The sequence below is a fragment of the Astyanax mexicanus genome, chromosome 12, assembly GCF_023375975.1.
Source record: "Astyanax mexicanus isolate ESR-SI-001 chromosome 12, AstMex3_surface, whole genome shotgun sequence".
NCBI classification, from domain to species: Eukaryota; Metazoa; Chordata; class Actinopteri; order Characiformes; family Acestrorhamphidae; genus Astyanax; species Astyanax mexicanus.
Genome location: NC_064419.1, coordinates 22529837 through 22674015, shown reverse-complemented (window position 1 = coordinate 22674015; position 144179 = coordinate 22529837). Strand labels below are relative to the sequence as shown.

Below are 144179 nucleotides of genomic sequence, written 5' to 3'. Positions count from 1 at the left end.
TTGAATTTACTTAAAATTTTTGAGGAAACCGGTTGCCTTAAAAAAGTACAAAAAAAAGGATGGGGTACTGAAAACTTAAGTTAGCATAAATTAGAACATCAAGTTATTACAACTAAAGGGGAAGTTGATTCAACTTTTTTTATTTTTGTTATAGTGTAAGACCAGATAAGTTGAGTTTACTCATTTTTTAGTAATGGGGAATGAAAACTTGAGTTAGCATAAATTAAAACATCAAGATATTACAACTAAAGGGGAACTTGATTTTGTTTCTAAGGCAGCCCAGGGGGAAACACTACACACTGATGGTGAGTGTTAGTCAGAAACTGTTGGACACACCCAGTATGCAAATAGATTGTGACCGAAGCCAATAGAAACGAAGCTGTCAATGGAAACAGACTAAACTCTGTTATTATAAGTTGGTTTAAAGATCTCAGTTTGAATAAATCTGTGCACACAAATGTTCAACTAACTGAAAATAGTTGAGTATTGTTTAAAAATATCGAATTTTATGTAAAACAGACTTAAATCATTTGAGATCAAACAACGTATGGGTTTACAGTTCAGTTGATTAGTTTGTATAATTGGAGTGTTTTTACCCTCGGTTTGGTTTGTTTCACACAGGCGCAAACCTAAATGGACCCAAATGCACAATGTCTCCTCTGATTGGTCAGAGTAGTGTAAATAAAGCAAGAAGGTTCTGTGTTCCAAAGCAGAGTTTTGCTCGTTGAGCGCTGCACATACACCATGCATAGTGAAAAGAGCTTAGCATAGAGAGGCAATAGAAACACTGATTGTTCATAGCTATTGTAATTTTCTGGCTAATATATCAGGTTGAACTGCACCTGTACAGCCATTCCCCAAAAACTGTGAACTTTAAGTACTTTACGCACTCATTCACTTTACCAGCCTTAAGCTATATACCATATTTGCACTACTGTTATACGGGTTCTATTTATACTGTCATTCCATCTCAATCACCATCAATATTGCACTATTGTCTTCCGTCTTACGTATGTTTATTGTGTTCTTGTTGTATTGTACATATAGTGTCTCCCACTCTTTTAGATTATATATCTTATTTCTTTTTACTTATATTTATATATATATCTATTTCTCCCCCACCACTACTGCACCTTGTTTTTGTCTCATGTATGTCTATTGTGTCCCTGCTGTATTGTACTCATAGTGTCTCCCATTCTCCTTTATTATATCTATTATCTGTACTTGCTGTAAAATTGGGAAGGAGAGTAACGTAATTTCAGGTCTCTGTATGTCCTGTACATATGCAGTACTGACAATAAAACTACTTGACTTGACTTAACTTGATTAGCTGAAACTTGAGGAGGATTATATATTTGATAGTTGGGTTGGATTGACACCTCCTCTGAGAGGTCTTTGCACAGTTGTTTTGGTCCATTACAGATTTCACACCTGCTGAAACGAACCAAATCAAGGATACAAATGAACCAGAGCCAGTTTTAACCAGACCAGTGATGGAAAGTTACTTTGAAAAAGTAATCCGATTACTGATTACTCCTTTAAAAAGTAACTTAGGTACTTTACAAGTTACTTAATTAGTTACTTTCAGCAGCTGCAGACACCACCTCCCGCTGCCTTAACATAAAAATTATAACCAGTTTTTGCCAATACTCCCTTTATTGGAAAATGTATTTTTAACAGCAACAATGTATCGCTAGACATTTAAAGTTGAACTATTTCCTGAAAAAATAAGGTTTCTTATAAAAATAAAAGACCATTTCTCTTGAATTAACTTAACATAAATATTTTTTTAATAAAAAAATATAAAATAAAGAAAGTCTTTCTTGACCTGACATATTTAACACTGTAAAACTAAACATTGAACTTGTTGTTCTCTGCAGGGCAGCAAGGAGTGGTTTTATAAAACAGAACCGTGTATATGGTCGAGGCCAGGGATCACATATATGCGGACTGCGGTCCGGGTCCGGACCCAGACGTTGTCCAATGCGGACCCAAACCGATAAACTACTGAGAAGAATTTAATTTTGACCGCGTTCATTTAAAGCGTCAGAACGTCTTTATGGTACACACGCTATGCGAGACAGTAAACCTGCAGACCAATCATGAGTCGTGTAAAATCTTCAAACGCTCCCCTCTGCCAATCAGATCTGTGCAGACCGCTGCCCTGGCTAGTGAATTGGGACGCGGCTGGGAAAAAACTCCTTTATAAAGAGATAGGGAGCCCGAGAACTGGCGGAAACTAAAGACACGCCGAGCGTGAGAGAGAGAGAGACAGGGGAGGAATGTAAAATTGAGAGTGAAACAGTGGAGTGCGGTGAGTAAACCAGTGGTTGTACCTCATTAACAGAAGCGAGACGCGTGTGATTGGGGGAGAGCGGAGGGGGGTGGGGAAGGGAGCGGTGTGTGTGTGTGTGTGAGAGAGGTGGAGAGAGAGAGAGAGTAACGCACAGTGTCTTGGTAAGTAACTTTAATCTGATTACTGGATTGGAACTAGTAACGTGTTAGATTACTTGTTACTGAAAAAAAGGGTCACGCGAGTAACGCGTTACTGACATCACTGAACCAGACCAAATAGTGCTGGTGTGAAAATGCGCTTAGACGTGCTGCAGAGCACTGGTGAACATTAATTGCATCATACAGGTCACCAGTCTGCACGCATCAGCACTTATTATGTTTCTTCACTTAGTAGCCCACCCATATAAGTGCTTTAATGCAATAAGAATTTAATAACACTTTACTCAGTGCAGAACTTTCACAGCACCTGACTTAAACTCATGAAGACATTCATGAAGACGTATTCCAACAATTGTCAGTTAATAGTCGTAACACTTTCCGTGGTCAAAACTCTTTCAAATTGACAACTGGCACTTTTTGGAATAAGTCCTGATAAATGTGTACACAGATTTATGCACTGTTGTCCTGAAAAAACAGGAAAAGCAACACACCCCTACTTTGGTGTGCCCACCCAAAGGCGCCACACGTCCATCCATCTCAGCTGGGCGGACGTGGAAACATTGGTCAGGCAGTGAGGTGGACAGCCCTGCTTTGGTCCTTCCAGTCAACGGGGCCTCTGTCCCGCTCAATAAAGGCACATTCTGTCAATATAACCTAACCGCCGCATTCTAAACACATTATCATATATCTGAGGGGGGGCGACGCGCTAATGTATTCAGGGCAAGGGGGGATTCAGATGAGGGGGGGGGGGGGGGGTTTTGCTAGTAAAAAGAAGGTCCAGAGTGTGTGTATGTTTGGGTGTGTACACCCACACGTGTCTAATGAGGGTGGAGCTGCCGTATCTGATTGACAGCTGTGCTCCTGGAGCCAGTTTCTGAGATGGTGGAGTTGAGATTTTGACAGCAGACTGGAAAGTAAACAGCCCCCCCCCCCACACTCCTCTCTTCATCCATCCATCTTGCTCACTCCTTCTTTTCTGAAGCAGCTAGGTAACGTCTACAGGCTAGAATATTAAACATTTTCGAAGAAAAAATTAACTGTTCTGTAACATGCGGCCTGGCTGTGACAAGTCAGACAGCATTTAGGATTTAACAGGGACGCATTTATCTGAAAGTAAAAAAAAAAAAAAAATGAACTCCAGAAAAAGTTCAATGAAGTTGCTCAGAAATGCCGGCACCAATTTCTTTCTGGCGACAGTCAGACATTAAAGGATTATACGCTTGTAATCAAAGGCTTAGCCAAAGAACCAGCCAGAGAGGAGTCCATTTAACTCAGGGTCTGTAATCCACCAGCACTAGATTTCAATATTTTAATATTTAAGCAAATTAACAGAGTATCTGCAGGTATGGAGAAATTAAACTGAAGACTTTTTATTACTTTTTAATTTCACTCACAGACTAAATGAAGACCACTCCCACAACAACAACATGGCAAAAAGCACATCAACTTTGAGTTAAGGGACATTCCAGGATTTTGGTACATTTCAGGAGTGGTCACTTCTGAAAATTTGATCTTCAATTTGATCATTTTTATATATTTTTTATATATTTTCATATATTTATTAAATACAGTTAATAGACTATCAAAAAGTTTGATTCGTCAAAAGTTTTTTAAATTAGATTACGCAATATATTTGGTAACTTACAGTAACAGGGTTGTGAGTAACAGGGTTGCAAATCTAGGCTAAGTTGTGGTTTACCCCAGGAACAGATGCTAACTGCTAAATTTAGCTATGTATACAAGATCAAGGACAAACATGGTTATATAAGTATATAAAGTAAATTTTGACTCATTATTATTAGAGTAACAGGGTTGCGTTCACTAAGTGACACACACAACTTGGACAAACATATTTGGAAAAAAAGCTTGAAAATTGTTAAAGCACTTACTCATGGTCTTGCCATGTGGGCAGAAAATGTCCTTGTGATGTCACTTCCTTTGTGCCAGTGGACAAATATTTCTCTGCCTGGTAAAATTCCTTATGGTAACAGGGTTGCGTGCATGTTGTGGGACACAACTAAATAGCATAAAAACTGTAACATGCAATATAATGTAGACCAAAGAAGTTGTTTTCATAAGCAAAGGAGATGCATATCAACAATATACAAGAGGAAGTAATTTATTTAGAGCTTATTTTAATTGTTAAATTTGCCAAAGGAGTTGGTCACCCAATGAGTGGGACAAGAGAAAACAGCCATTTTTTGAGGTGGTCCAAAGGTATTCTGTGTTTTGAATAATATCCAAGGAGCTTATTTTTCCACCATATTTTACAGTTTGTCTTATAACAAGTACATTTTTCACAAAAAATAGTCATTTAGATATTTTGGATATTGAAATTTAAGTGGTGGGACAGGAAATGTACCAAAATGTATCCTGGAATGTCCCTTAAAGACTTTACAGTAAGCTTGTGATTCCTGTATTTACTTATATACAAATTATTTACACAAATATACATTTTTCACAAACTGAAGTAAATAAAAAAGAAATAAAAGCGTAGCATAAGTTCTACTATAGACTCCAACACTACGTCACCTAATTACTTATCCAATCAGCTGCCCCCTTCTACCTTTAAATAACGAATGCTGATTCAGTACCTTTGCTGCTTTTCAGATGACGGCTGACGGCTCCTTCTGCCCGCCTCCTTCCCCACCGTCTCCAGGTTGGTCCCGTTTCCAAACAGTAGTTTGGAAAATAAAAACAGAATTAGGTTTAATGTCTTTTACATTTTTAAGACCATTGTTTTCTCAACCTGAAGTTTTTACTTTTGAGCTTTGGTTCCTCTCAGCGGTTCTCATATCTCACTGGGTTCTCATAGTTAACATGGTAAGGCTCTTTCACACTGAGCCTTTTTACTCTGTACTCTTAACTTTATAGCTCTCTTAAATTTCCACTCTTTATGTTTCTCTGCTCATTGTCTGCTTTCTGCTCTCGTTTTTCTGCTTCCTCTTCATCAGGGGTCAGCAATTAAGTTTGGCCGTGGGCCAGATATTTTCCAAGCTATTACGTGGCAGGCCACAAACAAAAATTCTGTTTTGGGAAATGAAGTGTAATGATTTAAATGAGCACTGTCTCTACTACGACACTGTTTTTATTTAGAAATGGTGCAGAAACTAAAGTGGTCTCTTACAGTACGCTGTACGCTGGTACAGTACGCTGTACGCTGGTTTTCTCTCTGGAACAGCAGGGAGGCTCCTGCCCGCCTCAGGGACGTAAGCGGAGGGAAGGATCGAGGTGTTTACTGAACGGTTGCTGGAAGCTGCAGAACTCCAGCTAATATGTCAGTGGTGTGTTAGTAGTGTGTGCTGCGCTGTGTGTGTGTATGAGTGGATTAGATGCAGCAGTGCTGCTGAAGCACTGAAACTGAAACACTCCCTTCACTCACTGTCCACTCTATTAGACACTTCACCAATATCTGACTCTCTCTTTAGTAGGGCCCTCTGATTTATATAATATACAGAATCCTGGAATTAAAGTTAAAAACTAATCTCTGGAAAAAAATAAGAGACCACTTCAATTCCTGAATCAGTTTATCAGATTTTGCTATGTATATGTTAATTTAGTACAATTAACGTTGTTGTTATATTCTATTTTCTATATTTCTTTCAAATTTTAAATAAAAATATTGTCATTTAAAGCATTTATTTGCAGAAAATGAGAAATGGCTGAAATAACAAAAAAAAGATGCAGAGCTTTCAGACGTCAAATAATGCAAAGAAAACAAGTTCAAATTCATAAAGTTTTAAAAGTTCAGAAATTAATATTTGGTATAATAACCCTGGTTTTTAATCACAGTTTTCGTGCATCTTGGCATGTTCTCCTCCACCAGTCTTACACACTGCTTTTGGATAATGCTCTTCCTCTTGATTATATTCCAATTTGGTCAAATCAAAGAAATACTCATACTCATACTTTTTAAGTGGTCTCTTTTTTTCCCATAGCTGTATACACTCACTTTCACACTGACTGGAGTGTGTGGATACAACCAGTATGGTTTGTAACCACTGAGCCACAATGGTAATACAGTGATCAAACAGCCACTAATACAAACTAACAGACTGTGAAAACATAAGTCACTAATACAAATGAACAAGCAGGCTGTGTCAAAATAAAAGTATCTAATACAAACCAAACAATAAACCCGAAATACTTTCAAACTGAAAGTGATTTTTTTCCCCATGAATTTGTGATCCCATCTGTGACTACGTAAACATAATCTGATCTGGATCGTGATATTTGCATGTGTATTAAACCTGTATGCCTCTATTAAATACCCCTATTAAACACTGTAAACTCACAAGTTTACTTAGCAGTTCTCCTCAGAATCAGATTTTTTTAAAAAGAAACTCATGGATGCGGTTCTACAGTTCTGTTAGCGTTGTTCTATTTTGGTATTTGATAACTGTGTTGTTACACATTAACAATCACTATAATTACAATGTACCTACTAATGAAGTACATATTGTTACAAATTGATTGCAGCTGCCCAGGTGTTGCAATTACAGTAAAGTGTGCGCTTTCTCACAGAAGGCTTTTAATATGGAACTGTCTACCAACTCAATTAAAAACCTGCACTAGCATCATTAGTTTCAAAATACAGCTTACTGTCACTGTAACCAATACAAATACTAAATATGTATTTGTGTATTATATTCTTGTGATTATGTATATTAAGTAACTACATATTATTATTATTATTATTATTATTATTATTTTCTTTTTCTTGGTCTTTTTCCTTTTCTTTTTTCTGTGTTTCTCTTATGATTTATTTGGAGGGAAAGTTTTCCAATGATGAAATCTGAATAATGATTTTTAGTTGTCAAAAATAACCCACATGCCTAATGACATATCAGATAAGAGCTACTGGAGACAAAAAAAAACAACAAAAAAAACATTTATACGCAAATGATTCCACACATGACACACTTAAAATGATCAAATCAAATCAAATCAACTCTATTATCCACTGCTGTTCACAAATTACACTTACCATATTACACACAATTCAAAATTCACATTGATACATGTGCTACATGTTACACAACCATACTACTGTAAAAAATAAATCTGTAACAAAGTGTACTTTACCAGTAACTACTATTGTTCATGAAAAACTCAACAGTAATACACTAGTTGTAAAATGTAATATTTTATATTTAAGCAATCAAGTGTCAATGTTCTATGTTTATTTAAATAAATATAGTAATACTTTTTGTTACAGTGTGTAATTGTATTCAATGGTGCATTATGTAAAAGCTGTGAATAATAAAAGAAATATAAAAAATACAGCTAAAAAATAAAAAAAATAAAAAAAAAATCTGTTGGGAAGACACTGAAGAACAAATACACAAAGGGATAACACAAGCCTCTACTTTCGTTGATCCCCACTGCCCAACTCTATTATCCTACTGCTGTTCACACACTGCTGCAGCTCCTCGCTCTCCAGCAGTTGCAGGTTATGTATAGCCTGTTAACGTCAGCAGCGGCAGGATGCTCTGCGCCGATGGACGTTTTACAGCTGTTTTAACAGCTTTTTGTGCCCAGAACCGTGTTATTTTCTGCACACCACTGTTTAACCTTTGTAAGCGCTTTCCTGTGTCGTGCTTTCAGTAGTGACAATTTAACGAGGGCATTCTTCAGTCAATTACGCCGCCTGTCATTCGCCGCACATAAACGGTCAGCTGGGTGGGAAAATTGTTCAGCTGGTGGGTAAAAGTCACCCTCTGACTGTCAGCGAGAGACAACAGGTCAAATCTGTGATGTATTTAAGATATATTAAGACTGTAGTGTCAGCTACTTTACTTTTTAATTCTTTCATGCAAGGTTGAAGAAGGGGAAAAAAGGGCAGCAAAATCATACTTTACTCTGCATGTCCAGAATTTCCGATTGAATCTAAAATTTCTGATTTTGCACCAAACAAAACGGTGTCATATTTCTATGGCACACAATAATGTTATGACAGTCACAGGTTATGATCACAGCATGCGAGTATTCAGAAATCAGGACTGGACATCTCTGACTTCACAGAGATTTTATTAGATTACGGTATTTTAGGAAATGTATCAGTGAGACATGGAATCCCAGATCTCCTCATGACTGAATCCTTTGTTGTGATTTAAGGAGATTTTATTGTCATTTCACATCACATGTGGTACATGAGGTGGAACGAAACTGTATTCCCACGGCCCAGTCTAGAGCCAAAGAGCAATTGTTAAAATAGTAAATAATAAATATAGGGATAAAAAGTAATAAAATAGAACAAAAAAAATAAAATAAAATAGATATCAAGATAAATACACAAAATATAAAGGAGTAGGGAAAGTAGCAGCATTATGATTATGAATGGATATCAGTAACATGAAGTGACATGGCGCCTTTGGGTCAACTACTAAAAAACAGAGGTGTTCTAAAACATTTGACCGGTAGTGTATGTAACTAAATGAGCTGTTTACACAGTAGTTATAAAAACAAGTGTCTACACTAATCACTAATAAGCTATAGCAGTAAAACAACTTGTGATTAAAATGTATTATCTGGTTAAAACAAAACCACCTGTGATGGGACATGCAGATTATATATATATATATATATATTGCAGTGGTTAGATAGATACTTTATTGATCCCCGAGGGGAAATTCTAGAAATTCAGGGTACAGAGTACAGGGTCACTGATAACAGGGTTGTGTATCATGGAACCAAAGGACTTACAGTATCTACTGCCTAATATCACAACAAGACAGTTTCAGAGGCACCCTGAAATATAAAAATCTAAATTTTTATGTGATTTTTTTTCTCAATGTCCAACCTTTCGGTTTAAATTGCAGCATCTAATTCTATGCAGAAAGATTTTTCCAAACCTACAAAGTCATAGAAATTGGAACATTTTCTGTTTCAATGATGTTGAGGTCTGGACACTGGGTGTTTAGTCTATTAAACTAAAAAAGCTGCTTCTTTTTTTTTTTTTTTCTCAGTATAAGCTTCTTGTTCAGCTTTGCGTCATTTATATCCACAGCATTGAGTCATCTTCTTACATTGGAACTGTGCATGGATGGACTGAGGGTTGTGATAGATTTTCTCCTTTCTCTTAAAGCTTCAAAGATCAAAGCTTTATGATATGTACATGTTTGGTGATCTACTCTGTCCTACTTGCTTACTTTTCTTTTGACTGTTCCTTGTTTGTGAAAATTTATGTATGTTGCTTTGTCAGATCCCTTCTGCCACTGATTCCTTTGTTTGTTTGACGATCTTCTTGGGGTGTCACCTTTTTTGCAAAAAAACTGTTGAATTAATTAAACTATTGTGTGAACAAAACTCAGCTACGTTGAATAAACTTAACTAATTCAAGTTATCATTTAGCTTTGACACAGTTAAGCTGAATAAACTTAAAATAGTCAAATCTAAATGATAACTTGACTGAGTTAAGTTAAGCCAATTAATACTTTTTTTAAGATTTATTGACAAGAAGCATTGTTACGACAAAGAAATAATCTACCAAATCTATTAAACATAAATGTCCATACTTTTTTATTCTATGTTTAATTAAGGTAAAGTCTCTTTTTACCTAGTACTGCACCCTGTCACTGAACATCATTATAATCAGTTCTGACACTGAAGCAATTGAATCCTGACCTTCATGGCTCACAATCGGCTCAACCGGTCTTCAGCGATGGTTCTGACCACTGCTTTAGCTTTTTATAAAAATTCACCCATATACTGTATTTCTCAGGGGCTGCAGAACGAGTGTTCATTAGATTTCATTACTAGAGGACGGCCATCTTTGCTAAACTTCACTGAAAGAAGGCCATGGATCCATATACATTACTCAAAAGCTTGGCTTTCACTTTCATCCTCCAAAAGCTCCTCTGTTCCTCCAAATTTCCATCCTTTACTCCGCAGGCTGATCCCATCCTGCCCAGTAACCTGCATCCCCCCAAGCGGAGCAGCGCTGACCACAGCCTTAATCTCAAAGCCAGCTGCCTCAGACTTCACAGAGGTCATATCGCAGACGGAATTCATATTCAAAGGCTGCACATTTCTCTCTGAAAGGCTTTTCAGGCACATCGTTTATCAATGTCCATGAGAAGAGGCGCAGGCCCACAGGCACAGAGCTCAAACCGACAGGAGGCTGGATAAATTATTATAATCTGACAATAAAAACGCATAAACGCCAATAAATGTTTACCTACCCGTCATAAATCCAGCTGGTTATCACCTGGATACGGCATTGTTATGAAATATAAACAGCTAGACTTTATAATGAGGAAGCGAACACATTTTATATCATGTAACATAGTAAAAAAAAAAAAAAAGAAAAGAAAAGCAGGGATACAATAGGAGCCTTGGCGCAACCTCTACGGCTTTTACACTTTCATTAACCCTGAGGTAATCTCGCCACACTGTCTCCATTTGCGGTGTCTGTGATCAATTAAGACCGACCCGCTGTGATGCGTTTCCTGCTGTCTGAACGAACACATCACTCCACTCCGCTGACGCAAACCTTCATTCTGAGGTCGGTGTTTAACAGCTGCTGTTATACAGTTCCTGTCTGGCTACTCACACTGCCACACACAGCGAGTGCTGACGTTAAATAGAAGAACAAAAAGAAGGATTAATAATAAGAGCCCTATCTTACTTCCTACCTACCTACCTTTTACACGCTGCCAACAGTCTGTTTTCATGCCTTGTTTCTGCATCATTTATGTAGCCAGTAACAGGACCAAGTACCAGTAACAGGAGTAAGTGCCAGTAATTGGACTGAGTAAAATTATATTGTGCATGCATATATATATATATATATACTTAAAAAAGTATAACAACCATGTCATTGATTTAAAGTGCTTTTTTATGTTGATCTAATAAAAAAATATGATTTCTAGTTCAAACCTGTTTTTCTCAGTTTGCCTGATAGCAAAGCCATTCCCTATTAAAAACAATTTAAAATAAATAATTTAACTCAAATGATATTTTAACTAAATAATAATTAACGTTTGACCATATTAATTATTATAATATTAAGTCATATTCTAGCAATTTAATAGGTTTTGGCTGAAAAGAAAATTACAGAGAGTTTATAAAATTAACTAACAGAATAACAAAAAAAATTAGTTTAATCAAAGCTAAAACTATACATGCTGTAATAGAAATTAATAGATTTTTCCAGTGTTAAAGAACTTTTTGACACTTGGGTTAAAAAATATATTGATTGATTTTAAATCAAAATGTTAGATTCTAATTAAATCATAAGTATACGTTGGAAAAAAACATATACATTTGGATGTAAGAAATTAAAGTAATTTATTTAGTTCAAAGTATCTTTTTATTCAGTGTAAAAGAGCATTAATTTAATTATTTAATGAAAGAGCATTAAAAAGCAGGTCAGTTTCCTCTGCTAAGAAGCTCTGGACAAAGTCAGAGCATACCTAGTTCTTAAAGGGAATAGCAAGTGACATGCTGATTGTTTTATTGCATGATACGCCCAAATCACACTCTTGATTAAATAAGAGAACTAGTACATGCAAGACAATGGCAAACACACCCCGACACAGCCTAAATCAAGCTGTGAAATTTGACCTCACACCAACCCTGATGATCCAGTTCTACACAGCGATCATCGAGTCCATCCTCACCTCATCCATAACCTTCTGGTTTGTCTCCCCCTCACAAGAACAAGCCAAATTCCAGCGTGACATCAGGTCAGCAGAGAGGATCATTGGTTGTAACCTGCCAACGCTTCAGGAGATCTACATCAGCAGGGTGAGAAAACGCACTGGCAAAATCACAACTGACCCCCCCTCACATCCTGAACATCACCTCTTCCAGACTCTCCCCTCTGGTAGAAAGCTTTAGACCATCGAAACCAGCACAACACGACACGTTAACAGCTTCTTCCCCAGAGCTGTAGCACTCCTTAACCACAGTGGACAGCTCTGAGTCTCCAACCCTTACTCACTAAACTGTACTGACTGCATTTATAACATGCTCACTTGCACTTTGCTTATTTGCACAGCTGTTCTTCTGTAATGTAAATAAACATAATTTAATTTAATTTAATTTCATTATTCTCTTAGCTTCTATTGCTATTCAGTGCTCTTTATTCCTTTAGTATTTTTAACTCTATTCTTATTCTATTTATTGTTTATTGCTGCTTCTGTAATTAACTATTTAAAGTACCTAGTGATGCATTCACGCTTTTATTTAGAGACATAAAGCACAATGTCACTACTGTTGAGTTCAGAATTTTTTTTTATGTAAATATGGATTAAATCTTATAACTAGCTCTCACAGAACTTTTGAAACAAGAAGCGAATGTAAATTTCAAAGCAAAATGTTTTAAAATTCTATTTTTAGATTATTCCCTGGTCACTGCAGAAGCAGTAGATCCAGGATTTGTTCTTGACCTCTGGATTGGACGACACTGATGCTGCAGTGTTCTTATGATGGAGTGTTATTACTGTTCTCACCTTGACTTGGAGTGGGTGGCAGTAAGTCACTGAGTTCAGGAGAGACGATAAGCTGTTTCCCTGATTGATGTGGATGTGGAGAGAGGAAATGAAGGGGCCAAAGAATTACCAAGCACTAACTACTGTCACTCTCAGACAGTATAATGTATTGCTATTACTCCCCATCTCTATAAACTGTCTCAGTCACTGCTCACGTCTTTCTCATCACACCATCTGCTCTATACCTTTTACCCTCATCACGCCATTCTCTTTTTTTCACCCTGTCAAATCCGATTCACTGAAGTTCCCCCAGGTTTTACTGCTTCTTCAGCTTTTGATGGACATGATTCATTTGAACTCAGATGTCAGAATTTTACCTGGAATACTCCCACAGGTTGTATTTCCTATTCCCTAAAGTCAGGAGAGACTCACCAAACCAGAGCTCAGATTTCAGGATGGCTGCACCACACAATAACACTAGTAAAAGCTTTAATTTTATGCGCCTATTGTTTTTTGCGGACTATAAGGAATTGCAATTAAAATCCTTTAAATTTCCCAAAAAGTAGTAAATATTAATTAGTGCATTTCCTAGAGTAGTTGCCTACTTTCTAAGTTGTTGCTAGGTTGGTTAAAAAAGGTGTTGCTATGTGGTTAAAAGACTGTTGTTCGGTAGTTGTTATGATGTTTCCATGGTGTCCCAGCTGGCTGCTATGGTATCTCAAGTGGTTGCTATAAGAGTTAATGTGTTCCCCAAATGCTGGGGCACACTATGGGATATTTAGCCTGAATTTTAAACAAGAGTTTACCCTTCTGACAAATGTCCTAATGTCCAAATCAATCTAGTCAGGAAGTGAATTGAAATCAGTTGTCAAATGGAACATCTGAAATGTCGAGAGCAGAAACAAGTGGATTCTAAACCTTCTGATCAAGGTCCTCTAATATTCTTAAACATATCTAATCTACAGTTCTGAAAAAAAAGAGATCACTTAAAATGATGAGTTTCTTTGATTTTACCAAATTGAAAACCTCTGGAATATAATCACGAGGAAGATGGATGAGCACAAGCCATCAAACCAAGCTGAACTGCTTGAATTTTTGCACCAGGAGTGGCATAAAGTTATCCAAAAGCAGTGTGTAAGACTGGCGAAGGAGAACATGCCAAGATGGATGAAAACTGTGTTTAAAAACCAGGGTTATTCCACCAAATATTGATTTCTGAACTCTTAAAACTTCATGAATATGAACTGCATCTTGCATCTTTTTTTTTTATTTCAGCCATTTCTCATTTTCTGCAAATAAATGCTCTAAATGACAATATTTTTATTTGGAATTTGGGAGAAATGTTGTCTGTAGTTTATAGAATAAAACAACAATGTTCATTTTACTCAAACATAAACCTATAAATAGCAAAATCAGGGAAACTGATTTAGAAACTGAAGTAGTCTCTTATTTTTTCCAGAGCTGTGTATCTAATATTTCTGACTAAAACCATGAGCAATGTCTTTGTTTAAGATCTTTGACCAAAAACATACTTTTCTATGAAGTTCCAGACACTATATGGCACATTGTATTCTATAAATATATAGAAAGCATAAAAAAACAACATGGCTAGTGTCATAGCTAAAACAGTTCTAACAAGCATCCAGAGACCTAAATTTTTTTGGTCTTTCTGTCCATTATTCTGTCCTATTCTTATAGATTTTATAGAAGTCCATTTAGCAGCTTTTCCTTTCCTTTCTTTCTCACAGACGTGTCACTCTCTTTTCCTCTCTTCACTGACGCATGTCTTTGTTCTGAGGAAGTGCAGGAGGGCATGGCCTCCTCTGAGAGCTGCCCTTCCAATCTGACCCACAATGCCATGCTGCATCCAGGGCCTCGGGCAGACCAGCTCAGAGCTGAACACTCGGCCACATTCCAGGTTCAGTTTTCTCTTTGATGGCGTCAGTCGACCTGCTTCCTTTAGTCAGACTTTATCCTTCAGCAGCAGAAGTGCTCTCAGCTGAGAATATTTCACTTCTTTCGGCAATAGTTGGAGCCCCAGCCCTCATATCCTAAGGCAGTGTTCACATGTATTCAGATTTTTATGTAGCTTTTTCTCAGCCTGTTGCTTTGAGCTTCAATCAATGCTTAACTAACATTCCTCCAACAGTATGTCCATTAAATGCAACTGAATTCTTAGTTAAATATAAATGATTCTCTATTGAATGTAACCCTAACATTTATCCCAACCCTATCCTTACCCTGTAAAAATTAGGATTGTGGTTAGATGTAAGTTTTAGGTTAAAGTTAGAGTTAGTGTTAGGTTTTAAGGTTGATTGTGAAAGTAAGTCGCAGTTAATGGATATTTAGTTTAATGTTATTTAAACGTTAGGTGAGACAGCTATAACAGACTATCTAAGCAAAGTGATGCAAAGTTTGTTTTTTTTAAACTCTTTGATATTTATTTTGCTTTTTTTGTGCAAAATACAGCTTTTTCCTGCCCTCCTGTTTGTTTATTTATGTCCATGTGTTCCTCCCATGTCTCTGCCCCTGTCTTCAGTGCTCTCACCTGTGTTCATTTATAGCTCCACGCCCTTGTTACCTGTCCCCAGATGTTTCCTGTTTCTTTCTCTTTTTGTCGATAGGCAGAAAGAGCAGCTACGGTGTCCGGTTGTGGAAAGGGAATCATCTGAGCGCGTGAGGAGAGAGCCTGAGTTTTGACCTTGGGACCTTGTGGTGACCGCGGTTCTGTTAATTCGGCTTCACTTTGGCGCTCCATGTGAAAACAAGCGAGTTTTCTGAATAGCTGTGTCTACGGTCCCTCTGTTTTATCTCAGCATGCCTTTAACCAAGCCTCCAAATCAAAATGGCTTCCCACAGTGCCTTTTCAGAGTAATCAGTTAAAAACTGGGTCAAGCTGAGCTTTGTGGGGTCGGGAGAAGACGTAACACGAGATGTTAAATGCCTGGATCTGGAAAGAAACACATCTCACTTCTCGTGTGACTTCTGTGATTCTAACACATTTTAATAAATTTGGCAAAATCCTCTACAGTATTCCTGCCAAGAGCAGCAAGGAGAGGATGCGGAGAGCAAACGCAAATGCAAGAAGTATTTTGATTTATTAAACAGAAAGAAACCAGAAAAAAAAACAAAAAAGGGTAACTGAATGAGAAATACAGAATACAATAACAAAAACTGTAAACAAAGAATAACCTACAACCTAACAGACACAAAACCTTCATGAACCGACTAGATAATTCTGAAAACAAAGAGCTATATATATATATATATATATATACGGAAGGGAACAATAAACAGGAAACACCTGAGGACAGGTAACAAGGGGGTGGGGCTACAAATGAACACGGGTGAGATCACTGAAGACAGGGGCGGAGGCACAGGAGGAACACAGGGCCACATGCAGGAGAAAGGTAACAAAACAAACGGGAAAAAACGCAGAGACAGACAGAAGAGACACAGCACAGAACGAAAACGTAACACTTCCGGAAATCAGGAAATAAGGAAGAGTAAGGCCAAACTCCCTGTCCATTTGCTTAAAGTATAGAGAATAAAACATAAAAAAGCAGAAATATGAGAGAAATATAATATAAGTACATTTTTTTACATTTTTAACTTGTCTACAGAATAGCAAACTATCAGAAGTTGTAACAAAAGAAACATAAAAAAATATTAAGCATACACCACTTTGTGCTTTTGTTTCTTTTAGTGACATAAGCAACATAAGCAAAAACAATGCTGTTAAACAAATATTAAAATATGAATGAATATATTGTTGCAGTTTAGGACACTTTGACTTAATAATACTACATATATATGGTTATGAGGCTGTGTGTAAAGTCAAGTTACGGAGATCTGCTGTCTGAACACAGAGATACAGTGCTTTAGCTTTGAACTGTATTTAGGTCAGTTTTGGCAGTTATGCTGTTATGTTGTCTTTAAAAAAATTAACATCAAACTTTACGAGGTATTAGGACGCTCTGTTGGGCTGGAATGATCTCATGAGTGTTTTAAAGCAAATTTCATGTTATAGTATAGATGGAGAATGTCAGGGTGCGGGGTGCAGGGAGGACGAGGAGGCGGACGCAATTGCAAACAAAAGGGGATTTATTACAAAACAGACAACAAATACAAAATAAACAAGGAATAAACCGAAAACAAGGCTGAGGAAACGGGGGAACACATGGACCACTAACAGACGTAAAAACGTACAAGGATCGACACCGGGGAAATGGAACACGGACCTTAAATAGCGGTGCACACACACAGGAAACATGAAACACCTGGGACGAAGGGGCAGAGTACCAAAGAACACAGGTGAGTGGAAAAACACAGGCAGAACACAGGGGCACGGGTCACGTGGGACAACACAGGCACGAGGACAGACAGGGAACAGGGCCAGGACCTTACAGAGAAACGCTACCTAAATTAGAGAAACCCCCTGTTGGTATATTTGTGGGCAGGGTCTGATCTAATCCTCATTTTGTAGCTAAAATTAATTTCAAGGTCAACTTCAAGGTATATATTTGTAGCAGTACGTTTTTTCCTTCGCATACTCAACGTTAATTTATTACACATTTATTTCTGCAGTCTTTTCACATGCCTTTTTAATAAACATCAAAAAGATTATTTGTTTCGTGTAATGCTATAGTTAAAATGAGCTCATCTACTGTGTCAAAGTGCTCATAAAATGTAAAATTTAACCTCTGGAATGAGGCACTAAAACTCTCTGTTCTTGTCTGCATCCATCCAAACACACACAGTGCCATTAAAACGTGTTTGTCTCAATTCCTCAATTCCTGAACACTGAATTGCATTACATCTAAAACCATAATCTAATAATGCATACAAGAGACCCTTTAGACTGATTACAGGAGATTGAACGCACAATCCCTCGACGACAGCGCCTCTTTCACAGCTGTGCATCTCGCGCTGAAATGCAGTTATACTTGATTTCCATTCTGGATTAACAATTTAAAGTCTGAACTCTGGACCTTTCTGTTTATTTTATTGTCAAAAAATCATGACAAAATGATGAGAATGTATTTCAGTAGATCAAAACTACACACGCAATAATTATGACATCTATTTTAAATCCTGGTAAAATATTAGGGTTTAAAATACTTGTGTAGAAGTTGAGGTATCAACTCAAGACTTATACTTTAGTAATAGTTTAAAAGTACTGGTTTAAAATCTACTTAAACTATAAAAGTAAAAGTAATGTAATGGGGAAAAAATACCATTAAGGACAAAAGCAGGTAGGCAGTGCCACAGGATCCAAAATGTATATTGGGATGGGATCGGTACGTTTTGTAGTTGTCAGCGGGGGTGGGGGGTTGGGGGGGGGGGGGGGTGGTGTTTGAAAAGAAACATTTTAAAATCATTCGCGTGGGGGTGGGGGATGTGAGGGATGGGATACATTTAACAATCGTCCTGTCATTACTTGCCCACCGCGCTCCGCAAAACCAGCAAGCTGATTGGCTGTTTCTCCGGCGGAGAGGGAATTTTTTTGGAGCTTTGATTTGGCGCCCCCTCTAGTGCAGCGCCCCTATGCGTCGCATAGGCTGCACACCCCTTTTGCGCCACTGATGCCCATTGAAAATGAATGCATTCCTATACAATGCAAATATATAAAAGAAGCTTAGTTGGGATATTTCTCTCAAGTTCTCTTGAGTCTTTGACATACATCATCTTCATACTAGGCTACATATGTCTGCTATGTTCTTGCTGGAGTGTGACGTGTACATGTGTGATGGATTGCATATAAACCAATAGGGTGTCAGAATGGTGTATGTTTATACTTTACATTCAACCACAGTCAGATTGACTCTATCTGGATCTAGAGATTTATCAGGATATTGTCTATTCTGTTCTATAGATACCCAACATTTCTACATAACTAAGTATTTGTTCTTGACACCTCTGGCCACCTCTACCTTGTTTATACACTCACTGTCCATGTCCATAGACAGTGGTCTTTCAGGAATTATTTGGGAATTTTGGGACACTGGGTCAGACACAGCAGTGCTACTGGAGTTTTTAAACACCTCAGTGTGACTGCTGGACTGAGAACATGCCACCAACTAGAACTATCGAGCCAAAAGCGTCCTGTGGGCAGCATTCTGTGGGCACTGATGAAGGACTAATGCATGACCAACACATACTGTGCAGCAACAGATTCAGAGCTTCTGTATCTGACTTTACTTTATCTACAGGGTGGAGAATCTACGTAGAAGTTTCTAACATAGTGAGTCGACAGAGAGCAGACACAGTGTTTAAAAACTCCAGCAGCACTGCTGTATCTGATCAACTCATACCAGTATCACCTACTGCACCACCACCCAAATAATACCTGCTCTGTGGTGCTTCTTTGGGGTCCTGATCATTGAAGACCAGAGAGAAAAAATGATAATAATATGCAATAGTGCGCAGAGAAGGACTACTAATTACTCTCTAATTATAGAACTACAAAGTGCATTATATAATTATCATGCGGTGAATATAAATGCAGGTTCAATAGTAAAAACCTCTTGTGTCTGTCTTTTTGTTTGTCAGTCTTTGGGATTTGGTTTAAATAAGCACAGCTTGCATCTATTATTAGCTCCATTTCCTCGTCAGGTCCCCACAGACACCGTTCTGTTTCTTCTCGCTCCAGAAATAATAAACAGATTTTGCTACTTTGGCTTTTTTCAGCTTGGCAGGGGTCTGGGAGGCAGGCTGGGGAGAAAAACGCTTGCCATGTTCTGAAGAATTTAGCCTATAAAAAAAAAAGAGTTCTGACCAAAGACTGCAGATTAGATACTATGATTGACAGGTCTGTCGAGATGAAAGATAATGGTAAGAAACTAAGATCTGATAAATATAATTAAATTTTATATTTATATAAACATCAGTCTTTATGCTTTTATGCTTTACAGTAAAATGAAATAATCTTTTTGCATAACTCTGCTTCAGAAGAGCTTCAGAAGGCCCTGGGTATCAAACACACAACCATGTGATCACACTAATCACTGAGCCACCACTGCCTGTATATCATTTTCATACAAAAAAAACGCTATTATTAGAGGCTGCCACATTTAGTTGACATCATCAATGACGTCAATGTTACAAATGCGTCAACATCTACATTTTTGGGGGATTTTAATTCATTTAGCATTTATTTTAGCTCATCAAGAAATGTTTTCCCACATTATCACTTTACACAATTGTTGAATATGGTCAGTTGTTTTGGCTCCAGCCAGTGGTCAGTTCTATTTAAAGCTGCAGTTTGTTAAAAAAATATGTTAAAATAGTAAAATCAACACTTTCCTATAGTAAGCACCTAACACGTTTTTTTTTAGAAAACACAAAAATATATGACAGTTGTTACGACTATTTAATAACTGTTTAAAAACAGTTAAAGAAGATAGTTTAGGAAGTAGAAACAAGCAGAACCAATCCTAATTAAAACATGTAAAATATTGATTGAAAAAACAGTTAAATTATTACATTTTAACAGTCACAAACTATAGAGCATTACCAGCTAGCTTTATGGACTTAACTATTTTGCTAATTAAAATGCAAAACTAAAAAAAAAAAAAAAACAATTGATAAAACTAAAAAATAAGAATAAAAAAGCAAGCAGTATTTATAGCCTAAAGGCTTTATTAACAAGAAGTTGAATTATATATATAACAGTAAAAATCTCACCTGAATGGGGGACATTAGTTTGGTGAAGGTTGCTGCCATCTTGGAAAGCTATTAAAATGGCCTAAGTCACATTTAATTTAGACTTAGCTAAATAAATGTGATACATTATATATAATAAATTATAAGTTAAATAAATTATGAATAAGTTAGTCACACTCGTATATCATACCATTATTCTAAAGGGGTAGAATCAAATAATCAATCAATCAAGGAAGTAAGTGATTATACAATAGGTGGCCATACAGCATTAGGAGAAGACGATTTATGCAAGAAAGTTAATTTTGTCAAAAAAAAAAAAAAAAAAAAAACACAAACAGAACTGATTACTGCCAGACCAGTAGAATCAAGAAATCACTTAAATAGAACTTGTCTGACACATAATTTCAGAAAAAGAACATCATACTGAATGTAAAACATGGTGGTGGTAGTGTGATGGTCTGGGGCTGCTTTGCTGCTTCAGGGCCTGGACAACTGTAATAACCGCTGTAAGAGATGGAAGCAGGAATTCTGCTGTTTACCAGACAATCCTGAAGAAGAATGTCTGGCCATCTGTTTGTGACCTCAAGCTTAAGCGTGCTTGGGTTCTGCAACAGGACAATGATCCAAAACACACAAACAAGTCCATCTCTGAATGACTTAAAAAAAATAAAATGAAGGTTTTGGAGTGGCCTAGTCAAAATCTGATTAAAATGCTGTGGCTAACCCTCCATTGTGGGTGAATTAAAACATGTCTGTAAAGAAGAGTGGACCAAAAATCAGATCGATCTGATTGATCGATATCGATCAATCTTTAAAGCTTGATTTACAGTTGTTGCCACCAAGGGTGACAGAACCAAGTTTTTAGGTTTAGGGGGCAAACACTTTTTCACACAGGGCTAGATTGGTTTGATATTTTTTTTCCAACTGTGCGATTAATTGTGTGATTAATTTTATGCATTTTATATGAACAAAAACATTAACATTAATAATAAACATTAACATTAATAATAAAGAATTAATTGGACAATTTTCTGTGCAATTTATATATATATATATATATATATATATATATATATATATATATATATATATATATATAATTATTAAAAATGATGAACTATTTGAACAACTTGCTGTGCAGTTTATATGAAAAAATCAATTAAAAACTAAATTATTGCACAATTTTCTGTGCAGTTTATATATATATATAAATTTATTAAAAATTAATTAATTGGACAATTTGCTGTGCAGTTCATATATAAAAAATGGTTAAAAATTACTAATTATTTGAACAACTTGCTGTGCAGTTTATATGAAAAAATCAATTAAAAACTAATTAATTGGACAATTTTCTTTGCAGTTTATGTATAAAACATCGATTAAAAATGAATTAATTGGACAATATGCTGTGCAGTTTTAATGAATGATATGTTTATACTTTTTATATTTACTCAGGTTATCTTTGTCTGATATCATTGTTTGTTTGATAATGGAAAAAATATCAGTGTGACAAAAAAAAAAACACCACAGAAAAACACCACTACTATTCACTCGTTTGTAAAATCATGATTGGTGCACTTTAGCTTGTTAAAATTGGCATCAGTACCTGTGAGAACATGTTCTTATCAGTTATGCCCTGCTAGGCAGTCTGTGCCACACACACACACACACACAGAGACACACACACACACACACACAGAGAGATACACATAGTTTGTGGCAGTGGCATTTCCCAAATACCCCCGCATTTCCCAGATATCACATTTTTTTTACTCTGAGAGGAAAAGGCTTATCTGTGACTAACGGTGGACGCTGGACGATCTGTGTTACTGGAGTTTCTATCAGACTGTGGGTGACTCATGACTCGTGAGTGTTATAATAATGGCATAAGTATTGCATAACCAGTCGCATACTCACACTCACAAACTTCCTACTGGCTGAAAATACACAGGCCTGAGGTCTCACTTCACTGCTCTCCCCAACACCCGCACACACACACACACTCACACATATACACACTTTCCTACACTTTCCATCCAAAGCTTTTGATTAGCAGCAGTTTAAATCCTCCCCACTGAAAACCTCCCATTTCCACAGAGCAGCGTCTCTCCAGATAAGGCTCAGGTGTGCATCGGGGGCCAAGCGCCATTCTCTGCCTATTTAACATGCAGAGAGGAGCCATGTGCAGCTGGTTAAGCATTTAGCAGCTCAATTCAGATAATATTCAGTAATAGCGTTACATTCTGACTTGGCACTCTCCTTTTCCCACATGAGAATAAGCTTTTAGTGCACAGGGGGCACCGGCGGCGGCCCCCAAGGGCCCTTGCCAAAGAACAGTCTCCTTTATAGAAGCTCCTGCGAGAAATAAAAAAAAAAAAAACACCAAAAGCCCTAAAAAACGAGCATATGGTTCCACTCTCTGGGTAATGAGTGTGATTTCCCCACAACCTGAATGTTACAGAGTTCTAAGACCTGCCCAGTGTGGGTTAAGAGCCAGTGATCTCATCCTTTCTCTCACTTACACCAAGAAAAAAAACAAGCCTATCACTATTCCCCCCCCCCCCCCCCCCCCCGAATGATATGATGGATGTGTGCTCGTCTCGTTCACGTCTTGCTCTCCAGAGCCTCTAAAAGAGGACTGCGAGGCCCAAGTTCTGGCCGTAAATGAAACGGAACGCTAGCGGAACGTGCGCTGCTATGGGTTTCCCATGAAGTTCACATGCAGAAGGATCATCAGTAATGATTATGAATCTTCTGTCAAAGACAGATCATGTCGTTTAACAGTATTCTAGGGAAGAAGGGAAACAATAATAAAAAAAAAGTCTTTAAGGGGTTGTAGTCACCCCCAGCAGCTCGAGGTCTTATGTTCTTATGCCCCACTCAAAGGGATGTTGGGTAAGAGTGGTAATATTAGTCTCTTCCTTTTCTCCTTTCCTCCCCCCAAAGTTCCAAATATTACTCAAAAACAATATAAGTCAAATAGTCACCACAGAAAGTATAGTTTCCAGACAATATGGATTCTATTACACTAGTCTTGTGTTTACACAGGAGGTAAACGTGGCCTTAATCTGAATAAAACAGTAAATTGGTCGAATGTGGTTGTTTTAGTGGGGTTTATTATGTATTCTGGTGTTGGGGTGGAGGTTGGAGGGTGGATAAGGGTCTTGGCCAGTTAGCCACCATTGCATAAAACACTGTTGCCACTATCTGGTGACGCTACAATATGTTAACTAATGAACAAAATTTCAAGTAAAAAGTCATACAAAAAAGTAACTGGTGGCGGCACGGTGGCTTAGTGGTTAGCACGTTCGCCTCCCAGCACTGGGGCCTTGGGTTCAAGTCCCTATCTGGGTGGAGTTTCCATGTTTCTCCCCGTGTCTGTGTGGGTTTCCTCCGGGGATCAGGTAAATTGAATACTCTAAATTTCCCAGAAAAAATGAATACCCTAAACTGATCTGGTAAATTGGATATCCTAAATTCCCCAGAATAATGTAGTAATCTGATTTATCTGGTGTGTTTGTGTAAAGTGTGTGGTATGTATGTAGGTTTGTGTGTGTGTAAGTGTGTGTAAACGTGTGTGTGTGTGACTGTGCCCAGATATGGATTGGCACTCTGTCCTGGGTAAATGCTGTAGTGCCCAATGCAGTCCTCCAGGTAGACGGTTGTTTCCGGTTGAGAGAACGCTGCGCCCTATTGGCTGCCGCTTCTCACCAGCGTGTGGATGAGTGTTGAGTATTAATGGCTGTGTGTAATATGTGTAAATTTTAAAGTGTCCTTGGCTTTCTAGTAAGGTGCTATTTAAATTGAACTTCATTCATTCATTCATAGTTTCCAGATAATATGGATTGTATTACACTAACTCTCTATTAGTTGTGCTCTCAGTACTTTTCACTCTATAGCTAATTTATGTGAATAAATCATTTTGAGAATGAACATTTGTTTAACTCCACACAGTATTAAAATTAACTAAAGAAAATGAGTTTTGAAAACTTAATTTATTTGAGGCAACAATGATTAATGATTAGGATAGACTTAACTTCCAGAATATTCCCAAAATACTTAAATAAACTAACAATTACACCGTGAACATTGTTAGCACAAGTCACTTGATTTATACAATTCTATATAACAATAATTATGTGCGTTATTCACACTCATAAAAAAAATATGTTTAAATCAACTTAAATGGTTCAAGGCAATCGGTTTGCTGAAATCGTTCGAGTTTATTTAACTTGTCAAGTACAGTGTATTAAATTGGCTGAATGTGGTTGTTTTAGTGGGGTTTTTTTGTGTTTTGGTGTTGAGGTGGAAGGTGGATAAGGGTCTCTATCAGTGAGCCACCATTTCATTAAACTCAAATTTCACATTAATGAGACAATGGCCTGACCTTGTTACTCCACCTTAAGTAATGCTACAATATATTAACTAATGAAACATTCATTGAAAGATTAAGAAACAAGGATGTTGCGAAAATGACAAAAATAAAGATGATATTCTGCTGCTTGCCATGCATGGTCTGTGTCATGCTAACTCCACAGGGAAAGCTCAGCCAAGGTCAACAGCTGTGTCTTCAAGGAGGGTATAGATGGTTGTCCTTTGTGAACAGTTACACAATGTCAAAACAAAGAGATTCTGAACAACGAGTGCTTTACTGTTCACAAGCTAATGCTAATCTTAGCTTACGAACTTCAAAAAGATTTACAGGTCGTTTGGGTCCACTGCTTGAGGAAAATTATAGCTGGTTAACACTTTACAATATTACAAAGTATTATTAAGAATTAGATTTGAAGGTACTGTGTTATGCATCTTCACTGCCAAGATGTCAAAATAGAGAACACATTGACCTACTGTGTCGAACAAATCATCAGGATTTGGACAATCACGGAATGTAATTCGTTTTTTTTATCGTGACCATCACTCCCAAAAGTCCCAAAGTCCATTACCCAACACGGGGAGAGGCTCGGGGCCAACTTTGACACAGTGTCATTTCTTGCCAAGCTACAGTGGTCTTTTTCCAACCACTGACAGAACGATGCTTCCCAGTCACAGCAGCACTGCTGCAGGAAAACAAGCAAAACTTTAGGTAGGTGTTAACATGTATGCCGTATCGATAAATACCAGAATGTTGCAAACATCCAGGGTCGGTTTCCTGGACAGAAATTAAGTTTAGAGCTGAAAATTAGCGTTTGAACATTGATTATTTTTTTTAAAGTATAAAAAGTATTTGCATTCATTACTCAGGTAGGAGTGTAGATACTATGGCAGATATGGCCCACAAGCATGAAACATCTGGCCTGTGAGGTTGTTTGAACTATAATGAACGATAATGAAAACAAAATAAATAAATAAGCTTTTGTTTAGATTTCTCCCCTGTCTCTCTGTTGCGCTCGGTGTGAATTTATTGTCCATTCTCATTTTTCACCCATTCTTGGGCTCCCTATCTCCATATAAGGGCGTTTTCTTTCCGTGGCCGTGTCCCAATTCACTAGCCTGGACAGCAATAGTGTATTGGATCGTGGCTCTGATGACGCGGATTTGATTCTGCATGAGAAGCCGTGTTTATATATTGTGTATATTTCTTCTAGTGTTTACCTGCTTTGAGATCAACTGTTCTGTAATTGGGTTCAAAAACCCTCTGGGCTGGAGAGCTACTAGTTTCATAGACAGACAGACAGACAGACAGACAGACAGATAGATTATTTTCCAAAACATCTTTTTTTTGTGGCCTGCCACGTAATGGCTTGGAAAATATCTGGCCCATGGCCAAACTTAATTGCCGACCCCTGTACTAAAGTTTAAAAATACCTCTGACGAAGCTGAGGTACGAATTACTCAAAAGTAAAAGTAATAAAAGTGCTGGTTTCAAACCTACTTAAAGTATCAAAGTAAATGTAATAATAATGGGGCAAAATTCGAACTAAAAATAAGTTTGACCTAAACTCCCCTGTAGAAATCATCAACAGCAATAATTCACACTCAAAAAAAACTGAGGAAAACTCCTGGGTGTTGACTAGAGTCTAGTTTATTTTGGGCTGTAAGCGGTCATTGAATTTATTTGCACAAGCAAGTCTATTCATGTCGATGATAAGAGTCATAAGATCAAATTTTACGAGTTTTTTTCTCAGATTTGACAGACGCTGGATTGAAGACCACATAATTCTATCAGAGCATCTCATTTCTTTTGTCGGGTCTCTATGAAATAAATCCAGCCACAGTTTATTAGAGATTGGAGTCATGAGCCCTGTGATTTTTGTTTGTTTGCCCTGCGATCTGATCCAGATTTAATCCAATCTCAGTACTTCAGTATCAGATCTGATCTTATCTTTGCGTTTTCATAGATAATAGAGACAATACCACTGAGGTATAATAAAATACACTCTTATTAATAAAGGTGCTTTAAATGATTCTTTGAGTGTATTTGATGTTATGTACTGTAATAAACTATGCTTTTTATTCAATGTTTTATGACACATAAAATCTATGTCAGATTCATGTGGTGCTTTTAATTATATCTCTGCTCTTGTAATGATGGCTCCAATTGCCTTCCAATTGTTTCTTTTTAAGAGCAATGGTGAATACGTCCCTATCTAAACTCCGCTTATGTTAAATGTTCTTTACTAATTTAAAGGGTCTTTACATTCATATTTTTGTGAATGTTTTTAAATGAAACAAAAGTGGTTTAACTATGGCATCACACAAAGGACCACTTTCCCACTATATTATATCATAATTATTACTGATACCTCTTCAGGATTTTACTAAATGCCCTGCAATCACGATGAAAAGAGTCTGCAGAGGGCTTTTTTAATATGAAACAATGGACATCAAAAACAGAGGTGTGTCATCGACCTTAAACACTGTTCAATTCTCACTGAACCACATTTGTCTTTACTTCATTAAAGGAACAATCAGTAATAAATGTGAGTAAGTGTGTGAATGGCGGCAGCAGCCCAATTTCCAAACACTGGATAGAGTTTTCTACCCAGATGCAAAGCTCACTTTGCCGGACTGACACACAGTCGAAAGCGACGTTGATATTACTCTGGATCTTATCAGTAAATATATATGATTGCAGTGGCCAAAATGCCCATCTCTACTACGCTAGTGGTGGTGCTAATTTACCCAGCTATGGTTAGAAACCTTACTGAAGCTCAGTAATTATCTGTTCAGGAGATAATTAGCAATCTTGTCAGATAATATAATCCTTAATGGTCCTTTAAATTAAAGCCACATCACGACTACAGAAATCCACAGTTGATCACATGTGAGTGAAATTTACAGTGTAAAAAAGCTGGCCATTTAGTAAACAAACTAATGCTAAGGCGAAGCAAATTGGCTGAATGTGGTTGTTTTAGTGGGTTTAAGGGGTGGAGTGTTGGGGTGGAGAGTGAATAAGGGTCTCCGCCAGTGATCCACCACTTCACAACTTTTAAAATACAAAAGAAATAGATAAAACGTTTTTTTTTTTCTAAACAAATATACTTATTTATATGTTAATTGTTAATCCATTAGTATGTTTTGTTCTTTAAATGGCCATATGTAAAATGTTATTGGCTAATACATCTGTATATTAAATGAATTATTATTCATTCTACTTTAAAAACTCAAAAACTCAAACAAACCACAATAGTCTACTAAAATAAACCATGCATCTTCTACACAACCAGATATGAAATCAGTCCTATACTGTATCAGTCTCAAAGAGATGATTGGGGTATAAAGACTGTGACCTTTCATTAAACAAGGGTTCATTAAAGGAAGGGTGGAATTGGGCTAATTTTAACTCAAAATGCCAGGATGACAAATTGTATTCTTAGTTCTTAGTGAACTAGATAATATCAATCACGCCTGCCCAGTAGTAGAAGTGGAACTACTAAGAAACACTAAGTACTTTATGCTCAAAAATAAAAGTTGTTTAAAAATTAGGGTTTTTTTGAATGCTTTGTAAATCCACTTTGTGAATCAATGTAAATCATTAAATCATTAGTTTTACACCAAATTCAAGTCATTTTCACATTTGTATGTTGAAATCAAGAACCTTCCACAGAGCTAAAAGCTAAAGAAGGAGGATAAAGACTTCTTTATATCCAGGTGACTTTATGAAGCTAAGCGCTATATTAGCAAAGACACAACCCCAAGCAGTTCTTGTGCTGAAAGGAGTGGAGTGGAGTGGAGTGGAGTGGGAGGGGCTCTGTGTTTTGCTCTGAACATTTCCTATTTCCTTCAGCACTCTTGATTAGCCTCTCATGCTAATGGAGAATTTCCTGTGTTAAGAAAAAGCCCTTCAAACAAACCGAGACAGGGCAATGCTAAATTACACATAAACAGCCCTGTCACGACAGCCCTGATATGAAGAAGAGGGAGAGAGGAATGGGAGCAGGGTACAGCATTTACATTTACAGCTGTATTTCTTTTTTTTTCTTTTGTTTTTTTTGGCTCGTACGGTAATAGGGGCTATATTATTAATAATTCCTGCTGTTGCAAATGGCGTGTTAACATTTGACGAGAATTAAAACGCACTTGAGGTCATTTCTGTTGCAGTACCCCATTGACTTCTGAGTTCATACATATGGAACGATCTACAACAACGCAGGACAAATAAACTCTTCAGAAATCGCTGACCACCCAAGCACTTTTCAACTTTTCAGAGCAAATCTGACACTTGAAGTCCTCAGGTTTCGTTGTGTTTCCTGTTCAGTCAGACTCAAACCTCAGCATTCAAGCCGTGCCAGAATTCTTCGGTGTCTATCTCCAGTCCAATAAACACTTTTGATAGGTCCTGAGCCACCGGGATTAGCATCCATCTCAGAACAGCTCATTGAGCTGCCACACACCGTCCTGAGTTGCTCATAAAACGTGACCTCACCGTTTTAGCATTACCCTGCTGTTTTGTTATTAATTTAGATTAGTTATTCTTGATCTCAGCATATTATTTTGATTGGCACGCTCCTCTGGGTGCCTGGGAACGGTTCAACAATACAGGCCAGCAGAAAAAAACTGGTCCAGGACAACAGCCTGGAACACACACTGCAGCTGAGATCTCCTGATCATGGCACCTCCATCTTCAGGCTCCTCATGGGTCCTCAAGGTCTCACGCCTACTTATTAGTCCTTCAACATTTCTAGTTTTTTTTTCCTTCTTCCAGGTGTTTTTCCAAAGGCCTGGAGTATAAATAGCCCTCGGTGAACACCTGTCATTTTAGTGTGGAAGGTTTCATGGTGTGGTGGAAAATAATGACAGGAAGAAAGAAATTTTCAGAGTCTCTGAGTCTTGATCAGAATGAGTAACAAGATTTATTGAGAAGACACACGTATGAATACAGAGTGATCTCCTGCCTTGCAAGAGTGCCACGCTCTCTTTATACCCCACCCTTACTATCTTGCTTCCCAATTATGGGCACAGTGCCACCATTGTGACACGTCAACTTCTTCTGACAGATGGTATGACATAATCCCTTAGTGGGCATATCAGGCTGGTTCTCAAAACATTGCAAGCAGAAAGGAAGATGACCCTGGCGCCAGAATTTGTAGAACAACTGTGACGTGCATTCCTTAACACATACACATAGACACACACTGCTGGCGCCAGATAGAGAAAACTCTTACTCAGCATTTCAAAAAAGCTCACTGAGGGTAGAATGTTCACAGTACACATTATCATCGCATAGAACAAAAAGTAATATCATTAATAGTCGTCATTGATTATGAATCATTTCAATAAACACCTTCCATCACATTCCCCCCTTTGATTCTGAATCAATAATGAAATTTTCTTTTTACAGCTAATTTTCTTTACCTTCATTAAACAAACGGTCTAGCCCAAATGCAGTATCTAACTCTATTGTATCTACTGTAACTTGCAGGAACTGGCCTTTCTTCTGCATATGGCGGAACAAAAATTAATAGATATATATTAGAAAAGAGTAAAAGTACATCAACAAATAAAATCTCGATAGGTCAACACATTCGCGCGAGAGAGAGAGAGAGAGAGAGAGAGAGAGAGAGAGAGAGAGAGAGAGAGAGAGAGAGAGAGAGAGAGAGAGAAAGAAATAAACTAAAGCCAGTCGAGGGCCAGAGAGAATTCCTCATACTTCATCCAAGCAGTTATACATTTTGCAAATGACATGTGATTGTACAGAACTTATCAATATGATTACGTCAGCAGAGTCCAGTTAACAGCATGTTGTCCAGTTTTAATGACGTGATTAGCTCCAGCCTGTCTGAGCAACAGGTTCTTATCATGATGTTGTTCAGCACTGTGTCCTTCATGAACACAGCAGACAGTCCTTAAGTGTCCTAAAGTCTGTAAGAAGATGAGACAGAGGAAAAGAGTGGATGTAAAGATCTTCTGGCTATCTGAGGAGAGGTTTCCAGCACTTCACTCAGATAACTTGTTGTCTCCTAGTTCATATGCACTGGTCCCAGAACAGCAGAACAGCAGTGAAGCTTCTCTGCCACTCAGGGTCACATTCTCCTCACAGCTCTCACTGTTGATGAAAACACTCTGACCTTCCTGATTCCTGAAAAAGTAAAAACAACCTCCAAAGCCTTGTGTCGCCGTGACAGTTAAAAAGAGAGCAAAGATCATAAGGTTATTAAGTGAATTATAAAGTGAACAGTAAAAATAATAACTGTATATATAAATGTATAAAACATTTAAGAATAAGAGTGTAAAGGTGTGGTTATCTCCAATCACACCCTTCACTCCCCCCTTCTAGACCAAATGGAATCATCCAAGATTCCATGATGGTCTACATAACGCCTAAGAAGCCCCGGGAGTAATGACAAGTGTCCGCATACAGAGTATGAGAACAAGTGTTTCTTCATCTCAGCTGTGGACATGCTGGGGCCTATTGCACACCAGTCCCCACGCCGGACTCTCCCTGCCTCGTCATGCCCACCATGGATCTGAGAAGATTCATAAACAAATTTTACTACATTAACTTTCTCTTTTTTTTTCCCAGAATTACAACATGAAGTTTAAAAGTGTTAAAATCAAGTCAATGTTTTTCAACATTGTCACTGTTTTCGCTCTAGACTATAGAATACATAGTCTCAACATTTATTTATCAAATGCCTTCATATTTTCTTTTAACCTTTCACATTGTCTAATTTAATCTTCAACCACAATAATGTATATATTTTTTATACATTAATTAGACATTTTCTTACACTAGATGCTGAGAAGCTGATCTACACCTTTGTTTTGATTAGAGTATTGTAATGCATTATTCTCTGGATTACAATTATTATTCTCTACAATTTACAAATTACATCGTGGTCAAAATGCTGCAGCTACAGTTCTAACTCACACACATAAAAAAGAGAGAAGATTATTTAGATTGGATTTTAATATTCATTTAGTGTAAAAAGTGTAAAAATCTCTTAACTGCTTAGCAGCTAAGTATATATCAGGACTCCTGACAGATCGACAATTCCAGCTCATTTGTTGAGAACATTTAGCGTTGCATTCTGTATTTATGCACCAAAGATTTGTAACTCTCTATCAGTTTATATCCATCAGGGATCACCCAGTTCTTCCTTTGAAGCACATCTAAAACTTATTTGTGCACTTCAGATTAATCTTAGTTTTATTTATTTTTAAATAGTTTGTTATGTGCCAAAATTCTTAATGCCAATCTGTAGACAAACAATCCTCAACTTTACACATACTCAGAAATCCTTAAAGCATTGTTCAGAATATTTAGTCTGATTAGTGCTGTTATTTGAGGGCGAACACACAAAGAGCATAAAACACCCCCTTTTTATTTTAGTTATTGAGTAGAGAGTTCAGTTCTTCCAAAACACTGATGAGTATGATGCAGTCAGTGCATTTCCTCTATATCCTTCGTAAACTTATTTTCCATCTGTTAACTTGAGTCTAAAAACATTTGGCTGATGTTAGAATTTAAATGTGTGTGGAGTTGTGTCCACAAGCTGTTGTAGGCATGGTCCACCTAAGTTTAGACTAACTAGTTCCTATGACAGTGATTTTGAAGCTATGAGCTGCAGTGGTCCTGTTAGAAGTCATTAGCCTAATATTTATTTTCCTTGTTCAGTTCCAATATATATTTTTGCGAACTGTGCTACCTGTAAATTAATTGCAAAAAATAAAAACATATTTAAGTTTCACTTGTTTGGCATAGTTGCAAGACTGTTAGCTGGTGGTTTAGCAAGCTAGTTATTATTATATATATTGAATTAATTTAGCATTAATATTAATGCACATATAAGAGAAAGATTTCTATCTTACCCTATATATATATTTTTTAAAAACTTTTGGAGCAAGCAAAGCTCTTTTTGTAGTTGATAGTCTACATTGATGTATTAATAAGATTTTAAATGGTTGATTTTATTTAAGCCAGCATGCTTGGTTACTTTAGCTAGTTACAACTACATCTGAGTTTATATGTATTAATTTGGTCAAAAGCCAGTAAACAACTTCCCTTACATAAGCCTTAATGGAGATGATTGTTATTAAAAATGTTTTATACAAATCATAGTCATTAGGCAACATAAATTACATAATGTAAATCTAAAAAAAAAAACTTTCCAGTGAAAATTGAGGGCCAATGTGTGATAGGCCTGTAATGTATTAATCTGCCCAGCAACCATGTTTGGCTACTGTTTACAATGAAATTAAACATTTTTTTCCTGAACTAGATATTATTTTTAATTCATCAAAGTTTTTTGATGAGAAACACTATTTAAAAGAGAAACAAAAAAAAGCTAAAACCTCCCTTTTTTCCCTTAAAAAGAAAGGTAAAACAGTCATAATTTGAGTCACCACCAGATTTAAAGTTTAACCAAAAATTTTCTACATGAGGCATAAACATCAAAAATTAAATAAAATCACTCCTTTTAATGGAAAAAAAGTAAACAGGCATAAAAATAAAAAATCTGGTCTCACGTCTCTGTTGCTGGCTCCCCACTGAGCAAAGACACGTCCAAAAGACGTCAAAGCAACGTCTTTGTTAGACGTTCAAAAGACGTCCACTGAAAAGCCAGAATGAAAGTTTTTGCGACGTCTTTTTTTAACGTCTTTTGAACGTCTGTTGCTGGCGTCCAGTGGACGTCAATAATAGACGTTTAAAAGACGTTAAAAAAAGACGTCGCAAAAACTTTCATTCTGGCTTTTCAGTGGACGTCTTTCGAACGTCTAACAAAGACGTTGCTTTGACGTCTTTTGGACGTGTCTAAACGTTTTCTATGGATGTCCAAAAAACGTCTTTATAGGGTTCAAAGTGGAAGTTCAAACAATGTCATTTCAGACTTCTTTTCAACATCACTTACAGGCTTATGATCAGATACAGTTCAAAATCATGTATGAAATATTATGATATTTAAGAATTTATTATTGAAAACCATGTTTTGTTCGTCTCATCCTACTCTATTGTTCCAAGTATTTAATAACACCACTGATTTCAGTGCAGCCTTACAATTGGATATGCATGACTATTAAAAAAATGACACATTTTATAAAATGAGAAATATCTTTAATGAGATTTAGGAAAACAATTTGCATTTATGTATCAAAATGTAAACACCAACACCTTGTGACAGAACAGAGTCCCAGGGAACTTTAAATGAACTACAAACAAACATGTCCTCCTCCTCCCTTCCTCCCAGGTGCATGTTTAAGATGGTCTGCTGCATGATGCTTTATTGCAGCCTCTGTAGCTTCTTTATCCCACTTCATGACTGCCGCTGCAAGAGTTTTTAAAACAAAATTAAAAGATAACCAGAGTGGTCACATCATAGAATTCATGTTCATTTCTGTATGTGAAAACATCCAGATTTGCCCTGTCAAATATCAAGTGCTAATACTGCAAAGACCCATGTTGATTAATGGGGTGCACAGCAGCATACATGTGACTAAGTTAGATGGAGTTAACTTAAAATCAATAAAGTGCATTCTGGAAAGGGACAAGACTGCAAAAAATGGTGACTTTCAATTAAGAGATACAGTCACAAATTGAAAGAACCCGCATAGATACATCTGCCACTACAAAATAAAACAACTCAGACACAAAAATCTTTAAGATGTTTGAATAATAAGGTATTTCTTCCAAATATCTAATTATCCTATGGATTTAAATGAAAGTAATATATACCCTGCTTCAGTCTATATTAACATCATAATATCAAGTAGTCAAGGCTGATGTACATTTGTATAATATAGTTTGTCGCTTAATATTCTCATTCAACAAAACATTAACTTTCATTAATAAAATTCCATCAATTGAGCATTCAATCAGTTGAGATTTTTGCTAAACCACTGACTTTACATTTAGAAAATGTTCATAATGAAAAAGTTGAGGTACTAAATATGAATAGAAAAAGATGCTATTAAATATTTAAAAAAACATCAGGAAAATGCTGAATACCTCTTATTGCTTCATATATGTTTGTTGTCTCCAGAGGCAGTTTATGCTTCTTCCCTTTCCCCTTCATATTGAACTTTGCCATCAACTGGTTGGTGAAGAGCCTGAAAAAAAACAGGTATTGCACCATTTAGATACTCCATGTGGGTATGTAACCTACAGCAACTGTAGCACTGGTGAGTATATTTGTTCTAGCACCCTATATTTTTGCAACCCTGCCACCTAGCGAAGTGGTCGTGGACCCGATGGATTACAGTCGGAATGTGAGTTCGAAAAGTAAATCAAGTTTTATAGCGGTGATATTTGGGTGAGATAAACCTTTATATCTGTAAGTAGTTAGCTAACGTGGTGATATTTGGGAGAAATAAGCCTTTAAAACTGTATGTATTTAGTTAAAGTGGTGATATTTGGGTGAAATAAAGCTTTAAATCTGTAAGTGGTGATATTATATTAAAAGGTAGTAAGTCATGCATTTCGCTAGGTGGCAGTGTCGCGAAGGGTCCTAGAGCTGCGGTCCTGAAACTGCAGTCTCCGGGTCTGCAGCTTTATACTATTGAAATTTCGTTCGGGATAAATAAAGTATCTATCTCTTCTGGTCTGCACACACACACACACACACACACACACAAACCTTTGTATCTGTGTCTTTGTACCTTTCTGCAACACTAATACCATACATGACATCAGTTATTAAACTGTTACTTGTGCCGGTCTGCTGCTAGCTACCATTAGGTTAATCATGTGGAGATTACTGTCAGAAAGCCAGACTTAGACCAAGCAAAGAGTATTCCGTGACAGAGATTGAGGACAGCTATATAGAAAATATAGCATGCAGTATGTTAACAGGTGAGATGGACTTGAATGAGATGGAGTGAATTTTGTGCCAAAAGTTTTACGCAAAAAAATATAATCCACAATCAAAATTTTAAGAATCAAAAGGAAAAAGTATATGTTGCAAATTCAAAAGAGAAAATATAGCAAAAATATATTTTTAAATATACTTGGTTATTTTATTATTTTTTGCAGTTATTACAAAATTATTTCAGTTTGAATTTTGCCAGTTTTTGCTTTCATTTTTGTGTTTTTGTGGATTTTGCCACTAAAGACTTTTGCTTCTGGAATCTCTCTTGCTTCTGCTTCAGGTTTTTGCTCCTGGGTTTTTGACACACTGGTGTGGGTGTGGCTTAGAAGGAGGTGCTCCTCTTGAATCTCCATTGGTCAGCGTACGGCTCTGCCTGAACCCTCGTCTGACACTGACCACGCCCACCTCGCCTGCAGCTTCCAGCGCTCTCCCAAACGCTATTAGCTATTTACTTATTCAATGAGCTAGTCAGTCAGCTATTTACCTATTCAGTGAGTTAGCTATTTACCTATTCAGTGAGTTAGCTATTTACCTATTCAGTGAGTTAGCTATTTACCTATTCAGTCAGTTAGCTATTTACCTATTCAGTCAGTTAGCTATTTACCTATTCAGTCAGTTAGCTATTTACCTATTCAGTCAGTTAGCTATTTACCTATTCAGTCAGTTAGCTATTTACCTAGTCAGTGAGTTAGCTATTTACCTAGTCAGTGAGTTAGCTATTTACCTAGTCAGTGAGTTAGCTAACGCTAGTTACCTATTCAGTAAGTTAGTGAGTTAGCTATTTACCTAGTCAGTGAGTTAGCTATTTACCTAGTCAGTGAGTTAGCTATTTACCTAGTAGTAGTAGTCTATTAGTATTATTGCTGTTTTGTTTTAGGTTTTGTTTGTTAATTTATTCCTAATTATTATTTATTTCTTTATTTAATAATTTCTTTATTTTTATTGTTTGTATTATTTTATTAAATTATTGCTTCTTTAACAAAAGTTTTCTGCATTCCCTATTTGTTTTTTTTTTTGTTGCTACAGATGTACCATAAATTAAATTGCTTGTTCAACGTGGTTAAAATAAGGGAACAGTGGTAGAAGACACATGGATATGGCATGGACGATAATGCGCTTAATATTGTCACTAGCTTAAATTATCGCGATTCGATAATATTGTTTATCGGCCCAAGGCTACTATTGGCGAACTGTCACAAGAATTGTAACAATGTCTGACTCTTTGTATGTGTATATATGTGTATATTGTATGTGTTTCATACTGTGGAAAATACCTGTCAAGAATTTTGTGGACACAGTCTCTTACATCTTTCCCACCAATTCTTGCAAGTTGTAACACCTTGAAATGAAAGGGTGAAATTACTGTCAATGTTGAAAGAACAGTAGCTATATAACATTTTTACTGACATATACCCAAATAATACTGATAAATGACACACAACATATATCACTTGCAAATCATACCAGGGATTCAAAGGTTGGCTTGTCCTTGAGGCATTCCTCCTCCCTCTCAAACTCCTCCATTGTCTCCAGCTGCTTTATATTGGCAGATGAAAGTGTAGGCTCACTTCTTCCCACCCTTCTGACCTCTAAGTGGATATCCACCAATTTGGCCAAGACTTTTTTCTGAAACTCTGAAAACAAAGAGACACGTTTGTGCTTGCATTCATGTTTTCGTCCCTCCACCTCTAAGCCTTCACCCCAATCCACTATCCCTCCTCCATTTCCATCCAGAAAGTCAATAGTGAGGCTCATTCACTATGGTGTTAACATCAGGTGTGTTTTGCCTGTGGCTGGGTTAAACAAAGGTAGAATTTGGGCACAAATATGAGGTAAAAAAAAATAACGGATCATCTCACATGACAGAACAGCACATAGCAATCCTTTCCATAACATTTAATTGAAGAGTAAGAGCAACCTTCATTAATATACAAGTCTACCTAGTCAGCTAAGACAATGATAAGCAACTACACACATGATCCTTTTATTGCCCTAAAACTTTTTTCACCGTGCTGCCTCCCAATCTGTGGTGTCAAAGTGCTTCTTTGGACATACTAACAAGTTGTCTAGAAAAGTAAAAGAGGTAGTCTGACATCACTGCTTGGTGCAAGGAAGAGTGTAGGTTAAAACAATCAGACACTAGGACAGCAAGACAAGACAAGGCTTTGTGAAGTTTATGGAGTGGGTGGGAGTGGTTATTCATAACTGCTGACCCCTTTGCCATCAATATATCCGTTTCCATGACAGCCAGAGAAAATAAACCCACAGAAAGACTCAACCTAGTTCTGGGCATGAAACTAGACACAGGAGATGGTGGCAGTTTCTGCCAGAACTAGGTTGAGACTTTCTGTGGGTTTATTTTCCCTGGCTGACATGGAAACAGATATTTTTTTGTAAGAAGGTGTTACAGTGTACAGCTGAGCTAAAGCCTAACATTAACTACTTAGCACTTACTCGCTGTGGACAGTGGAAATCTTAAGTGTCCTTCCATCTGAGACCTAGCACTGGATACATTTGCAGAAGACCTCGGACTTTGCTGGGAGAATGATCTGCCAGAGGATCTTGAGACTGGCGTTTGAACAGCATCATAATCTGAAAGATAGTGCAAGTCAAACAGTTAATTAATTGATCGATTAATGTACAGAAGCACAATGTAGACCTTACAAAGAGCAGAAAACCGGTCACTCTGCTCGGAAGACCTCCAAGAGTTTATTGAAATCGGCATTTGAGCACTTTCAGAATCTGGGAAATTTTTCAAGAACTTGTTTGTTTAATGCTTGATCAATTTATATTAATAGAACACTTTTTTTTTTACAGAAAATTAAAATTTAAAGCCATAACGTAACCTCTTAGAGTGTAATCACTCTGCATGTTAAACATAAAACCAGTTGTTCAAAAGATGAAACTCATCTGCTACTTTAGAACTAGGCCTGTCGCGATAATTACGTTATCAACTTATCGTACGATAATGTTTTTAACCGCGATCATTTTTGCAGAGATCGATAATGACCATGTGGTTTCTGTGTGAGTTTGTTTACATGAGAATTGGACCGCAGCTAGATTTCAGCAGCTCTGAAAATGTTGTTATCGTGACAGGCCTATTTAGAACATTAATGCTGGGTTCTGATAAATACTTACAGTTCTTGTACAAGTCACCCTGTCTGGAATGCTTGCTGTGTTGAGACCTGCTGCCGTCACTAGACAATTTGCTGTGTCTATGCTGGTCGATGTGCCTAGACCCACTGTTGTGCTTGGACTGTCTACTATGATGTGACCTGTTGCTCAGCCTGGACCTGTCGCTGTGCCTGGACCTGTCGCTGTGCCTGGACCTGTCGCTGTGCCTGGACCTGTCGCTGTGCCTGGACCTGTCGCTGTGCCTGGACCTGTCGCTGTGCCTGGACTGGCTGCTGTGCCTGGACCTGTCGCTGTGCCTGGACCTGTCGCTGTGCCTGGACTGGCTGCTGTGCCTGGACCTGTCGCTGTGCCTGGACTGGCTGCTGTGCCTGGACTGGCTGCTGTGATGGGACCCGTCAATGTACCTGGACTGGCTGTTGTGGTGGGACCTGTCGCTGTGCCTGGATCCACTGCTGTGACCGCACTGGTCAGATTCTGAGCCCCCCAGCTGGCTGGTGTTGTTTACATTTGGATGTCCAGGGTCTGAAAACGGACATTTGTAAATGATCACATGCTGTAACCAACTTCATGTTATGATTATGCATGAACAAGTTATGTACATAAATTAAAAATAGTTTTATGTGATGGATACTTACTAGCAGTAAACTTTTTGTTACATCCAGCAGACCCCATCTGAATGGACTTTGTTGGTGGAACAGGAAAGGAGGGTGCCTTTACAAAGGCATCTGGACAGATTCAATAAATAAAATGAATGGAAGTATCACTCATTTAAATAATGAGTACTAACCTTGTAACTAACCTTCACTTTAAAACAATATACACATTTATAAAGACTGATCATGTATGAAATACATACCTGTCATGGTCTCCTCTTCCTCGTCTAGATAGTCAGATTCTGTAATTGTACAAATCAACATTTTATAACATGTGTTAATGACCCTTTTTAAAAAGTGACCTAAATATAGAGCTGGGCGATATGGCCTCAAAAAAAAATCTTCGATTTTATTATTGAGTGTTTTCCTCACCGGGGAGAGAGGACACTGCAGTTTTTTTTACAAACGGTAGGATTTATTTTTAGCCAGATATCTGTTTTGTGTGTGATTTTTGTGTGTGTGTGTGGCGACAGCGCGCAGGCGGAGGGTCGCTCTGAATACGGGTGCACAAAGCGAGCGTAGGTAGCGGAAGTTAAAAAACGGAGAAAATCGATTTTCCAAAAAAACACATCGTCCTTAACTGTAAACTCAAATTAATTGATACAATCGATTTATCGCCCAGCTCTACCTAAATATATTCATTAAAGAGAATTTGATACTCAGGACAGATTCAACAATTCTAGATGCATACCAAGAATATAGTCATCAAACTTGCGTTTGGCCTTTTTCCTCTTCACTACTTGCTCATTTTCCTGTTCTTCTTCAACATGGCTCGTCATGTTATATTCATTGCATTCATCAATGTTAACTGTAAGATTAAAGTCACAGAAAATACAAATTTTTCCCACTCTGTACGTTTCTTGACTTTTTGGAGATGGTTTTCAAAAGGAAAACAAGATATCATTCAATGAGCAAAATGATTCAACGAGACTAAAGTCACAGAAAACACAAATACAATAAAAATGACTACTACTAGCATTTGCTGTTTTTCTTTGCCTTAAAATGTAATTTTTTACGAGTGAGGCACCTTATTAGGCAACTGATTTAAAAAATAACTTACCGGAGGTCATTTTACGTTTCACCAAAGTGAATGTCATCCAGTCATCCTGAGGGGGGTGCTGATTGTAGAAAGCTGCCTTTTCTCTCATTTTTGGCCATCTAATAGTTTTGTTGTCGACATCAATCCAGTTGTCTGGGGCAGTCCCCTCCACCTCCTTTCCATGCTCCAGCCACACAGCCCGGGCATACATGACCTGCAAAACAAAAGCACATTCATAAAGAGTTAGCTTGTTTCCACACCAATTCTGTATGAAATTGCAACTAAGATATTCCACAACAATTCTACTTTATCCCAGTAGTTGAGGTCGCGGGGGGGCCTGGAGCCAATCCCAGTGTTATCGGGCAAATGCGGAGTACACCAGAGTACCTGTAGGAAACCCAATCAAGCATGGGGAGAACATGCAAACTCCACACAGAACAGCCTGGATCAGATCTTCTTGCTGTGAGGCGACAGTGCTAACCACTACACAACCGTGCCGCCCAGTTAAGATACTACTATTACTTTATCATACCCTAATCCTCATAATAAGTAATAACTGAATAATTAATAATAAAAACCAACCTTTAAATCTTGTGTTCTATACCATGGAGGAGCGGTATGAGGACATAGCCACCATTTTCATGAGGAAGGCAGGCCACCTTGCGGAGCAAATCTGTTTCAATCAGTTGTCGTCTTTTCATCCTACCCTGCCTATTACTTGTGTACACTATATTCAGAAGTTTGGAGTTGCATGGCTTTTCAAACAACGGTGAGGTGTACTGCTGGTGCAGGACATCACATACCACAGTGCCATCTCCTCTTCTTTCCCTGATGAAAGCATATCTTTCGTCTCGCAAGAGAAAACAACTGTCCTTTTCTTTTGTAGAAACAAACATGTGAGGCTGTGTTTCAGGCTGTGTTTTCCTTCTTTTGGTGTTTGCATATTCAATCTCTGATAATCGCCTGGTCACCTGTGCTAGTGGATTTTTCCCATTCCGTACATGTTTCTTGATTTTTTGGAGATGGTTTTCAAAAGGAAAACAAGATATATCATTCAATGAGCAATTGAAGTGGCGAACATCCTCATGAAGGTGAATCAGCCCATGAACATTGTACACAGAAAAATACTTTCCGTACAGGGCAGGACAGCGCATGACAAAGTGTGTCATGAGTTTATGGGCATATGCAAGGTATGCATTGCGAGTGCTCTCATCTGACTCCAACATTAATGACATAGCTACTGTCAAAGATAGAAAATGGTAGTATCTTTGGGGAGACAACACATCCTTTAGTACAACTGGTCCTGTGTACAACAAAAACTGGCGAAACTCTGTAGCCTTCCACCTGTCCAGCTCTGCCAGACTCCGTGGCTGTCGAGCAAATTCACTAGGCATCTTTCCTCTCAGGTGGTTCAGCTTTTGTGATACTTTTTCCTTTTGCCTTACAGATAAGCGGCAAAGTTTTGGGCCCCTAGTCAAGAAAATTAACATCCGTCTAACTACTCCCAAGTTAACCATATGCATATAGTCTAGGACAATTGACTTGACACAAGAAATTCCTGCAGCAATAAAGGGACTGGCACCAGTTTGATGGTCCTTGTATTCTACTGCACTGAAAGCTTGATCTGTTCGCAAGGAACATTCCAGTTCATTGAACACCATTCTTCTTGCAATGTAAACACCTTTGCTGATGCACCTCTCGCAACTGTAGTAGGCATTATGATTTTTAATGCGCTTAAGATAAGCCCTTGCTGGAGCGTCACAGATCACTGCTTCAATATAGACACTGTAGGACTTCTCTTCAAAAATTATCCCATTTTCTCTGAGATGTTTATACTCGGTTAGAAAGTCATCAAGATATTCCTCAAGAGGATATGGTTTCTTGTCCCCACAAAAGAGCGCTACCACAAATGGCTCAAAATTGTGAAATTTGGCCAGAATTGGCCAGAACTGGACTTTGCTGCTTTTGAAGAGTGGGACACCATCGATGTTGATGCTGAGGTTTATGGTATCATCATGTCGTAAAGCCATTGTCTGACTCAGTGAACAGCAAATCCCCTTCTCTAATCCATAATAAATGTATTGCCCACCACATTTCTGCTCAGATTGGGCTCGTGGTGTAGCAAGCAGTGTCCTTGCATCTTTTGGTAGAATGTGTCCCTCCTTTCTTAAAATTGTCAACAACTCATTTAAGGATCTTTGTGTGGTTCTGTTTTTTGTAGCCCATTGCCTTAAGTTTTCTTCTAAACTGGGCAAATCCGATTCAGTTTCATCATTTAGGACTTCTTTTTCTGAATCAGAAGACACATACTCCACATCTGTGTCAAAGTCTGATTCGTCTGTTGTCAAACTGTCAGTTGACGAATTAATTCTTTCAACACTGATTGCATTGCCAGTCTGGTTATCACTGTTTGATCTATCGGTCACTGATCCCTGACTTTCAAGGTCACTATCACTGTCAGAATGCAGGAGCCGATCCATTTCTGCTTTCCGTTTGCGCCACGCTTTTAAATAAGCCATCTGCAAAACAATATATTTTGTTAGGACCCAGAGTGTGATTCTGAATGGGTTTCAAATCAATGTGGTAAAATTTTCAATTAAAGTAATTTATTTTAATTGATTTACTCCATTTTGAGATGGGTGTGTCTCTAAAACCTAGTGAGCTGTCTAAGTAGGCAGTGACTATGTAGGCAGCTGTTGAAGTAGGCATGGATCAAAATGGTCAAAAAGCTTAATTTTAACAGGGCTAAACAGGCATTTCACTCAAAAAATTAATTAAACTGGGCTCTTTAGTAAGCACTTATTGAGCTCAGTGACCCAAAATAGCATATGTATATAATTTTAATTAACTTATAGCTCTTTACCTTTCTACTGGTTGTTTACTGAGTCGGAGTGACTAGTATGGCTCTCTAACGCGCGAAATGGAGGCGAACGAGCACATGGCGACCGAAAGTGGGTAGCTAATGCTAGCGGAGGCTAGCTCGAGTGTCATGGTACTAGTGCCAGCCAGGCATTGAGTTAGAGCAGCTTTCATACGCGCGGGAAATGCGAGCTAATGCTAGCAGAGGTTAGTAAATGCGAGCTAATGCTAGCAGAGGTTAGTAAATGCGAGCTAATGCTAGCAGAGGTTAGTAAATGCGAGCTAATGCTAAGCGGAGGTTATTAAATGCGAGCTAATGCTAAGCGGAGGCTAGTAAATGCGAGCTAACGCTAAGCGGAGACTAGTAAGTTAAATGTGAGCGGAGGCTAGCTCGAGTGTCATGGTACTAGCGCCAGCCAGGCACTGAGTAAGCGCAGCTTTCATACGCGCGCAAAATGGCGGCGAACGAGCACATGGTGACCGAAAGTGGGTAGCTAATGCTAGCGGAGGCTAGCTCGAGTGTCATGGTACTAGTGCCAGCCAGGCATTGAGTTAGAGCAGCTTTCATACGCGCGCGAAATGCGAGCTAATGCTAGCAGAGGTTAGTAAATGCGAGCTAATGCTAGCAGAGGTTAGTAAATGCGAGCTAATGCTAAGCGGAGGTTATTAAATGCGAGCTAATGCTAAGCGGAGGCTAGTAAATGCGAGCTAACGCTAAGCGGAGACTAGTAAGTTAAATGTGAGCGGAGGCTAGCTCGAGTGTCATGGTACTAGCGCCAGCCAGGCACTGAGTAAGCGCAGCTTTCATACGCGCGCGAAATGGCGGCGAACGAGCACATGGCGACCGAAAGTGGGTAGCTAATGCTAGCGGAGGCTAGCTCGAGTGTCATGGTACTAGTGCCAGCCAGGCATTGAGTTAGAGCAGCTTTCATACGCGCGCGAAATGCGAGCTAATGCTAGCAGAGGTTAGTAAATGCGAGCTAATGCTAAGCGGAGGTTATTAAATGCGAGCTAATGCTAAGCGGAGGCTAGTAAATGCGAGCTAACGCTAAGCGGAGACTAGTAAGTTAAATGTGAGCGGAGGCTAGCTCGAGTGTCATGGTACTAGCGCCAGCCAGGCACTGAGTAAGCGCAGCTTTCATACGCGCGCAAAATGGCGGCGAACGAGCACATGGTGACCGAAAGTGGGTAGCTAATGCTAAGCGGAGGCTAGTAAATGCGAGCTAATGCTAAGCGGAGGTTAGTAAATGCGAGCTAATGCTAAGCGGAGGCTAGTAAATGCGAGCTAATGCTAGCGGGACCCCCGTAGAGAGTAGCGCTGACCACGCGCGCGGTTAGCAGGCCACAGTAGTTAAGGCTAACAGAGACTGGGTATTCATCACACACGATGCCATGGCGGCTTATTTTCTCCACTTTAAATCCGTCTAAAATACACACATATACACAATCAGTCATCAGCACGTACAGTTTCATATATTATCCCACCTGAACACAGGATACAAAGAGACTCGGAGAGACGGTGAGCTCCGGTTGAGTTCTCAGATTAAACTGAGAACTGCATCCCGTTGTCTGCCTAAGCCACGCTCTAAGTCCCGCCCCTTTGATCCTGCTCCCTCTACTTACTGCAGCGCCCTCTAGCGGGCCCGCCGGCGGGCCCGTACTGACTATGTAAATTAGAATGCTTAATATCGTCAAAAGTTCTAAACACACCGACCAACTAACCGACTCATATTCATTAGTACTACTTTAACTACCTGCATGCAAATTTACAGCCATCTACATGAAACCAGTTGCCAGAAATCTCCAACTGAATACAGCCTGTTTTTTCACAGTGTTTACATGAGGAACACGCCTCCCCGACAAAATAGCCTTATAAAATATTATTAGTGTATAAAATAACATCAGATTATATTATAGAAAATTCACTTACTATCACAGCATCCACAATACAGCACTGAACCGCAGAAAAAATATCCATAAAGTCCTTTATTCGCCTGCTCACTCCTCCTCACAAACACGCGTTTAGTTTCAGCGAGGCAGCAACGTAATATTCTCAAGCTCCGACCACACAACGTGATGTTTTACATAAAGTTGTACGTGAATCCAAAGCTAAGGCTGTCCTCTTCTAGATTCTGTGGTTTTTATTGGTCCACAAACCACTATTTTTCTTGAGTGATCGTCTTTTGAACCAATGGCGTGAGCGCTGGGTCACGCTGGTGTTCAGGGCTGTCCAATCAAATCAGGTCATAGCCTTTCTCCAGCGTCACAAAAGTGATTGACACCTATTTCAACCAATAGTCCACCCTCAGACGAAAACACTGATACGTAATTTGCCCTGATTGGTCTCCTAATGGCTGGGGGAGGGGCATGCCAGTCCGTCAGGATGTGTTGCGCTGTCACCAAAATAAAAGGTCCAAACTCCATAGCGCACACAGCGCGCAAACATGATTTTATGTGTCATTTCATCAAAAAAAAATTAATATTACTCTGAGATGGACTTAAATTAATTTATTTTAACACAAACAAACCAAAAAATATAAAACTGTTGTTTAGAGAGACAGATTTATCTCTGTTTTAGATCAGACCCTGAACCACCACACGTTCAAGATCAGTTCATCACAGTTTTCTTCACAGTTTCATGTTTTATTATTGTTACAATAAACGTTTTTGCATCATCACATTTTGTGTTTAATTTTTAAGCTACAATAATAGCATAGGACCACGAAATAACATCCGGACTCTGAGGAGACGTATATAGGACCTCCAGATAACATCCAGGACGTTTGTAGGACCTCCAGATAACATCCAGTGGACTTGATTAGTTGATTTTAATCAAATATTCCAGCAGTCAGATAGTGGACCCATCCTGCACGTCTTCTGACGTCCAACAGCTGTCCTACTCAGACGTTCAGATAGTGCACGCGTCTTGCACGTCCAATGACGTCCAGTTGAGGTCCTACTTAGACGTTCAGATAGTGCACGCGTCTTGCACGTCCAATGACGTCCAGTTGAGGTCCTACTTAGACGTTCAGATAGTGCACGCATCTTGCACGTCCAATGACGTCCAGTTGAGGTCCTACTCAGACGTTCAGATAGTGCACGCGTCTTGCACGTCCAATGACGTCCAGTTGAGGTCCTACTCAGACGTTCAGATAGTGCACGCGTCTTGCACGTCCAATGACGTCCAGTTGAGGTCCTACTAAGACGTTCAGATAGTGCACGCGTCTTGCACGTCCAATGACGTCCAGTTGAGGTCCTACTTAGACGTTCAGATAGTGCACGCGTCTTGCACGTCCAATGACGTCCAGTTGAGGTCCTAGTCAGACGTTCAGATATTGAACCTATTTTGTACGTCCACCAGACGTGCAAAAGTGGGTCTGGACTGACCGACGTGATACAGACATAATTTGAACGTCTCTCTGACGTCGCATGTTTGCTGGGTCAGGCTGAGGGGTGGATCCACTGGGCTGATTGGCTGCTGGGGGTGGGTGGTGTTGATGGTTGAGCAGGTGCTGTCTGAAGCGGTCTCTGATCGCTCAGTTCTTCCAGATCTGAAACCAGTTTCCTGGACCAGTGCTGTAACATTTCAATCACAGCAGGTCCGGTGAAGACGCAGTCCAGCCATCGACCGACAGCTGGACCAAACACAGTCTCTCATCTGAGACTCTCCTCATGAAGTGCTCTGGTTCAGATGATGTTCACAGTACTGTTGCAGAGGACCCTGTCTCTGAGGGTCAAAACTCCTGTGATGAGCACCACCCCCGCCTTCTCAAACACCCAGAAAACAGCACTGAGCAACAATCAGTCAAAAGAGAAAAATCCCTCCAAAAAAAAAACCTTAAAAGAAAAAAATAATAAAAAAAAAAGAAATCCTGAAAGGAATTCTAACATGGTTAAAAATTGTTTAGCCTCATGAAATAACTAAAACAAAAATTATTTCCAGCCAAACGATGCTTGATATTTCTAAACTGTATAAACATTAACATTATATTGTTGTGCTCTGATGGGGACTCAAAATATAGCCAAAAATATGCAAGCAAGTTCTTCATTGCGAGAAATAGAAAACATATGGAAAGCAAAACAAAAAGCTCCATTTTTTTTTTTTTTTTTTAAAACATCTGATGTCTCCTTGTTTAAAAGTCAGAAAGAGAGACCCAATTCACTGCAGCTCGTAATAGATACAATATTAAGTTTGTCAAATTAAAGCTTTCCAAAGAAAGTAAGATCTTTCCTTACTGGTTTCTAAAATCTACCATCCTCATTAAGAGAATCAAAAGATCAGCATAAACTGAGATACATGAGAACCACTAGAGAAATTAGATATGTGTATTCTTTAAATCTCATTCAGCTGAGACTGAGCTGAAATCAGTCTCAATAAAAAAAAGAATAATAATAGAAAAGGCCTAAACCACATGAAGACAGAAGCTGTGTTCAGAATGGCTCACTCATTAACTCTTTCACTATGTAGCATTTTCTATTTACTAAACGAATTATGGAACAACCAAACAATAAAGCATATTTGTCCTGCTCTGAGGACGTCTAATACAACAGCACTGCATTGCATTATAGTATATTTTGGAATTTCTAAATTTTGTGATGCATTAGGTTTTTCATAGTGAACTATATAGGGAACAGAATGTACTGCTGCGGTTTTAAACAGTATTGCAAAAATGGTTTATACACTATATAGTGCACTATTTCTGGAATAGGGAGCGATTCTGACACAGCCACACACACATTATATTCATCATTAGATTAGCTTATAGAATATCAGAGTTAGACAAATGTTAGAAACATACACACTTACACACACGCACAGACACACACACACACACACACACACCAAATGTGATAGAAGATAGCAGAGAAGAGATGTTTTGTCTATCTCTCTCACTGCTTTATTCAACACACACAGAAACACACACACACACACTGTCTCAAAAGCCTGGAATCCTCATCTCTTTTCTGTTTCAATCAGGGATGACTTTCACAATGTGGACATTTGTACATAACTCATCACTACTACTCAAACATGAAGCTGTCTCACATATTCACTAAACTGTCATCCTCAGAATTCTACAGCATTCTCCATAAAGATAATGAAACATGTTACATTGAACAGTACCAGTATGGCTCAATATTCTGCCCTACTTTAATATATGTATATTGGGTTTATATGTTAATGATTCCAAACTTTTGAACAACACTACATAAACACACACACGCACAGACATACACATATAGTCTTGGCTCATTTGATTGAAAAGAGCTGCGTCATGAATTTTTGGATTAAATTTCAATTCTTTAGTTACTTGGGATCCCATTTTGTTCTCTCATTCGATTTTAATGACTCAGAGTAATTTAGCCCCAATAATCACGTCTCACCTTCCTTCTTCTATCCCTGCTTAATACACAATCAGTACCCTGTACTATTATAGTATTATTTATGCACTCCTCCCCACGGTCCCGGGACCTATTACTCTAATGACACGTCTATCAATAGAGGCCTCGCTATGACCAGGCTAGTCTTCTCTTTAACTTCAAAGATATATTTACATACATCAATAAAGGCCTCGCTATGACCAGGCTAGTCTTGTACACCGTCATGTAACTATACACTGTCCAGGGCGGAGTGCTGAAGGAAGGATGGAGGGGAGTAAATTAATTTAAGAACAATTGTTTACATTTAAAATTTCCTTAATGAGTAAATTAGTTAACCTGTCACTCACCACCAATGTTTGTCGATGAGGCCTGGATTTGCGAATGGGGGGGAGAGGCCGCACTTACCCCCGCGGTACTTGTCCTTTATTCTGTGGAATTTTCCCTTGCTTCTGGGGCCCAGCTGTTTTGCTGGAGAGCGTCCTCGGCAGGTGCTAGTCTCTCCCCCTCCGCCGCAAGACCATGCTCATCCTGTTCGTGACGCCAAATTGTGGTGGAAAATAATGACAGGAAGAAAGAAATTTTCAGAGTCTCTGAGTCTTGATCAGAATGAGTAACAAGATTTATTGAGAAGACACACGTATGAATACAGAGTGATCTCCTGCCTTGCAAGAGTGCCACGCTCTCTTTATACCCCACCCTTAAATGTGATGGAAGGTGTTTATTGAAATGATTCATAATCAATGACGTGTGATGATTCATAAACAATGACGACTATTAATGATATTACTTTTTGTTCTATGCGATGATAATGTGTACTGTGAACATTCTACCCTCAGTGAGCTTTTTTGAAATGCTGAGTAAGAGTTTTCTCTATCTGGCGCCAGCAGTGTGTGTCTATGTGTATGTGTTAAGGAATGCACGTCACAGTTGTTCTACAAATTCTGGCGCCAGGGTCATCTTCCTTTCTGCTTGCAATGTTTTGAGAACCAGCCTGATATGCCCACTAAGGGATTATGTCATACCATCTGTCAGAAGAAGTTGACGTGTCACAATGGTGGCACTGTGCCCATAATTGGGAAGCAAGATAGTAAGGGTGGGGTATAAAGAGAGCGTGGCACTCTTGCAAGGCAGGAGATCACTCTGTATTCATACGTGTGTCTTCTCAATAAATCTTGTTACTCATTCTGATCAAGACTCAGAGACTCTGAAAATTTCTTTCTTCCTGTCATTATTTTCCACCACAATGGCGATATTGGAGCAGCCTTGTGGCCAATCTTCATTAATTGCACATTATTGCACCAGTAAGAGCAGAGTGTGAAGGTTCATTTAGCAGGGTAAGATTTTTGCAGTTTTGCAGTTTTGCTCAAAATATTGCAATGCACACAACATTATGTGTGACATACCAGAGTTCAAAAGAGGACAAATCGTTGGCGCACGTCTTGCTGGCGCATCTGTGACCAAGACAGCAAGTCTTTGTGATGTTCCAAGAGCCACGGTATCCAGGGTAATGTCAGCATACCACCAAGAAGTACCAACCACATCCAACAGGATTAACTGTGGACGCTGTAAGAGGAAGCTGTCTGAAAGGGATGTTCGGGTGCTAACCCGGATTGTAACCAAAAAACATAAAACCACGGCTGCCCAAATCATGACAGGATTCAATGTGCTTCAATGTGTATGATTTAGCTACTACAGATACATAATATTTAATGGTCCTTTAAATCAAAGCCATGTCAAGATCACAAAAATTCCCAGTTGATCAATTTACAGTGCGGAAAAACCAGCATTTTGATAAAAACAAACTAAACAAACTAATGCTAAGGCTAATTTACCTCAGCTAACATTACTGTCTCAGCTAGCTTGTGAAGAGACAGCAGATTAAACTGATAGCAAGCAAAGTAATTGATGTTAAATGCTTTATTTTATTCCATTTAAACCAGCACAGTGTAAAACGAAAACCCGCCATGTAGCAGCTTCCCCTGCTGGCATTCCATTGTATTAGCACGCATGGTAAGTGCAGGTCTTAGGGTTGCTATCCTTCAGAAATGAAAATAAAGGATGCCCACCACGACTCCTCTGGGGCCATTACCACCAGGGGCCCTACTCCTGTGGGGGTCTGACCCCTGGGATATGTTTCATTTTGATTGGCAATCTCCTTGGGTCTTAGTAACGGTTCAACAATACAGGCCAGCAGAAATCATGTCCAGTCCTGAATGAATGATGCCTGGAACACACACTGCTGCACGGTCTCCCGATCATGGCACCTCCTTCTTCAGGCTCCTCGAGGGTCCTCAGGGTCTCACGCCTACTTATTAGTCCTCCAACATGTGTTTAGTTTCTTTTTTCCTCCTTCCAGGTGTTTCTCCATAGGCCTGGAGTATAAATAGCCCTCGGTAGCCCTTCCTCTGCTGCTGTGGTCTGGACTTGTTTTGAATCAGTTTGAATCAACAGTGTCTGTTCTTTTTACACCAAGCATCATTCATTCAGACGCCAGTAAATTAATTGAATTATTATATAACTGATGTCTATTCAGATGACCTTTAACCCACATGGCAGAGCTGAAAAGTACCATTATATCATATGTTTGTTTTTTGTTCGATTGTTGAGCTTGTTTGAGGGCAACTTGATCTTACACAACCCCTCAGTTTAGTTTCTGGCTTTAAAACAGCAACAACCAAGATAATGAATTATCTGTTCCAGAAACTTGAACATTTTGACAAATTACTTACTTATATGACAAGTTAAATTTAATTTTCAATTGAGCAAGAAGTGTTACCTCAAGGAATTGCTTGGGAATGCTCACATCTGTATAAGTCATGAGTTGTTTTCTGGTGAGTGAGGTTGACCCCTGGCCAGCATGCTCATGGCAAGGCAAGGTGAATTATCAGATTTTAATGAAAGGCTTGATAGTGATGTCAGATTGATGTAACATCACATTATTATAATACATTACCACTCACAGTGGACAGTGCAGTGGGTAGTAATGATTGTGAAAAGCAGAATCTGGCTAGTATTGTCAAGCAACAAGCATTACATTGCCTATTAAATATATAGGCTACAGTTCACAACGTTTTGTTGAAAGAACTGACCTAAAAAATGCCCTACAGATCCTTACACCAGTTTGTATGTTGCAACTGTTGCTAATACTGGCCAGGCTCTATCACAAGCTTTAATACTATCTGGGATTTTTACACTCTAACCAATTCTTGTATTTTTACCGGAAAATTCATACAGTGAATAATCAATATTCCTTTGTAAAACTACAGAACGCAATGCATCTTGGGGTACCCTATTAAAACCAGCTGCCACCTGTATATACTGTATAACAGTAACATTTAAGGTAAAAATGTGTGGTTATATTTAACCCTTGTGTGGTGTTCATATTTTTGTTACTCGTTTACTTTGTTACTTGTATTTAATTCAGCAAAATTAAGCAATTTTACATTAAAATGCTTTACACATGCTTGCTTCACCTAAACTGCAAGCAATATAAACAGCTTACATGGTTAATATTTGCCCTTTACCTTTCTTATGTTACATTTCTTTTAAAAAGTGCTACTCTTTTTTTATTAGTTTTTTAATAAAATGTAAAAGAAAATGAATTAAACTCAAGATATGAGTAGAACATTTGTTTAGTTTCAAATTTACAAATGAAGCAATGTTTATTAACCCCTGGCCAAACATACTGTAGGTAATATAAATGGTTGGGGGGGGGGTGTACAGTGTGTGTTTATCGGAAATGTGTTTTGATTTATGTTTTTCACAAAAAATGAGCCAATGCCAATGAGTTTGAGTTAGAAAAAATATTTTTTTAGTATCATTTGATGAAAAATAAAAACGGGTCCCACAGACCCGAACACCACACAAGGGTTAAGAACCTCTAACAAACCATCTTAACACTTCTAACAAACTAACTACTTCTAACCTCACTTCCTTCTTTCCCTCCTTTACTCCTCATTATTTCCCTTTGACCTTCTTTAAGCCCTATCTAAACATGCTTTACCTTTTAACTTCCATTACTTTTGTACTTCACTATTGTAAGTCACTTTGGACAAAAGCATCTGCCAAATGTAATGTAATGTAAAGAAGTTTCCAAGAAATGTACTGATTTGTTTTAACTCAAACTAAACCCCATGCAAAACTACATCACAAATCTATCACATGCAGTAACTTTATAATATAGCCCAATAATATAGTAACATATAGAATCTACTTAATACATTTGAAGCAACATTTGGCTCTCACTTTGTTTAAGAAGTGTTTACTCTGTATTTTGTGTAAATATTATCTAAACTGAACAACTAAGACTAATACTACCACTAAGAAAAATCTAACATTTCTTACATCCTTACATCCTTCCTATTGTGTCCCTCAACCCCTAACTCACCAACAGTATGCACTCTTATCTACCAGAGCTACCTTCCTTTAGGTATTCATTTATATTTTATATACAGGTTGACTGCCTATAGCTACAGTGTTGTAGGCCATAAGGACAAGTTACCATTTCTTTACTGGAAAGCATGACTTTTTGAGGGCTGTGCAGAGCAGTTACTTTGCTGCCAGTGTTTTACTGTTTATTTACAGTAAAATTCTATAGAGTGTATGAATAGCTATAATTTTACAGTACTTCACTGGCAACTACAGACCTTGAACATTTAAAGTACAAGTAATTTTTGTAAAGAATAATTACAGTTTTATAATGTATGTATTTATGCTAAAACTAACTCTGCTGTAACAGCTGTAAATTGCTATTCTTATTATACATTCATATGTTGTAATCTTTCGCCACAGTGAAGTACATTAATTTTATTCTTTAATCCTTTATTGGCAACTTTTCTTTTGCTGTTAACGTACTGTAAAATCTGTAGAAACCTTTATACAGTCTTCATAACATTGGATATCTGTGGGAGGAGCACATACACCTGGAAACAAGACAGTTAAAAATTTTATAAAATTGCTACTATGCTAATGTTAGCTGCTCTGTCATAATAGTCTGACAATATATATTGCATTTTCAGGCATGGGTTCAAACCTGGGTGTGTTTTGCTTGCATTTTGAATTGCAGCAGGCTGTCCAGGGGTATTCTTGCCTTACGCTCAATGACTCCAGGTTAGGATTAGGCCAACGTAAGAGTAAAAAGTGAAAGAGAATTCAACCATGGCCTGGACCATAGAAAGGGAAAAAGAAGGTAGATTCTGTAGATGTATTTTGAGTCTAATCTCAGCATTGCAATTCACACTCGTTTCTTTTTTTGTGCCTAAAGCTGTTTCTTTCATTCCCCATTTCATCGGTGTCCTATGAAAAACACTTATCTCCATTTTCTTGTCGATTTTTCGTTTTCTACATAATTTGAACAGACAAACTGTCCCTTACACTTTGCCAAGATTTATTGATGAACGGACCAATAGAAACTCTTCAAAATGACCTGAAATTAACTCTTTTTACGTTGACTTCCATTGAAAGTTTACAAGGTTTTTTCTCTCTCCTGTAAAGTTGCTGTTTTGGAGATAAGTGTTTTTCATTGGACAGCGACGTTATGCTTCTCTTCGTTGTTTTTCTCCCTACTCCCTTTCTTCTTCTTTTTCTTTTTTTTTTCCACAGCTCTTTTGACCAATCCCACATACCACACATCTATCAGCCCTCACACTCCTACCCTCTCTACACTATTTCTCCTTTTTTCCGTAATTGAATTCTCATTCACTTCTCATGCTTAATCTCACACCTTTCATTACACCTCTCTTCCCACCTTTCTTTGCGGGAAACCCGGATCAACCGGCGTTCCGAACACAAGAGCGGCCCTATAATTTGATCCCGAAGTCCGAAAGACCCGTTCCCTGGCAATTAACCAAACATTCCCATGACAAACTGAAGGAAAGCCCAGGGTAAACAGAGGGCTGATGCGCTGAGAATGGCCCTGTTCCTCAGAGCTCCGAGCAGATAGCATCAGGCTAACTCCTGGAGGCCGGCTCTTCGTAAACTGCATTTCCTTCCTTTGAAGGACAGAAGCGCAGGCTTGTAAACTCCTCACCGCTTTCAGCGCCTGCTGACAGCAATGCTGAGAGCGTTCTGAGGGGGACAGATATGGGAATGGGTCGGAAAGAGTGGGGGAGAGAAGGTTTACGAGGCATGAAGGGAATGCAGAGCCCGAGGAACTAGTTGCTTAAGGGGAGCACCCTGTCTCACTTCCATTGTGATGAACGCCTTTCCGTAGTCACAGCTGGAATGGTGTGAATGCTCTCCACCAGCGGTTCCCAATTCCTAACTGGTCCTACTCATCAACAGAACATTCTGGAAGACAATTCTAAATTGAAAATAAAATAATGGGTAAAATGTACTCAAAAAAAGTTTCGCAACTTCCTGCATTTGCTTTTTTAAAGTAAATTTTTTTTCAGATAAATGTAAGTAACTTTAACTCGGTGTCAAGATTTAAATGTTACAAAGAGTAAATAAGTGAACTGAACTTCAGTCAATCTTTTATAAACAGACCAAGTCCCACTGTCCCAACACATGGATGGCACATTCTGTTTAGTATACTAAAAAACATGTATTGCATGCCATCCATGTGTTGAGACAGTGTAATGTGTGCGTTTTAACCAAAAATATTTAAATTTCAGGAATTATAATATATTATGTTTCATAAATTATTTGAGTAATACTGTATAAATTAAGTCATTGTAATTAGGTAATACTGTATGCAGAAAAAAATAATTAATTCAGCAACAAATAATTAAGTAAAGTTTAATAAAAGAAAGAATTGACTGAAGTTCAATTCACTTATTTACTTTATGTCTTGAAACCGAGTTGAAGTTATTTACACATGAGAAGCTCTTTTATAGCGCCAGTGATTAATATTTAGGACTTCCTGGAGGAAGCATGTGATGCGTCATGTGATCGGGTGTGTGTGTGATGTCAGCGGGTGGTGCGTTCTGGGTAGTGTAGTTGATAAACTGAGTGTGGGAGAAACAGGAGCGCTTTCAGCACCAGACATCACACTGACCTGGACAGGAACAATCAACAATGCTGAATTCTAGTACACTTTTAACCTCCTAGGACCCGGCGTCCACATGTGTGGACATCACATTTTGGGTTGTCTAGACCACACTAACACTAAATGTTCCTGTTATGAGGACATTAGACTGTCACCTAGTTGTGGCAGAAGATGACTTAAAAAATTAAGTCATTGTAATTAGGTAATACTGAATGCAGAAAAAAATAATTAATTCAGCAACAAATGATTAAGTAAAGTTTAATAAAAGAAAGGATTGACTGAAGTTCAATTCATTTATTTACTTTATGTCTTGAAACCGAGTTGAAGTTACTTAAATTTATCTGAAATTAAATTTATTAAAAAAAGCAAATGCAGGAAGTTGCAAAACTTTTTTTAAGTCAATTTTACTCATCATTTTTTTCAGAGTGAAAGAACTGTGTTCTGGTATCATACGCAGTAGTTAATTATTAACTCAACTTAGCGCAGAACAGTTAGTTTTTGTGTATGGCCTTAGTTATGAGACGCAGTTGCGAAAAGCTGGTCTTCTTATTACTTTAATGAATTAGTGTAATTTCCAGACGCATGACTCTCAGCAGTGATAAATAAGCACGAAGAAAAAAAAAAAAAAGCTAATTGGAAATAAAGTGCAAGCTCATGGCCAAGTCTCGCAAAAAGCCATCGCTGTCTGCTGCACAAACACGACTGCCATCATTTTAATCTATAAAAGAAGCGCTCAGCAGTGAGAAATAAAAGAGAAAGAATCTGACTGCTTTGCTTTGATTCTGGCTGCCTGCAGAAAGCAGGAGCCTAACAGCCATATTTATGTTCCTGGAAGATGTGCCAAGGTCACCACCGCTGGAAGTGTCACAGGAAGGGCTGAGGAACGACTTGCCATTTTTAATCCCCAGCTTTAAAAAATCAGAGTAAATCTAATCAAGATACACTGATCTATTTTTAACTGTAATTCTATTGGTCACAGTATCAAAATAACCAAGGGAAATTGTGGTCTGCATGCAGTAACACCTCTTTTTGCAAGCTTTACACCTCATAAACACTTTTTTTCCAAAGCAGCTAAGAGTTTTTCGATCCTTGTCATCACTATTCTTTCTCACAAAAGCCTTCTAGTTTTGGGGTCTAGGTTGCATTGCTTTTTTGAGGTCTATGAACAAAATTGGACAAAATTGGACGTCTTGTTCAACACAGACATCAAAATTTGTCTTTTGGACAATTTGCTCTTTGCTCAGTGGTTTAGGTTTGTGGCTAAACTTTCAGCTTTCAGCTCTGACACAGAGGTGGGTAGAAATATAGCGCCACACTATTACATTTACTTAAGTAACTTTTAGAAACAAATTGTACTTTTAAGAGTTGATTTACAAAACACACTGTAAAAATAAAAAAGTTAAGAAAACTCAAAATATTAAGGCAACTTACTGCACTACATTTTTGAGTTTGAGACCAATTCAGTCTTTCAAGTTTTGAAAAAAAAAAAAAAACATGCAGTTGTGCCAACCAGAAATCTTTAGCCCAGATCATATGTATTAAAACTTTAAATATTAAATCTCACCAACTTAAAAATGTAATTTGTGTCTTTTGTTGGCCTGATTTAAATTCTACAAAATGTGTATTGCAAGTTTGGCTGACCATCCTTTAGAATCAACAAAAAAAAAAATAAGTTGCGCCAATAAAATGTTTTACATGAATCAGAATCATTTAGTGGGTGCAACGCTATACATTTTTTAAAATTTAACATAGCAATAGGGTAATTGGAATTTATGACTATCACATATCCACCTTATTGTCAGTTATGTAAAACTATTGCAATTAATGCAAATGTAACCAGACTGACTTGGCAACACAGAATATAGTAACCTGCTTTTACGAGCTGGTTTCGAGCCGTTTTCCAAATTTTCTTATCTTCCATAGCTTTACCAATCCAAAGGACCTTGTGCAAGTCCGTTCACCAGGAGCACCGCCTGACTGTCATATTGGGGACAGGACTCAGACACTTGCAGATACAGATTTTAAAGTTTATTAAAGGATTGAGTGATACAGGGGTAGTCAAAAACAGAAACAGTATATAACCGGAAAACAGTAGCCACGTAGACAAAACCATACCATAAACTTGAACAGTCCAGAGAATCATACACGGGAAAGCCAGCAGCAGAGGTAGACAAAAGGCAGAAACAGTCCAGGTCGAACACGGTAAATCCAAACAGAAGGGAACAGGCAAAAATCGGCATCGAAAAAACAAAGAACAAAGAACAAGGTCATACACGAGAAATACAGAGAACAGTAACGCTTTGTAATGAGGATAAACCAACAATACTCGGCACATTGTGCACATGAGAAGCTCTTTTACAGTGCCAGTGATTAATATGTAGGACTTCCTGTAGGAAGCATGTGATGCGTCATGTGATCGTGTGTGTGTGTGATGTCAGCGGATGGTGCATTCTGGGTAGTGTAGTTGATAGACTGAGAACCTCCGTTAGAGCTGAGTGTGGGAGAAACAGGAGCGCTTTCAGCACCAGACGTGACACTGACCTGGACAGGAACAATCAACAATGCTGAATTCTAGTACACTTTTAACCTCCTAGGACCCGGCGTCCACATGGACATCACATTTTGGGTTGTCTAGACCACAACACTAAATGTTGCTGTACAAGGGCCTGGTGTCCTCTTATGAGGACATTATATTGTCACCTAGTGGTGGCAAAAGAGTTTAACATGTTACAGTTTTGATTTTGTTCAGAAATTTAAATGAACAGTGAATACAGTAAACATTTATTATTTTTACTTTGTTATGTCTTCGTGTTAAAGCAGCACTTCACATGAGCTGCATTGCTCGAAGGGGCACTTGTTTCTACTGTTTCTAGTTTTGTTTTTGCACACACAAAAAATGCCACTGTTTTCAATCACAACATAAATGTTTTGCACATCATTATTAATTGCGACTTCATTGTGTTCTATCAAATATAAAACTAAAGTCCTCATATGTGGACATCATTTTTCTCAGAAACTACATCATGTAAAAAAAATATTCCTTGTTGTGTACATTAATTAGTTGACAATTAGCCCAAATAGCAAGGAAATAAAAATGCATTCCAAGCAAGACAAAAAAGTAAAAACTACATATTATGCAGAATAGTTAAAAAATCTGTAAACTGGGCTGAGGTTCGGATCTTCGGATCACCCACCAATCAAAAGTATCTTACATGACCTTACAATGACTTATGGATTACACTGTAAACATCCAGTACAGTCATTAAAAGCAGATTGAGAGATGAGATTGGCGAAGTAAGTTTTTACTGAATACTTTTACACAAGTAATAATTCAGATGACCACTTTTACTTCTACTTGACTAAATATTACTGTGAAGTAACAGTACTTTTATTTGAGATGTATTTAAATCTGACAAGGCCTGAAAAACCTTTCAGTAGATGGCGAGTGGTGAAATCACCAGGTTTAAAAGTTTCCAATAGATGAGAGGATATTAAATCATTCAGTACCATTTTCTAAATACTCTGTTTTATATGTGTGTGTTTTAGGCTGTTCACATTAGGTTTTGGTTTCATCTTTGCCAACATTACAGTGCTATCAATGAGTTCCTGAGGCTGAAAGCTTGGGTTTATCACTGAGAATGTGTTTGAGCTGTAAAACAGGCACATTACTTTGGCAAAACATCTTTGGTTTGTTTTCTTGGTTTCTATCATTTCTATTTTCTCAGTTACACCCTTCTCTGGCCACGATTTCTGATAATAATGGAGCAGTTGTGATTAGGAATGTGTCAGTTTTCCTTCTCCACAGAAAATGTTGAGTTGAACTGATGTAAAAGTGTGATGAATTCAATTTGGCTGGTCAGATTGAGTCACATTGCCTTAAATCAGATTTTAGTAATATAAATCAAATTTGGGTCACTTTTACCTGCGGTGTAAAGGCGTACATCAAAGCACAGCACCTTTCTCTTTTATTTAATGTACTTCTTCATTTACTGTTCTATTAAAAGGCTGTCCCTCAACAGCCACACAATAACTCATGCCTTGTGAAACTTGTACCAGTGAAAACTTTGGACACGCCTTCTCTTTCAATTGTAAATGAATACTGACGTCATCGAGACTATGAAGGAACACATAAGGATAACACACATGTAGTAACTTAAAAGTGTTAAACAATCCAAAATACCCTGTGAAGCATTTAGGTGCTCTTATGTACTGTATATGGGGTGCTGATAACTTGCGGTTTCTAAGGCTGGTAACTCTGATGAACTAATCCTGTGCAACAGAGGAAACTCTTGTTCTTTCTTTCCTGGAGCAGTCCTGATGAGTGCCAGTTCCATCCTAATGTTTTTAATGGTTTTGGCAACTGCACTTGAGAATACTTTCAAAGTTATTGAAATATTTCAAATTAACTGACCTTCATTTCTTAATTTGTAATTTTCCTCTATACTTAGTTGAGTAGTTCATGTCATAATATGGATTTAAACATTACACAAATGGGGCTTTTTACTGTATACCAACTCTACCTCTTTACAACTTTACAACTGATGCTCTCAAATCTACAGGGGTTGGACAATGAAACTGAAACACCACAATAATTTATTATTAAACAGGAGAGTTGAGGTGCACATTGAATTCTGCCGTGATTTGGGCAACCGTGGTTTTATGTTTTTTGGATACAATCCGGGTTAGCACCCGAACATGCCTTTCACACAGCTTCCTCTTGCGTCCACAGTTAATCCTGTTGGATGTGGTTGGTCCTTCTTGTTGGTATGCTGACATTACCCTGGATACCGTGGCTCTTGATGCATCACAAAGACTTGCCGCTTGGTCACAGATGTTGGCAGCAAGACGTGCACCAACTATTTGTCCTCTTATGAACTCTGATATGTCACCTGTAATGTTGTGTGCATTGCAATATTTTGAGCAAAACTGTGCTCCTCACCTGCTAATAGAACCTTCACACTCTGCTCTTACTGGTGCAATAATGTGCAATTAATGAAGATTGGCCACCAGGCTGCTCCAATTTAGCCATGAAACCTCCCACACTAAAATGACAGGTGTTTCAGTTTCATTGTCCAAACCCTGTAAGTACAGTAACTCTTGACAAGTTCAGCACAGCTGTTAACTGCTGTTAACATTCCAGGTGACTCTACCTCATAAAACTGACTGAAAATTTGAGAAAATATATTTTTTTGATAGATAATAATCTACAGTGCAAAACAAAAGCCTTTTTTCTGAAACAATAATTATGGGATAGTATGTAGAAGAATGGCAATAACTTAATGTCTCTACATATACTTCAGCACTTCAGCAGGAAACTTCAATGTGAAGGCTATGATGAAACACATTTCTTGAAGGATTCCTGCATGTGGAAATCTAATATATTTAGTCTTTGCTAAGTGGGACGAGGTGTATGTCATACTCTGATGAAATCTCAGGGAGGGCTTCTTCAGAGATGGATTTCATCTGTGCTGCACAAGTAGTGGAACTGAGCTAATTCAGTATCTCATAGAATTGCTCAAGCCAAGATCAACAGTCGTCTGAGGGGAGTTTAGCCAACCTGTGCAGCTATTAAATTCCGCTCATCTTTAGATTCTTCCTTCATTTCGTCATTCACAGGACCAGGCTTTTGTATGAAGCTCAGGTGCAGTTTGCTAACTGACTTGGTGTATTGATTTATAGAGAGGCAATTTTAATCATCAATAATTTGCTATTGCTATATATAACACAGCATGCCATAAAATTTGGCACAGGATTGTAGAGGTTCCTTATAGTGTTTATGTGATTCTCCGTTTCAGCAAAAAGCATTGGGTAATTCAGCCTGTAATTTTCTCAAAGAACTACATACATGGTCGTCCTGGACGGGAATAAAATCACAGAGGACCCCCATTAAAGAGAAAATTACGCCAGAACCCCCTGAGAAACTAATCCCAACCGGATCGGGCTTATGCAAACTTTTACATCAACAACTAACAGAATACAAAATAAAATAGCATTTGCCTACATCAACACAAAATATAGGCCATTGTCATGCTACCTAAATTACTTAAATAATGCCCACCTTTATAGCGCAAACCAGCAGGTCAGTTTCCTCTGCTGAGAACCGCCGGACGTATCCAGTTAGCTGCGCCCCTCAAATAGCAATCCGTCTATAGCAATTTTTTTGCATGTTGATTGACAGGTTTATTGCTCTGAATCAGTTAATGAGTTTGTAAAGCATTTTCCTGTTGGTTTGGTTGTTGATGCTGGAGAGCAACACATCACCTCCAGCCAACCGTGTAAAAGAAAAATACCTTGTTTTATTCTTAAAATAACAATAGTAAGTATTCTTAAAACAAGAAATAACCAAAGTCATTTGTTTACTATTCATTTAACACATTTAACTTAAAATTCTGATTTCATACATTTCTGTTCATTTAATTTAGAAATGCTCATATATTATTTAAAACATACAATTAAAAAAATGGAACATTTGCTTTAAACTACCATTTAACTATTTATTTTAGAACAATTAATCCTGAAGAATATCCTTTTTTATGCTTTGGCCACAATCTTAGTTATTTTTCTGCATGTCAGATAATGTTCCAAAATATGACTCTCCTCAAAGAAATAAAATATGTCCCACATGAGTAAAGCTAAATTCAGGAAATGTAAATGGTCATGCTTTAAAAGGACCCCACCCGAAACTTTTCAGCCCTTTATTGCGTCACGAGCCAAAATCATGTTGCTATTCGGATTGGATTCAATCTTCTTCATTGGCTTCATTCTTGGATTGCTTTGCTTTAGCCAACTGTTTGCTTTGTTACGTCACTTTATTTGTACTAGAAAAGCCCTGAATTTACACCTTAATATACTGATTAACTTACTAACGCAGTTCATTATAGAAGATTAAGACGCTAAGGAAGTCAAAATCAAGGGATTAGTTTAAAAAATGTGGCAACAAACAGGGGGAAGGAGGTGGGGGTGAGCGGGATGTTTCAGACAAGAGAAAAACCACAATCAGATAAGAAGAAAGAAGCAGACTGATTACAGCAAAGTAAACATTGCTCCGGGACTCGCTGTAGAGATGAATCTTATGACACAGTGTTGGAAACATAATCACGCATCCTTCTATTCATGTCCAAACCAGTGGCACAGCACATGCTTTTGGAAAGTTGTTCTCCTCGAGTGATCAAATCACAAGTGGTCAGCAGTAGAAAAGATGGCTGATTAAACCAGTCTGGACAGCTTAAGCTGGTTTCTGGTTTGTGAAAGTTTGTTTAGCTTAGCATGAGGTGTGTTTAGCTGTATTTTTAGTTTAATGGTTAACCAGTTTAACCAACATAACCAACCAATTGGTCAAACTTGATAGACCAGCTTAACCCCATGTTTCAAACACAAGGTGAAGTTATTTCCAAAAAAAAAGATTCCACAGAGAAGAATCATCCAAACTGACTATGAGCAAGAGATTCAGCTCTCTGTTTCTATCTGTTCTGTTCCGAAAGATGGAGCCGAGATGGAGCAGTATTGACTGATCCATTCAAATCATGTGAGAATCATAAGTTCAAATGTTCTGAACTCTGAAACACCTGAAGTAATGAATCACACTTCTCGTTCCGGCAATCAGCTGGCAATCAGTTGCCAGGAGAACAATACTCATCTGACTGCAGTGTTGTAAGTGTAAAGTTTGGTTGAGGGGGGATTATTATTATGGTGTGTGGTTTCATGCTCCCAATTTGAAGAAAGGCCCCTTCTTGTCATACCATGACATGGGTGATGGCCTGGTGTGGAAGAAGTTGACTGACCTGCACAGAGTCCAGAAATCAACCTAATAGAACACCTTTAGGATGAATTAAGGTGGAAACTGGGAGCCACAAGTGGAATCATGCAAAGGCAGAAGAACAAATACATTTGGCAATATAGTGATTTTGTGTGTTGTGTATTATTTTGATCATTTAAGTATAGCCCAGTGGTAAAATATAGTTTTTCCTTCTGTCTGGTTTTTAGGCTTTTATTTTTTCAGATGCTTTTATTTTGACACTTGCATTAAGACCCTGCTGGCGTTGTGTCTTCTGTGTCCCTCAGTGTAATTATGGTGCGTGGCAGTGGACAAATAGCTATTTTATTAAACGTGAGGAGACCAATCTCAGAGATGTGAGTCCGCATGGGAATAAAATCACAGAGACCCCCCCCATAAAAAAGAAATTTGCCCCAGGACCCCCTAAGAAACTAATCCCATCCGGATAGGGCTAAGGACTACAAAACAAAACTACAAAGGACTAGCAAGAAAATCAGGGGCAAACAAAAAAACAAAGAAACAAACAAACTAAAGGCAACAAACCAGAAACTCAGTGGGAACAAACAAGCAGGACTGTAAGTCAAAGAAAACGACAGAGATCGAAAAGCACTATAGAAAACAAAGCAACAACAAACCTGAGTACATATATATATATATATATATATATATATATATATACACTATGGGAAAGTAGGAACACCTGGGGAGGATAACGAGGGGACAGAGAAGACAAAGAAGAAAACAAAACAGACAAGGGCTAAGGTGTAACACCACCATCCAATTAATACCATTCTACAAACCAGTACGTTTCAAAACCTGGCAGACTACATGATGTCAGTTGGAACGAATGTTCTTATTATCATTAAGGGGTTAAAGAATCCTATGCTATTATGACTGAATTTGGATCAGTGACTGACGTTTATTAGCATATCTCTTTCTATTGTTCCTACAGCAGCTTTTCAACAGTCCCTCCTCAGCCCTTCCCTCTCCAAATGTATGAAAATGCTAAGAAAATACAACAAACAAAGAGCCAGACTGTTAAATAACATGGGTGGTCTTACACGTTTTATTGATAGCGGCGTTCACGTGTCCTTATCGAGTCGGTTCACCTATGTTATGCAAACTGTCCAAAGGCCTTTACCGCGGTAGATCCCCAGGTCGACAGGCGCAGCGAGTGATGATTGGGGGCTTTTAAAGGGCTAAGACCACATTCCAGGGGTGACAGCAGATCTGCCCTGCTTGAGTGATTGAGACTTAGGTTTTATTGTACCTCTAATCCGTTCTCTTTCAAGGCTTCTTAAGGTTAACCTTCATCCACATGCTGCTCTTTCTGTTCCTCTGTTCCTCCCAGGAGCTCAAAAACAAAGGTGCCAGAATGGTTTTGTAGGAGTGACTTCTGTAGAACTTCCTGTAGTTTGTAAAAGAGTCCTGTGTTAAAGGAAATCAGAAAACATTTGTCTTTCTTAATTTGATGCATTTCTAAGTGAAACAGGACATTTGGGCATTATTCATAGATTGGATATGGTTTCATCTATCAGCAAATGAAAGCTCTAGTGAAAGTTCTACCAGGAGGTTCTTATGCTACATCACCAATCAACAGCTTCCATTTGCTTTAAAATTTGCCTTTTTGCTGCTTTCAGATGTATTTCTTAACTATTTCTCCTCCTTCTTTTCCATTATCTCCAGGATAGTCTCACTGGTTGCCCAGGTGATAGGCTCCACCCCTGAAATCCTTAACAAAAACTATTGGATAGCTTCCTAGCTTACTGCATAATATGAGGTCCCACAAGAAATTGACAAAAACTAACATAGTAATGACATGCGGGTCTATAATTAAGAGTTTAAAGGGTCTTAAAGGTTTACTTACTGTATCCTATTGACAGGATGTTTTAACCCCTTTTACCACTTAATGATTTAAGAAAGTTTATTTAACACTTTAATCATAAAAAGCCTCTATATAGTCTTAAAAAAATATGTCTTTCTCTGACCACTGCTGATGCAACCCTAGAGGCTCGATTTTAAAACTAAATTTGTGGCATATTGCTATCTTGGCAACAGAAAACACAGGTGTGCATCACTGACTGAATACAACCTGGACAGACGTCATCAGTCTGACGTTCATTGCTAATGCGATTAAACCCACATGATTAATGAAGAGCAATAGTACATGCCTTTTGCACATTTTGAGCTGTGGAAGGCATACTTTTCCCATCGTTATGATAGCAAAGACACACTGACACACCCTAAATTAAACTGCAAAGTGCATGGTTGACAAATGGCCTAGAGATTGCTAAAATTGGGCCCTATATTTCATGTTCAATGTTGGTGGATACATTTTATAATTAATGCATTGAGCTACTCTGAGTTACACCCATTGCTGATTTGCAAACGCACATACAGCTTGTCTAGTCCCTGTAGAGAAGTACTGCCAATAAAATACTGTGCCTGATGGCAGGTATAAAGCCCCTCAGCATGAAGGTGTGGAGCAGTGAAGCTGTGTTCTCTGGAATGATGGTGCTCCATCCAATATTTTTGAGATGAGTTGGGCAATGAATGTCTCATTTACTGTCAGACCCCTCTGTCCAGTGTTCATATTTACTCACAAGATAACACCTTACAACATATACAGGTGTGAATGTTCTCAAACCATCCACTGAGGAAACATTTTACAATAGCAGAGTATTTGTTACTGTATCTCTATTAATGTATGTCTATTAAGAGTTAAATAAAACATTTTATTGAACGTAAAAATATACAGCGAACACTTCAGTTTCTGAATTAGTTTCTCTGATTTTGCTATTTATAGGTTTATGTTTGCGTAAAATGAACATTGTTGTTTTATTCCATAAACTACAGACAACATTTGTCTCAAGTTACTAATACAAATACTGTCATTTAAAGCATTTATTTGCAGAAAATGAGAAATGGCTGAAATAACAAAAAAATAAAAAAGATGCAGAGCTTATGGTCCTCAAATAATACAAAGAAAACAAGTTTATACTCATAAAGTTACAAGTTTGGTGGAATAACCCTGATTTTTAATCACAGTTTTTATGCATCTTGGCATGTTCTTCTCCACCAGTCTTACACACTGCTTTTGGATAACTTTATGCCACTCCTGCTGCAAAATAATTCAAGCAGTTCAAGCAGTTCAGCTTGGTGTGATTGCTGTGATCATCCATCTTCCTCTTCATTATAGGTAACACTTTATAATACTGTTCCATAGTTAATAGGTAACTAAGCAGTAACTAAGCAGTAACTTATTAATAGTGCTGCATTAATACCTAAATATTTTCTATTAACTACCAGGGAGTACTGAATAATTACTCAGTAGATAGTACTGAACTAATGATTATAGTAGTTCACTATTAACTTCACAATAATTACTGAGACTTACATATCTCCCAGAGAACTACTTACTAATGATGTCTCCTTTATAATAACTATTCATTAATTACTGCTCAAATCAACATTTACTACTGAAAACCCTTACATGCCACCTGGGGAACTATAGATCTAAATCAGTCTACACAAACAATTATTCTATCAGTGGTGATATTAAAGTGATATTGAGTGACACCATTTGTAGTAGTAGTAACCTTAATTACCTTATTATCATCATTATCTTCCAAATATTAGCAACATATAGTAAATTAATACAGTGTGTCGTAATCTGCTTAAACCCCAATTTTGAAAGAAAAAAAAAACTTTATAACGTAATATTATTACATAGTAGACATTATTTATGTTCTCCAGAAGACTCTAAGACTGTACTCAATTTTGTTTTAATGGTCACTGCTTTAATTTTCAGCACCAACCTTATAAACGTTCATCTTTAGCCTTGCAGTCTCACAGACTTTTAGTGCCCATTATTAGGGTAATTACGGTAATTCCACAGCGCCGGACCGCTAGCTTCTATCAGTGTGTTTATCTGCTGCTGCAGGTTATTCTATCAGTGGTGATATTAAAGTCAGTGACACCACTTGTCATATATTAACCTTACTTACCTTAGTATCCTCAATATCTTCCAAATGTTAGACACACTGAAATGTGCAGCAGTCTGCTTAACCCCCCTTTTTGTAATGTTCTGTCAGTGTGTTACAGGTGTTTATTCTAAACCTGTGCTCTTCTTCAGTCCTCCTGGAGATGTGCTCAGTAGAAGTGATGGCTCACATACAGCTTTACTCTAGGTTGTGTCCTACATCCTTATTCTGGGGGAAATCATGTTTAAATGAATAAATATTTGTGTTATATAACAAACTAGGTATCCCTGTGTTCTTCATAGATAATTAATAAGGGGTCCCTGTCTTCTTTTTTCAGGAGTTAACAGCAGCACATGTTAACCCATTACTAACGACTGAGGGGTTACTGTGTTCTTCTTTAGGAGTTACTGCAAATCATACCACAGTATTATAAAGTGAGAAACATGTTAACTAATTACTAATTACTGAGGAGTTACTGTGTTCTTCTTTAGGAGTTACTGCAAATCATACCACAGTATTATAAAGTGAGAAACATGGTAACTAATTACTAATTACTGAGGAGTTACTGTGTTCTTCTTTAGGAGTTACTGCAAATCATACCACAGTATTATAAAGTGAGAAACATGTTAACTAATTACTAATTACTGAGTAGTTACTGTGTTCTTCTTTAGGAGTTACTGCAAATCATACCACAGTATTATAAAGTGAGAAACATGTTAACTAATTACTAATTACTGAGGAGTTACTGTGTTCTTCTTTAGGAGTTACTGCAAATCATACCACAGTATTATAAAGTGAGAAACATGGTAACTAATTACTAATTACTGAGGAGTTACTGTGTTCTTCTTTAGGAGTTACTGCAAATCATACCACAGTATTATAAAGTGAGAAACATGTTAACTAATTACTAATTACTGAGGAGTTACTGTGTTCTTCTTTAGGAGTTACTGCAAATCATACCACAGTATTATAAAGTGAGAAAAATGGTAACTAATTACTGAGGAGTTACTGTGTTCTTCTTTAGGAGTTACTGCAGATCATGTCACAGTATTATAAAGGGAAATATACATTAATAATAATAATAATAATAATAATAATAACACACATTTAACCTAGTTAACTAACACACACATTTAACCTAGTTAACTAACACACACATTTAACCTAGTTAACTAACACACACACATTTAACCTAGTTAACTAACACACACATTTAAACTAGCTAACACAATTAACCTAGCTAACACACACACATTTCCCCTAGCTAACTTAGCTTGCTAACTAACACACATTTAACCTAGCTAACTAACACACACGCATTTAACTTGCTAACACACATATAACCTAGCTAACTAACCCACACATAAAAGTTAACTTAGCTAGCAAACGAACACACATAACTTAGCTAACTAACACACATTTAAACTAGCTAACTAACACACACATAACCTAGCTAACTTAGCCAGTTAACTAACACACACATAACCTAGCTAACTTAGGTGGCTAACGCTAACTACACACACAACCAACTTAGCTAACTTAGCTAGCTAACACACATCCTAAAGCTGGTTAACAACCCACAAAGAGTCCTCATCTGATCCGGGGGTAAAATAAGCTGGAAAAGATCTCAATATCTTGATTACTAGTTTATTTTCAATCAAATACAGAAATATGAAAGCAGCAGAGTCGCTCTTAATCCTCTTCCAGCAGCAGCAGCAGCAGCACAGCAGAGAATTACACGAAGGACCTGGAGAGCTGCGTCGGCTGTGAAATTACCGTAATTACCCTAATAGTGCGCAGTAAAATAAATCTCTGTGAGACTGCAAAGGCTGAAGATGCACTTTTATAAGGCTGATACCTAGTATTAAAGCAATGATTGTTACATTATTACAGTCTTACAGTCATTCTTAGAGTCTTAGATGCCTTCTGGAGAACTTTCATCAATGTCTTCTATGCAATAATATTACGTTATAATGTTGTTTTTTTCTTCCAAAAATTGATGGTTAAGCAGAGTAATACACACTGAAGTATTTTACTATATGTTGCTAATATTTGGAAGGAACTGAGGATAATAAGGTAATTAAGGTTATCACTACTACAAATGGTGTCACTTGCTTAATTCAAATATGCCTTCAATTAATATGCATTTAACTCAAATATGCCTGATTTAGATCTATAGTTCCCCGGGATGTAAGGGTTTTCAGTAATTAATGTTGATTTGAGCAGTAATTAATGAATAGTTATTATAAAGGAGACATAATTAGTAAGTAGTTCTCTGGGAGATATGTAAGTCTCAGTAATTATTGTGGAGTTAATAGTGAACTACTATAATCATTAGTTCAGTACTATCTACTGAGTAATTATTCAGTACTCCCTGGTAGTTAATAGAAAATATTTAGGTGTTAATGCAGCACTATTAATTAGTTACTGCTTAGTTCCTGCTTAGTTACCTATTAACTATGGAACAGTATTATAAAGTGTTACCTCATTATATTCCAGAGGTTTTTTAATTTGGTAAATTCAAAGAAACTTGTCATTTTTAAGTGGTTTCTTAATTTTTCAGAGCAGTATACTGTACGTAAATACAAAAAGAAGGTTGTTTTTGGCACTAAATCAGACAAATGTAAAAGCGTCTATAGGGAATTTTCTGACCAATCAAAAGAGTAATCTTAAAAGTTTGATAGTCACAAAACCTTTAAAAAAAAAGTCTTTAGCGAGTAAAGAAACCGCCTTGTTAAAGTGTTAAGAAACAAAAGCAGGGGTGCCTCCCTCGCTTTCTGCTTGGGAAACACAGCCTCAATTGGGCATAACCAGCGAGCCGCCTCCCCTGCCTACGGCCCACTGCCTATCAACACCTCCAGCTGTGCCAGTCTTCTTCTGTGCCCTCTGGACCAGCACCAAGGCCAGCCACGCCACCTTCTCACGCATAGACTAATAACCACCTGCCAAGCCTGTCAGCTCCAGCACTAACGGCTGCTGTATCTACTGGCAGCGCTCGAACAGCCCTACATGACTGATACTCAAAAATACACGCCGCTTATTAATACACAGAAATATGCGCACAGAAATATGAACAAATAAAACATCACTCCAGTGTGATGACATATATTTGATGGCATTAAACTGCTTACATTGATTTCAGTTTCTGCTTTTAAGGACCTGATCAGGGATATTTTGAGTGGAACAGCGCTACATTCTTTATTTCTTTCTTTTTCTTAAACCTCTATTGTGTGACGTTGCCTCAGGGCAACAAACCCATTTCCCACAGTTTGCGTTGACTTGATAGATTGATAGATATTTAATAACACTGAAAGGAATAATAATAGAGGGAAGGGATTGAATAAACCAATACAATGCACGTCTCTCCAAGGTCTTTTTTTTTTTTTTTTTTCAAACGTCTGCAGGAACACTGCAGTGGTAATATTTTACTGCTAAGATCTTTTTTTTTTGAGCAGTGTTTAGTGTCGTTGTCTTGTTGAAGAAACCATTCGTAAACATTGTTCTCAAGAATCTGCTGATATTGACTGGAATCCATGCGATTAATCCTCAACTTTACCAAGATTTCCAGTACCTGCACTGATCACACAGCTCCACAGCATGATGGAACCATTATCATTTTTTTCTGAGGGTAACGTTTTACAAGTGTTTGTCTTGGAATGCTGTGTTCTTTTCCCACAACGCATAAATAGCCGCCCTCCAAATAATTCAAATAATTTTAGTTTAATCAGTCCACAGCAGCACCTTATTCCTAAATGAAGCCGGCTTGTTTAAATGTGCTTTAGCTTTAGCATACCTCAAGCGACTCTGTTTGTGGCGTGTGCTCACACTGCAAAAAAATGAAACTTAGAGGAGAAAAACTTGCAATTAGCACCTTAACCCTTTCTCATAATTGGATGGGCAAGGGTCAGTGAGCTTACCAAACAAATTTAGTGTTCCAATAATTAGTACTTGAGGTATTAAAATGAATAAAACACCTGCCTAATTTTGTTAAAATAATTATTGGACACTTTCTGTAAATCCTGTAAACTTCCTTTCACTTCTGAGTTTGTGTGCTGTAGGATATATTTAACTGAAATTGGTGATCCAAACACTCATGATTTATAAAGGAAAATCATTTAAAATTCAAACTTTTTTTATAACACTGTACATCAGTGTGATTGTAATGTTTGCTCTCAGAATTTGCTGGTATTTAATTTAATCCATTTTTGGCACCAGTGAAATGTTTCCTGTGCCTCTCTACCCAGGATTCCATTCAGATCATTTTAACAGGTTATGCTCAGTGATTCGGAAGGACAGTCGTATAACCACCTGTGTCAACTGATAAGAAATCCGTCATTGATTTATACAAGCTGGACACTCAGGCAGAGAGAGAAGGGACTGTGAAAAAGTTTGGTGTAGGATATTTGAATGGCTTTTTTTTTTGGTTGTTTCTATGGTCATTTTAATCATAATGCTCCTGGCTTGTTTATATATTTAGATATTTAGATATGTTTAGTTATTAAATTAGCTGAATATGCTTCTGAACACTTACTTTCTTGGTGAAAATGCACTTTATTAGAATGGCCCATTCTAGATTCCTTATGGATGCTCATCTAACATTAAACTAAATCTAATATATTGTGATAGGCCCCTGGGGTTAGGGGCGTGATCACTGTGACCCGGAAGGAGGAAGCACACAGAGATACACAGACACGGGGAGTAAATGAACTCAAAACATACCTTTATTTGGTTTTAACACCCTCCACCACACCCAAAAGGAACTTAAAAGAACATACTCCAGCCCAATGGGGCTCTAGAGTCTGTAGAGATTCTTTTGCCTTGTTTTAGAGTCCGTGTAGCCTCAGCCCTCAGTTCCCCTGTCAAAGTCTTCCTTTGAGTGTGGGCTGAGGCAGAGTTTTTATACCTGTCCCAGCTGGCTGCTCAATCAGTCCGGATGCGGACCAGCTGGGACAGATAGGGCTGTGCGCTCCGGTGTGGGGCGGACCCACAACTCCCCCGCCTCCTCACGCCACAATATACTAACTTCGCCTAACTCTAACCCTAACTGTAATCTTAATCTTGAATACACTGTAAAACCTAATCCTAACTCTAAAGCTAAGTTCCCCTAAAGGTTATGGTTATTGTTTGGATTGGGTGTAGGGTTACATTCCAAAGGATTCAATTACATTTAAATAAGAATTCAGTTGCATTCAATAGACATTCAGTTGGATTTAAGTTGAGAATACACAAGGCATCCACAAAAGTGTTACCAAGTTTTCTTCTGATCCCTTCAAAACAGCTGAAACGTAGCAGGTGTTGCTGCACAGTAGAACAGTGAACCACAACTCTAGAGTCTGCCGAAGGTCGTTTGCCATAAACAAGGGTTCTGAAAGTCTTTCTTGTTATCCTAAGAGCACTTCTCTTAGCAAGTAACCAGACCTCACCTGATGCTTGTTAGAATAATTTCTAATACATGTTTTTACTTAAATATTATGTCTCCTGTTTTAGTAGTAAGTCTTTTGTACAATTACAGATACTGGCATCCTGTATGAGTTACTGAAAAAGCACTTCTAAAAAAATATCTGCTTTAGCCTCTTAAGCTCCAAGCCTATTTTTACCAATTTCCGCCTGAAATTACACACTCACATTTGAAGGCTTTTCACTGTAATATTAAATAATTCAGAGGCGATTTAATGAATTAATATTACTTAGAAGCCTTTACGAAATTAATTTAAGACACTAATTATTCAATTGGACATGTAATGGCCAAAATATGGTAAAAAAAAAAAAAAAACAGTAACATTTTTAGACGCTTTACAGATTTTTTATTTTTATTTTTTATTTTCAGACACATAAAATAAAATATTGATAAGGATGAAGTGTTTTTGCAGCTCTATATTTTGCTATAAAAAGTGTTTACATTCATCATATAAAATTATAAACTGCTCCCTTTCACTAGTTAGATATTATTGTGATCTGAACCTGTAATGGTCTTTTCTTTCTCCAAAGGACTTGAAACTTTATAAGAATAAAAACTACTCATTTTATAACTAATTTTGCAGTAAACAAGGTGTTTCTGTATGTGCTAGTCTTGATAGAAAGAGAATTGTGTGGTGTTTCTTTAAAAGTACACCCCCGCCCTCAGGAAAATTTCTTGCTCTCAGAGTCTCCGTGTGAACCGCCCCATCTCCCCTTTCAGCTCACAGAACTCGGCACCTGATTGGCTGAGAGGGCTCATTTACATATCATCATCTCCAGCAGGCTTTGCTGATTTCAAGCACTGGTTGGATATAAATGAGGATTACTGGCGACTGGATTGATGGATTTTCTTAAATTTGGAGCGATTTTGAAGATAAGAGTGTGGGGTAAGCACTGGAGGTGGTTGGGTGTGTGTCAGGAGTGTCCTCAAGTCACCCTGTAGCATAAACTCAAGCAGATGTAAACTGTAAACACACAGTGTAACGCACTTTTTCAGCTCTAATTCAGAAACCGTACATTCTACATTAAAACGGTTTGCAGTTCCGTAATCCGGAGGGCCAGGCGGTTTGATTATATATATATATATATATATATACATATATATATATATATATATATATATATATATGTATATATATATATATATATGTATATATATATATATATATATATATATATATATATATACATATATATGTATATATATGTATATATATATATATATATATATGGATTTTTATAAACAAGGCATATTTCGGCCTAAATGTTTATTTTCTGAAAGGAGATACAGCTAAATCGGCTAGATAACCAAAAAGCAGAGATTCTAAGCTTTAAAATGGCATCATGGGTGTCTATATTGAACCTATTGAGCCGGCGGGCCAGGGCGTGTCAAGAGGTTAGTTTAACCTATACTATGTCTAATATAATAGAATTACCTCAGTCAGATTAGGCAGTTAGTGTTCTCCTCCAAGCTTGTTGAGCTGTCCAGTGATGCTGTATTATCAGCTGATCTAAAAAATTGGTTGTGCTTCAGAAAGCATAAATTACCTTTCGCCCCCTAGCATTGAATGAATCATGTGAATGCAAATTCTTAGCTAGTGGATGGAAATATATAATGACACAGTTGTTGAAAATTGAGGGGAAAAACAAACTACCAAAAAATTGCTTTCAAATTTTCACATAATAGAGGGCTAAATAATCACTGTAAATTTCCTTATTATGTTCCTTGTTGTTGTCCCGTACTGTTGCAGTCTGTATTATTATTATGTCTTTTTTTACAATTATTACAGTTTTCCTTTTTCCTCATTTCCTCTCTTCAGTATACGCTGGAGCTTTCCCAGGTCTCCCTTTTTTCTGCTTAAATCAAAGGTTAAATAAAATACAATTCTTCCAGCTCACACATATAATAAAGGGGTATCTGAAGACATACACAAACACTCTTGTTACAGGAGAAGGATTTCCTGTTCCTCTCACATGCCGCACCACCGCTGCTCCATCGTTTCCTTTTACAGGGTGCGCCCAGACTGTAAAGCACTCAGACGGTGGTAGAGAACAGCAATAAATCCTAAATGAGAGACAAAAAGAGGGTCTCGCTTTTATGACTCCATCCAATTAAACTCCTGCAGGGTTCAGATCACTCTTTCAACTAATGACCCACTCACCTCTCACACTACATCTGTCACCCAGGTTACTAATGGACCTGGAAACCAATCAGATTGGATCACGACTAGCCTGTGTAATAGAAACATACACAGTGAATGAGGTTCAAAATGGTAGATGAAATATAATTTTTTTTAACCTTTTTTAAGTACTTATTTTGTCATGTTTTTTTCTGCACATCGCAGTTTGAAATTATATTTTGTGGCAAAATCAGAAATTAAAACGCAAATACATAAAAAAAGAAATTAAAATTAAGCAATAGAACACGAGAGGGAGTGTGTTATCATGAATAACATCACGGCTGTGATTTCGTCGTAGGCACGAGCCGAAGGCGGGTGCTGTGTTCTACTGCTTTTATACAACAGTTTTTTTTTTTTTTTACAAAATGAATAAAGAAAATAAATCAAAGAACTTTAAGAAATTCAGAATGAATATGCTTTAATATGGACTGTGCCTTCCGCCAAAAAGTAGTTCCACAACAACTGTAAAAGACCTGAAACTTAACTAATGTTAACGGTGTATGGCTCATACAGACTAACACCACAAAAATTAGCTTGAAAGCAAATGTGGTAAATTGGTAAAACGAGGATGGTAACATTAGGACAGTGAAATAATGCTAATACTCTCATCTCCTGCTCCGCGGAGTCATCTTCAGGTGAAAGCTTTGCATTTTTTGAGCAGGGCGGTGTTGGTTAGGATGCTGGCTGGACTGTGGTTAGGTTAGCGTAGCTTTAGCTCAGCGTTAACTTGGCTTGGCCTAGCCTGGCTGGTTAAGTTACCGTTCTGGCTTTCAGACGGCATTAGCCAAGCGATTTTCCTTCTCTTTTTTCCACAAAAGACAAGCCAGCACTGCGGGCGAGCGTGCTGTGGTTGAGCGCTAGCCTGTGCTAAGCTAACGCTGCTGGTGGTGCTGCTGGAGGTGATGATTCAAAACTGTACTGTGTGTATACACCGTTACTCGGCAACGCGTCGGCGGAGGGATACAAGTTTAGTGTGAGAAGGCCGTGATGTTATCACAAATATCAGCACGGCTAGAACACTTCTCAACCAATCAGATTGTGAGGTCAGAACTAACTGTTGTATAAAAATCACATAATTCCATTCACCAAAATCTGTTAAACTATAATACCGTTGCAAGATAAAGTATGTGAATCCTTTGGGATTACTTGGATTTCTGCATGAATTGGTCCTTAAATATGTTCTGATCTTCATCTACGTCACAACAATAGACAAACACTGTCTGCTTAAACTAATCATACAAATATATATATATATATATATATATATATATATGTGTGTGTGTGTGTGTTTAAACACAGCATGTTAACATTCACAGTGAGGGGTGGAAAAAGTATGTGAACTCCTAGGCTAATGACTTTTCTAACAGCTAATTGGAGCCAGGATGTGATTGGAGATTGGATGTGTTGGTTAAAGCTGACCTTCCCTATAAAAAACACACACACACACCAGTTTTGAGTTTGCTGTTTTTAAGAAGCACTGCTTGATATGAATCAAGCCTCACACAAAAGAGCTCTCAAAAGACCTGCGTTCAAGAATCATCTATTATCAAAAGAGTCTATTCTAAAACATTGTCTGTCAGTTGTGTTCTACTGGCTCCATTACAGCACATGTACTGCTTGGACCTCACTGATCACCAGTTTCTAATGTACAACTCTGGAAATAAATAGGAGAGCACTTAAAAATGATGAGTTTCTTTGATTTTACCAAATTGAAAACCTCAAGAGGAAGATGGGTGATCACAAGCCATCAAACCAAGCTGATCTACTTGAACTGCATCAATTTTTTGCACCAGGAGTGGCATAACGTTATCCAAAAGCAGTGCGTACGACTGGTGGAGGAGAACATGCCAAGATGCATGAAAACTGTGATTCTTAAAACTTTTTATGAATATGAACTTTCTTTCTTTCTTTTCTTTGCATTATTTGAGGTCTGAAAGCTCTGCATCTTTTTTTTATTTCAGCCATTTCTCATTTTCTGCTAATAAATGCTCTAAATGAGAATATTTAGGGTTCAAGCACCGAAGGTGCGTAGAACCCTATTGTTTTTGCTAAGATTTTTCTTCTTCTTCTTATTATTATTATTAGGGTTCAAGCACCGAAGGTGCGTAGAACCCTATTGTTTTTGCTAAGATTTTTCTTATTATTATTATTATTATTCTTTTTCTCCTGTAAAAACAGTTGTGCAGCCTAAACCGTAAGTCATAGAGAAATGAAACTTAGTAGGTAGATGTAGGATCAGTGCATCTCGGTGGACAACAAAAATGGCACCGATTGGTCAAGTGGTGGCGCTATAAACAAGGAAATTCATTTTTCACAATTTTCTCAATAACTCAAAAACCATAAGACCTACATTCAAAATTCTTTTTTTGATGGATTCCTTGGGTCAATACCAACAACTTTCCAATTTGGACCATGCACTTCCGTCTATATAGATTTGTTGCTAATTTGCATAATATGCAAAACCTACTTTTGCAAACTAGTCCTAGGAATTTTGACCAATCCTGGCATGTTTGGTATCAAAACACTCGTGAGAGCATGCGCTTCAATATTCATTAAGAAAAAGTTGAAATATGTAAACAATATGGCCGCCATATGCAAATTAGTCCTTCCGGATATATGCCCCATTCACTTCAAGAGGTAAATTTGGAGCACTGTTTCTCAGCAACTGTGCAACCTAGCAAGTTGAAACTTTGCATGCAGAATCTATCATACAGCCTCTAAAGGATGTTCAAAGGGCAACTTAATCAATCAACATGGCTGAACACCATCAGCCAATCAGCATTCAGCAGACATTTTGGCAGGCTGAATGTTGCCCAATCTGGATGATATTTGGCAGTTATGTTCAGGTGGAGACACTGTAGTGACCTGCAAAGTGCTGAAACAATCCGCCCACTGGGGGGCGCTGTTCCAAAAAAACGAGTATATGTCAATCATGCTGTACTATTTTGACATCTAATTGTTTTTGCCATATTTAGTACAGTGGCTCTGACAAATTTCTCAATACAACTATGTTTAAAAAGTGCTTTGTTCATTCATAATTGCTAATTGTTTGAAAATAGCTATATTGAAACTACTCTCTGGATATTTGGCCTATCACCTCCATTTCAGTCTTGCTGCACACTGTAGAGTCTCTAGGTAAATGTTCATTAAAAACATTTGTGAAAATTTCACATACAATACTCTCCAGGCATCAAGCAATCTGTGCGTCCTTGGAATTTCTAACCTAAATTGCTGTAACTCTGCAGTATTTGCTGTAATCTCACAATGTTAAAGACCTCTGTACAATATCACTCTGATGAAGCGCCATTTAATACAGAACTAGATTAAGAATAACTTGACATTACATGTCATATCAGAACATTCACTCCTTTGTGCCTCTTCTCAACATTAATAACAGGTGAAAGACTTTTGATCATTTCTAAATGTGACAGAATGTCTCCAATTGTGTTAGACCTTCTTACACATCACCATCCTATGCTCTAGTAGGCACCATTGTGCTAGTTGGTGCTTGATGAAGCGCCATTTAATTCAGAACTAGATTTATAATAACTTCGTAATTACATGTCATATCAGAACATTCACTCCTTTGTGTTAATTTAAACTTGTTTGGTCAAACATTTCAGCTTGTTCTGCGAAGGTTCAAAGGTCAATCTGAATACCACTTTGTGAACATTCTGGTTGAAGCCACCTGATCAATACCAATAACATGTAGACACCTTTTGACTAGTTCTGACTCACTTAATGAATATCCTACAAAGTTCACTAGATTTACATGTGAATTTAAGCACTGATCAGGTTGAAAGGCCTCTGCTCAACATTAATAACAGGTGAAAAACTTGATAATTTCTAAATGTGACAGGGCATCTCCAATCATATTAGACCTTCTTACACATCACCATTCAATGCTCCAGTAGGCACCATTGTGCAAGTTGGTGCTTGAACCCGATGATTGCCGCTTGCGGCTATATTTATTATTATTCTTTTTCTCCTGTAAAAACAGTTGTGCAGCCTAAACCGTAAGTCATAGAGAAATGAAACTTGGTAGGTAGATGTAGGATCAGTGCATCTCGATGGACAACAAAAATGGCACCGATTGGTCAAGTGGTGGCGCTATAAACAAGGAAATTCATTTTTCACAATTTTCTCAATAACTCACAAACCATAAGACCTACATTCAAAATTCTTTTTTTGATGGATTCCTTGGGTCAATACCAACAACTTTCCAATTTGGACCATGCACTTCCGTCTATATAGATTTTGTGCTAATTTGCATAATATGCAAAACCTACTTTTGCAAACTAGTCCTAGGAATTTTGACCAATCCTGGCATGTTTGGTATCAAAACACTCGTGAGAGCATGCGTTTCAATATTCATTAAGAAAAAGTTGAAATATGTAAACAATATGGCCGCCATATGCAAATTAGTCCTTCCGGATATATGCCCCATTCACTTCAAGAGGTAAATTTGGAGCACTGTTTCTCAGCAACCGTGCAACCTAGCAAGTTGAAACTTTGCATGCAGAATCTATCATACAGCCTCTAAAGGATGTTCAAAGGGCAACTTAATCAATCAACATGGCTGAACACCATCAGCCAATCAGCATTCAGCAGACATTTTGGCAGGCTGAATGTTGCCCAATCTGGATGATATTTGGCAGTTATGTTCAGGTGGAGACACTGTAGTGACCTGCAAAGTGCTGAAACAATCCGCCCACTGGGGGGCGCTGTTCCAAAAAAAACGAGTATATGTCAATCATGCTGTACTATTTTGACATCTAATTGTTTTTGCCATATTTAGTACAGTGGCTCTGACAAATTTCTCAATACAACTATGTTTAAAAAGTGCTTTGTTCATTCATAATTGCTAATTGTTTGAAAATAGCTATATTGAAACTACTCTCTGGATATTTGGCCTATCACCTCCATTTCAGTCTTGCTGCACACTGTAGAGTCTCTAGGTAAATGTTCATTAAAAACATTTGTGAAAATTTCACATACAATACTCTCCAGGCATCAAGCAATCTGTGCGTCCTTGGAATTTCTAACCTAAATTGCTGTAACTCTGCAGTATTTGCTGTAATCTCACAATGTTAAAGACCTCTGTACAATATCACTCTGATGAAGCGCCATTTAATACAGAACTAGATTAAGAATAACTTGACATTACATGTCATATCAGAACATTCACTCCTTTGTGCCTCTGCTCAACATTAATAACAGGTGAAAGACTTTTGATCATTTTAAATGTGACAGAATGTCTCCAATTGTGTTAGACCTTCTTACACATCACCATCCTATGCTCTAGTAGGCACCATTGTGCTAGTTGGTGCTTGATGAAGCGCCATTTAATTCAGAACTAGATTTATAATAACTTCGTAATTACATGTCATATCAGAACATTCACTCCTTTGTGTTAATTTAAACTTGTTTGGTCAAACATTTCAGCTTGTTCTGCAAAGGTTCAAAGGTCAATCTGAATACCACTTTGTGAACATTCTGGTTGAAGCCACCTGATCAATACCAATAACATGTAGACACCTTTTGACTAGTTCTAACTCACTTAATGAATATCCTACAAAGTTCACTAGATTTACATGTGAATTTAAGCACTGATCAGGTTGAAAGGCCTCTGCTCAACATTAATAACAGGTGAAAAACTTGATAATTTCTAAATGTGACAGGGCATCTCCAATCATATTAGACCTTCTTACACATCACCATTCAATGCTCTAGTAAGCACCATTGTGCAAGTTGGTGCTTGAACCCGATGATTGCCGCTTGCGGCTATATTTTTATTTGAAATTTGGAAGAAATGTTATTTGTAGTTTATAATATTAAACAACAATGTTCATTTTATTCAAACATATACCTATAAATAGCAAAATCAGAGAAACTGATTCGGAAACTGAAGTGGTCTCCTCATTTTTTTCAGAGTTTTATAGTCTGAAGCCAAATGCGTCGGTCAAAACAGCTCTGACGTTGAACTTAAAAGGCCTTTAGTAGCATCTTTCACCAAGATTTTAGCAGCTGATCCTTTAAGTGCTTTAAGTTTTGAGGTGGGGCCTCTGAAGAGTCCAAGGTATTGATGAGCCATGTGTTCCCATTACCCTGTAGACCCAGTTGTCTATTCTTGGCCTCTTTTTGGTAGATACTGACCGCTGCATAACGGGAACATAGAAAAGAGTCTACAGCTGTTTGCCCTCTCTATTCAAGTGCTTTCAGTTTCAGTTTACAAGACAGCTGATCTCAGTAGCACATAACCTAGGTTTTAAACACAGCAGGTTTACTGCTGTATGAAAGAAAGTGTTTTACAAACAATATAAATACAATAAATGATGTTCTATACTTCATCTTATTTGTCCTCATTTTCTACGATTCATCTCTGACAAACTATGGCAACAAGAACACCGCTCAGTCATTGGTCGAAAACCCAAAACATTTTGATTTTTCAGGGCTTTAAGGTTTCTCCTTTCTGAAAAATCTTCTCTGATGGAGAACTTGCCTGGGGGGGCACATCAAGGCTCAGCAAGGCCAATCCAGAACATCCTTCCAAAACACAATAAGCCTGTGCAGAAAAGCTGGAAAGAATGCACAACAAGGCCATACGAGGGCATGAACTGGGACAAGGCCATGAACCCAGACTCTAAACGTTAACAAATCGGAACCACAATTCAACCCGAAAATAACCCAGAACTTGACCTCATGATACTCAGATTAATTCCTTGGTTTACAAACCATAAAGTAATGGCTAATGCCCGGGAACAAAGTGTTCAGGAAGAACAGATTAGTTTAGGTTAAGAACCGGCAATAATATCACTGCTCAACTGCTGAAGCTTTGATTAATCACATGTGTTTGAGCAATAAACTCACGGACTCTTAGACTCTGAATCTCAACTCTGAAATCAAGTGCAGTTTAAAAGTGCTCAGTTCCCTCGTGTGATTTTCTGCATTTTTGCACATATTGCACTCTAATCTCTTTTTAATCTGTCTGTTTTTGCAGACTAGCAATGAGAGTTCAATACAAAAATAGCACAGTATTGCTTGTGCTACTGACTGGATTTTTAAGGAAATTTTTGAGATTGGAGATTTTGAGAAACATGTATAGGTCAATATGAATATAACATTCTTTTTTTGTGTCTGTATTTACTGTGAATTAATGCTATTCATTACAAATATAGACAAATATTTTCATTTTCTACAAGTTTTTTTTTTTATGTTGGGAGTGCACTTCTGGCCATGTCTATAGTTCTGCCTGGTTGAGTTTAATAATTATTTGACACAAATTAATTTTAATGTATATTTTTTGTTATATTTGATATTTTATTTATTCACGTGGACTTAAAAAAATAAATCTATCATTTTATTTGTGTCCAAGAATTCTCTCTCCTCCCTGTCATCTTGGGATACCCCCAATCCCTTAACGAAAGTAACTTTGGACATCAGTGACATCACAACCTTCACACTTTCAAGGGTTTTAATTTCAAGGGACTGAAGTCACTCTTGCATGTTTAGCAAATAATGAGGTAAAACTAAAGCCTAAGTTGTCCACCATGTTGTGTTAAAATATTTTAGTAAACAAAAAAGATATATTGTAATTTAGAGCATTTGTTTGCAGATAATGAGAATAAGAAATGGCTAAAATAACGAAAAAGATGCAGAGCCTTCATACCTCAAAGTTCATATTCATAAAGTTTTCAGAAATCAACATTTGGTGGAATAACCCTGATTTTAATCACATTTTTTTCATGCATCTTGGCATGTTCTCCTCCACCAGTCTTACACACTGCTTTTGGATAACTTTATGCCACTCCTGGTGCAAAAATTCAAGCAGTTCAGCTTGATTTGATGGCTTGTGATCATCTATCTTCCTCTTAAATATATTCTAGAGGTTTTCACTTTGGTAAAATCAAAGAAACTCATCATTTTAAGGGATATCTTATTGTTTATTGTCCCTGTCCAATGAAAAACATGTATCTCCAAAACAGTAACTTTACAGGAGACAGAGAAAAACCTTTTTAACTTTCATTGGAAGTCAACATAAAAAGAGTTTCTTTCAGGCCATTTTGAATTTTTTCTATTGGTCCATTCATCAAGAAATGTTGCCACATTGTTGTGGGGGACAGTTTGTGTGTTTAAATTTTGTAGCAAACAAAAAAAAATACAAAAATGGAAATACTATTTTTTGGATATATGATAAAAATTTAAAAGAATAAAAATCTTCTTTCATTTTTTGGGTGTAAGTGAGGAAAGCCAAAAGGCACAGTATTCTTATAATTATCCACATAGGTTATGTCATTTTGACTAATGATGGCTAGCTGCTGGTCACTTTTATAAACAATGATATGGATTGCGCTGCTGCTCAGGCTAAATAAATCAGAACTGCTTCTCACAATGGAGCAAACGCTCCTGTGACCGCTTCCGGAGGCAGAAACCACCACGGCCCACTCTACTTCCTAAACAAGCTCTCCCAAAACAAACTGCGAGGGATGAAAATAAGGAAATGTGAATTTACAGCATCCAAAGAATTCCAGAAGAATTGTTGTAGAGGAGAGACTGCAGAACTGAAACTGAAATCCAACTGAATAAACAGCAGAACAATTCCATGCACTCGCGTATGAGCAATGGGGAAAACTTGAAGTTGTACTATGGCCCAGTAAAATGGAAAGACATGAAAAACGTGCAAGTCGTGCTCTGCTAGCAGGAGTGAGTCCAAATCCCTGCGCTGCTCTGTGAGACACTGACCAGTCAGTACAGAGTTCTCTGGCAGCAGCGCTACTGCTAAAAAGGAGGGAGCTGGTTGTTGATCAAGTGCGGGAAATGACAGATTCACACAGAAATTTGGATGTTGCATAACTTCCGTCAATATATGAAACTCTGTTTGTTGTGCTCTGAAGTTATTCATCTTCTGATACGCAGCTGTAACTGTCTGTGGTTATTTCAGAAGTCAGTTTTAAAACAAGCAGAATTGCAGAAATCAGTAAATCCAAATATTTTTTGCTCCTTGTATTGGAAAGTGATTTTGCAAGTGACTTTTCGAGACTCACTTTAAATCCAAACATCTGAAACAAAAGTTACAATTATTTTTTAATTTACATTTATAGCACTTGCCTTATGTTCTAATGCAGAGTGACTTACATTTCCATATCAGAAAAAGACAGTAACATAATGTTTCTTATATTTGATTACAGACAGTATTAATCCAAAAATATTTCATGTTTTGTCTGCTCATCTTAAAATCATTAATTAATATACAGCTCTGGAAATAATTCAGTTTCTGAATCAGTTACTCTGATGTTGCTATTTAACATTGTTGTTTTATTCTATAAACTATACACAGCATTTCTCAAATTTCCAAATAAAAATATTGTAATTTAGAGGATTTATTTGCAGAAAATTAGAAATGGCTGAAATAAAAAAGGTGCAGAGCTTTCAGACCTCAAATAATGCTCATAAGGTTTTAAGAGTTCAGAAATCCATATTTGGTGGAATAACCCTGGTTTTAAATCACAGTTGTCATGCATCTTGGCATGTTCTCCTCCACCAGTCTTACACACTGCTTTTGACTGACTGTTGTTAGGGTTTTAACTTGTCAGTGTAGCACCTGTATTTCCTGCAACCAAGCTACACTGTAAACTCATATGTTGTTTGAACTCAAATAATTTAAGTCTGTTTTACATAAAATTGGATATTTTTAAAAAATACTCAACTATTTTGAATTAGTTGAACATTTGTGGGCACATAAAAACATTCAAACTGAGATCTTTAGGTTGAACCAACTTATAATAACTAAGTTTAGTCTGTCGCCATTGGCAGCTTCTTTTCCATTGGCTTCTGTCATCTATTTGCATACTGGGTGTGTCCAACAGTTTCTGACTAACACTCACTATCAGTGTGTAGTGATTCCCCCTGGGCTACCTTAGAAAAAAATCAACTTCCCTTTTAGTTGTAATAACTTGATGTTTTAATTTATGCTAACTCAAGTTTTCATTCCTTATTACTTCAAACAAATTGCAAGCCTTACATTGGGCTGCCTTAAAAAAGTTAAGTAAACTCAACTTATCCGGTCTTATAATATAACAAAAATAAAAAAGTTAAATCAACTTCCCCTTTAGTTGTAATATATTGATGTTTTAATTTATGCTAACTCAAGTTTTCATTCCCCATTACTTAAAAAATTTAGGAAACCAGCTGCCTTAAAAAATTTAAGTAAACTCAAATAATCCAGTCTTACGGGATAACAAAAATAAAAAAAGTTGAATCAACTTCCCCTTTAGTTGTAATAACTTGATGTTTTAAGTTATGCTAACTTGAGTTACTTTTTTTAAGGCAACTGGTTTCCTCATTTTTTTTTTTTTAAGTAAATTCAACTTATCTGGGCTTAAAGTGTAGAAACATGCCAGATATTTACCTGAATATTCCTCACTTCCAGACCACCACGCCCATCAGTGACATATACTCCTAAACTTCGACACTATTTTAACTATTCACTATTTTATTGCTATAGATAAACAATCATTTCAGTAATATGCATCTAGCACAATTTAATTTTATTGGTTAGACCAGTGAAATTGGTAGAGGACATTTAAGGTTCTATGGTCATGGTCTGGCTTTGTTGAGTCTGCAGATAAGAGGCAACTAGCAATGACTCACCACAAAGGAAAACCGTGGTTAAAATTAGACTAAAAGTTCTATAGGTGTAACCAGCTTAAAGTTGATAGTGTTCTCTAGAATTAAGAATTTCCCACCTTCTGAATCACACATTTTTCAAGATTTACATCTTAACAGTTAAATTACTCAGAAAAATGTTCAACAATCAGTGGATCAGTTCCTCTTTAATGCATTTAAATGATCACTGATCTAAATATCACTGATCTGATAACAGTATACAAACAGAAGAAAGAAGATGAACAAGGTTACAATATATTTGTGCATTGAAACAAGATAAGCTTTCTTTACATCAGAAACTTACTTGCTTTTGCTCTTGCTCAGTGATCATTTCTGCAGAAAACATAATAATATGCCCTTAGTTAAATTTAGTTTTAGTAAAATTGTTGATACGTACCAGGATGCATACAGTCAGACACACATCATTAAGCTCCATTGTGGAGCTGTGTCATTTTAGACTCTCATCATCGTATATATTTTGGGGAGCAAAAGCTGAAACATATTCAGTACATACATTAGCAGAGACATGCATTTCAGATGCACATCAGTGAGAGCACGACCTCGGGGGTGGCCTGCTTCTGGAAATGCTTTCATGTTTCCTGCTCTCTGGGGGATGGCGAAAATAATAAGGCTTTATTTAATAGTCTGTAATAAGCAGCAGCCCTGTTTGCGGGTGAGAAAAGCTGAATAATACTTTGCTTTTATTAGGGTTTATCTAAATAGGTGCATAGATACTACTTGAACAGATCCCTTATTCAAAATAAACAAGCATTCAAAACAATCATACAAAAGAGGAATGTACATCTGTCATTAAATATCACTTATGGATGAACCTCATGCAAAAAAAAAAAAAAACAATAAATTATTAACACTAATTTAAGTTGAATACAGTTGTGATCGGATGTAAATAGACCCTTATTTTTGGACGTAAATGTCACAGTATATTGGGCTTGTGTGGATTTCTTTGATCAGAGGCGGAATTGCTGTACAACATTTGCCTGAAAAATAAATGTTAAATGTTAAACAAGAATTGTATAGGACTTCCGGCTCTTTGACATGAACAAAAATTCAGATTTAGATATGTAGGTTCACAAATATACAAAACCCCAATCAAATCATTGATTTAGTGCTGTAAATTATTTTTATTTTTTTTAGCAATCTATAGCACACCAGTTAATTGCGCATCAATCAGCTTGATTTAGGGCATGTCGATGTATCTGCTATTGTGAGGGCACCAAAAAAATACGCCTTACACAGCTCGAAATGCACAAACGGCATGAACTAATTCTCTTAATTAATTATGGGTGTGTGTTGCTCGTAACAGGAAATAAACCAGTGATTCCCTTTAAGAGGCAGGTGAGCTCTGACTTTGGCACGTTGGTATCTTAACAGCGCTGTGCTTTTGCATGTCTTAATAGAGAAAACTGACCTGAGCATTCACACTGTGATGGCACACCAGCAGCTCATTTAAGGAAACAGCAATGCTAACATTTTGAGTTCTCTGAGCAGCGTTTTATGGGGGCCCGGGGTCCACGTGCTTAGCACGTAAAACATGCACGGCGCACCTACATGGCTAAGAAAGGATTGGGCAGCTGACTGTTGTCAGGGTTTTAATCAGTCAGTGGCGTCCCTGTGTTTCCTGTGGCCAAGACAGAAATATATTCATGCTACATGGAACAGATTGCCACACCATTAGAAAACCATTAGGAACCTCTACAACTTCGTGCTGAGACCTCTGGCATGTTGCCACACTACACACTACCTTACTTCTTCTATATGTGAAGCTCAATTCATATGAGCAAAAGTCGCAAGAGCAGCATTGCAATCTAACATTTCCATCTGAGTGCACTTTATTTTGCAACAATTGATTTGACATTAAGTGTATAAGCAAAATTGAACTGCAATCTATTGTCATACGCAGTATATCTAGACCTAAAGATAACAAGAGCAAGTGAGTAAGTGTGTGTGTGTGTGTGTGTGTGTGTGTGTGTGTGTACTGCATTTCTGCACTGGTGACTGGCCTGCTGCTTCTTGCACGTGCTCTCTCTGTCCTCAGACGTCTAACCCGAGCACATAAGTAAGAGGTGATGTAATGCAGTCCCTGTTGCAAAATAATCCCTGGAAGGGTGGTTATGGGACCCCAACAAAACGAGAAGTGCTCACACATAATCTGATTTATTCTACCACTACTTTATACACAATATAAGCACTCTCTGCAAATGTCAGGATCATTTACTTCAATAGCTTTGCAGTTTACACAAAAGACAATGACACGGTTTTCACCTCAGCAAGGACGCGTCCCAGTAAAGACTGAAATACTAGAACACTATCATAACACAATATCATGTCTTATTACTCTGTTCTCTCTTTATACTTTAATTTGTATTGTAGTTTATTGTTCTGTGTCAAACTATACTGTAAAACATGCTGTATAACATTGTACCGAACAGTAATGTATTTAGTCATAATGTACGTCACCCAACAAAAATGAGTACGTCCCTTGAATTTCTGCAGATATTTTTTTAATTTTACCTTTTCACAAAACAACATTATAGAAAAGAAACTTTTAACTTATATAACTTAGAGTAGACAGGTTGTAGAGCAGTAAAGATTTACTGTCCTCTGAATCTAATTCATTACACAACCGTTAACATCCAAATACAAGGGTTGGACAATGAAACTGAAACACCTGGTTTTAGACCACATTACTTTATTGTCCTGACGGACAGATTTGGGCACTGTGGTTATATATATTTTTTTATACAATCCGGGTTAGCACCTGAACATCCCTTTCAGACAGCTTCCTCTTGCGTCCACAGTTAATCCTGTTGGATGTGGTTGGTCCTTCTTGGTGGTATCACAAAGACTTGCTGTCTTGGTCACAGATGCGCCAGCAAGATGTGTACCAACAATTTGTCCTCTTTTTTATGGAATATTGCAATATTTTGTGATCTTACCCTGCTAATAGAACCTTCACACTCTGCTCTTACTGGTGCAATAATGTGCAATTAATGAAGATTGGCCACCAGGCTGCTCCAATTTAGCCATGAATCATCCCACACTAAAATGACAGGTGTTTCAGTTTCATTGTTCAACCCCTGTAGCTGGCAACACAAGTGAGTACAATGAATGTACAGTAAACATGTCCAAATTTTGGCCATAGTGTCAATATTTTTTTGACCACCATTATTATCCAGCACATTATTAGCCGCACAACCTGCTGCTGAAATCTTCCTCCACGTCACAACTCTTTCATTCTGGTCACTAGATATTCAACTTGGCACCTCGTGGCAAAGATCTCTCGGAGGATGTGAGAAACAGAATTGTTGCTCTGCCCACAAAGTTATCCTAGGCTATAATAAGTTTGAAACTGAGCTACATTATGGTGGCCAAGGCCATACTGTAGCTCATATTTTCCAGGATGAGTTTTGTAATGTATCTTTATATTGTAATGTACAACTCCAAATTAGAAAACATTGCTGTGTTATTGTGTTATTATAAAGGTTCAAATATTCTACTTTGGTGACATTACTCTAAAATAATAAACTAATGCTAAACTAATGAACCACCCACCAGAAGGTTGTATTGAAACTAAATATAGTCACTACAGACAAATTGGGTCACCAGAGTCCATTAATGCATAATAACTAATGCACAGGAAATCCTGGCCTGACCCTTCACTCCTGGGACCCATAGAAAACTTCAGTTTGCAGCCAAGTCACTTTACCCAGCATTGTGCCGTTGAATAGTGAGTGTTGCCCATCGCTCTTCACAATCTATTACACCATAACAGGATTTGAGGTGAGAAGGAGAAACACCTTGTGTCTATTACAGTAAAATACCTAAAACAATGCAGAAAGGAGGCAGAAATGTGTATGTGATATTGTTTGGGTCCATGCATTACTCTATATTTTCAGGAAAAAAACACACCTGCCTTTCTACAGTACCCGTCAAAGGTTTAGACACCTTCTTATTTAATGTTTTTTTTCTTTTGTTGAAGTCATGTAGTAAATTTAAAAGTTTTCAAAAAACCCAAAATATGCATTTTATCTGGGGTTCTGTTAACTTGTGATTTCTGAGGCTTTAAACTCTGCTTCAACTTATCCTGTACAACAGAGATAACTCTTGGTCTTCCCTTCTTTGGGCAGTCCTGATGAATGCCAGTTCCATAATGTCTTTGATGGTCTTTTAGACTCTGCATAGCATAGCAGCCGGCGCCAGGAATAATGGCGACGCTCAGAGCTGAAGCCAGCGTTATGGGATGCAAACAGTGGTTTTTAATAAGCTTTGTGTGTACTTTTTAAGTTATTAATGCCTCATTTTAAATGTCAGGGCTCTCCAGATTCTAGCAAGGAGGTGTGGAGCTACTTTGAGATGGATAACGGTGGAAAAAGAGATTTATCTGGGCAAATTATGCCCCGTGTCACCCAGTCTGAAGGGTGTTTGGACAAACTGTTAAAATTTCTGGATCTCTGAACGCTGTGCGAGAGCAGAGGTGTGCTATTCATCAAAGGTAAGTACTTTTATCATGGTTTACTACACCAAAAGTCCATTTTACACCAGAGTTCTCCTTTAAGTAGTTCTTGCCATAAAATGGATTAGAACATTTTTCAAATAGGGCTATTTACTGTATACCTGTAACTCTACCTCTTCATAACTTTACAACTGATGCTCTCACACAAACATTAAGAGGGCCAGAAATTCAAGTAATAAACTCTTGACAAGTTCAGCACAGCTGTTAACTGAAAGCCAATTCAGGTGACTCTACCTCATAAAGCTGACGACTGAGAAAATCCAGCCAAAAGGTGCAAAGCTGTCATCTAAGCAAGATGTGCTCCTTTTGAAGAATCAAAATATAGAACATATTTTGGTTTGTATAATGCCTATAGGGGTATAACCCACCAGCAATAAGCTGTGGAGAAGTGGAACTTCGCCACTGGAATGACAACGGTGCTCCATTCAATAATTTATTAAGGAAATTCTGGCCTCACTAACGCTCTTCAATCTTATCCTCATAGCAATGCTCTAAAATCTAGTAGAAAGTCTTTTCTGGACCACAAAACAATATACTCTATTTTTATTGCCCTTGATTTCAGAAGAGATAATAAAAAAGCAGGTTTCCCAATACTTTTGTCCATATAGTGTCTGTACAACCCCATGCCCTACCAGTGTACCAGCGTAAGACCACTGTTTGTATGTGAATGGAAGTTAGAAAAGAAGGAAACACTCGATGACAAAGCTCCTAGAGACGAGTCAGCCTGAGAGCAGAGTTCAGTGGCATGCCAAACATTCGTCTTGATTGTTCTTCCTGGTCGTGGCCCGGTTGGCGTGAGTTGCAGCTCAGATAAGTATCTATTATTTTTAGTCCTGCGAGCGCGGGGCAGGGACGGAGCTGGCATTGTATTGTTTTCAGCGCCGACAACACTTACTAGAGAGGAATGCAGTTCTGAAGACGCGCAGGACCCAACATCAGGGCTACCACCATGAACGCTATCATGTGCCGCATCAAAACGACAGAAACGAGCAGCTAACAAACAGCATTAGAAAGAACAAAGACAACATGTGTTCGGGTTAAGTTAATGGAACGATAAATTGCTGAACACAAGGGTACATTGTGTCACTGTATATACTACAACCCCAAATCAGAAAAAGTTGACACACTATGCTAACATGCTAATGAAAAATGTAGCATTTCCTACACACTGTAAGCCCGGATAAGCTGAGTTTACTTTAAAAATTTGAGGAAACCAGTTGCCTTAAAAACGTTAAGTAATGGGTAATGAAATCTTAAGTTAGCAAAACTTAAAACATCAATATATTACAACTGAAGGGAAACTTGATTTATTTCTAAGGTAGCCCAGGGGGAATCACTACACACTGATGGTGAGTTTCAGAAAATGTTGGACACACCTAGTATGCAAATAGATTGTGACAGAAGCCAATGGAAAAGGAGCTGCCAATGACAACAGACTAAACTCAGTTATTATAAGTTGGTTCAACTCAAAGATCTCAGTTTGAATGTATATGTGCCCACGAATGTTCAACTAACTCAAAATAGTTGAGTTTTGTTTAGAAATATAAATTTTTATGTAAAACAGACCTAAATCATTTGAGTTCAAACAACTTCTGGGTTTACAGTGGGGTGGCAGGAAATACAGGTGTGCCACTCACAAGTTAAAACCCTCAGTCAACAACAGTCAGTCAAAAGCAGTGTGTAAGACTGGTGGAGGAGAACATGCCAATATGCATGAAAGCTGTGATTAAAAGCCAGGGTTATTCCACCAAATATTGATTTCTGAACTCTTAAAACTTTATGAATATGAATTTGTTTTCTTTACATTACTTAAGGTTTGAAAGCTCTGCATCTTTTTTGTTATTTCTGCCATTTCTTATTTTCTGCAAATAAGAGCTCTAAATGACAATATTTTTATTTGGTCAACATATGGCTTCTGTTTTGTAGAGTCACGTTTTAAGTGGCATTTGTGAATGTAACTCTGTAATCCCTTTCCCATGTGGTTCTGTCAGTTATTGCTGAATGACGGTTCCTGATGCAGTGCCTCCTGGGGGATCGGATATCCTTGGTGTTTTGCTTGGACCTGTGCCTTTGCCTTTTATGTACGTTGGGTGTTCATCCCAGATGCATACCAGCATTGAAATTCCTCCTGATTGTTTGAAAGGTTTAATGATATTAAGCACTTTAGAAGAGTGAAAATCTGCAAATCTGCAAAGAAATATTCAGATTTATGAAAAGTATTTCAATAGTTTTGTTGACAAACTGGAGATCTTCTTCTCAGACTGGAGATCCTCTTTGATCCTCTTCTTAAACTGTAATTTTTCCATGCTTTTCCTTTTTTTTATCCAATATCAATGGAAACTTCCTTGTGTTCAAAAGAGCATTTTTGTACTGCAGATTAAATGCTTCACCTTAAATGAGCATCTAAATGCAGGCTATCAGGATAAAACCACTCAAAGACTCTAAGGCTGCCTCACAGGAAGAAACACACAGCTGTCTGCCCATTATGAATGCTGTCTTTAATAATTAGAGTAAGAAACAGACGCATAGAGAAAAGCCACTAAGCCGGTAAACTGATATCATCTGATCTTTCTAAACAGTTATATAAGCCTGAGGAAGAGCGAACAGCTACCAGCAGACAGTTGTGAACAGGTCAGAACAGTTTTATGTCAGAACATCAGTATCTGTAGATAAAGAAAGGAAAAAACTGACAGCAGAGAGAACCCTAGACCCTGAATTCATCTACATGCTGAAGCAGCTTTTATGCTTTTAAAAAGCACTGTTGATCTCAGCACAGGGACGATCGAGAGTCAAGTGGAACGCTTGGCCCTCAGTACAACAGAGGCAAAATAAACAGCAGCAACGTGCCATGACTGTTTGTACTGTGTGTGTGTGCGGTTGTGCCGTGGAAGTAATACCCAGGGACACACTTCACAACTCTACCCCAACAAGCCCTCCACGAGCCAACTACTGCATGCTGAATGTACTTCCACACAGAGAGAGCGAGACACAGAGAGCGAGAGAGAGAGAGGTGGGAGGGAATAAGAGTGTGAGAGATGAGGAGGGAGGGAGGGAGGGAGGGAGTGAGGGAGGGTGTAGAGCAACAGTTCACTCGTCCGCTCGTAGAGTGTCACTGCTCTAGAGCTCTGGCAGGCAGTGCAGGCACCTTTACTTTACTACCTTCAAAGCATTCAAAAACCTCCACTCATACGGGCTGCTTCTACAGGATGAGCACTTATCCACATTTCCTCTGGACAACTTAAGACCTTTGCTATTTCAAGAAAAAAGAGTGAGGCAACTTCACTTCAAGTCACTGGCTGAACGGATACTCTTGCTCCAAACCTGTAGGTGCTGTTGGACATATCCATGACACTTGCTGCTGCCGCTGCTGGAGAAGCCTGTTCCTTGAGAAGCCCATCCCTTGAGACAAATGATGGCGAAGTGAAAGGGAATCACTGGCGTTCCTTTCTGTTCAAGGTCTGGACACACGACGGCAAGCTTGAATACGAACCTGCATTGAATTAAAACTCAACGTATGACCTTCTGGCAGAGATAAACATCCGAGGGAGAAATGCATATAAGGAATGTGATGTTTCTCCTCGCCAGTGCTTGTCCGGCATCCTAACCCTGAGTCGTTTCTCGGACTCTAAGCTCCTAATGATCAGCATGCTACACAATCAAATTTCTTCAAACATGACCACCGAACCAGCAGAGGAAGCTCCATATCACCATGCCTATGGTCCAGGGATCCTGCTCCCTGTGGTGATCATCCTCCTGATGATCATTGTGGGCAACTTGCTGGTCATCATTGCTATCGCACGGACTTCCCAGCTCCAGACTGTGACCAACATCTTCATTATGTCTCTGGCATTTGCCGACCTCATCATGGGCGTACTGGTGGTGCCACTTAGTGCCACCATTGCTGTGACCGGCAACTGGCTGCTCGACAAAACGTCCTGCGATTTGTGGACTTCAGTGGACATCCTCTGTGTGACGGCGAGCATAGAAACTCTCTGTGCAATCGCTGTGGACCGATACATCGCGATCACACGACCTCTGCGCCACAAGGTTCTACTGAACAAGTGCCGTGCCAGGCTGATCGTCTGTGTGATTTGGGTGGTCTCTGCCCTCCTGTCCTTTCTCCCCATCATGAACCAACTGTGGCGCTCTGATCATCCAAAAGTCAAAGATTGCTACTCTAACGAAAAATGCTGCGACTTTCTTGTCAATGAAGTCTTCGCCATAATTTCTTCCGTCATTTCATTTTACATCCCGCTGTTCATTATGATATTTGTCTATGCCAAGGTCTTCCGTATTGCAACCAAGCAGATCAAGCTTATAGACAAAAGTCGATCGAGGTTTAAAAATGAGTGTGCAACCAGCCAGGCACTTCCTCCTGTCCCTGGCAACAACAACCTGCCGTTGTCTTATAATAGTGCCGGTGCCCCCGTGGCCAAGCGAAAGAGCTCCCGTCGACGGCCTTCCAAATTAACAGTTATAAAGGAGCACAAGGCCTTGAAGACCTTGGGAATTATCATGGGCTGCTTCACACTCTGCTGGCTGCCCTTTTTTGTAGCCAACATCATCAATGCCTTTGAGCCGACAATAATATCACAAGGGACTTTCCTATTGTTGAACTGGCTGGGCTACTTCAATTCAGCTCTGAACCCCATAATCTACTGTCGAAGTCCAGAGTTCCGTGCTGCATTCAAGAGCCTCCTGGGCTGTCCATGGATGCAACTGCCACGCGTGAACTCCCTCTATAAGGAGTTCAGGACTCGCTGCCCCTGTTTCCTAGGCACTGCGGAGACAGGCATGGCTGGATCTTTCCAGAAAGCTCCCTCATCCCCAGGAACAAGCCCGGACCCAGTACCATGGGGAGATGGGGAGGAAAGCCTAGGAAGCAGCCAGAGCAGTGGCCAGAGCGAGGAGCCATCACCAGGTCCACCGTACTCCAACGGCAGCACACACTTCAGCGAATTCTCCGAGACCGGCACAGAGTTGTGAGTGATTGAAGTTTCTTTTTTAAGTATCGCCTGATAACCCTGGTACAAAGTTCAGAGGAAGGCAAGCCCTGAGTAAACAAACGCATGCTCCTTTTCCAGCTGACTGGAGTGGCTGACATACGCACATTTTAATCATTTCAGTCCTCAGCGCAGGGTAACAGGTTACACAGATTTCAACTGACCCTAAGCAATTTCTTGATAATCGCAGGGCAACTTTCAATCATGCCTTCATAGAGCAACTCTATGACATGGCCAGGAGCTATGAATGCGTTTAGGTTAAACCTCCCCGGTTCCCCGGGGAAAATGCTCATGAGGAGAGCTCTGTATGCCGAGGTGGAAAGTGGCTTTAAAACACTCTGCGTGGTTTGTTTCACAGACCACTTTACGCAGAAACGAATTGCTTGTAATGGTATGGCTTGTGGTGGAATGCGAGGAGGCTTGCTCAAGTTTGCATAAGGAAAATAAGTAGTGGTCTTAAGCTCGTAACTGCCCGTGTTTATGGTCATGTCTTGACACCAAGTGTGGTTGCAGACACGTTTCTGTAAAAGCCATCCAGAAGCCTCTGAGGCAACCAATATGCAGTGAACCATATAATTTAAGAACATAGTTCTTATAACAGACAAACACACTAACTGACTGTCAGTGTGAAGAGTTTCTGTTCTCTTTTTAAATATTTTAGCAGGTTAACTCTAAAAAAAAATCACATTCACAAATGCAGAAGCCTTAATTTTCTCAATTATGATTCTGATTATTTTTATAATAAGGTCCTGACACCATAATATTCAAAATACTGCTGATGTATAATAACATATAATAATCCTCTGTCACAGATATCACAGTGGATAATTTTATATTATATTTTTATTTTTTTTACTATACAGCTCATACAAACTCTCTTTTTTTGTTTTGTTGTAGTTTGTCTGCATGTTCAGGCAATATAATTGTTCCACATTGTTCAGTTCCCACTTAACTTATTTAATTTTATAGAATTCAATCATGTTACAGAATGAATGGCTGCGATAAACTTTTTAAAATGAATTTCTAAAATAAAGTGCACATTTATAAAAGTTACATATTAAACTGCTTGCATCTTTAAGGATGTTTGGGAGAAAATGTACTTTTATATGAAAATTCTTATTACTTTTTTTCATAAAATTATGCGTAAAGTGAACAGATGATTCTGCATACTTATATATAATAAAGTGAATAAGAGAAGATACATTTAAATACGTCTTTTTAGGGTAAATAAGTTGAATTCATAAATCCTATAAATTATATCAGTTAAAAAGGTGTATTTGAATATGGCTGAGTAAAGCTGCACACTGTTTTATAGAATTAAAAAATAATTTAAATACTGCTAAAATAAAATGAATCTGAGAATAAGCCCAAAGCCTATAATGCTATATAGGGTATATTATTGAATTTGCATACTAAACTAGAATATGAAGTGTGTCTGCATCTGAATACTGCTCTACAGGGTTAATGAGGAATTCTGCTTTCTCTGCTTACTTATATAAGATAAAATACACTTATACTGTTATACAGGGTACACAAATTACATTGCATAGTTCTATTTAGGGTGAATAAATAAATTTGCACCATTTTCTATCAGTTATACACTATTTGTACGTGAATTTGGATACTGCTATATATCAGGTAAATATTATAAAGAAGTAGATACTTCTCTTTAGTATGGATATCGAATTTTGTTTTGCTATATTGAGTAGATAAGATAAGTGAATGTGCATTCATCTAATGTATGGTGAATTGAATGAGGTGAATTTGCATACTGCTAATATAGATACTGTAGATACTGGTAGCTGTAGCAGAAGAGGAATGCTAAATATCTCCATGCCAAATGCATGGCGGTAAAGGAGTTTGCAGAAAGGCCGTTCTCAGAAAGGCAGACAGAATGTAGACGGGCAGAGAGGAGGGTTTAGCACAGCTGTTAAAGAGGGCTGGGTGTGCAAAGCAAGCTCTGGAGACATCGCCTACCCGAAATGAAGCGGAAACAATGTCCAGGCACACGGACACAGGGGCCGGGGGCTGAGGGGAGGGGGTGCTTGTTCCTTTTAGTACATACAGTATTCTTCTCAGAGTATACAAATAAACAGTCCTTTTATTATCACGATTTGAATAAATGAAACCATTTAAAACTCAATGTTACCTATTTCATTTTCAACACACTTGTTTCTAAATAACCATATTCAACACTTATAGTTAATTTAGCAGTAAAAGTGATGAATAATTAGTAATTTTTAAAGTAGTTTTTAAAAAAGTAATTTTTGACACAAGTAATTTACTTCACTATATTGGAAAACTCCCCATTACTGAGTAAAAAATGAAATGCTGGGGGAAAAAAACTAATTGTCTGGAAAAAGAAAATTGTTCTTCATGGCAGCGCAGCTTAACTTCTCCGTGTAGTGTTTATTATGGTTAGCGGGAGAGACGCTGTGTAAATCAGCTGTGCAGGCTGGGTAACCGGTGTTCTGTCGAGTTATGCCACCCATCGATATGTGCTTCTTTACGGCACTGCGCATGCGCCGACCAACTCTTTTTTTTGTTTTCATGTTTTTCATAATAATTCCTATTTATTATATAACGTTTTTATTTGAAACATCTGCTTGGATGTTCAAAAAAACATGTGAATAAAGCAGTTAAAGCATAGCAGTGGCAAGTTAAAAAAATAATAATGAACTGTAAAACTATAAAAATACGGTTCATAGTTACCTATATGACCATAGCCTTTTAACTTTTTAACAGTAAAGAACAAAATAAATCAGAGAAACCTATACCACTTGTTCTTATAAATGTTTTATGCAGTGGTCTGAACAAGTACTGCCTGAAAAGTCCAAATTATTTAATTATGATTTGTTGTACTTTTTTTACATCAAATAAATAAAAGTAACTATGTAACTTTTACTCAAAGCACATTTTAAAAGTGTACTTAAGAGTACTTTTTTACCTTTACTCGAGTAGATTTTTGATGGGTACTTTTACTTTTACTTGAGTAGAACTTTATCAAAGTAAAGGTAATTTTACTTAATTACAATTATTCAGTACTTTTTCCACCTCTGCTAATTGATGTCAGTTAATCTGAGAAGAAATGTCAGTAAAATCTTTGAAGTCTCTCTGCATTTTTTTCCTTCTTTTTCATATCCACAAACGGCAAAGCCATTCATTTCAAATATCCTCATATTATCTAATCACACCGACGTGAATATGTGAATATTATGTTACCTGTAATCCATCTGGGGCAGTGGCTGATGTCATTTTATATCAAAAGCAGATGTCTGATGTCTGTTTTGTGCAAAATAAAAGAGTCAGTTCACAGTAGATTATGGCTTAATCCCAGGTCACATCTCTTCTGCAAACACAAAAAAAGATACACTCTGATATATTATTGCACACAGCAAGCTACCAGCAGGTGATAATGTGCAGTGTCTACAGTTTAGTTAGACAGCAATTAGTAACATAAAGTTTTGGGTGGAAAAAATAAAAAAAGGAAAAAGGATCTGAAGGATCTGGTGAAGTGCTGAGCTGAAGTTTTGGGCTCTGCAGAGGACAATCTTGCTGCTGTCATTTCGCCTGGTTGGTCCCAATAATCAGGTTATTCCTGAGCAGTGCAGTTCATGAACCCATCAAATGTGAGAGCCCTAAGTGAAATTGAATCAGCGCTAAGAATTGTTGTGAGAGGTCCTTCATGTAAACCCTGTTAGAGGCCTGTTTACTGCTTAGTGACCCGGAATCTGATGTATTATAGCATCTAGAGGTTTGCTCTTACGTAACTGAGGAGGGAGCACCTTAATCACACATTTAAGTCAAAGGACTTACACAAATAACGTGTGCTGTTTGCACATGTAGTCTATTTAAAGCATTTCCGTTTGTCCATTTGTCATGAAATTTTGATACGATGATTGAAAACAACTGCCAGATTAAAAATATGTCAAAATATTTTACACAAATTACCAAAGTAATCATCTAAATGCTGATAAACGGATTAGTGTTGTAAATGGCAACATCTTATTCCTATTTGGTTTGAGGTAGCACCAGGTGATCTTCTGTAAACTTGCAGACTTCACTAGAATAATAATATTTATTGGTGTTATATATTTTACACTTTCATTGTTCTTTATTTTATTTTAAAATACAGATTAACTAATTTTTAACCAGGCAATTTGTACTCCATATCAAATACATTTCCATAATATTTGAGACATATTTACAAGTTTATTAACACTATTTTACACAAATTACTAAAGTAATCGTCTAAATGCTGATAAACTGATAAACTGATTAGTGTGTGAATGGCAACATCCTTTTCCTCTTTGGTTTGAGGTAGCACCAGGTGATCTCCTGTAAACTCCCAGACTTTACTACAATAATATTATTAATTGGTGTTAAATATTTTACAACTTCAGTGTTCTATATTTTATTCTATTCTATTAACTCATATTCAAAAAGTCAATTTGTGCCTCATATTAAATACATAATAATATTTCAGTTTATTCCCTTCTTTTATATTTTTGTCTAACAAACAATCACTTAATGATCTCTGCTTATGATTATCTATTTATGATTAGCTGCTTGGATAACAAATTATTAATTAATTAAATTAATTTGTTATCCTCTATTTAATTATGGGGAACACATTATATATAGAAGTATATATTAGCTATTAAACACTTAAAAAATAAATCTGGTGTGAAATAGATTTAGAGTATATTAAAACAAAATAATGAGTACAATCTTTGTTTTCTAACAGCCAACTCCGTTCACCCCCAGAATTCCAAAATACAGTGATTTTTTGGTGGTGCTCACAACAGGCTCACAATGCTAATGATAGAGGCATAGTGCTGCTCATGCAAAGAAATCACTATTTTCACACCATTAACAAACTCACAGTAGCTCCACACTTTATTAGTAGAATTCTGAGGGTTCTGACATTTAAAACGAGGCGCTGGGACTTTAAAAAACACTGTTTATACACACAATATTACTCTGAATTCGTTTTGCAATCTGTTTTCCAATCCTACCTATTTGTTTGTGTTTGTCAGTGATTTATTTTGACAACTGAATGCCGTATTTCTCCTTTATTAGCTCTTATACCAAAAATGCCTGATACCAAAAACGTTTTACTTTATTTCTATAGCACATTTAAAACCAATGTGCTTTACAGTGCAAGACAGAAATAAAATATGACCAATTATACGTTTAAGCAGTAAAATGATTATGTCTAATAACTTAAATACAACAGATACAACATAGGATTTAGTACAACACAGCAGAGCAGGACATTCCTCCTGAGCATGTTTAAGCCAACTTAGCCCCCTTAACTCCCTTTAAAACTACTGAAGCTGTACCCCCTGTTTTATTAGGTGTACTGCCTTATAGATGTGTCTGTTCTTTTGAACAAGGCTGGACATGCGGGCGAACGAAAGCAAACAATGCTAATTGCTGTGGTACTCAGCAAAAGATGGTCAAGATCTCAGTGTGCGTCACTGATAATAGCTTGAGTCACTGTGCTTATTGCCAATAAATAGAGGGGCACTACTGAGAGGCTGTTTATGAACTCTGAGGTAAAATTATGATTAATTTAGCTAAAATTCAACAAATAAAGCATTAGCAAGTAAGCTTAACATGTCTAGACTTTGTTTTAACACTGGTTAAGAACATGCAGTTCTCTACTGCATGTTTTTTTTCCAGCCCTTAATGGCAAAAACAACCCTGAGCAGAAAGCTAACTCTTAACCTCGCTGAGTATCTTTAGTGGCATGTGTAAGTGCGTGGTGGTCTCTCTCCGCAGAGCTCCAGTTTGTTAGCGCCCCTCCACCAACACTTCTGACAGCTGATAAACTTTATCACTGGGCCACAACACTTCCGCTTCTGTGGAGAGGCTGTTTACCACATTAGCAGAGCAGCCACTGAGCAAACGAAAACACTGGCATATATCTGAGCGTTAGCTGTTAGCTTTAGCAGTGGAAGCACAGGCAGCATCACGAATGATTCAGAGATATGAAACTTTTACACAAAGTAGGAGGTTCTGGATTACTCAAGCATGCCATGACTAGCATAATTAGCATTACTAGCACTATTTTTAACCACAATTAATCCCCGTACATCACAGTGATGAAGCAAAATAACAAATTAATATTTAATTAATATGACTTAGTAATAGGTTTGTTACGAGTATATTTAGCAAATCACTGAAGTAATTATTAAATGCACATTAAATTCCTGTGTAAATAGGAACATTTTGTTCTCATTCATTTGAGTTAGCACCAAGTGACTTCTGTAGTTTATAAAAACAAATTAAAGCACTAATAAATGTGTTTAATACATCACTCCCTAATTCCTCAAGCTATGTTACATAATTTTAAATATAATTACAACTCATCACTACTTCGTAATATACAAATATTAATTCACTATTAATTCACCAAGTAATTTTTGCACCATATTTATTTATTTATTGTTTGTTTATGTAATATAGTTAAATTTAGTTGGTACATTTAACATTTCCCATTCTAAGATTGTTGTAAAGATATTATTTAATTTATTGGGGTAATTGTATTAAGTATTACCTTTATATTTGCAGAGTAAATTAAAATGTTCATCATTTGGCCATATATTTTAGAGTATATCTGACTAGAGAAGTGATTCTTTCACTTGCCAAAGTAAATATATATATATATATTTTTAGCTCTTTTTAGCATATATTTATAAGTAGAAGTATTAATGTTAAAAATTACGATTAGTTTTAAGGCAGTGATAAACTCGACTAATGCTACCTGGAACATACATTAATTAAATGTTACCAATAATAAATCAATAAAATAATCAATAAAAATGTAATGTCAGAAAATTGTTGAATGTCCATGATTATTAATAAAAAGGCAATTATTTGTGATTTTCACAGAACAGACAGATGAGTCAAAATGAGTAAAGCTTCATTTATTAAGAATAAACCCTTAAGCAGAGTTTAAATTGGGTTGTATTAAACGGGTAATAAAACCCCAATCATCCTCCAAAATTTGCCTCTTAAAAAAGGTTATAAACAGTTTTTTTAAATACGTCTGCAGTTCCTGAAAACAGAAAGTGAGTTGTCCATCTCACTCCCTCTAAGCTCAGCAGTGAAAAGTGCCAGAGACCCATTAATGTTTACAGCTGCATCACTGCACGGCTTCGTGCTTTGAGTGTGAAATGTACGCGGTCAGCGAACATTCTTGTCAATGCATGTTCTATTCTTCCAGCTCATTTACATACTGGACCGAAGGAACTGTTTAAACTGGAGGATCTCCAGCTGTTCCCCCGCTGATGATTAGCCAAGCACAATAAACTATTTAGCCTACCCATGAAAACTGCATGCTAGACGCATTATGCAAAAGCAGATTTTTTGATTTTTGAGTTGGGAATGCAATCATTTGAGCTAGTGCAAATAATAATGAGCAGACTGGGGACACACATTAACAGAATTACCCAAATGAGGGACTTTTGCTCTCTCTGAATTAATCGACAGGACGGCAATGATTTTAAAACGGTTGCAGAAGCCAAGGCTTTTTTAACAGTAGCCAGAAAAGGCAAACAATAATAAGCAGTGTATGATAACTGCAGAAGCTGCACATATGCAGCTAATTAAGTGTCAGTCAACTGCACATTTCACTGTGGGAATACTGAGAGTTGTGGCAAAGAAAGTTATCTGAAATATTAGTTGGTATATTTAATATTTCTCATTATTTTAGAATAATTAAATTGATCTCTAGACATTTTATTAAGTATGACCTAATATGTGCAGATTAGGTTGCTTGTTTCCAAAAATCTGCTGATTATTAATAAGAGGGTTGTGGGTGCAATTACCAGGTTTAACCAACTGAACTAGGCCACACCCCTCACCATATCAATGCCTGCCCACCAATCTGGGCATGTGTGCTTACTGTGTGTGCATCACTCCGTGTGTGAGTGTGTTTGTGTGTATTTTTGCTCACTAGCTTGGCTAAATTGATGGCAGAAGCCAAAATCCACCTATATTTTCTCAAATAACAAAAATAAATCTTATATTTACGTTATATTTTTTATATTCTTTACACATTTTATCATTAGCTATTATGTAAGGTATTAAGTAAGTTCAGCTTTTTATATGTTGAAATGCACTACTAATAAAATGGTAAGCTCCACGTGAACCTGTGGTCACCACACCAAACCACCAGAAGTAAGATAAAAAAAAAAGTAAGATAGAAGATATTAAGGGCCCAGAATTAGGCTGTAGAGCAGTGAATGTTCCAAAATAAAAAACACTGTAGGATATTCCTATTTTTATGTCAAATAATAGGACATAAAAAAGAGCAATTATTAATTACTCCCTAATCTTGTCGATGCTTCCAGGACTTCCAGGATTCTTCCATTTTTTCCACATATCATAAATAATAAGGGCCTCATAAAAACCTCTTTAAATTTTGTTCAACATGGGATTTGCGTGCTGTTTATCACTTTTTTGTGGCGTGATGGGAGGGAGGGAGGGAGGGAATAGCTGTGTCTGTTCCTCAGCCCGACACCTGCATGGCCGCTGTCTTGGAGCCTGACATGACAAACACGCACTTAATCACTGCAGGAGCGCATGGGTCAGAACACAATGAGCTTGACAGAAGGCCCGAATGCAGCCTTATCTTTCTTCTGTTTGCTTTCATTCGCTGTTTCAGCGGTGGGCTGTGTTTCCATACAGATCAGATAGCATCGCAGGCATCGGCTACTGGTATAGGCCTCCCTGTCTATGGCCAGGCCCCTCTGGGTGCGGGACCACAGGGTTGCACGTGGGCCGCGATATGGAAAAACCTGAGCCTTCACGTGTCATTGTTGTGGTTAGGCCTAGGTGAAACACTGAGATTTCCTTTCCAGCTTCAGAACAGGCTGCGTTTACGGATATTTGCCGCTTGGCTCCGAGGCGAATAGGTTTTTGCCCTTTAATGGTAATCGATTTGAACCGTTTGTATTTCCATGCTTACTCAACATTTCTGCAATTAAAGCAATATACAGCTGACTAAAGGTGACTATTCATTTCAGCTTTTCTGAATGAACTGTTCCTCGATGAGGATGGCCACTATATAAAGAGTAGCAATTTAATATATATATAGCTCTTGGAAAAAATAAGAGACCACTTAATGATGATGTTTTTCCTTGATTTTACCAAATTGAAAACTCTGGAATCTCTATTCAAGTGGAAGAGGGATGATCACAAGCCATCAAACCAGAAGTGCCATGAAGTTATCCAAAAGCAGTGTGTAAGACTGGTGGAGGAGAACATGCGAAGATGCATGAAAACTGTGATTAAAAACACTGGTTATTCCACCAAATATTGATTTCTAAACTCTTAAAACAACAATGTTCATTTTACTCAAACATATACCTATAAATGAAAAAAAAAACAGAGAAACTGATTCCTAAACTGAAGTGGTCTCTTATTTTTTTCCCAGAGAATTAAGCTTTAAATTCCCAAAAAATGTTTTAAATGCTACAGTTTTCTGCTCAGTGTGAACATATGTTTCGTCCATATGTTTTGCATCAACAAACACATACCATCCGCTGATTAGTACATTGTGCTGAGAGCCGACAGAGAGAGAGAGAGAGAGAGAGAGAGAGAAAGAGAGAGAAAGAGAGTGTGATTTCATGTGTGTTTGGGCAGGGGGAGCATGATGGACAGATGAAAAAAGAATAAGCAATGAGGTAATGCCTTACTTCAGAATATTAATTCAGTGTGGTGAGAGGAGATAGTAACACTATTTTAAGTATAAATACTACATTAAATGAACTGTATTCTATTAACTTAAAATTAACTCAAAGTGCACTAAATGCCACGTGACTTTTGTCCCAATTTTGTACAATGAAAGCTAAATATGTGTTTGGAGCTTCCTGCATTCAGTGTAGTTGTCTGTTTGCATGGACAGTTCTAGCCAGACACCGCCAGTCTTGATCATTACCACCCACTGCACTGTCCACCCTGGATGGTAATGTCTTCTTTGATGAACCGAGGAATATTAAATGCCTGCACAGTTTCAGACATGAAACATTTAATCTCATTTGAATCTTTCAAGCTTTGCGCGATAATTTTATTATTATTATTATTATTATTATTATAATTATTATTAGCATGCTGGACAGTGTTCAGTCGCACTAACAAGATAACACCTCACAACTTACCAAGTAAGTTAAGAATGTTACTTTTTTTTTAATATTACTGTCACATTTTTAAAGGTCTTTACCACAGAAAAAAATAAATAAAATACAGAAACTTGTCTTTGCACCCTTTTTTGTCTTTGCAAAAAATGGAAGTTACAGTAAATTGTACAGTTTGTATGATTTCAATATCTGAAATCAATAATCAAACATTTCTTATATCTTATACTGACATGTGTTTATTATTATTATTATTATTATTATTATTGAGAAGTAGGAGACATAGCCTCTCAGCCCGTCAAACATAAAAATAATCTCCTTTTTTATTGTGACTCCATCAGTCCACAGCCTGTGGTCTTTTTTTCTTTCAAAACTTAGCTGGCTTCTCAAAATAGCTTCTTGCATCAAACAAGTAAAGTTTAGAGTTGAGGTCACTGTCAGGGTTCTCTTCTTATGACTTTTTCAAAAAGATTATGTTATGTTATGTGCAAACAACGCTGCACAGTGGAACAGTGCACCGCCCTTATGACAGAGCTGAACGTTCATGCTGGTTCTCTGCAGTAATACAGGTGTTTTGATTTGCCTGTCTTACAGACATACAATGAGTCCTCTCTGTGAGCTTTCTAGGCCTTTCACATCTTTCCTTGACCTCCACAGCTCAACATAAAAACAGTAGAAACCGCAAGATGAATGCGCTTGGCTATCTTTTTATAGCTTTTATGATTACTTTCGTTTTTTTGCATATGTAGACAGTTGCTTAGAGAACACATTGATTGTTGTGTGTTTGTACATAATTTGAAGATTCAGAATTTATAATGCTTGGAAATTGTATTTATCTGAGAGTTTTTAGCTATAGCTGGTGTCATGCATTGGGTCTGATTTGCTTGTTGTGATCAAAAACAAATTAAAAGTTTGGACACACTTTCTCTTTCTTTAATGTTCTTATTTAATTTTTTTTCCTACAGTGTAAATGCATACTCAAGTCATCCAGACTATGAGGGAACACACAAGGAATCATGTATTAACCTGTATAACTAGTGTTAAACAAACCAAAATACTCTGTGACACATTTAAGTGTTTCTAATCTGGTGTGCTGTTCACTTATTTTTTTCTTTTTTTCGTGAGTTTCTGAGTCTCTCATCTTGTGGTAACTCCTGCTCTTCCTTTTCTGGGAGTGGTCCTGATGAGAGCCAGTTTCATCATAACATTTACCATGGTCTTTGTAATTCTTATTATTTTTCGGATTTACTGACCTTCATTTCTTAAAGAATAAGTATTAGAACATTACTCAAATAGAACTATTCACTATATACCTGTAACTGTACCTCTTTGCAACTTTACAACTGATGCTCTCAAACACATTAAGAGGACCAGAAAGTCAAGTATTTACCTCTTGACCCTTTAGCACAGCTGTTAACTGAAAGCCTGAATTCCAGGTGACTACCTCATAAAACTGACTGCGAAAATACAGCCAAGATGTGCAAAACTGTCATCTTATCAAGAGGTGCTACTTTAAAGAGTCTAAAGTATAAAACATATTGTAGTTTGTTTTACACAATGCATATTTTTTTTTAATAATGGCTGGTACTGTATTTCATTGTTAGTAAAGGGTGGCTCACATTTGTTTAGTAGACTGTTTAATTTCAGTTTGTTTAAGGCAATCAGGCTGAGTTTATTAAAGATGCTTGTACCAGACTGCCATACCATTATCCAATGTGTTTGTGATGAAATCTAATTAGTTTTATCAGGTGATGCAGCTGTACATGTCAGATGAATGTGGTAATCCACCTAGCTAAAGACACGCTGCACTCTGTGTGCTTAAACAATGTCCTCATAAAATCAGTTTGACAGAACCCACACGGGCCCGTAAATGTCATTAAACATAGTGGCAGTAGGCTGTTTGGACTTCAGACGACATTTCCGTTCCGAAATAAGGTTAACAGCCTTGTTTACACCTCCGTCTGAGTTGTAAAAGATGCACAGTCTCATCCACTATGTGGCAGGTGCTTCAGAATGACGACAAAAGCGCTAGAATGACTGACTTCAGCGCTAGAGTCAGTCTCTCATAACAGGAGCCAGGAGACGTGATTGGAAAAGAGAGAGAGAGAACGGGAACATACATTATAAAACCATTAAAGCCCATTAAGAACAAAAACCAAAAAAAAAAGGCAGCTCTTTTGAAACTTTGCACCAGTGGCTGCAAGAGCGATTATTGTGTGGAACCGGAGGACAGAGGGGAGCCCTTCAGGTTGGCGTGAAGAACGAGCTGCGCCTCAGGCCCGGGCAGATATAGATTTGGGTGGCTTACTGAAAGCGGCTGTGCGGAGGGAGCGCTGGTAAGTGGTCACATTTGGCTTGTTTTTAAAATCCTGCCCTGCTGGAGATCCAGTCTCGTGACGAGTGATTGAGAGCACGTTAAAACAGCAGGAGGGTAATAACTCTCCAGACTTCACAGAGAGAGGCGAGAACATGATCCTCTTTAAAAGGAAAGAAGAGTTTAACATGATCGAAAGCAGGGTTGTCTGGTGCCCGGCCTGCTTGGCTCACTGTTTGTAATATAAGGAAGGGAAATTGCTCATTGTTAGTTTGATTAGGCCACTCTTCAGAAGACTATTCGATGAGGTTAAAGGAACAGTTTAGCAAAAAAATAATTATATATACAATATATTGTATTTACTTGAGTGTACTTTAGCATAAACGTTCCTAATGGACAAGTCCATTAAGATGAAGTATCCAATATTTTTGACTCTGTGTAAAAACAGTGCTTTAGTTCATTTGTGTCATTTGAGTTTATTTAGATGTTTCAATAATTTTCTACTCCAATACCAATATACAGAATGTGGTATATTTTTAGTTGTCCAATTGCAGTGCTGTATGGCTCAGACAAGCTTTTATATTTTCTCATCTTATTAATGACTTTATTACTGCACTTCTTCACCTGTCAGACCTCTAAGTCTTCTCTTCACAGCTGAAACTAGTACAATTTTAAGCTGAGCTAAAGGTGTTGCTATGTGGGTCAGCCAGACCTCTTTCTGTACCAGTTTTCTCCAATTTCTGTTGAATCTGTAGGAAACAGTATTCACTGCTCTCTGGCTTCATCTGTAATTTCTAAAAAGAAAAGACTTACACTTTTAATAGTTATAGAGTTTTAATAGTAACAGAGTTATCTGTATTCCTCTGTATTTTTCTAGCTATTATGATGAAAGTGTAAATGTGCTGTGATCTGTTCCAGCACTTCTTTACTAAATTGGCATTTTTAAATTAATTTCCAAAGCTCAACTTATTTAAATTGCTACTTACCAGCTATATGCTGTTCACCATTGAGTTGTTATTTTAAACCTATATCATTTTTTCAACTTTTTCTTTTGCAATACACTTCAACAATATACTAATACTGTTAATTGTTTTACAATACTTGAATAAATAATAATTGTTTTTCTCATAGGATCTGTCAATTTAATGCTAAATTTTGCGCACCGGATTTGTACTATTTTTGGTTATTGACTGGAGGTGTTCTTAAATGTTTTGACTTGTATATACAGCTCTAGAAATAATTAAGAGACCGGTTCAGTTTCTGAATCAGTTTCTTTGATTTTGCTATTTATAGGTATAAGTTTGAGTAAAATGAACAGCGTTGTTTTATTCTATAAACTACTGACACCATTTCTCCCAAATTCCAAATAAAAATATTGCCATTTAGAGCATTTATTTGCAAAAATTCAAGCAGTTCAGCTTGATTTGATGGCTTGTGATCGTCCATCTTTCTCTTGATTATATTCCAGAGGTTTTTAATTTGGTAAAATCAAATCAGCTGTATATTAGGCATATTTCTGATAGGTAAACAAGTAATGGGTCTAATAGAAGCTTAGATGCTTACAGCAAAAGTTTGACTTCTTGTCACCACATTCCATCGTCATAGTCCTCTGCTTGCTGCTGGTGGGCATTTCTGCTGTGCTTCTCTTAAGGAAATGAGAATTCAGACAACAAAAACCATATTGAACGTGTCTGGGGCAGTAAACAATCTGTTTCTTGTTTTCTTTAATGTTCTTACAAAGCTTACAGTGAGACTCTTGCTCTTTATGATTGTATAATGTTTCCAACAGGTCACAATATATAAGCAAATAACCATCTAACCATCAAATTTATAACGCATTGAATCTTGCATTTTCTAGTCACAGACTCATAGTCAGTCTGTTTTTTTTTGGCACTATATGTCCAGATGTTTGTAGACACTCCTTCTAATAAATGCATTCAGCTATTTTCAGGTGCACTCCTTGCTGACACAGATGTAAATACAGACACATCTAGCTTGTACAGTATATATCCTGTAGAGAAGTTGTGCCAATGTAATAAGACACTCTGCAGCAGATATATGTGAACCTATTGGCTAAGCCTAAGGCCAGGCATGGGATAGAGGGGTATGAAACCTGCAGCATTGAGCTGTAGAGCAGTACTTTTGGGATGAACTCGGGGGTTTGGGGTAAAGTGGGATGGTGATCATCCAAAATTTCCACCTGTGTAACCTTCCATATACAGTAGTTAAAGTGATTTTGAAAGAAACTGAAATGAATAAACAGGTGTCCCATTACTTTTGTCTGTATAGATAAAAACCTTTTATTTTATTATGAAAGGAAATTCAGATACTTTGTTACCTTGCTAAAGTAGAAATATTGGTTATCTATACCTTTCCAGAGTACTTACTTATTTTATTACTTATCTTAGTTTTCTTTTTAGTTCTACTCCACACATTTTCACTCAATAATCTGAACTTTCTACTCCTTATATTTAAAAAAATAGCCTCCTATTTACTCCTATTTATTTTTATTTCAGCTTGTCTTCATTCCGGCTTCTCGTCATTGAAAAAAAAAAGATCTAGATAAATCTCTCCATTCAGGATAAACATAATCCATTCCCACACCCTATTGGCTTATATGTGATCCATCACGGGTATATGTGCAGCTGCAGCCTAGTGCAACCCAAATTTTTTTTAGAAAAATGTGTTTTGGGGAGGGAGGGGGGGGGGGGGGGATAGTGCACTATAGGACCCTGTGGTGTGGTTTAAACTGTTGTCCTTACATTACTTTTACTTTTACTTTTATACTTTAAGTAGTTTTAAAACCAGTACTTTTACACTTTTAGTTCATACTGATACTTCAAGTTCTACAGAAGTATTTTTAAACCCTACCCGAGTAATGAACGTGAACTTTAATACTTTTGACACCTATGACAATGCAGACAATACTACAATCGAATGCAACAGAATCTAAATAAATGGTTGGAGTATCTTTTAGTGTAAAGAAAACTCAAAAATATATGACTATTTTATGAATAACAATATTTGAAGAAAACTATCTTTCTGTTTTTGTCCCCAAATATTAGCTGAAAAAAGGTTTGAGTTTCATGTCATACATTTTCTTTAGCCAGTGGTACAAAACCACTTTTAAATAAAAAAAAAAAAAATCCTGCATTGTGCAGACATCTAAGCACTGGCATCATTATCATTAGGAGATCAGAGATTCTATCCTCAGTGATTGATGCCACAGTCAATCATAGAAACATCTGACCGTTTAAAGGGTTAAAGAGCCCTCAGTTTAGGAAGTTAATTTAAAGTTTAGGGTTTTTTTTTAATCAAACATCTCTTTTACAATCACGGGAGGATACGTTTACATTAACAGGCTCAAGTGACTTAAGTCTGATTCTTTTTTAAGGCTGTGTGGACACATCAAATCAAATCCAGTCCAACTTTAAATGTGCAAGTCATTTAAGTACAAGCCCACGAGGAATTGCTTTTCCAATTCAAGGCAAGCGTGTGATAATTTTAGCATTTTGTTCCAGTTGCTTCACCAAGAGTGTGGAGGCAGTAGAGGGCTGTGTCTTGCAGTGAAAGCAGAAAGCATGATGTCAACAGGAGATTTATTTGGTTAGGCAGAGATCTAGGTATGCGCCCGATACCCACATCAACACATACCCGAGCTTGCCGCTTCTGTCACGTATGCAGTGAGACGAGCAGAGTCAGGGGGCTCTGAGGAAAGGTCAGTACGGTTCAGCTGCATTATACAGTGCTCTTTTAGTGGCTGTTTGACAGTCATTTAAAACTCAGGGATGTTCAAGCAAATTTCCAGATTTTTTACCTTTTTTGGACTCAAGTGTACTTCAGCAACTTCTATGGAACCTCTAGTTATCTATCTATGGTCAGCTGACATTCACTTCAAGAGAAAAGCATTGTTATGATATATGATTAGACACAGTGGCAGGTTGCAACCTGTGCTAAAGCGGTGTGTTCTTTCACTGGAACTTCATTGAATTTCACCCTGAACAAAAAAAACAAAAATAAGTAATCCTCGAAACATGAGATCGTTTACACTCTGTCTAAAAAATAAAATCTGCCTAAAAATAACCTAGCTTAAGTTCAGTGTGGACTATCACAATATGGGTTGTTGTCACCCAGTTGGTTTGGATTTATAGTTTGAATCAGTGTGCTGGGTTGAGACTTTACCAAAGTCTTGATTAAAAAAAAGCAACTGTTGGGACATTTTGCTACTAACTAATCACTCTTTACTAATCCTGTTACTACTAATAGTTCTACTAACAAATACAACAAGTACCTATTTAACTGTAGCTATAATATAACTAGCTGAAATTATATAAAAACAAACACACAACAAATTATTTTGGTTAATACATATATGTTAAAAAGTACCCTGTCAAAAATAACCTGTATTTCGTTCAATAAAAGTAAAAAAAATAATAATAATTGTTTCAGCTAGCTAGCATGCTAGTTAGCTTAGCTAGTTTCTTAGCTAGCTAGGTCAGCTAGTTATTCAACTGTTAGCCAAATGTAAATGATTTATATGTTATTTTCTGCATGTCATGTAGTTAACAGCTATAATCTAGCTTACTAGAGTTATATACAAAAACAAACACAAAGTATATTTAATTTTGGTTAGTACATATATGTTAAAAAGTACCCTGTCAAAAATATACAGTATTAAGTTTAATAAGAGTAAAAAAAAGCTTATTTCAGCAAGCTAGCATGCTAGTTAGCTTAGCTAGTTTCTTAGCTAGCTAGGTCAGCTAGTTGTTCAGCTGTTAGGATAACTAACATTAGCCAAATGCATTTCATTAATTTCACACGTATTGTTAATTTATGTTATTTTCTGTATTTCATTTACCTTCAAATTCAAACAAATATTTCACAAATAAGCTACAAGTAACTCCTTACTGAAACAGTAAAATTAAAGATAGCTTAGTTAGCTAAGCTAGCTAACCGCTAGATATCATTAGCAATCTAGCTGAACAAGTTTAACAAACCTTTTAAAACTAGAAAAAATCATAGGTTTTCCCTAAAATGTAATTATATATTTGTAAGTGGAATTTTGTACCTTTTTAAACAGATTTTTTAGAAAAAGGTTTGTACATATTTTGGATTTTTCTTCAAAGTTGACATAATTTCTACTTAAAAAAAACAAACTATATTTTAGCATGTACAATATTCTAAACTATAGGAGATCAACAACGCTTTATAAATAACTAAAATATTTAAAATATCAATATAAGCTTTCTTAAAGAATGTTATAAAATTAATAATTATCTTATATGTAGGTTTAAGCAATTTATTTACTGGCAGATAACTTTGTCTCTAATAAAAAAATAATTTGATAGAATTACTTAAAACATAATGCGATATAACAATATTGAAAAACTTTTGAAGAGATTTTTTTTTTTTTTTTTTGATATCTCCAAAAATATTTACATTTAAATACAGTTTTTAGGCCCCACCCATTCATGCTGAATTTATGAAGAGTATCTTTGTCTGGACTCTTTTTGAAGGCAAAGCAACAAAAACAGATTTTTTTTTTTTTTGAAAAGTGGATAAAAATAAAAGATTTTTTCACTACAGAAACACACACCCATATATATACCCATAGATGATTATTTACCAGGTAATTCTTGTGTACAACATTTTTTTAAACAGTGAAAAGGGCCTATTAATAAGGTTGGCTATAATTTAAATGCCTTATTTTGTGTTAAAAGTGTTTCTTTTCAAGAAATTATGAAATGGAGTTAAGGAAAGTACAGTAAGAATAATAACAAATAGTAATAAATACATACTAATCAAACTACTACAACATAATTTTGATATTACGTTTGAATCAAGTACATCCTGCATAAAGTGTATTTCGATTTCTATTCATTTCTGTTCTACTGTATTTCATTTCAGTTTTATATTTCATTGGCACTATGTACTGCTGTGAATGTACTTGTTGACCACAGATATGTGGCAATAGCTTATTCCAGTTGATCTGGCTGAGCAGAGTCCTGAGGGACTGCCAGGAATAATCATGTTTAAGTTCATGTTCAGATTCCTCTGCTGCTGATTCAGTCCAGGATGATCCTGTTTTTACATTTAGCAGAAACAGCTGCCCACCCACTCGCTTTTACAATGTAGCGAGCCATGTAATCAGGTCAGCGTCTGCATTTAAACTTCTTGTGCACGGGTCTCGTATGAAGCTGTTTGGAGATTTAAAGGAGATACAGCTGCTGCTGAAGTGGCTCCTCGCATGCTGTAATAGTTATCACACATCAGGCTCTGTACCAGCCCACCACGCCTCGGGGGCCGGCAGCGGCCTGCCAACTGTTTACAGGCTGGGGTCGTTCCCACATTAAACACGCTTCCTATCGTGCTGATAAATGTCTCTTTCTTCAGCGCTATTCAGACTGCTCTAGCTTTACCACAGCAAGGTGTGGGTTTGTGGATTTGATTTGTACAATAATAAAGGGAATAATAAAGACTAATTTCACAGTATATGCATGATTGAAATCCCCAGCAACTTGAAAAAATAAAAACTACGACATTATGACTACAAGTGGTTTGTGTTTTTGTGGCCAATGAGAGTGGGTACATTTATTACAACAATTTAATACAAAATGTATCTGTGGAAATTACCTAGTAAAATCTTTTTTTATAAAACCTGCCTTTTCACTACAGAAAGGACCAAACAACCCGTATCTTCCTTTAGGGTACCCTCAGGTTTTCATATTCAAGGTCTAAACATGTCTTAAAATGTCTGGAATTGTAGGCATTAAATGATATGTTGCAGAAAAATTAACATATTTTGTTCAGTTTTTCTGATTATTTTTGTCTTTTCAATACATATATTTTACCTTTTTGGTATTAAAAGCAATAATTGGGGATAACAATGGAATTACACACATTCCTGGTCTCAAGATTACAACACAGTAGTAAATAAAACATAAATTACAGAAACATTCACAAGACCTAATTTGTGTTTTCAATGTCACAATACATTTACCTGAACAGTGCTATACTAATCATGATTTTTACCAGTGCAACTCTAGTCACCTCAGCAGAGCTATTTCAGTGATATATTTACCTCAGCAAGTTTAGCAGTGCTATTTCAATCACATATGAAATTTAAACATCAAAAATCCGTCAGTCAAATATTATGAATAAGTTACATCAGCTAAGGCTACTATGCTAGACCTGTACAGCTTGCTTTCATTTTTCAGCAGGAAAACTGACATATTATTCTGTTAATTTTTTAGCCAAATCATTTTGCTTGCCCAAAATTCAGTGCATCTCTGATTACATAGATATTTATCATATTTTGTCTTCACGGTCAGACAGTGAACATGAGATAGTAGAGCCACGTTTTTCTAATAATTTGAGTTTTTTAATGCTACAGTCAACTCCAGCCATTCTGGTGCAGCTGTGCACATATGTTTACCGGCTACTTGAAAGTCAAATTTGTTCACAGTTCTTTAATCATCTTTAATCATCCTCCACTCCTACTAATACACCTTGAATATATCTTCTCTAATTCTTTCTGACTGTTCATTGCTCTGCCTTTTTTCACTTCTTTCTCTGCACTGCTTTGCCATTCTTTTTTTTTTCCTTAACTGCTTTCTGGCACCGGATTGTTTCCAAAGCAAACTCTTTGCGGTAGTGCAGAACACAAACAGCAGCTACAACAACTACAAGTTTTTATAGAGCTGCATGTAATCCAGTTCAACTGATGCACTGTCCAGCACTCAAAGCCCACTTTATTATAAACCCCTACCTGCACGTGGGATAGTTACTGGACCAGGTCTCGGTTCGGTAGAGGTGGTAAATGAATCATGCTGAAAGAAGAACCAGCTTTACTTTTTAGCATTTAGAAACGAAAGACAAATAATAAGAAATCAATTATTTAGATGTATAAAATAAGTCTTCAATTATGAGGAAATTTGAGATCTTAGTTTCAATCAGTTCAGTCCTATCAGCTCAGTCCAGATAATCAAAGAAACTCTAAGTCTTGGGATCTTCTGCATGCAATAGATCAAATGGTTCGTAGATGGCTCGCCACTCCAGGTTCTGGAGAATTCCAGGTGTTAAGGATGGAAAGAGATTTAGTCCACAGGATCATCCAAGAGAGATGTTGTCCATGACCCAAAAACCTGACCAAAGTCTCTTAACAAACAAAACTCTCAGCTGAAATTTTGATGCAAATCTCCTATATCTACTGCTCAAAGTGAGAAAAGAACAAAAAAGGAAGAAAAATGGCACCCTCTTCTCCACTTCACTGCTAAATGGGGGCGGTTTCAAGCATCCAATTCGTTCCCAATGTGGTAGTCAATCAGCCAATCATGCTTAGGGCTTATTCCTAAAGCTGTAATACCATGGGCACCCAAATGACTGGAATACACAATGTTTGTGTTAAGCATCTAGTCTTAATTAAGAGGACCTCTCAATTATTATTTTTGATTAGTCAAACTTTTTTTTTTCGTGTTCCTGTTGGTTAGGCTCCAGCTTTAGTGCAAGTTTAACTGCAACTTAACAGCTTAGCTCTTAAAGCCAGAGAGTAATTTTGCAGGATGTTGCAGGATGACAATGATGATGTCGCCTAATCGTTGAAGCCATATTAACTTGTGCTCATTTCTTAATCACTCAGACTGCGGTGCCCTATTTTAGTGATCTATAGGCAAGCCGTCAACCGCGCATCAGTGCTGCTTGCTTTAGGGCATGGCAGTGTGTCTTTGATATCATGAGGATTAAAAAAAAAACACCTTGCACAGCTTCAAACGTGCAAAAGGCACGAACCAGTTCTCTTCAGTAATCATGTGGTGGTTTGGGTGTAATGGGAAATAAACCAATCAGCATTTTACGTAACATTTCCTTTAAAAGGTAGGTGCACTCTGACTATTGGTATCTTAACAGCGCAGTGCTTTGCACATCTCAGTCTGCTCCAGCCTCTGCTTTAACTTAAAAAAGAGCCTTAGCCAACTACAGGGGTTTTACAGCACAACAACCAGTTTTGATCTATTTCTCAAGTGATTTATTGAAGGATTTCTCCTCACTTGGTTTACGATTAGGTTAAAAACACAAAAACAGAAACAGTGCTTCAATTATTGTACATTCTTCTTTGCAATAACAATAAATAAAACTATTTTTAGCAATTAAATTGAATATAACAATATATAAGTGCTTCGTATCAAACTTAAAATAACATAGCTATGTCTCACGCTAACTGCAACTCGCATGTGAGCGAGCTAACCTGCACAGCACAGCATCTACACCATTAATACATTTACAAATGCTAACAAGCATCAACATTTTAAAGTAAAGTAAGTCTTTTACCAGTGGTTTTCCGGGAGCTGGCCAGTAGGTGGAGCTTATTTTCCTTTTATTTATTCAGTTTTGACGTGCTAGTTTATCCTACAGTTCTCTCCTTGTAGCTCACATTGCACTCTCCCTGTGTTTCTGGGGCTTTCTGTGTGAAGCACAACAGCTACGAGGACCTGACCTTCACTTCAAAATAAAAGTCTCCAGCCATTTAGTTTCTGGCAGCAGTTATTTTATTCTTTATTCTGTTTATTGTTGAGGTTAAAGGTATAGATGGAAGTTGATTCACTGTTGTCAGGCACATGTGTTTTCAGGCACATCACCAAGATACAAACAAACAAGATATTTGCCTGAATACCCCTTATTTCCAGACCACCACACCCATCGGCCTAGATATATTCCTAAACTCCAACGCTAAAGACGTTAAAATAGACACTTTACGGGGTGTATGATAGCAAAGAGCATTGTGACGCACCTTGCACAGGGTGTACAATAGGGCTTCATATGTTTCCGTTTGGCTGACCCACATTCAAAGTAGCTGTGAAACTGAGGTGTGTAAAAACTGACCAATGATGAATGATGCAGAGGGCGGCTGATAAACATGACAAAACACTATGTACAGTACATGTGCACCTGTTAGTGATCTATAAAGTAGGCGAGGCTCATAAACTGGTCAGAGAGTGGAAGTACAAAGTAGCAGGTGGTGGTTAGAAGGTGAGTGTAAAGTTGGATGTGTTTGGTTTTGACCAAAACACAATAGACCTGCTGTCTGGTGAGCTCTACTGTTTTGTATATATGCTACATACCCTATATACACTATATTTGGATAAATATATTAGGATGCATGCTTATTTCTTGTGTCTTTCCAGACTGGACAAAATGTCTGTTGGATTTACATTAAAATGTACATCAGTTGCACAAAATAAAGAAAAAATGTTCAAAAGAAAATATGTATTCATGCCAAAAAACATTAATTTGTATGTGTTAAACCAACATTACTTTATATACTCATTGAAAGCTGAACTTAAATGTCATTATCTTTACATAACATACATTCCAACAACCATCACACCCACCTTTAAGTGATGGAGTAATTCTGCTTGAGTGCACAAATTCTCTTTAAAGAATTTAGCCATCATAAAGCCTCTCTCAGATGCAGAGTAAGTGGTAACTTGCTCTTACAGCCTTTAACACAGAGTAATGCCAGAAGGTTGCCTGGGGACAAAGACGGGAAAGTAAGAAAACACATGCGACTGTATTATAAAGCTATACTTAGATAAATTCTTATTTAGATGCAAAACACAACTGCCCAGTGTCACACCAGCTTATTTTATTTATAAAAATCCAACAGGCACTCTAACCCAAGTGTGTTAATGAGGTCAGGTTGTTGGATAATCACTACACCACCTCATCCCCAACTTCCTAACTTATCCTAAATGTATTGGATTGAGCACCACTGAAATTACACTGCTCAAAATGGTGTCTTAATATACCAGTTTTGCCCATACCTGGCATAATGCATGCTAACAATAAGCTCATGTTCATCTACTCTATAAAGTCCTATTTAACTGGCAATACCTCTTCACATGGACTAGAGAAGGTGTGCTAGCAATGGGTGCATATTAAAATATTTGAGTGTGTTCATTAAAAGGGGTGTTTGTACAAAAAGTGAAGTCCAATTTTGACAAAGATGCCAATTTTGATGTATTTCTGAGATTTCTGGCTGTGGTTTGCACAGTACACTTCACAGCATGTTGCTTAGAAGCGTGAAAACCACAGCTGTTTTTATGCTCTTGTCTGGTTGGTTCTGTGATTATTTAGTCTGCCTATAATGAGCACAGTTTATAAAACACTAATCATTGGCTAAAGGACTTTAGGACAAAAAGGACAAATCTGGAAAACGAAGATGCGGGCTAGACATAACATCATTACCTTTAACAACATCTGGTAAAATTACCCGTTTCCATTTCTGGCGATTGTATCTCAGCAAGATTTAACCTAGCTAAATAAACCCTAATGCACTCAATGTGTGTTAACTTGGCTGTGTTTTAAAGGAACTTAATGCAGCAATTTTAAAAATAGCAGCTTCAGTATCATGTTGGTACTTTTTGGACTGTAATAGAGAGAAGTAATGTCATCTCTGTCGTTGCCACAGTAAGCTAGAGAACTTCTATTGCACTGCTATGTAACTTTGGCAGAGCTGCATTAGGCCACTGCATTACCAGAGCTATATTCGAGTAAAAACCTATAATATTACTGTACTGCCTCAGTCCACATGCTTCTCTTACTTTCAGTGTGATTTGTATTCACAGCAGTGGTGTAAAAGGGGCTTTCACGTCCTGAATATAAGGGGAACCAAGGAGCCAAAATGACCAATTCTCACATAATGCTGCTTTAATTTGTGGCAGTAGGCCTGGTTTATCTATAATTACTACACTGTTTAAAACATTTAACTTAATTACTATTTTAGACCATAAAAGTCTGAGCAACAGTATGTTTTAAATTAAGTCACCAAGAAAACATCTGTGAGAATATGGTATCAAGCATTTTTGTTGTTAAGCAAGAATACAGTGTATGAATGGTTTCTACTTTAGTGCTAAATGGAAACGGCTTTATGGAAAGTTTAGCACATTCCTTCTCACACATGTGTAGTCAGCCACCGTCTCTTTTTTTGCCAAGTAGCATCCCAGCACGCTCTGAGAAAAGCGCAGCGATTCAGTGTGATGAGGGTATAAGGGGAAGGGCGGATTGCTGGAACACTCTGCAACCTTGTATCTCCATTTTTGAAGTTTTCCATTTGTTTTCATATTGTGTGAATCTGGCATTTCACAATCTGTTTTTCACAGATCAGATCAGAGAACAGTCAGATCAGAGGACAAAACAAAAAAAGCTCAAGTGTCAGTGATGATATGTTACATATAAAACATAAAAGAAAAGGAGAGCGAGAGAGACATAGTAAAGGAGAAAGGGGTTTACGCCCAGATCTGTTTTTATTGCTTTCTGGGGAACAATGCGGAATGTAGCAGGGGTCAGCCACATGCTCTCGGTACACAGCGAGGCCTAGATGGAGCAATTAGGCACCCTCAGGGCTGTGCTGGCACAAGAGTGACCGGTGGAAATATCTGCCCAAACCCTGCTGGACAGCGCAGGCCTCTTTGCTGTCAGATGCCATCGGTGATGTTGAAATCCCTTCCTGCCACTTCTGCTCTCACAGCATGAAAGTCAAGTCGAGGGGTGGATTCAGCCGGCACAAAAAGGTCCTTCAGAAAGACTTGTTTGGCATTGGAGTCACATTAGTCGCATTGCTCCTATTGCGTGCTTCCCCAGAAACGGATGGTTTCATTAAGATAAAAATCACATGGAGTCCACTTTGCTCTTGACATTTGCTCAAGCAATAACTGGCCCTATTCAGGACTTTTAATGGATTTACTGCAGAAGCATATCAAACATGACGCTGCGCTCGCTGCTGCTGACACTGCTCCTCTCAACCACGCCAGTGTTGCGGTCGGACTGGGTGGAGCGTCGGCCTGCTGCTCCGAATTCCCAACCTAATTCCCATTAGTTATTTTCAGAGAGGGTTGTGCAAAACAGAAGAGACAAGAGCAAAAGAGAAAATAAAGTGAAGAACGCATCAAGCTGTCATACCGACTACGGGATATTGCGTTAGCGTTTTGGCGGTCGGTCATTTGGCCGGAATGAGAATTCGCCCTTAGAAGAGATCCATTGTGGGAGAAGAGGTGATTGAAGTTCGTTCGTCTTGTGAGTGTCGCACAAAGTTAGCGACTGTAATTGAACTGCTGTGGAGCGACTGAGTAAACACTCATCCACACCCCGAATGAGCACTGAAAAAAAAGAGGATGGAAAAGAGATGGATGTGACTCCAATGGAAAGCATGCATCCGTCAACATGAATAAAAAAGAAAATACAAAACAAATAGGATGAAGAGGACAGAGCTGGGGCTGGGGATCTGAGGCAGAGACGTCTGTGCATCTGGGCCTGAAACCAACCACAGCTCCCAGTTCTTTCTCTTTATTCCGTGTTATTAGATGTGTTTTATTGTAACATGAAGCTCTCCGCTGGCTCTACAGACCTTTCCACTGCATTATGTAACATGATTGTTGCTTCATAGGGAATTTGAGAGATTAGTTTGGGATTTGGATGGAGATTAGTTTAGTTTGCTGCCCACTGTTCCATTGCGGATGAATGTTTTGAGTTTGGGTCCAACAGAAACCAGTGATCAAGCAGTGAAACATCTGGCTTCTTTGTATTTATTGTAATACTGAGCAAAAAAAGCATAACATTAAAAACAACTGTCTTATGTTGTGCCCCAGCTCTTTTGTCTAATCAGTATCTCATTATCAGGCTTGGGTGCCCATGGCCCTGTTACAGGTTTAATTATTGATAAGTACTGACCACTGCATACCAGGAACATCCCATTACGCCTGCCAGATGTTTTGGAGATTTTCTTGGTCAAGATGGGTCGGTGTAATGTTTAGCAGTTAAATTTTTTGACTGTATCAAACTAAATTTGAAAATAGAAAATTGGGTATAACACTGGGTTTTCATCCATCTTTTAAATTATATAGTTTTTTACTTTGGCAAACAGAATTTTAAATCTCTCGATTTTCAGATTTGTCATTTTTCGTGTCTTAACACAAATTGGATGGTTTAATCCTTGCCAAATGTAAAAACTCAGAAAATGGAAAACTCAGAAAATAAAGAAAAGATGATTTTTTATTTTTTCCTGAAAATCCAATTGTGATGTGTAGAGATGAAAAAAATAAAATAAAAAAAAATGGATGAAAACTTGTTTCTTGTACAATGCACTACATACAAAATATAAATGGGTTTTTTTAGCCTTAAACAGTCCGAAAAATAAATGAATAAACGTTACACTGACCTAAATGGTTCAGATCTTTGAGCTTGACCATTTTTCCTGCTTTCAACACACTGGTTATCATATGTTTCTCTAGGTTGACATGCTGGATGCAGGGTTGAAGACTTGAGTGATTTTGACAAGTGCCAAATTGTTATAGCCACTGTAGATAACTGGATCAGAACGTCTTCATAATGGCAGGGCTTAGTGGGAGGCTCCTAGTTAGCAGAGTGGAGTGCCTATCAATGGTGGTTCAAGGAGAAATGAACCACAAACCAAAGACAGAGTGTTGGAAACAATTTTGTTTTTATCCCATTTCCCCCCCAGTTTGGAAAGCCAGTTACCCCACACACTTATTAAAATATCCCATCACTGTCAATGTCCAACACCAAGAGGGTGAAGACTAGCACAAGAGGTAGCCAGCACGATCAGAGGAAAGCGCAGTGACCCAGCTCTGATACATCAGCTTATGGATAACAGCTTTACATGAGAAGTGATGTGGAGAGATATTGCCATCTAGCAAAACTAGTGTTGTCACAATACTAAAATTATGACTTTTGATACAATAAGTACCTAAAAGTCTCAATATCAATACTGAAATGATACCACAGCAAAATCCTAAAACATCAGAAGTTATTAAACTAACAGAAGGTCCAACATAAAACAATAAATATTAGTTATTTAGTTTTATTAATTATGAAAGAAAATAAAACAAAAAAAGATTAACAATGTGGTGATGCTTATTTTTCATTTCAAGTTCAAACATAGTAAGTTTATGGAATTTCTGTGGTAGTGAACTGTCTGAGAAGAGTGTTCTGATTCACTCGATCACTAAAGAGCAGAGGGAATTTTCATTAAGTCGATTCATTAAGTGAATCGTTTCACAAACAGAGTGCAAATTTGATTCAATGATTCTAAAAATGTAGTGTTTACAAGCTCATGCATTGATATCACGCTGTAACCTTGTGTATAAACAGCCACAGGGAAACTCAGACAGACACTGGATTACACTTCAGAATGACTTTTTTATGACTGAAAACTGGAAACTAAAGCAGAAAGTTGATTGTTTGTTTTTCAAAATAAATTAATCACAGATCCTCACTGGAGAGAGATGATGCTGCAGTTTTAGAAATGTAGGACTTCTTTCTAGCTGTTTCTATCTATATACTGGTGCAGTTCAGTAATTCAGTTCAAAATGTATACTTATATATCATATAGATGTATTACACATTAATCTATTAATCTATTTTAAGCATTTATTTATTTTATTGTTAATGATTATGGCTTACAGTCAATGAAAACGCAACAAATCATAATCTCAGAACATTAGGATATTTTATAAGACCAATTTTTGACTTGATATAACACAGTGGACCAACACCAGCAGATGACATGTCTCTCCAAACCATCACTGATTGGTGGAAACTTCACACTAGACCTCAAGCAGCTCAGACTGTGTGTCTCTCCACTCTTCCTCTACACTTTGGTCCCTTAATTTCCAAATGAAACGTAAAATTAACTGATGATCAGTGATGGTTTGAAGAGTCATGTCATCTGCTGGTGTTAATCCACTGTGTTCTAAGTCTAAACTGAGTGCAGTGTTTTACCGGAAAATCTTACTGCACTTTATGATTCCATCTGCTGACTGCTAACTTTACGGAGATGCAGATTTCATTTTCCAGCAGGACTTGGCAACACTGCCCACACTGCCAAAAGTGTTATGACTGTTTGTTCGAGAATATATGAAAAATAAAGTACCTTTTTTAATTATATTATAATAATATATAATATATTATATATAAATAGGTTAATGCCGAAAATCATATTAGACAGGCAGTCATAACATTGTGGTTCATTGGAATGTATAAAGTAGACTACATGTGAATATAGGCTGCTATATGATGCAGAACTAAATGTGTAAATGTAAATTAAGGCACTGTGACCCTTACCTCACATAGAAGCCCACTAAAAACCCATGCTGTAATTTTTGACCCCATTGTTGGCCTCTTCGTTTTCAGAGCTCCCACTATGAGATACTTTGGCAGGGGTTGGCATCGTTCATGCAGCTGACTTCCCCTCAATGTGTGGGCAATTTTCTCACGAGAAAGAAATCAGGATGTTTCGGGTCAGTAACAAATCTAAACTCAGTTTATGATGATTATCCTCATCACAAACCATTCATAGTGGGAGACTGTGTTTAGTAGAGTACAGTATACAAGGTTGGAAATGTCTCTCATATTCTTAATTGTTACTATTTTATTATTTAGTATCACTGTATTCACCATATTAATTTGATATATAAATATATTCTATTACAGTCTCAATTAAAAGTTTGGACACATTTTCCCATTTTCTTTGTTTCTTTGTGTAATTTATTTTCTATGTTGTAGATTAATATTAAAGACATCAAAAAAATAAATGGACACATATGGAATTTTGTAGTAAACAAAAAAGTGTTTGTCCTCCACAATTCTAAAGTACTATGATCATATAAGAATCATTTTCTACATGAATCATGAAAAAGATCTAATAATTTTGTTTTGTATATTATTAAACATATACTCATCCTAAACAACATAGTTGCAAAAAATGGTTGCCAATGTTCACATTTAAAATGAACTAGTATAAGGCAGGGTGTTGCTTGGCCTGGGCTTCCAGGGCTACAGCCCCGAATGATTATCCAGTAGCCCCAAATCATCTCTTAATGAAAGCTCAGGCCACTGGTTGCAGGACCTCTTTTACGCAATGTCAGGCTGCCAAAGTGTTTTATTCTATAAACTACGAACAACATTTCTACCAAATTCCAAATAAACATATTGTCATTTACAGCATTTATTTGCAGAAAATGAGAAATGGCTGAAATAACAAAAAAGATGCAGAGCTTTGAGACCTCAAATAATGCAAAGAAAACAAGTTCAGAGTTCAGAAATCAATATATGGAGGAATAACCCTGGCTTTTAATCTTGGCATGTTCTCCTCCACCAGTCTCACACACTCTGTGTGAATATGTTACTGAATGGTATCTTAGTGAATGAACCTGTAAAAATGTTCTAACATGTCTTGACAGAAAGTCATTTTACCTTTACATTTGTTTAAAGTTTATATTGTAGGTTATATTTCTCATTTCCAAATGTTTTCCAAATTCCAAACAAAATATTTGCACGGCAATGATAATATATTGTATTATTATCTTAGATCTGTAGTCTGTAGTACTATACTGCATGTCAAATATATATGACAGATAACTGGGGCATGTGAAACAGACCAAAGCACACAGTGTCTTGTTTTTCCACTGCAAACAAAAGAAAAAAAGGCCCAAAACAAGTCCAGGTACATAGAAAACCTATTTACCATCTCACAAATCATGTTTCGCTGTTCACCACATTCGAGCACAATGACGGCACCAGCACTTCCCCCTCGGCTTTACCCTGCGACAGCTATTGTGCTGGAAATATATGGCAGCGAGTGAACAGAGCTCGAACAAGCAGCAGCATAAATCACACAGGAGAGATTCCATAGTGGAAGTGACCAAAAGTGGACGTTTCCCCTCAAGCTGCTGTGGGTGTGCTCACAGTGAGCTCTTTTTTTTAGCTGGCAATCAAAATTTCATAACAAAAGAGCCAAACCGAAATGTTCCGAAATTATTAATTATAAAATAAAAAAAAATATTTCAGTATCAGGGCTGCAATCAGTGTTTACCTGCGTTTAAGTTCACACTTGAATTGGTGCTAGATATGTTTAAAGGGCTCTTATTATGGAAAACTGTTAAACATGGTTGTGGTAGAACAGGATCTGGTGATGTTTTACTGCTTGTAAGGTTAACTGGCTTGAAAGTAAAATGGTGATGAAGGACTACCTCAGGATTCTTAATACAGAGCAATAGATGTGAATAAAAATAAAAAGTCTCAACCCAATTAATTTTAACTATTTCTTTTTACTAATAACTAATAATTTAACTAATATTTTGAAAAATTGACGTTATTTTTTTTTTAAACATAATTTTCATCTAATTTCAGAAAGACAGATATACACATACACATATATTATACATACATATAGTACACTTATTTTTATTTAAACATTTTTAAGCAGTACTTTTAATTTGCTATATATTACTATAATTAATTCTAATTGAATCATTTTAATATCCATTTCCTGGATATTCAATAACAATGCTAATTTTCCAGAACGGTTGTTGATTATACTCTATAATTATTAAATGATTCATATCCTTAATGTTTCTTTTTTATTTTTTAGATATTTTCAAACCACCCAAAGCTTTTTTTTTTGTTCCACATCTAAACTTTATCTCTTTTCTCCACAAGCACTTTCCAATCTTTCTTAAAAGACTATTACAGGATTACATTTTTTTCCTAATAACTCATAAAATGAGCATAACCATAGCTGGGTAATTTATTGCCACCACAAACGTAGCATAGAGACAGGCATGTTGGACACTGAAACATACAGTATTTATTCAATAAGTATCTGGGTACAGAGTATGATTCATCGTCCCTTGCCACTGTTTGCCAATCTGGCAACCTGTGTGAGCTGTGTGTCTGGATAGAAAACTCTATCCAGGGTTTGGAATTTGGACACTTGTAGCCATTTCACACACTTACATTTATTACTGATTGTTACTTATCACACATATATACAAATAGATAGATATTTGCATTAATTTGACTGTTTTGCTGAAAAATCTATTTAAAGCCTGTAAATACTTTTGTATTTTTTGCTTGTAGGGACTAAAAGAAAGTGCAGAGTTTCAGAAATCTTGTCGGAAAATGATAATTTGGGGTGTTTTTGAGTTGAAACTCAATTGTCATATTGTATTGAATAGACTGATAATTCAGTATCAAATTTATGACATGTAATTAAGCAATTATACACTCAAGGGTTGTGCTATAATGTGTAATATTGGCACTGCTCTGCTGCGGTCGTAGGCACAGTCTCAGGCTGTTATAAACATTCTGCAAGATAAAATAGTTCCATTGCTGCTCTGTTTGTAGCTGCCCTGTTTGGCGTGTAGGCGCTGCATTGTTGCTAGGTTACCTGTGTGTGACGGAGTCAAACATGGAGAGCTTCGGTTACAGTACATTACCAGCTGATAACGGCACTCGTAGAACGCCTCTCAGCCAATCACATTGCAGGGTCAGAACTGTGGTATAATTTACAATATTTAAAAGTAGAAATATATATATATATATATATATATATATATAATCCTGTATAACTGTATAGTAGTATTTTGGTATTATAGGGCTGTCTCTGTGTATTGAGCAGTGGAGAGGTCTGTGTGAGCTCTCTTTCCCAAAGCAACAATAATCAGCCCTTTAAAAGGGTTTAAAATAAAATATGGTCATGTTAAATGCTTATTATGCCTTAACAAGCCAGTGGTTAATAATTACCTGGCTTGTTAAAGCATAATAAGCATATCACATGACATCACATTTTTATGACTTAACAAGACCGTTATTGGTAATGAATTAGTTTGGTAAGGCATAATAAACACATAATAAAGCAGGAAATTATAAAGTGCCTGTGTAATGTGATTATTTTATCTTGACAAACTAATGAATTACCAATTTCTGGCTTGTTGAGGCACAAAAATGGCAATGTAATGTGTAATACATCTTAATAAGCCTGTTAATTATCCACAGCTGAATTGAGAATGGAAGACAATTACCATGTAATGATCTTATTAATGATCTTATTACACTTTAACAATCAATGCCTTGTTCAATGGTTGTTAATGTGTAATGACCCATGTGAAATGCTTATTCCACCTTAACAAGCTAGATTATTACCAACAACTGGTGTAATGAGCATTAAAATGTACCTGTTTTTAAATAATTACTGGCAAAAGTAAATAACAAACATAGAAAGTTAAAAATGTAAAAGTTAAAACAGTGAAAACTGTCGCTAGTGTTGATCTTTTCATGGCTGATTGAAGCCTGGATTGAAAAACAGAAGAAATGCAGCAAGACTCTCCACAGGGAATTTTTAATGATATTAGCAGAAAGCTTTGACATGCACTTTCAAGGTCAAGCCACAAATTTTATCACTAAACCTGCAAATCCAGGGACTACTGCTTAATCTGCCATCCAGCGCAGGAACAATCCCCGCTGAGGTGATTTCCAACATGTGACCAGGGCAAAAATACATCCTTCCCGTTCTTTCTCCAGCTAATACACGTAAGGCTTTCATCAATAAGTCCAGAAATTCAGAAAAGGCACGATCAAAGAGAAGAATGCTAAGTAGTGGAAAATTCAGGGTAAGGTGATTGAATTCGGTGGCGGAGGTGTTCGGTTGGAAAAGGATTAGTTTTTAATCAAATAGCAGGAGGGAGTGTAACTCTATCTGGGAATACTGTTCTGGTGATTATTGCTCTTTTTTCTGCTTGTCTGGTTAGTATTTGGCTGACAGTAGCCGGATGATACAGCCGCTTAAAGGATAAGTCAGGGGAGATTTAGGAGGCCTACAGTCTTGCCTGAGGACAACTGGTGACATTAATGTGGTCATAACTCATTTTAACATAAGCACTTTTCAACCACCTTTCATCCACTGGAATAAAACAGGCTGATTTTGTGTCTTTGCCTTTCAGATTGACATTTTTGACATTTCAGATTGACATTTCTGATTGGCTGTCTCGTACAAAAAGCAGAGTAGACAGAAATAGACACTATAGCTGAGCTATAGAGGTCTAAATATCTAAACTGCTGTGGTCTGAATTTGTGGATACTGTATGTGGGATCACAAAAACAATTTATTTAAAAAGCAGCAGTCCCTAAGAAGTTGGGGACTTAATTTCTGCATACAATATTACCTAATTACAATTTCTTAATTTATACAATATTATTATATAGAATTTTAGTTAAAAACACACATTTAAATATTTACATCATCTCAAAGATTTATTTTGTGAACAGACCAAGTCTCACTGTCTCAACACATCCATGTGTTGAGACAGTGTAATATGGGATTATAATATATTATGTATCATAAATTCAGCAACAATAAATTAAGTAAAGTTTACTAAAATAAAAGAATTGACTGAAGTTCAGTTCACTTATTTACTTTATGTAACATTTAAGTCTTGAAACCGAGTTGAAGTTACTTACATTTATCTGAAATTAAATTTACTTAAAAAGGCCAAATGCAGAAAGTTTTTTAAAGTAAATTTTACGCATCTTTTTTTTTTTTATCAGTGTATATAAATGTATACAAAAACATTGTGACAACTTCCGCTTGTGACAAATAAGGACATTTGCAGTAGCAAGATGAGCATACAATATATTAACATTAATTAAAGAAGAGAATATCCAGTAACCCTCCTGTTATGTTACAGATCAATTTGATCTGTTTTAAAGTTTAAAGATCTAGGAAAAATAGTTAAATGTATTTCTTCGGTATGAAACTTCTTCTGCTTGCCCTAATCAATGTAATCAATGTATAATATGAAAATGGTTCATCTCACATATTTGCAACCACCCCCTGCAAAAACTAAAACTAAAACAAAAGTGCAATATTATGTTTCAATGTCATGTAAAACTATTGTGTTGTATATGTTGGTCTTTCAAAAGTAATAATGTAGTGAAACATTAAAAAAAGTTTGAACATGTATTTTTTTAATGGAAAAAAGTGAATTATCCTAATTGAACCATTACCTGTTAGAGGTAAGGAACACTATTGCACTAAATATAAATTATATTGATAATAATTAGCAATGGAGTTAGTAATAAAATATTCACATTGCTTGTTAGGATTTTTTTCAGACATCTTTTGGATAATTAAACATGTGACGAGTCAATATGACCCAGGAACACCTTCTGGTTCTGACAAATGAACGTAACTGGAGGGTAGTGAGTTAATGTGTGTCCAGCCATAAAGTGATTGAAGGGTGTACAGTGCAGGGAGGCAGTGTATTGGAGTGAAGAAAGTTGCAAAAGTTTTTTTTTTTAAGTAACATTGTTTTAAATAATTTTTTTCAGTCTTGGCAAAACATTGAAGATGTACTGACCCTTTAAATATATCCAGCTAGAGTTTTTTGGTTCTTATTGATTTCAGCATTACCTGCTTGGACACAGGTAAACACACTGAAGCCCTAATATTAATGTATTTTTTTAATTTGGAACATTAATGTTTGGACCATTAATCTTGAAATTTTGATTAGCAAAAAAAATGCGGTTTTGCAAGGCAGCAATGATATTTTTGAAAATGTGTACATTTGATCCATACGTGAAAATCAATGCAGGGTCAGCTGTATTCATAAAGATTAAAACTATATGTGTAACATAAATAATATTTGATTACATTTCTCAAAGCAAGTTAAACCTTGACTTAACAACACATTTTTTTATTATACGAGCCCTTTAAATAAATCTATCTGGGCTTTTTTTTTTTTTTAAAGATGTCAGCACTGAGTGGAGTGTGCTTGGACACAGGTAAACACACCTGAATGAAGCACTGATTGCAGCTCCATTACTGAATTGGCCTAATCTGATAAAACCACACACAGGTGACTGGAAATAAACACCTTACACCTACAGCGAGCAACAAAACCAAGGTAGTTCTGTAGGAGGCAAGTTGTAATATAAAATATCTTAAAGCCATGAAGCAAATATCACTGTAAAAATTCTAACTGCCCTACTACTACTATTCAATTATTTTAAAAAACAAACCAGAAATTAAATATCACAGAAATTTAGGATCACTTTATCAACCTGAACAGATCAGACTAACTCAAAAATTAATAGTTGAGATACACACTAAATTCCCAGTGTTCCTAATTTTGGTCAGAACCTTTAATCCAGATTCCAGTCCTTGATTTTGTTCTTGGTGAAAATTAATAGAACAGTTTATGTCTTAAGCTACGTTCACTTTTTTGGCTCAAATCTGTTTTTTTTTGCTCAGATAAGATTTTGAAATCTTGAAGGTACACAAATGTCAGTGACCTGTATCTGTGTGTAGTGTGAACAAATCTGTCCCTGAAATGCCTCTCTCACCTGTCACCTTCTTCACCAACAACAAAATAAAACGTCATATTAAAGAGACAACTCGTAGCTTTATAAAGGGAAAAGGATGTGTTAGCAGCTCATATGTGGAGCATCTTTTGCTGGAGTGGAGAGAAATGCTCAGGAAGAGGAGGTGAAAAAAGACCATGTGGTTTGCTTTTGCTGTTTTTGCAGCTATAGCTGCACAGCTGCACCAAATGATGAGTGGGTATGTGAGAGAAGCACATAGTAAACGCCAAAAAGATGCATGAATTCTGATTTGACTGTTCACATTTATGTCGCATGTCCATGGATCGGATACGTATCTGATTTAGGATGAAAGTGGCTCAGATTTGATTTTTAAAAAATCGGATTTGGCACGTTCACATAGCTATGAAAAAATCAGATCTGAGATCTGATCAGCATTGAGCAAAAAAATCTAATGAGAGTCTTGGTATTGTGAACATAGCCTTTTATAAGGGTGTAAGCACCACATCTACCATATATTACAAAACCCAGCACTGGTTTCTAAATTCAAAGTCCAGATGTAAATAGTATTGTTTGAGTAATGTCAACATAAGTTAAGTACAGTTAACTTTATTTACTTAATTAGTCTGTATTCAGTTAAGTGTGTTATTTAATTAAGCTCAAATTATTTTAGTTGACATTTAAGTTTTATAAAGGCCTGTGCTTAACTTTTTTTTTTCAGATTTGATATTGACCTTTTTTTGTTCACAAGCCATCACTAAACACAAAATAAACATGAAGGGATGTGTTCTAAATTACATACAATTTGTAAAAATGCGCTTTTCTAATTTGCCTCTTTGGCTCTAGTGCATTTTTTTTCCAGTGCAGTGGGCGGGGCAAAGCTATTGTTTTATTGGCTTATAAACTTTTTCTTTGGCTCGTTCATAGTCTATTATGATTAAAAACAGGTCTCAATTAGTGTTATGTTCAACACAATATTTGAAAAATTAAGAAAATACATGATATCTGTTGTGATGGATGCAGGGTTAATGTAAATTAATGTTAATGTAAATATTGTTCCATATTTGTACCATTTGTTAATTCGACTTAATTCAATTATGTGTTACAGGTTGAAGTAATGTTTTAAGTTGGTCCAATAATTGTATTTTTTTTTTTCAGTCTATCATTTATCTATAAAAGGATGTGTAATAAAAACGTCTACTATAGACCTGGTGCCTGCACATCATTTCTACACTTTTATTCACCTTATTATTCATAATAACGGTTATTAAGCGCAGCGGTGTCAGATAACTCTCAGTCTCTGTTCTGTAATGAAGGAGCTTGTAGGATAAACTGTGGGCAGCCGACCTGCGGTGCAGAGAAATCTGGGTTTGAGTTAGCGGGACGGTAATATGAAGAAACGTTCCACGTGTTCCAGGTGGCCTTTTTGGGCACGGCAGCAGAGCGAGACTTGATTAAAATATTTTCAGATCATCCATCATTGAAATCAACAATATTTCCAGCTCTGACGTCTCGCTGGAGCTCTTTATCCAATACAGCAGCGAGCTGAACACTTCTTTACCCAATACAGCACTTTCTGCAGCAATCCCAATAAAAAAACACCTCGCTGACCAAAACCGTTTACTTTTAGCAGGAACGAGCCGCTTTTAACTAAATACACACTGCTCAAAATGATGAATTAATCGCTGTGTTTTTTGTTTTTTCTGCACAGTCTGGTACGCCAATGCGGGCCAATCCGAGAGTATTACTCAAACTCAGAAACAGTAGCGAGGACTCAGTGGACCAGCGCTGACTTCAGCTGCTTAGACACCCAGCTTTTAGAGCCAAGACTGGGAAATTAATTGCTTCGCGTAAATTATGATGTGTCATAATTATATATATATTTTTTTTTACAACCGATTAGTCAGTGTAGGTCCCCCTTGTGCCCCTAAACCAGCTCTCTGACACTCTGAGCAATAGACTACACTGTATTCTGAATTACATTTTCTAAACAATATTTCCATTAAAATACTGTCATTTAAAAAAAATACTGGTAACAATAATTTATTGTATTTTAAATTATAGTTCATTACTGTTTATTATACCACAGTTTTTTACGACCCTGCAATTTGATTGGCTTAGAGGTGTTCAATGAGTGCCATTATCTGTCGGTAATGCACTGTAGCCGAAACCCTCCTTGTATTACTCCGCCACATACAGGTAACCTATGAACGTTACAGCACTTACAAGCCAAACAGCGCAGCTACAAACAGAGCAGCAATGGAACTATTTTAACTCGCAGAGTTTTTATAATCAAACAGATCATATTTTCTCGTCCTTATTAACTCAAGATCTTTCAAAAAACAGTGATAATGGAACTTGAGGTTCGTGCTATGACCTGTAATGTTAAAGCACTCCCTTATTACTGCTTAATTATACAGAACATGAACATCTGGGAAATAGCAATTTAGCAACAATACAGTATTCTAGCTATCTGACGAATCTGGCCATTAATCTACAATCATTTTAATGCAAAATATTCAGTCTGCATGTACCTTTTTCCATTTATGAAAAGCACGTTTAGTAAAACAGGTAGCAAAAAAAGGGATTACATTTTCCATTTAATATTTTTTTCTCTAAACCTTATAGTTTTTTGAACTATAATGACTATAATGTTATATTATAGTATATAACACATCAGGAGGGTAAAGACTAGCACTTGCCTCCTCCGATACATGTGAAGTCAGCAACCGTCTCTTTTAGAACTGCTGCTGATGCAAAATTGCCGAGTGGAAACACAGCGCACTCGGAAGAAAAGCGCAGCGACTCGGTTTTGATACATCAGCTCACAGATGCCTTGTGCTGATCTACATCACCCTTTAGAGTGATGTGGGGAAAGAGAGTGCCATCTACCCACCCAGAGAGAGAGCAAGGCCAATTGTGCTCTCTCAGGGCTCCGGTAGCCGATGGCGAGCTTCATGAACAGGATTCGAACTACCGATCACCTGATCATAGTGACAGCGCTTACCCCGCTGAACCATTTGGAGCCCCAACAATGCTATTTTTAAAGTAAGAAGTAGAAGTAAAAAGTAGTCTGAAAAAGATTTACACCAGTAAAGTATAAATAACCAAAATATCTACTTAATTGAGGTATTAAAGTATTCACACTTTGTTATTTGACGCCTCTGCCTGTCACCTCTGTGAACTCATTAATACTGTTACAGGGTCGCCAGGTTCTTCATACAGTGTATCACAAGGCAAGAAGCCAATAAATACATGAGAAATGCTTTCTAAATACGGCAGCCGTGCTACGTATCACAACATGATCTGGATGTGGTATGATAATGGTGTTATGTAGATCTGCTACAAGGTGTAGAGTTTCATGATGGCCTCTGCGTGCAACAGTACTGCATTCATTTAAACAGATATGTTCGCAAAAAAAAAAAAAAGAAGAATATGAGGCTTTAAATTACGCCACTGGCGATCTGATCCTCCTGAGGGCTGAGCCGAGGGCCGGGCCTTCTCCAGGCATTTCTCCTTGTGTTTTCCCTCTTGGATAGGTCATAAACACTGGGCATTGTTTACACGTTCCTGTGGAGACATGTACAGTGGCTCAGATAGGATCGGAATCTTGGGCCTTTCGGAGAAGACGGAGAAGAAATGAAGGTGAGCATAGGCGGGGCGGTTAGGGGGGGAAGTGGATGGCATGAGGGAGAAAAAAAATAAAGACGAGCGATGGAATATCACGAGAAAAAAAAAGGATGAGGGATGAGATATTCTGTCAAGGTGAGGGCGCTGCTCGCTCCAGGAGTTCCGCATGGGTGGATTCGTGGATGCAGATTGATGGAATGTTTCATGTTAAGAGTTAAAGAAAAAGTCAGATAGAAAATCTATAGAGAATCATATTTCCACAGCATGAAAGAAGAAACAGAGCTTAATAAGACCTAATAATTGTAATTCGTTGAGATTCTTCTTCTCGAATAGCAGCACATGTTATAAAAAAAGTTGGAATCTCAACTGTGAAGCATGGTGTAGGGAGCATCATGATTTAAGGCAGGTTGGCTTCTTCAGGGTCTGTAAACCCTGTGATCATTGTAGAAACAACAAATTAGTATATGCTGTTTTTGATAAGATTTCTTGTAAATAGTTCACATTTAATCATTTGAATGAAGTGTGGCTTTATCTGCTCTGTCTTGACAATTAATTACACACGTTGTGGTAATTCACATCTAGATACATGTTTAACTTTTAAGCAAATGAACTCATAGCATGTATAAAATGATATTAAATAAATATTACAAAGTTTGTTCCTGATACATCAACCCTTTGAAATAAAAAGGTTCCACAATGTCATTTTTATCAAAATTAATTTTTCACGTGTTTTATTTACTTTTTTATGTGAGGTCTTTTTTTTTGGACTCTTTATGGAATCAAAAAATGTATATCATTGTTGCTGTTTAGAATGCAAAATGATGATGAGATATGTCTCTCAAAACCGCCCAGAATGCAGAACCTTAAAATTCCAAAGGGCCGAAATATTAATATCTGTAAATTAGCCTGTAAATGAAAATACTTTACAATTCTATATCACAAAACATAAGACTTTTAACATAACATAAGATAATCTTTAATTAGTCCTAGTCAGCAAGTTACATAATGATAATGTCATTTACGGTTAATTAAATAAAATTAAACCCTTTTTTTTTCTACAAAATCTGAAGAATATTATTATCGAACACCCTGCACAAGGCGTGTCGTGATCTTACACCCCGTCAAAAGTCTTTTTTCACGCCTTTCGCATGCACCATTAAAATAGCATCAGAGTTTGGGAATATATCCACACTGATGGGTGTGGTCAAAGTCTGAAAGTGAGGTGTGTTTAGTTAAATTTCTGGCTTTTTGCTATTTTGGTGCGCCACTGACTGAAATGAACCTAGACAACAGTCAATCAGAGTCAGAGTCCATTCCTAAAGGTGCACTCAGGACCTTGACTTTTACCTCCACAATAAACAGAATAAAGAATAAAATAACATTGCTGTTCCCTTAAATGAGCTGCTGGTGTACCTTTACAGCATGAATGCACAAAGCCCTGCGTTGTTAAGATACCAATGTGCTAAAGTCAGAGCTCACCTGGCTCTTAAAGGAAAGGACAACTGGCACACTGATTTACTGGTTTATGTCACATTATGGCCAAAATACACTTGTGATTAATTAAGAGAATTAATTCATGCTTTTTGCACGTTGTAAGCTACACAAGGCGTATTTTTTGCACCCTTACGATACCAAAGACACACCGACAATTGACCGGTGCACTATAGATCGCTAAAATAGGGCTCTCAGACTGCCAAACCCTATTGGTTGTTTCTAACAATGCATCGTAGTTCATTTCTTTAAACAACAGTTTATCATAAAATGTCAGAAACCACTTAAGAAGTTCAAGTGGTTTAAACGATGCTAAACACTGGGGTATTTGCGTCAGTTACTTGTTAGCTACGTAAGCCGGGCACCTCCTGTGTGAAAACAGAGACGTAAACGCTGGATGTCAGGCGTGTCTTGGCGGATTGTCCGTGCCGAGGGTGTGGGGAAAGTTGTGCAAATAGGATTTTTTTATTAGGAACTACATTTATGTCAACAGCTTTCTGTACGGAAACAAACACAATGCGCGAGTGTTTGCTGAGAGCACAGATATTTCTGAACCACAGAATGAAATCATTTTCACTTAGCAGTACCACTGAAAGCGATCTCTCACACGCTCTGACAGCTACAAGCGAGATGGCAGTAAGAATAAAACACTGCCGTGATGCCCAGCGCACTGACAGACTTGCCACTAGCTGCAGAGGCTCTTTGAGAAAAGCCACGTGTGCTTTTTCAGCCTGTTCTGCCACATCCAAGCCGTCTCTCACTGCACAGCCCCGCCAAGTTCAACACGACAGCCAAGTTCTTGATGACTAAATTGGCCTTTAATGTATGGATGCTTTAGCTATGAGACCATGGATGGGAAATATTTTGACATATGTGTGAGAGAGAGAGTGTCTTTCACACTATCAATAACCGTCTATTTTCTAAGTCACATTATGCGACACTAGTAAGGAACAGGGATGTCGCCATTAAGTTAAGTAAATAAAACTGTAATTCTGGCTGTGTTTATGATTACGTATAGGCTTGATATACTAAGCTTAACTAAGCAGAGAGTCCTGCCAGCAGAGCTGACTTTTTTTTTTTACAAAGAAACACAGCACTATCTTTTCCTCAAGAGTAGAAAATACATAAAAACACCTTCTTTACTGCAAAATAAGTTATAAAATTAGTAGTTTTTATTCTTATAGTTTCCAGTCCTTTGGAGAAAGACAGGATATCCCAGGAGCAGATCACTATGATAACTCAAGAGTGAAAGGGAGCAGTTTATCATTTTACATGGTGAATGTAAACACCTTATAGCAAAATATAGAGCTGCAAAAACACTTCATCTAGCTTGTTTTAACAGTAAACATGAAGGCTACAGTCCAATATATTCACCTCTGAATGACAAAAGAGCTAGCGATGAGCGTGGTTAGCGGATAATGCTAATGATGCTCCAGCAGTGCTAGCCAGGGTTAGCAGCAGGCTACACGTCGATAATACTCACCTTTGAACATAGGAAAAAGCTAGTGCTTAGCACGGTTAGCACCTAATGCCAATAATGCTGCTAAAGTAAACTAAACTAAAACTCCTGTATAACACTGTATTTCTTACAACCTGATGGGTAAAATTCATACATAATGACACTGGCAATTTTTGGGAAAATAAAATAATTAAGTATGTTTTAGTGGTCTAGATTCATTAAATGTACTATACTTTACACAACCGTGTATCCTGTAGTGTTAAGAGGACATCATCCTGCAAAAAATGCTGGACGAAAATTGATAGAAAAATGTTTGTCAAAGAAATAGAGTTTGAAGAACCTTTTTTAAAGAAACATCTGATGCCCTTTATTTTTTTAAGAATATACACTGTTACTGCTGAAGTTTAGGACTGTTCTTGCCTTTCTCTGAGCATACAATCTAATTCCATTTTATAAAATTAAATCATTTAAAGTAATATGAAACTTTAGCCTTTTTATGGAGTATTTGATTTATGTAATCACGTTTGGGAATGTTGAAAAATTCAAAGACACATTATTACAAATGTAAAGGAATGTTAACCCAAAAGAGCCGATGGTGATGTATGTGTCACAGACCCTGTAAAAGATGTATACAGTTCCCTACAGCACTTTTTCAGTCATTTTAACTCATTTTAACTAATTTACTGAACATCCTGAGAGCATCACTACAGGACAGTGTTTGAATGTGCGATCTGTGTTTTTGTGCAGTGTCCGAAATACCTATCTCTACTACACTAGTGGTGGTGGTAAATTACCCAGCTATGATTAGCAACCTAACCGAAGCTCAATGATTACATGTTACATGCCAGCTCGCCTGTTGCCATGTCCTTAGCCCACTGTTAGCATGCTGTTGTCATTGCCTGGCAACCCAGGGTGTGGAAATGGGACTGGGGGAAAGGCAGTGAGCAGATTTGGAGGCTACAACCCACACAGATTACTGTAATGCTTTGCATAGTTCAAGATACTGTAAATTGTGTGGGTGCATACATGACAGAAAATGAAAATAGAAAGTGATTAAACTGGAAAAATATGATTTCTGTGTAGTTTGAAGTCTTATAATGTTGTTTTTCTCTCTCTTTCTTTTCCAGCTCCACTTTACAGGAGCAGGATGACTGAGAAAGCACAGCCTGGCTGATCCGCAGCGAGAGGAAGACCGACCTGCACTTTCTCACCGGCTGTTCAAGCACTATCACGATGTGCACAGAGTCTCCAAACGCCTGTGATTAAACTGACAAAACAAAAGCAGATGTTAAACGCTGATTCCACAGTGGACTAATAAACACGCGGGAGTGGACGCAGAGTCCGGCCTGCTGTCGCTCTTCGGCTCTTTTAGTCAGGTTCTGCTGAAGAACCCGGATCGGTCTGGGCCGACTCCTACAGCGCTCTGCTCTTTACCTGAACTGTGTATTTCTGGATGATTCCTTTTCCAAGCTTGGACTTTTGGAGAGCATCTGGTGGAGCACGCCTGCAAAACTTTGAAAAAAAAAGCACAATGGATGTAGCCTCTGGTTTTGAATCTAAGAAAAGTGGCAGTGGAAAGCAAGTTTTGTACTCCTGTTAAATTATTTTCTATTTATTTTTTATTCCTGAATCTGTGAATGCAAAACGTAAAAAAAAAAGAAAAAAGAAAAAAAGAAAACAAAGGCTTACGAGAACAATGCAGGTATGTTGTGATGTTGTCCATGTTCGTACAGATTAAGCCTCTGTCTGGTGGTGTTGTGTATATTTTGGTAGCTGATACGATGTTTGCTTTAGTCTCTGAAGCGTTGTCTATCGTTCATTTTCAAGACTGTGCCCAAGATTTCGCCTCCAGTACATTACATTTGCATTACACTACCATCATCACCAGCTGGACTTCAGAAACAAGAACTAAAAAAAAACCTAAAAAAATCACCTCATTCCCACCTTCTGTTCCATTTCTTCATCTTCAGTGCTGCTAAACGTGTAATTTTTGTACTGATATTATTATTGCCATTTCTTCATTTCTTCGGATTGACGAGCACTAATCTGCAACACTTCCAGTGTATAGGGCACGACGCACAATGTTGTTCTGTATGATGCTTGTATTTTTTTTATGTTTTATCCCCCCTAAATAAAAGTCACAGGGTAGGACTGTGTCCAGTCACAATGATGGGTCAAGAAACACGAAGAACATTAAGCGAATTGAAGCGAATTAATGACCTTTCCACCAAAGCGAGTCTCATTATCAGGTGCAACCGAAGAGGCTTTTTCATTTTTGCCAGAGAGAGAGAGAGAGAGAGAGAGAGAGAGAGACAGAGAGTAAGAAAATTGCCAAGTAATAAGACAAAATGATAGTAATAACGACTGAAACATCTTCTGTGGATATCTCAGGATATTTGTTGCGCCCTCCAATACCAGATAATGAGTGAATGATTTCTTCTTGTCCAGAGTAATCACCAGTGTCCCTACTGTTGTTTTTTTTTGTTTGTTTTGTTTTTTAGCTATGTATATAACTCCTTGTTCAATGTGATTTTGGTGTAATATAAGTGGAGCAGAAAAGAAACTGCAAAAATAAATAAATGCTCAGAAATAATAAACAGAAAAAACAAACAGAGCCTCACTGTTATCTTGACTGCGTATTTATATGGATGATGTTGATGATGATGCCGTTGGAAGTGTGATTGCTCTTATCAAAGCCCAATATATATATATATATATATATATATATATATAATATATATATATATATATACTAATAAACACGCGGGAGTGGACGCAGAGTCCGGCCTGCTGTCGCTCTTCGGCTCTTTTAGTCAGGTTTATATATATATATATATATACTAATAAACACGCGGGAGTGGACGCAGAGTCCGGCCTGCTGTCGCTCTTCGGCTCTTTTAGTCAGGTTTATATATATATATATATAATTATAGAGTTTTTTGTACCTCCTTTTTACATAGGGTTTATGAGTAGTTTATAAACAAGTGTATTAAAGTTATCAAGTGTTACAACAGTTACAACATATAAACAGATAGGCCAACAGTGAGTGATCATTTGGCAAATATTGATTCACATTAATTTATCCTGTCAAATGCTCAGATCTTTCTGGATGCCTACCTCACATTGTATTTTCCATCAATCAGCATTAACATATCTGTTCATAATAATTGAATTCATTTAACAACCTACAGTATTGTGCAAATGTTTTAAGAACATAAAACATTTGTAAGAAACTGTTTATTAGCTCAGTAAAACACCAGCATTACAATAAATACAAACAGCAAATTTACAAAAAGCAGAGCTTTTACAGCCCTGTTTTCCTTAAATCATCTCCTAATCTCTCCTCATCTGAGATTAATAGAGTTATTTCTAGTTCTGATCATATCAACAACTTTTTTTTGGTAAATTGGTAAGTTTGGTAAAGCAGGTAAGCTGCTGACGGAACTGAACAGATATACACATGCAGGCTGAGGGGCATCCAGGAGAAATCTGGAATCTCTACACTTTGTTCTTCAACTCGGCTCACAGGATATAACATACTTAGTTATATCCTTAGTAATCCTTGTTACATTTTACTGTCTGTATGTTTATTTGCATCTGTTCAAATCATATGTGGTGCTTTCTTTAGGTAAAAACACTCATATTGTTGAGATAAATGGATTAGTGTAATTTCCTTTGGGACCTAAAACTTTTGCACGATACAGTATATTATTTTTGTATCCAATAATCATAATGTGGTGTATACTAAGATATAAAGGGCCCTATCGTACACCCTGCACAAGGCATGGTGCAATGCTCTTTGCTAGCTTACACCCTATCAAGAGCCTATTTTCACGCCTTGCACTCACACTGTTAAAATAACATCAGACTTTAGACTCTATCTTAGCGGAAGAAAGCACAGGTGCGCCACAGACTGAAACGAACCTAGACAGAAATCAATCGACTGTTCCTATACGTGAATTGGGCACACGTACACCCCCGCTCATTAGACACAACTTTTAACTCAACAATAAACAGAATAAACAACAAAATAAAATGAGCTGCTGGTGTACCTTCACAGTGTAAATGCGCAGGTCAGTATACTCTGCTGAGATGCATAAAATGCTGTGCTGTTAAGATACGAATGCGGCAAAGTCAGTGCGCACCTGCCTCTTAAAGGGAATGACAACTGGCACACTGATTTTCACACTGAATTTCATGTTATACCCAAAACCCACCCATGATTAATTAAGAGAATTTTTGCACGTTTTAAGCCACGCAAGGTGTATTTTTTGTGCCCTAAATCCAGCTGTGACGCTATTGCTAAAATAGGCCCTATATATCTAAACTGACTTTCTGTATTATTTTATTTTATTGATTGCTGAGTGATAGAAAAGAGTAAGTAAGATAAGTATCCAGAAAGATCTGAGGCTCGACAATATAAATATAAATTAACTAGTGGTTCTTCAAAGTTTAAGAGGTTTCAGTTAACTGGTAAGTGAATTCTATTTCCAGATTTGATGACCTCAGTTTCATGGTAAAAAAAAATCTAGGATTGTTTATAAAAAGTAAATAAAATGAAAAAAAAGGTCTGATTTTCAACGTGTTGTGTTTTATACAGTCTATGAGATTTACAAATCATTCCATTATGTTTTTATCCACATGTATTTACATTTTACACCGTATCCTGGTTTTTAGGCTTGGTTGCGTCAAGGCTTAGGGCTGGTCTGCATCAACTGATCATTTTAATCGTTTTTAAATTCTTCACGTATGCCCAGAACCAAATCCATCGACCACACACACTCTGCTCAAAACAGAGTGAGCTCGAATAACGGCAATTTGACAGTGTGTGTGAAGAAACACCTGTGATTTTTCCTTGAGTGAGTTCTGAGATAAGCCAGTGCAGATCCACAGCATGCCACGAAAACTCCTGTGAATATAGTTTGTGCTTTAATTTAAGGAGCAGTTGCTGCTTTGGAAAAAAAAATTTGCTCCATTTTACCATTAAAAAGAGAGTTCTTCAAATGGTTTTAAAGGTCTTTATAGATCCAGCACCACTGAAAGAATTCTTAAATGTTTTTTTGACTGGTTGCTTGTACTTTAAATAAAATAATTCTATAAATTACTATCTATGTAGAATATATTAAATAGTGTTTTAGATACTTTAGATACTAAAATATTATTCAATATATACTTAAGGCAACAGTATATTACTAATAGTATTCTATATATGTAAAAGCATGTTATTCAGTGGTATAAAAAGGTTTGAGCACCCCTGATCATTTTCATGATGTTTATTTAGAAGTCATTGGTTGCTGGGATCAGTAATCAGTAGAACATTTTGCAATTGGCCACCTTAACCTTTTCTCATAATTGGATTTACCTGTGTATGTAGGTCAAAGGTCAATAAGCTGACCAAACAAAATTCAAATCAATAAAACAACAAGAGTGCCCAAATTTATGCAACTGTCTAATTTTGTTTAAATAATTATTGCACACTTTCTGTAAATCCTATAAACTTCAATGATTTATAAAGGGTTCCCCAAACTTTTTAATACCACTGTCTATTTAATAGTATTCTATATTGTTAATCATATTTATTTAGGTAATTGCATTCTGTATAATAAACAGTATTTTATCCTACATATATTTGTTAAATATAGGCTCTATTGGTAATAGTATTCGACATGATATTCCACATTTTTATGGGTTATAGAAAATATACAGTAGGTAGAGACTCTTCTTTTATCCTCAAAAATAAAAAGAAAATAAACAAAATTGCACTTTTCCCAAAATGTAAAAGATTTAAAAAACAAAAGAAAATACTTTTCTTATTCCTCAAGTCAAAAAGTGCTTTTTATCGAAAGCATTTATCTTGTTCTGTATGAAAGCATGACCACTAAAATAACCATTTTAATATTTTAAATGTTTTTGATTGCCTGGTTAAAATCTTCTTTGCATTAGTGGAAACCCTTATCCCAGTATATTCCACTAGACAAGAAAACACTTTCAGTAATATAAAAATATATTTGAAACATATTTCTGCTCCCTGTAAAAGCTCAAAAAGGAGAGGTATGAGCAGCAGCCTAAACTAACAGAACAGACTAAAATTGAAGCCAAAAGCTTAATATGATGGACTTGGATCTGAGTGAGAAATAGATTCCTTTTCGCAAAAAGAAATATGATTGTCACCATTTGAAATTACTGAGGATTATGTAGTAAATGTAACTTAGGTTAATGCAATACACCACACGCATATGTGTGCATCTGAGAAGAAAAATCAAACAAATTCACATTAACACACGACTAATGCTACACATAATAAGTGCTCCGTTACACCAACATCTAATTTTCTTTCTCCATCACAGAAACTGGTGAAAACACAAAAGAAGCACTTGTAATGTGGTCAGATCTTTACAATTTAACTAAAAACAGTATCTAAAGTTAATGTCTTTAATCTGAAGTAAAAGTTTTTGATCTGAAGTAACAGTCTTTGATTTTGAGTAAAAGTCTTTGATTTTAAGTAAATGTCTTTGA

The 144179-nt window shown here is 37.2% G+C and overlaps 2 protein-coding genes across 5 annotated transcripts; one reads left to right on the top strand and one right to left on the bottom strand.

The window, feature by feature from the left end:
* Positions 1 to 34130: 34130 nt before the first annotated feature.
* On the bottom strand, positions 34131 to 45381 carry LOC125806207 (uncharacterized). 4 transcript variants are annotated; one of them, XM_049486180.1, is made up of 12 exons: positions 44972 to 45381; positions 40649 to 40841; positions 40280 to 40396; positions 39792 to 39830; positions 39571 to 39660; positions 39310 to 39457; positions 38939 to 39183; positions 38255 to 38392; positions 37265 to 37434; positions 37075 to 37139; positions 34942 to 35042; positions 34131 to 34261 (listed from the first exon to the last, which is right to left on the bottom strand). In XM_049486180.1, exons 2-12 carry the CDS (start codon positions 40836 to 40838, stop codon positions 34146 to 34148), a joined length of 1419 nt encoding a protein of 472 aa, XP_049342137.1. In that variant the 5' UTR covers positions 40839 to 40841; positions 44972 to 45381; the 3' UTR covers positions 34131 to 34145. The 4 variants fall into 4 exon arrangements, with proteins under 4 accessions (XP_049342137.1, XP_049342140.1, XP_049342138.1 ...); XM_049486183.1 differs by lacking the exon at positions 44972 to 45381 and having other exon boundaries at positions 38939 to 39075; positions 39112 to 39183; positions 40649 to 40881; XM_049486181.1 differs by lacking the exon at positions 44972 to 45381 and having other exon boundaries at positions 38939 to 39165; positions 40649 to 40881.
* A 48140-nt stretch (positions 45382 to 93521) lies between these two features.
* Positions 93522 to 140277, top strand: adrb3a (adrenoceptor beta 3a). Its single transcript, XM_007260139.4, has 2 exons — positions 93522 to 95431; positions 138791 to 140277. Exons 1-2 carry the CDS (start codon positions 94086 to 94088, stop codon positions 138816 to 138818), a joined length of 1374 nt encoding a protein of 457 aa, XP_007260201.1. The 5' UTR covers positions 93522 to 94085; the 3' UTR covers positions 138819 to 140277.
* The last annotated feature ends 3902 nt before the right edge of the window (positions 140278 to 144179 follow it).

Excerpts from the sequence above, each read along its gene's own strand:
- LOC125806207 (XM_049486180.1), bottom strand. The coding sequence starts at position 40,838 with ATGTATGCCCGGGCTGTGTGGCTGGAGCATGGAAAGGAGGTGGAGGGG. Across the intron at positions 40,397-40,648 it reads GAAACGTAAAATGACCTCCG|TTAACATTGATGAATGCAAT; the intron begins GTAAGTTATTTT and ends TTAATCTTACAG. Across the intron at positions 35,043-37,074 it reads GTCCACAAAATTCTTGACAG|GCTCTTCACCAACCAGTTGA; the intron begins GTATTTTCCACA and ends GTTTTTTTTCAG.
- adrb3a (XM_007260139.4), top strand. The coding sequence starts at position 94,086 with ATGATCAGCATGCTACACAATCAAATTTCTTCAAACATGACCACCGAA. Across the intron at positions 95,432-138,790 it reads TCCGAGACCGGCACAGAGTT|CTCCACTTTACAGGAGCAGG; the intron begins GTGAGTGATTGA and ends TTTCTTTTCCAG.